The 144179-nt window shown below is 37.8% G+C and overlaps 1 protein-coding gene and 1 long non-coding RNA gene across 8 annotated transcripts; both read left to right on the forward strand.

Moving 5' to 3' along the window:
• Positions 1 to 5842: 5842 nt before the first annotated feature.
• On the forward strand, positions 5843 to 71092 carry LOC308059783 (uncharacterized protein). Of its 7 annotated transcripts, XM_080377662.1 has the most exons (5): positions 5843 to 8695; positions 20061 to 20111; positions 59696 to 59808; positions 63732 to 63850; positions 64249 to 71092. In XM_080377662.1, the coding sequence occupies exons 1-5, from the start codon at positions 8626 to 8628 to the stop codon at positions 64274 to 64276; spliced, it is 381 nt and encodes a 126-aa protein (XP_080233788.1). In that variant the 5' UTR covers positions 5843 to 8625; the 3' UTR covers positions 64277 to 71092. The 7 variants fall into 7 exon arrangements, 6 of the variants coding, with proteins under 6 accessions (XP_080233788.1, XP_080233791.1, XP_080233789.1 ...); XM_080377665.1 differs by having other exon boundaries at positions 62121 to 71092; XM_080377663.1 differs by having other exon boundaries at positions 5843 to 6753; positions 8267 to 8422; positions 21794 to 71092.
• A 23560-nt stretch (positions 71093 to 94652) lies between these two features.
• LOC308059784 lies at positions 94653 to 125207 on the forward strand. The gene is made up of 2 exons (XR_013926402.1): positions 94653 to 112796; positions 114582 to 125207. It is a non-coding gene; the product is annotated as an uncharacterized lncRNA (long non-coding RNA).
• Positions 125208 to 144179: the final 18972 nt, after the last annotated feature.

The following is a 144179-nucleotide window of genomic DNA, read 5'->3' on the forward strand; positions in this document are numbered from 1 at the left end:
GCTCATCTCAGTATAATTCCCTGACTATTGAATCAGCTAAATAGTTATTTTCTTTACAGTGCCAAAGGTCTTCTGGTTTTGTTTTGATTTGTTTTGGTTTCTTTGTGTTTTTTTTTTGTTTTGTTTTGTGTTTGTTTTGTTTTTTTAAAAAAATAAAAAACAAAACACAAAACACCTAAAGATAACTAGTAATATTGACTTCTTTTGTGGTTGGAAATCACAGGCATTTTCCTTGCTTGACCCATTCAATTTTATTTTGAGCAACAGAACAGTACTATGAAATCTGAGCTCAGTATAAATCAACATGGTTAATTTTATGAGACATGGGAAGTAGTGATATTGTTTGTAACCTCTATGCATATGTGTCAGCTGTGATTTCCTGTGCTTCTGTGTAAAACATTTCTGGGCTTAAATTCAGTCATTGCTTCCTGTAATAAAGTATTTTGAATTTACAGATGAAGTAAAGTCTGAATGTTTAGAACACCATTTATACAATGGTAATAACTTACTTAAGAGTCTCTCCCTTAGTAATCAGTGGGATTTCTCCAGGCTAGGATGTCTGTTATCAACTTGAGTCATCATGGCAGTGGGTTGTTGCAGCCTTCAGTGAGTAGCTCTGGATTCTCTAATGAAGCTGATGCTATCTTTCTGCTTCCTACCTGCAAAACAAGGATTATTTGTTCCGAAGCAGTTAGAACGTTAAAAAGCACAGAAACAATTTACAAGTCAGTATCATAACACTGAAGAGATTTTTCTTACACTACAGTCCTGAAAGCCAATGTACTATTCTTAACTATCTACAAAGATCACTACACATTTTGAACAATTTTTTTTTACTGAGCTTTCAAATTAAAATGTTTTCTCTGGAAGACAAATATAATCTCCTTTGTAATTTAAAGTCCTGGATGATATCATTAGGCCAAATAACAGCTGTGATTTCTTCAGGGAGAGTTTAATCAGTTTGCTGTGACATGGTACACCAGGAACTCAATTGTGATTGATCACTACTGCTCAAGAACTGGCCAGAAGGGAGTCTGAGCAAATAATTTCAACAGTGCCTTGGAGCTGCAGAACCTCAGTCAATGAGAGGCCTCTTGAATCTGGCAGAAATATTAGCAGGCTGCAGGAATGGAATGGTTTCCAGCAACTCTGTAAATACTGCCTTTGGCATGGCCAGGGGGACTTCTGTTATCCTATTACTCAGTGCACTGGTTCTTAAGATTGGATGAAGAGTAAAATAGATCACTCTCTGAGGCCGCCTTACTACTAGTAGTAAAGTGTCAGTGAATTTTCAGGAAATTTAAAAAATATTCTTTCTATGAAAAATAATTTTTCTGTGGTTCTGCTGACTGTATCACGTTTTCTTCTTCCTTTTCATAGACTCAGACAACCAAAGAGGCCCTTACGCTCATCTATGTGTAACTAACATGTATCCTGGCCATAAAATTTCATTGATGATGCTTGTATTAAATCAAAATGTCATGGCTGATCTAGAGAACACTCTTTAAAACAGCACTGAATCCAAGGCATCAAGCCATTGAGCAACTCAATGGTTCACCAAATCCCAACGTAAATCATTTTAGTAGCTATTTGCCTTTTTATTGGTTACGTAGTGGCTCCCGCTTTCAGTCACTAGATCATGTTATACTTCTTGTCTTCTACATCATGCCTTTACTATAAGAAATCTTCTTTGATGTAACTACTCATAACAACCCAAATCCCTGAAGGGTTTTCCTCTGCTTGCTAGCACATACCAATATCAGTACCATCATAAGTTAACCAGTATTTTTACCAGTGCTGTATAATAGGTTGCGGCAAGCTCCTTTTGAGATGATCCAAAATCGTTATACTGTAAAATCTCCTAATATGGAGAGAATAATAACATCAGCATTTGCTCCATGCCTCTCAGAACCTTTTTGTGTCCCAACAGGTTGTCAGTACATACCACAGTCATGTCACCATTTTGCAAGTAGTGATCAAATCTGCCTTTTTTAGGTAATTTAATTAATTTAACTCCTCTAATAATTGATTGAAAACATCTTTTCCTGGTCTCAAATATTCCTAAACCTTAATTTTCACTTTCTACTTTTTTTATTAATTGTATTTAATGTGGCCACTAGAATCACATATAACAGTCTAGTAATAGCATTTCTAGTGCTGTAGAACAGTTTTTTTACTTATATTCAGTATTCCTTTGATTATGCATCTAAGGATCACAGCTGCTTATCCAGATGTCATATGAAAGTAAGAGCTCATCACTATGAGCTATTTGGTTTCCCAATTACCTGTTTCCCCAGTCATTTATTTCCAAAATATTGTAATTTATGCTGTATATTCTTTGTCTTGAAATGGTAAAATGGAAAGACGGGAAAAGATAAAGGGTGAGAAAAAAAAATCACTGCAAATAATAAATATTGATAATTTCTAAAGGCCAGTTTAAAAAAAAAAAAAAAATAAAAAAGTGGGGGAAGAAACCCCAAACCACTTTTATATGTAAGAGATGAAACTCCTTAAGTGGTTGTTCCAGTCCAGGAAAGCCTGAGCCAGGGAGATTTGGTGTTATACCTGGAGTGAGATGAAGACGCAAATGAGGTCAAATGCCACCAATCAGGAAACCTAGCAAACAGTCGGGACAGAATTGCAGGAGATAGTGACCACCATGGATGCAGCAGCGTCCTGTTGGTCTGTAGTTTCCTTGTCTATCAGTGGTGACGGTCTCCAGATTGTGCCTCTCACTGTTCAATTGTGTGGTCTTTTACAGGGTATTTGGGGAGACCATTTCCCTGACAAAGGCACGTACCACACATCTGTGCAAGCATTCTGAGGGGCACACGTGACAGCTGCATGGTCTTTTGTCATGGACTGCACATGCCTCAGAGGGCTGAGGTGGTTGTTCATATCTGGACATGTCCCTGAAAACAGTGGGGCCATACCTTGACCCCGGCTGATGTCTGGTTTCAGGCGGCTGCTTGTTCCTTGTCTGGTCCGCAACTGATGAGTTCGGTTAAAATGCCAGGTAGCCTTGCATCAATATGATGGGGATGTGAACGAACTTTGAGACAGTCAGCTCACAATATGGTCTCCCACACCACCCTGTGTCTCAAAGATTGTTGCTTCTTTGTCCATGGTGGTGGAAACATAGAGAAAATAGTAGTGTGGAAAAGAGCACAGTTTATATAATGTTTACAACTGAGGTTTCATGCTTAGGCTGAAATACTGCATGGATATGTCTGACATCATCATGAGGTGATGTGGCTATGAATTGCATACTTGAGACAGTGCGTTGTATCAACTATATAAAACATTAATTACATGTTGTAAAAAATAAAATAGACAATGCAACACCACATAACATATAGAAAAGGATGCGTTTGACCCATGGGGTACCTGGAAGCCAAGAGAAGGGATCAAATTCCCAACTCTCCCAGGTCTGGACAGGGACATGGGCCACTTTTTGTGTTTTGGAAGTGGTATGTTCAACACCTTGGCCATTATTGTCAATGTTTAAACATTTAAACAACAACTAGAATCAGTAAGTTTACCACAGACACCCCCTTCTTCAGCTAGCAAGTAACTGAGAACCATTTGGTGTTGGAATGTTGCTGTTTGCATCTGTGTGGCCTGATCTGCCAATAGATCAAGGGCACAGGTAGTCTCATTGGTGACAATTTCTAGGATGGCTTGTAACCGAATTATAGAAAGGTTATCGAGCACCACTAACCAGTTCATTAGGGTTCCAAGTGGATGGTCCATAATGCTGTATAATTTGTTATGTGGTGGCCACACATCCTTTCCCCAGTTCTGAGTTCTCCCACCAGTGGGGGAGGTATCAATCATTCATTTTTCTCTTATTAGCTCATCGTATACTCTGATTGCTAATGCATTTCCTTGAATTTTAGGTAAAAAACAAGGGCAAAATATACCCTATAAAACATATTCTTGACCAATTAGGGGGCAATATTTTTTGTACACATACTGCTCACAAACCCAATAGTGGTCTTGTAGGGCCCAGGTTCCTTTAGGGAAAGGACCGGTCCTTTTTTTGTCATTACTTGGGGCACTGTAATATAAAGTGTCCTTGTTTCCCCAGCAGTCCAACTGTAACACCTTTAGCAGAGCTGTAACTACATCTCCAGTACTGTTTCTTGGCATCCTTAAAACTGTAAGAGCAGAACTAAATAGGTCGAGTGAGTCCTTCCCAAGTAAATGCAAAGCGTTCTTGGTCCTTGGGTTGCAAGGGGACCATAAAACCCAGATCTTTGACATCCACATTTGCCATAATGGGATCAGCTTGTTCCTGGGTAGATGCTATAAGCTCAACAATGTTTGGCACAGCAGCTGTTAATGGGCTTGAGTTAGCATTAAGCCTTCAATAGTCTATAGTTAGTCTCCATTTTCAGTTTGGCTTATGAACAGGCCATACGGGGGAGTTAAAAGGAGAGTGAGCCAGCACTACAGTTCCCTGTTCCTTTAACTCCTCCAACACTGGGGTTAAACCTTCCCGTGCCCCTAAGGGTAATGGATAGGGTTTGACTTTCATGAATCCGAAGGGAAGGAGCAAAGGTGCAGTATGTAACAGCTGTATACCTATTGTCAAGGTGCCAAATGTCCAATTCCTCCCCTTTTCACCAGTCCACACCTTACCGTTCAGAACATCGAGTCCTAAAAGGTTAAGCAGGAATGGCCCCACAAACATTGTTAACAGAGTGTTTGTCTCCTCCCCAGGTAATCACAAACCAACAATAGCCAATGTTTGCGCTTGAACAATACCAAAAGCATCTGCAACAAACGTGCTGCTTAGACAAAAGTTACACCGCTTTGTGCCACATCTTCAGTTTTAATGGCTGAAATCTGAGCTCCAGTATCTTCCAGGAACGTTATTGGTACCAACTTAGCTTCCACGAAACAAGTTATATAGAATCTCGGTGATTTCCAGTAAGCTGCCCAATATGTACCCATCCTTCACTCCCCCACTCATTACAAGGGGCGAAGGCATTAGTTTCCCATTGGTCTAGGGGATGCAGTTGGCTTTGGTAAGAGGGCACTAGGAGCTGGGTGCTCATTCTTAACTGGTGGACTTTCAGGCCATCCTGACACCAGCTTTTTCAGTTTGCCAGTTGGCAACCTGTTCATAAGATCTCGGGGAATACCTTTCTGCTACCCCATGGTCCACAGACCCTTACACCTGTGCCCTCTCTCTCTCCCACTTGGTGATGCTACGGGAGACATCCTTTTATTGTTAGCTGGGTGTGGGGAAGGTTTCAACTCTGTGCATCTTAAACTTTTTGGGTCAGTTTTGGTGGTTGACCCGGTGACAGGGCCATATTCTTGTCCATACTTTATTAATTCTTGAGTGGCTTCTCCCCAGATCCACATTTTGTTTTCCTGGGGTTTGTGATTAGAGGTTGCTATCCCTTCTAATGCAGCAATAGCTCTTTTTCCCTGGGACATCACCTTTATTTTCCCCTGTAACTGAATACCAGTCGCTTTTAAGGGGTTGGGGAGACCCCTTATGGCAGGAGTCATTCGTTCTGGGTTGATTGCTATCACCGTTGGAGATTCCTGTTTAGGTCTAAGCTCCTGGTCATACATCATGTGCAGACATGCTGCCTTCTGTACGTTTTCTACTAGTTGGTTGACTGTCCCCAGAATAGCAAGGGGATCCCCCTTTCCAAAGGGTTAAGACCCGCAGCCCAACAGGCTGCTCTCTGGGTCAGGGACCAGGTGCACGGTAGCTGCCAGTGGTTGGAAACACTCCACCCCCCCCACCCCCACCCCCCACCCCCCAGCCCTCGGCTTCCTTTTTGCTTAACAGTATCTGATTCCCCAGACAACAACACTCTCCAAACAGGTTCTGTCTCTGACTCCTCAGGAGAACGGCCAAGCTCTCTTTCCAATTTAGCCAGTTCAGTAGCAGAATATGGAACTTCTTTACTAGTAACTTGAGGAAATTCATCATCATCTTCATATTTAGAGTGTCTTCACCAAGGGTGGCAAGAGAACAGGTAGGGGCATCCAGTTTGTTGATCGATGTTGATTTTGTTCCCTCTGATTCATTACTGGGACATTGAGTATTTTTTTCAGGGAGCAAAGAACTGTCCTTGCCTGTGAGGAGCTGCTCTTTCAAAGCACATTGTAAATAATTTGCCTGGGTTCTTTCCACTTCTAGTTGTCCCTTTCAGTTCTCTACTTGCCCTTGCAAGGACCGAACCAGATCCTGTGAGGATTCTACGACCTGGCACCTTGCCGCGCACTGCTGTCCCCTGGCTGCCACCGCAGCGCACGCGGCGCTGCCTGTCCTGGCCGAGGCCGCAGCCCCGCACCCGCCTGTCCCGCCCCGGTTCGGCCGGGCACGCTGCGCCCGTCGCAGCCGGTTCCCCGCGGACCGCCCGCGCCCGGCACGGCGGGGCCCGGTGCCGCTCCGAGAGGCCGCACCGCACCCGCTGCCCCGGGGCGGCCGCTCGGTCCCTCGCACCGCGGCGGGGCGGTCGCCTCAGAGCGGCGGCGCCACCGCACCCGGCCCCGAGGGGCGCGCGCATCCGCCAGAGCGGGAAAAGGCCTGCGCGCCCCGCGGGGCGGCTGCTCGGCCGTTGGCGCCAGCCCCCGCAGGGCCGAGCCGCCGATGTCTGTCCCGGCCCGGGACGGCCCCGCCGGGGGTCGGTGTGACACCCGGAGCGGGGGCAGACGCACACGCGCTCAGACGGCGCCGATCGGGGAAGTTTCTGGGAGCGGAGCGTCCGCCAGGGAGCAGCGGTAGGAGGGGGCGGGGCGGGCAGCGCGGCGGGAGCCCGGCGCGGGGGGAGCCCAGCCGGCGGCCGGGGCGCGGGGGCGAGCGCCAGCCGCCACCCCGGGCCCAGCGGCGCCCCGCGGGCCCGCAGCTCCCCGCCCGCCGGTGCCGGGGGCTCCGCGTCGCGCCCCTGGCCGGGCGACCGCGCGGTCTCTGACGGGGCGCGCGGGAGCCGCTTCCCGGACGACGGCTCGTATCGCGCGCACGCGCCCCGCCTGGGCACGCGGTGCCGGGGGTCGCACGCGGCGGCCGTGCCCGGGCGGTGGAGGCGGCCGGCGGTGGCGGGACGTGTCCCCCGGGACAGCGGGGCCGCTCCCGGGCACCGGCCGGCGTCGGGCTCCGGGCGGCGGTTGGCTCCGCGGCCGCCGAGTTGGGCGGCACCGGCCCGGGCCGGGCACTGAGGGCGGCGGGGGCTGGGATGGGGGGGTGGGGCGGGGGGGGGGCAGCCGGCTCGCGGCTCCCACAGTGGTCACCTTCACAAAGGACAGAGGCAGGAAGCTGTATGCCTACTCTTCCCAAAATGATTTAGTACAAGTGTTTGCAAAGTTAAAAATCTTTAGTAATAGGATGTCCATGATCTTCTGTTCCGTTTTCAGTGGAACAAATACTTATAGCCCTCTACCAATTTCATCTTCTCCCCAGTTGTTAATTTTACGTACTATAATTTGGGCTTTATATATTTTAAATAGATAATTTTATATATATTACAAAAACTTGCATCTTAGCAAATATCGTGACTGGTCTGAAATAAAATGCTCTCAATATATTCCAGCCAGGTGTAGCTGGAATAGAGCTGCTTGCTAGCTCCCCGCTGGAAGCACTTACACAAGCAGGTAACAGAGGACAAGGGGAAGCTGTGAGTTAGGAGAACTGCTGGCAGCAGATGTAGAACTGAAAACAGGGTGAGGATGAAAGAAGATTCTAGTAATTCATCAGCACTATTGCTGATGTATATTTAGCTTTGAGATGTCCGTTGATAATAATTTAAAAAAAATATCCAAAACCTAACAGGCAGCGATAACAGCATGCCAGAAACATGCTCAGAATGGTATTAGTAGAGTAGAAGTATGGCACACTGAATTCTGAAGCTATGGTAACGAATGCTCCAGATAGCGCTATGGAGATACAGAGAAAAAGAGGCACAAGGAGGGAAGGAAAAATATACTAGCCAAACTTTTCAGAATAGCTATATTGTGATAAGGGGAAAAATACAGAAAAATTTGATTGGGCTAGAAGAAGGACTGAAAAATATCAATATCACAGATACCTATTTTTCATCAGATGAATCCAATCTTTTTACTTCTGTTACTCTATTCGCAGATTACTCTGGTAGCTTTTTCTCAATTTATTTCCATGATACTTAAAATTGCATTTCTTGGAAATTATTGATTAGATGACTCTATATTTCCTGGCTGAATGAAATAATACTTTTGGTGTGGGTTTGCTTAACAAAGATTTTTTTCTTTTACATTTTGACAGGAAAATCTCTCTTTTGAGAACGCTTATTTGTTATCCTACTACTCCTAAAATCTGGGTTCAACATTTGGTACAGCTTTTTCCCAGTTGTGAACTGATGATTGTGAACAGAAAGAAAAAGAACAGATACGGACACGTAGGTGAACTTACTGAGACAATGTATGTGTGTTTGGCAGCTAACAAAAGTAACGGCAACAGAAGTCTGTATCACAGTCTGCACCAGAATACAAATGTGTACCTAGGAAATGTTTTCCATTATGGACAAGATCCAAAGCCCAGTGAGGATTGATTTAGTGGTTTTCTTGTGACTTCACAGAGCTAAGGAAGCACCTTATATGCTCAGTTGATTAAAATATAATCAAATGCTTATGCAGCTAGATGTGATAGGACACACAGAGTTTCAACACAGTTTGGCTCTCCTTCACATGAAAGGTAAGAGGTAACTATCTTCATTGCTGTCATCACTATTAACTTACTTGAACTGAGACTGGCAGCTTTTCAGTAATTTGATTCTTAAGATGTGCATTTAATCTAGAAAACACAACAGATAAGCAAGTGGCTAGCATGGAAGAGACATATGGTAGAATATGTCATAAATAATGTCTTCTATGGAACTAAGAGAAAATGGATTAGAAAAAACAAATAATTTTCTGTACTCCTACTGGAAGTGATTTGAACCATGTGGACCGAAAGGCTAAAAGATCTTAAGGAAGAGATTAAAAAGAAAAAAAAGCTATTGCTAATAGAATGGGCAGATTAGAAAGTGATGACCTTCAGATAGAAAGAGAGAGAAGGGAAGAGTTACTACGTTTCTGCAGGAATTCATATGTGTTTGGCAACCAATAAAAATATTGGCAATAATAAGTGGAACTCTGAAGCTAAGGCTGGCAAAGAGGAAGCAAAAAAAGATTAGTTCTTGGCAGGGAAGAGAAAAGGAAACTGAGCCTGTTATCTGAGAATGGACTGGCAGAGAAAGACAATCTGTTATGACACTGAGCAAGGCTTGATGCCTGTAGGAACAGGTATGGGTTTGAAAGGATGAAAGACATGGATAGATGTACCCAATTAGAAGGATATGAGGCCTGCAGTAAGGTATGGAGATGAGAGCAGAATAAGAAAGTTTCTCATTTTAAAGTAGCTAGCTCGGAAGTTGTTTGATGTGGAGCAGAAAGAGACTAGTAACTATTTAGAAAAGAATATTGAACTGTATAGGGAGAAGGGTACAAAGTCTGGTGAGAAGTAGCCAGTGAAACCATGACAGAAGACTAAAGACTGACAAACAGGAAAGGACAGACCTGAAAACCAGAAGCCATAAAAAGAAATGAAAGCTAGGGGAAAGCCTGAAAAGCTCAAGAACACTCAAATTCTGTTACCTGGTGCTAGGCAACAATAGTTGGATTGCTCAAAAATAGAAGCCGCAGATAAAAAAGCTGTAAGATACAGCCTCTTAAACAATTTGGCTGAAAAAGGCATGCCAGCCTAGGGGAGGGAGGGAATCCTCCAGATATGGTTATTGCTGAAAAAGGAGAAAAATAGTAAATACCACAGTGAAACACTCAATATATCTTCACCAATCTGTTTTATAATTACTATAGAAATTGCAAAATGCCAGTCATGTGTGTTTCAAGACACCAAGTCTCATCTACTTTTGAGCTCATCCAACTCTGTTAACGCATTATAAGAAAGGAACCCTTTACTACCCAAAGGTTAACTTTTTGAAGTCATCTATCTGTTATTATTGTTTTAATATATGAGTCAGAGTGTGTTATTTATATGTCCCATGAGAACAAGAAAAAACAGTCTTACATATGCATATTCTGACTTGGAATATGTCCAAAACTAGCTGGCATGAGGGCATGAAAGTGCCAGCATGATCTATCATTCTCATAGTGATACTGAACTTTTGTGTATGTTATTCTTGCACCAAGCGTTACAGCATTTTCCCACTGCATAATGAAATGTACCTTTGCAGTCAGGATGAAGTGATTTCTAAGGAGCTTAGCTCTTAAGTGCTGCCATTTCAGACTTGAGAAGATACTTGGAATTTTGAAGTGACTTAAACAAACATTTCAAAGAAATCAGTTTAATGACAATTGCTATCTCTCTCCTGCTGTGTAATCGTTCAGACACTTTCATCCATGTCAGGAGGGATGCAGTATGTGTGACATATGCACCTAGCCAACTGTCAGGATCCACTGGAGACCCATGTTCTCCTAGACCAGATGTTCGAGGCTACACATTTAAAAGAGTACCAGTGAGTTATGTGTAGACAAATGGACTGAAGCACCTTTCAATAGCCAGTGATGTGTGGAGACCTGTACATCGACTAAATCTGTGTGATTATGCTAGGGTGGGCTGAGTATCTCAGCAGTCTGTATTAACAATAATAACTAGATCTCCACCATCTATAGTAGAAGTTTAAATGCTATAGCTGACAGGTAGTCATCTATACTGAGACCTAAAATGTCTAAAATCTGCAGATGAATCTGGACAGTGCCCAGCCACAGCATCTAATGCCCTTTGAGATGTCCCAGTATATCCCAGTTGTGCTTCAGCTGCTGTTTCAGAAAGTGGCCTATGTCATCTTTCATATCCTGTTTTCCATTTCTGGTCATTTTGGAGTGAATCTGCATTAAAGTCTTAGCTTAGATCAGTAATGCACCTTTGGAATGTGTCACCTGGTTGTGCCCACCTGCTGTGTTTGGTTTTGTGTTGTGGAGCTGTCTTAGAGTGCATGAACCTGTTTCCTTTTGGATTGAATTTAACCAGAATATGCCTTCAGTAAGTGTATTGAACGCACTCTAGCCACAAATGTGAATTTTGTCACCAGGCAAGATTATAAAACTCTGAATCTGTGCTCACCGTCCACTGTTTCACTCTAGAAAGTTGCCCCTGTAAATTGGGACTATATTCTGGGCTGCATCAAAAGAAGCATGGCCAGCAGGTCAAGGGGGGTGATTCTGCTCCTCTATTTCCATCTCGCAAGACCCTTCCTGGGGTACTGCATCCAGCTCTGTGTCCCCAGAAAAAGAAAGACATGGACCTTTAGAATGGATCAAAAGGAGAGTGACAGAAATGCCTAAAACGTTGACACAGGGGTGGCAGATGTGACAGAAGAGCATTAAAGATATCTGCTCCTTTCTGGAGGAGCAGCTGGAGGCTGTAAGGGTTCCTCTAGGAACTCTAAAGTGGCATTAGATGTGGCTTTTTAAATGAGAATTTAGGCTGCCCCTGACTTCTTCATTGCGTACACTACATCTGGAGCCTATATATGTTACTCAGACAACTATGAGAATGGTAGTGCCTATGTGTATAACTTTGTGAAAAATTCCACTGAATGCAGCTAATGTCTGAATAATGGTTAATGAACAGGATCAGGCATTAACTGTTCAGGTCTCTGTTTTTCCTTTCCCTCGTTTGTTTTCTCTGTAGTCATATGGAATGACTTAATTACCCATTCCTTCTTCTCAGTTCATTGCAACATGTTGACAGGGACATCCAAATAATAATGCATATTTCTATATATTTGCTTCTGCTGCTGCTTATTTCTCCAACTATCTCTAACTCATGCATTTCTACTGCAGCAACCAAGAATACAAAATAATATATATAATTTTCAGTGTAAGGAGACCTTCAGCAAAGACCCATGCTTATAATTTTCTTAACAAAAGTTGCTTGTGTTCCTATAATTAAAACTTTAAAGTGCAATTTTCCCTCACTTATCAAGCACACATTGTCTTTGCTGGAGGTAATTTCTATTGCCGGCTACTTCCTATCAGTATCTCGATGTACTGAGTAGTGGGAACCTGCTACTAGAGAAAAGCAAAACAACTTCATATTTTAGCTTTTCTTTCCTGTAAATGTCCTGCTTCTGAAGAAATAGTGTGCTGGTATCCTTGCTGAGAAGTGTATTAGCAATTAAAAGCCTAACATACATTAGTGCTTATATAATGCACATAGCTTACACTACCTGAGGGGTTTTGCACTTCATAGACTCACTGTGTCTTCAGGCATTTAGTTTGTGGTTCAGCAAAACAATTATTCAAACTTCTAGTAAAGCATAAAATTAATTGCATTAACTTTACCAAAACTAATGTATATTAAGGGAAACACCTGCTGGTCAGGACTTTTGATTCAACAGGCCAGTCTGTGTTGCCATACACTTGTATGACCTTAGACAGCTTAAGCCAAAACTGCTTGTAAAGTAAATGTGAACATTTTAATAACTTAACAGCACTTTTTCAGTTTAAGAAACAGAGATTGGTTCACTGCTGCTGAAAAAAAGTAGTAGTGTGCTCATCTTTTTTTTTTACTCATAATAATCTTTTATACAAAACTACAGTAGTGCCGGGTGGGCACCTAAGTTGCAGGCTTTCTTTGGCCTGACTTTTTTTCTACTTCACATTTCCCAGGAGCATTTTAATTAAAAAATTGTGGAAAATGCTGGGATTCTTTCTTAAACCTGCCAGGAAAAAAGTCAGATTCGTAGTGCCAATGCCTAGATCTTACTCAGAAATGCAGTCACCAGCAATGATGAATTTAGAAATGCAGCTGTGCCCCATACCACAGACTTTGTGGGTCAGCTCAGAGTGTGAGTGACAATTGTTTCCAACGTCAAGGGAGCATTGTGAGGACAACTATGTTAAAATGGGTTATTCATAGATGCTAGGATAGTTAAAGGTGTATAAATGTCGAAGAAAGATATGTAGTTGAGTGCTAATACAAATATAAACTTAAATGCTAATGTAAAGTGACTGTAAATGTATCAAATCGGAGGAAAATACCTTACCTCTAGTTTATGTTTAGGCTGTTTAGGACTGCAGAAGATACAAAGCGATTAAGGTGTGAGGTCCGTAGGGCCATGATACTGCAGCACTTTTATGCCACTGATTTACACAGGCAGAATAGCAGATGAAATGAAAATGGCATTCAGTATCTGGAGAAAAGATTGTTGGTGGTTTGTTTTTTTTAATACCACTATTTCTCACTGAATGTTTACTTTGGAACCTAAAAGGATGATTCACCACAGAATACCTCAGTTTTACTGCTAGTTTACCTTGTTGATACCACTAGGCAAAGTCAAAGACTTTGATCTCGACCTTTAAGAACCTTACCTATGCACTTAATATTAGCGTGAAGTTAAGCATTTCATTGATTAAAGTGCTGTGGGTTTGCTTTTTGTGCCGTGTGTCTAAAGTGGGGTAAAAGCTACTCAAATAAGAAATGGTAATAACAAAGTTTGCAAACGGTACTGATGTGTAATCAGTAGAGAAATATACTGGTCACCCGGGACCTTGGTTCTGTCCTCAGCTGGAGCTGCTGGCTGCCCTTGAGCAGTTTTTCCCTCTGCAAAACAAGGGAAATACTGCTGTGCAAAACACTTTTCCATGAACTGGGGAAAAAAAAAAAGTCTGTAAAAACAAAGTATTATAAAGTATATGCATTTTGGTGGTTTTCTAGTATACCCAGTTTCCCATACCATTATCTACATGATGGTCATGGATTTAGAAAACTTTTCAATGAGCAGTTGTGTAGTCAGAATTGTACTTCATTAGCATGTCTGCCTCTACTAAACATCCGCTCTCATTTGCATTACATAAACTGTTTCTTTCAGCTTTATTTCCCCTTATTCAAGCAAACAATGACCTTTGAAACGATGAGATACATTAACAGGAGGAAAGTTATTTTATGACAAAAAGAACCAATTTTTTAAGAAGTGTATGACAAACATTTTTTTCTCCTCTAATTCCTCATGGATAAGTTACACTTTTGTTCTCTCAGCAATATTTTCATATCATTCAAAAGATTAGATCTTTGCCAATGCATTTCAGAGATTTCAGGATGTAAAGAAACATTTTAAACACTGGATTTTATATGGATATGTTTGGCAATATTTCCATACTGATTTGGGCTTTGACAAGTGTAATTTTTCTGTCTGTCTCAAACCATTTGTTTTGGGAATAAACAGTTCATGATTCACAAGAGGACTGTTCCTCCTTTTGTAACCAGATAAATGAGTGCAAAGTGACTGTAGATTTTTTTTTTTCTCATTTGCTTTTGTAGACACAGTAAAGAATGAGAAATTCTGGCCCAAGTCTATTAAAAAATATTTTTTTATTTTGTGTTTTTTTATTGCTGTTTGGTATTTTTATAGAGGTGATCTGATGTTTAATGAAATTTGTGTACTTCCCTTAATTCCATTCCAGTGGAGTTTTTGGCCATATGCTAGGAGAAATGAACTTGAGTTCTCTGTTAAAAGAAATAAAAAAACACTTTCCTAGTAAAGGAACACTCATCCATTGATAATATATATTATTATTGATGTATTCTGTAAGTACAGGTTCTGTTTTCAAGGTTCTTTCATGAGGAGAAAAAACAATGCTTGGAAAAAACCAAACAAAACTCAATTTAAGTATGGCCTTTTAGTGTGAAGACCTGAAGAGCTTGCAGATTTCCAGGAAGCTCAGAGCTAAATTATCCCCTCTGAGGTTAATATTTTGATTATAGCAACTGCATTTAAATGTATACATTAACACAATTATATGACTTTTTATGGACTCTTAGAGTGTGTGAGTGACATTATTGATTGATGTTTATCATGATACAGTTCTGCATCATATAGATCCACACTCACAAATCACCTGTCACTGATGACCTGAATTCTTTCTAAAAGATGCTGTGAGTAAGGTGAAACCTATTTGTCATAAGCTGTGAATTTTGCTCTAGCTAAGCTTTCCTGAGAGAAAATGCAGAAGCGAGCCATTTGGAATATGCCTGTGGATAATTTCTCAGGCAGCAGTTTTAAAGCATTCATAGCTTTAATATAAATTTTAAATTAATATTGTTAAACATAGTGAGGTTGTGTGAAAATTAATGCATCTTTAGCAGAAAATTCTGCCTTCCTGAGCAGAGGACCACTTGTTGGAAAGTGAAGGAGAAACTGTTTTTGCACTTTTCTCCTTGTTTTTCTTGAGTACAATATATTGTAAGAAAATGATAATAATATAGTCTGAAATAAAATGATAGGTGATGTGTGAGTAGACCAGATTATACTTACTTGTTCACTCATATGGAGAAAAACAAAAAAGAAAAGTGGAGAAAATACTTCCAAGCATCTTAATAGTTCTCCTGAAAGTTTGCTATTGGCAGATTTGTAATTTTCCCGAGGGTAAGTATCAGTGAAAATCAGCATAAATTCATCCTCATTAAATGGTCAAATGAAGTTTGGCAGCTCCAAATCATCAAGTAGTATAATAATGTATTACCATCTAAATCTAAATTGGCTCTAAATTGGAGTTTGGCCCTGTTTTGAGCTGGGATTTGGACCATTTAACTTCCAGAGTTCCTTTCTTACCTGAATTGTTTTTTGGGGAAAAAAAACCCAACAAACCAAACCCCCAAAAAACAACCCTAAAGTATAGCAACTTGAAAAGATTTATTTATTTTTTTTAAATGTCTTTTTAATTGCCAGTAGTAGTTATTTATGTACGGTACCTAAATGAGGCTTGTAAAGTGGTAAGACCTGACTAAAATTCCTTTAGTGGAAGCAGGAGGCATTAATAGATATCTTCTTTTATTTATATATTTGTATATTTATTTATATATATATATATTTATATACATATTTCTATATATATTTATATATTTAGAAAACAGGCCTCCTTTAAATTGGGTTCTGTTTTCATTAATAACTGGAGTGTTTTTCACACAGGATTAGGTTCCACAGTGTGAAATCCTGTAGAAAAAAAAGCAATATAATTTCTAAGTTGGATACAGCTGTTGTTCTAGCTTTTACTCAATATCTAGCGTTATTTGACTGAGGTAAGTCCTGTGTGTTACAGCTTGGTGTTTCCAGGCAGATCTCTTGCAAACTGTGCAAGATTAGCATATTTTTTAATTGGAGTGAATTAACTGATGGGTCTGACATAAAAGTGCCCTAAAAGGGGTTACATATATTTAGCTGATTCTGTTTCTAAATGACTTAGAGCTGTGTGATTTAACTGGCATGAATTTTTAAAATTAAACTAGGGTATCTCCCGTTATAGACATTCTCACAGACATTTTTGAGAATAAATTAAATGGATATATAATCATCTTAGGTTACACTGAAACAAATCTGATTTCAGTGAAAATTTTTCACTTTCCTATTATTCATAAAATTAAAAAAAAGTGGGAAAAACATTGTGGTGTAGTTTATAGATCATAAAGGAGTAGAAAGGGAATGAAAAGATTCCTGGTGATTACCTCTAATAGAGCAGGTCTGTGCAAAGCCTGTGCTAAAAATAAGATGCAAAGAAAGGCAACTATGCTCTTTTTCAGTGTTCTGAAGCTATAATAATATTAAAATAATCCTAGGACACCACATTAAACTGAGAACATGTGAACACTATACAAAAGTGGGCTTTGTACTTAATTTTAGAAATGAATTATTGGATTCAGAAAATGCATATACATGGCATGGCTGGGGGAGGGGGGAAGTAATGACTACAGAGTCCTAGAGGAGTGGATGGCCTTTTTGTCATTCACTTAAAAAATTGAATGTTCTGAAGAATGGAAGATGTGACCCCCTGTGGGCTGAGGAACATAGATCCAAGACCAAATGTCTATCCTATGCAAGAGCTGCAGTCCATGAATTTGTGGAAGTGGATGTCATGCCCTTTCTCAGTTCTGAATGAAAGCTGACTGCAGCTTCAAGGTGTAACACAGATTCTGATACAGGCTCCTCAGATGTTTTAAACACAAGGGTCTCATTATTTTATTCCTTAATGAAGTTAAGACAAACTTTTCAACCAAGTGGCACTTTGGGACAAGCATAGTAGCAGAAGTTTACTGGAAAGAAGTTTGTTTCAGTAAAAATCTTCTGCACCAAAGCAATCTAATAAGGTTTGGGGCAAACCAAAACCTATGTGACTAATTGCATAAAAAATACTTAGTTGAAACAGTGTCCCAGAAAGAGGCTAACCTTCCAGACTTAAAATCTTGTATGATAAGTACAGCCTCAATATTAGTTTCCTCATAATATTGCTCTCCCCCTTAGCTTGCCCCTACTACTCAGTATCTTTGAGTAAGACAGAATTGCTTATATGCTTCCTGACATGATCCACAGCTGAATCAAAGGCACAATTTGTAAATGAAAAGTTCCAGTCCTCTATGCTAACTCCAAATTCACAGCAATGAATTTTAAAAATGGGTCTTTTTTTTCTGATCACTACTTTCCTGTTTATCCAGTGGTGATGAGTCTCCTCAGGACCATTTACTGGATTAGTTTTGTTCTTCTAAAACACCTTACAAGTGGATGTGGTTAGTAAATCATAGATAGGAGGTAGGGGGTTTTGTTGTGGTTTGGTTTTTTGATGTTACGGTTTTGGGTTGGTTTTTTTTTGACCAAGTTGAAAGCAGTTAAATGTACCAGTGGTTTCACTTGGTTTTCAATAATATTTTTGCTGTGTTTTAGTATAAAGCAATCATCTCATTTTATATGGACAATCTGTGTTTTGAACGAGCCTAAAGATTTGATACTTTTGATCAAGAGTTTAACACACATCCTTCTTATCGGAAAATACAGTCAAAAACATTATTTGGATTATAAGCAAAGCTTTCATTTGTACAGCCCTTGGCTGTCTGTGTCATAAATATGCACATATCTCTGCCTCAGCAAGACTTTTCTAAAGCACATTTCATGGTACTTTTCATATGCACAGGATTTGATTTGTTTTAGGGCATAATATAAATTCTTGCTGTGATACCAGATTAAAAAAAAAAAAATCTTTAAAAAACCTGTCTTGGTTACATGGCTTCACTCATCCTACAGAACCCTAAGTTTTATTAACTGCCCAAATAACCTGTTATCGTTGTTTATGCAGAGAGCCCTCATTTGGTTCTGAGTATTGTATCTACCTTTTCTTGCAGTATCTTCAAGTTATGCATTCGCCCTCAGTTACTAGTGTGAATTCCTTCAGCATAATGATAGTGTTTCACATTCCAAGCCATGAGTCTGTGCTACACGCCACAGAATACAAATGTGTGCAAGGTGGTAGTTTCATTATCTTAGGGTCAGTAGAATTTCAAGAGCTCTGAAATTACCTCTATCAGTAATGCAAGTGTCAACTTAGTTTTAATAAACCTTTGGAAACAGTCATGAGTTACTTCTAGGACATCTTCCCATTTCCGGAAATACATCATTCAGCTGCCAAATCCGCTATCAGTTTGTAGCAAATAGAATTTCATCCATTAAATGCAAAGTCTCACTTCAGCTTCTGCATGCCATCACTCTATGATAGCTAAAAGTGTGATTAACCTGAAGTTTAGCTGATACCAAGCCAAATGTATACTATTCCACTTAAACTGGAGCAAGGTCTTGAAAAATTCTGTTTTCTGCAGCATATGCATAAAGAATGTTATATTTATCACACTTCCGATTATTCCACAGTACCATCTCTTGATGCTGTTAACATTGTGTAAAGAGATTTTGACAGTTTCTCAGTTTTCATTTATTCTTTTTTTTTCTTTTGAAAAGCTATGCAAAATCATCAAATCAAATCAAATCAAAAAGAAAATCCAGTCTCCCATTAATAAAAGAATCAACATATAGCAGAACATCTTGTTTGATTATAAGAAACTAATACTGTGTTACGTATTCAGGCAAAAGCCCAACTGAAGTTAATTGGACAGCTACGGTATTTTACTCAATGCTGACTTAGAATAACAAAATCTTTTTAGACCTGATAACTACACTAATTCTGACAACAGCTTTTGTGGAAAAAAAAATAAATACTGTACTTATTTTGTAAATGTCAAAACTGATATGTATGGATATTAAGTGATTTTCCTAAAATGGTAAAGACAGTCTAGGAAAAAAATAATCAGGATGAAGAATAACAAAATGAAAAAAGAACTGAACCCTGAGTGTGACATGCCAACCAACAGAGTATTTTACAAGCCTGATATGTCAAGTTGATGTAAATCAGGAGATATTTCTATTAAATTTGATTAATCCTTTTAATATGAAATTTCTTTATTTTGAAAAGACTGTCTTTTGGCCTGTTTCTAAGTTCCTGAAAAGTGGAGGCAAGCCTTAGGTACTGTTTTCTAAACATATCAGGTAGAAAAACTACTTATAAATGAAACAAGTTTCTGATGTTCCTTATGGTAAATTAAGTACCATTCATGTTTTATTTTTGTATTTTGCAAGCTTTCAGTGATTATTGTCTTATATGTTACACATTTCCCAAACATTTTTCTTACTTATGTTGAGTAATTAATGACAATGAAAATGGGGATGTCTGGAGTCGTACAGTCCCATCTCCCTTTAAGTGGGAATATTGATGGCAACAGATCACATCAATTGTGCCTTTGTTCAGCAAAATCTTCAAAACAACTAGAATGCAAATTCCAGTCTCCTCAGATAGTATTTCACAAGAATTCATATTGAAGTGAGACAATAAATTTCTTTATTAAAAAACAAAAATGCTTCACAAAGTACACCATTTTCAATGGTCTGTTGCAGTGTTTTGTAAGTAGAAAGAGAGATAAAACAAAATCAGAATTTGTTAACTTTGTTAATTTTTTCAGTGGAACATTGTATAAACTCAGCAGACATGTTTTAACCTTGATTCATGATATTAAATACTATTACAAAATCAAGGATATAAATAACCATTAATATTTAAATCAATATGGTTTTTTATTTTACTTAGTACGTACTTACGAATTAGAATTTTAAAGTTTTTGTGATATATGCTAGCCCTACATTTACGTTACCGTAATAATTATACATGAGGTGTTTTTTGTTTTTCAGGGAAAAATCTCAGTTTGGAATGGACAGAAGGGCAAATATTCAAGTTGTCAGGTATTCCATGTTACCTTGCAAAGTTATGCATATCTTTGGCTTACCTTCTTCATCCTTTTCATGCCACTATTCCACATTGTACAGGGGTGTGTGTCAGGTTTTTTTTTCCTTCATGCCTCTCTCCAAAGACTGCAATGTGTTAAACACCTCTAAACAATCATTACCATCTGGGTTCAAAATAACACTTAAACCAACATTCAGCTTCAAGAATTAAGCTAAACTGTCTCCAGTATTTCAGTGTTTTCTTATATAAAAGTGCCCTTTGCTTCATAACGAACAGCCTTAATAAACTTTTTACTGTATTTCTCTAGCATAATTTAATTACTTAGCAGTAATACCACTATTTTTATTGCTACTAGACTGTCTAATGTCACAAAGGGCAAACTGCATGTGGTCTATGAAAAATTTTAAGTAGCTTTCAAAGAGACTTCTCAGTTGTGGTCCCTTCTGGCCAGAACCAGTTGATTGTTAATGTTGCAATAATTAGAGGACCCTTTTCAGCTCAGCTGCAATGGGCAGATGTTCAGGTCCAAAAGCTGCAGGAGCTGTCAATCACTCTGAGCTTGGGACTGTGTCTTGTCAGGGGATTTGTCAGCCAGTGAAAGACCCCACTTCACACTCCACAACATGCTCTTCTGCCCTTCCAGTTCAACCTACACCGTGGCCAAAAGGTCCTAAAATTACTGTTTCAGCAGTGCCAAATTGCTGGAGTCATAGACTAATACATTTTGGATTCTAAAGACATCAAAGCAAATGTACTCACAGTATTAAGGATATGGAGAATTGCAATTCTGAGGTATTCAAAGTCTAAAAAGTTATGCTGTGAAAAAGAAAAATAGAAAAAATACAGATTGCCGAGACTGAAGTACATGGAATACTCAGATACTGTGAAGTCAGTTGTATATGTATATTTTTGTTGACATATTAGTTTATGCCAGTGAATTACAAAAAGAAAAAAAAATATCTGTATATTTGAAGTTACTGGTTTGGGGTTATACTTGGGGTTTTTTTTACTTTTTTTTTTTTTTTTAGGCAACTTACTAGTTGTCTCAAGATATAACAAAATAATATAAAATATCACATAGTGAAATGTAAAGATACTGCCAAATTATGTTGAATTCTGCTTCCCTATTTGTTTTATCTGAGAGAAGAATTATAAGCAGAGCAATAAATTAGCTGTGATTTTAATTAGAGCTTGAATGTGTGCAAGTCCCTGACATGAGCTACTATAACATATACAGTTTTATATTTTTGACCTTTACATTAAATTACTGACTATCAAGAACTGCAATAACGAAATATTACTATCTTTCTGTTTCATTAACTAGAAAAATATAGGAGACCTATACTGAGATTAAAATACTGTATCTATAAATTCTAAAAAATGGCAAGCAAAGACTAGGAGGACTTACGTATGAAGGTCAATATCATAGTTGAAAGACAGTGGATTGTTCAAATCCTGTTAAGGTTGTAGTTATTAAAATTTGAGTGTTTCCATCAAGCAATTACAGATTAATCCTTTCTGCTTCTGTAGAGAAAAGAAATACCAGATTAGAACATTTCATATGGAAAGAAGCTAAGCAGAAATATGATCTGTGAGACCATTTAAATAGGTTATATCTGTACTATGTTCAAAAGAATGGGCTGGCTGTTTAACCAATATCACCTGCCTGAAATTTCAGGCCAGCTTCCTTTATGAACTTCCCAAGAAGCTGAAGAAACTGATTCCCCTGGAATTTGTATGGAACTGAAGGCAGGATTACCCTGTTGCGTGATCCAGTTCATAGCCACATGGCAGATTATGCATCACAATGTCTGGAGCTAAGAGAAGAGTTATATACCATAGAGCATGAGATAAATCTAGCAGACTGCAAAGCATCTATACCTTTACTTTTGTGGTGGATTGACCATGGCTAGCTGCGAGGTGCCCACCAAGCTACTCTTTCTGTCGCTGCCCTCCTCAGCAGGATAGGGGGAGAGAAAATATGATGAAAGGCACATGGATCAAGATAAGGACAGGGAGAGATCAGTCACCAGTTACTGTTACAGGCAGAACAAACTACTTAGAGGAATTAATTTAATTTATTGCCTACCAAATTAGAGTAGTATAATGAAAAATAAAAACTAAATTTTAAACCACCTTCCCCCCACCCCTCCCTTGTCCCCGGGCCCAACTTCACCCCCGCTCTCTCTCCCCGCTCCCAGCAGCGCCGGGGCCGGGCATGTGGCTGGGGTCAGTCCCTCACACGCTGCCTCTGCCGCTCCTTCCCCTCAGGGGCGGCTCCTCACAGCCCTCCCCTGCCCCAGCGTGGAGTCCCTCCCAGAGGAGATAATCCATTAATTTCTCCAACGTGGGTCCTTCCCATGGGATATAGCTCTACATAAACTGCTTTGGCAGTTTTCTCTGGGGTGCAGTCCTTCAGGAACAGACTGCTCCAGCGTGGGTCCTCCACAGAGTCACAGGTCATGCCAGAAAACCTGTTTCAGCGTTTCCTGCCAGGAGCCTGCTCCAGCATGGTCTCTCCACAGTGTCACAGCTTCCTTCAGGGCACATCCACCTGCTCTGCTGTGGGGTCCTCCATGGACTGCAGAACGGCTATCTGCTCTACCGTGGACCTCCATGGTCTGCAGGGGTCCTGTTTCATTATGGTGTTCTCTGTGGGCTGCTGGAGGGTCTCTGTTCCAGTGCCTGGAGCATCCCCTCCTCTTTCACTGACTGACCTTGGTGTCTGTATAGTTGTTTTTTTAGCATATTTTAACTCCTTTCTTCTACCTGCTGTTGTGCGGCAGTTTTGATGCCTTCTTAAATATGTTACCCCAGAGGCACCACCACTGTTGCTGAGTGGCTCAGCCTTGGCCAGCAGTGGGTCCGTCTCGGGCACAAGTTGAAACACAGGAGATTCCCCCTGACCATGAGAAAATACTCCTCCAGAGGTCCCTTGCAACGGCAACCATTCTTTGATTCGGTGATTTTTTGATTTATCCTTTGTGCCTAAACAAACAAGCCTAAGTGAATAGGTTAGGAGACTCTGTGACCAGGACCAGGATATACAGTCTGTTTCATGTAATATACCTCACTTTCTAATTAGTTATTTTCATAATCTTTATGGTCAAGTGAAATGATACCCAGTTATGATTGCCTAATATGAATAGCGCTGAGAATATTGGCTCAGATTCTCTGTCCTTTTGTATTTATTTATTTTAATTAAGAGCACTTGCACAGCTTACACCATTTCTATGTGAGAGAATGAAATACAATAATGTAACTGAATTTATTATGTTATTAATTTGTTGTCTACCCAATAGCTCAGGTTTTCTATATCAGAATAAATTAACTGTTATATCCTTTTACTTCCGTTGCAACTGGAGGAGAAATTTCAGACTCTGTAGGGGATAATGGAGTTATCTTTGCCTTTGGGACAGGTAGCACACAGGCATTGCAGCACAGACTTCAATGCACAGTGCATTTTGAAGCCTGGGTTTAAGCCAGTGGCAAGACAGTTTCATCTCTGAGGGTCCCTGAACTAGTTAAAGGAAAGGTAACTGAAGTGTATTTGACCCTGTTTCATATTCATGTCTCTGACTCCTATGTGGATGCACCCATAGAGAATTACAGACCTAGTCTGTATCATCCTTACCATCTACAGTCGTTTGCAGCTAAGCAAATGACTTTCTGTATTTACAAACATTTGCTCTTTGCTGCTCATTGCCTCTGTATTTCTGGTGCATGATGTGCTGGAAATCCATCTCAGAATTTGACTGTTTGGTCCATGGAAAGTCCATTAAAAAAATATAGCTATTGTGTTGTTCAGTAAAAAAAAGTCAAAAAATGAAGTTTCCGTCATCAGCTGTTCATTTTTATAAGCTTATTATATAATATGTATTATATAATATACAATAAATTACTATTATTGTAATAAAATTCCTTTTATTCCAATGAGGAATCTTGATGATTTTTCTCTGCTGGTTAGTAGACAGACAAGCGAACTAGCAAAGAAGCGAAGGAACAATGCCTATTGCAGATAGTCAAACAGTTTTTAAACATGAAGAATTTGGTCCTGATAGATGTTAATGCATGTGAATAGATTATCTGCTTTAGGGTTGTTTAAATCCTTTATAATGTGTTTGGCAAATAGAACTCAAATGAAGTACAAACCAAGATAGCTACTGCAGTAGCAGAACAGCATTCTTTGGAGTTTGTAATGCCTGCAAATTCTAGCAGACCCTATCTGCCAGAGAAATGCAACAAATACATTCGTTATATCTGACAAGCGTAAATCTTCCAAGTAAAGCACACCTTTAATTTGCTGCTGAGCAACAACAGAATGTTGTGGCACGAAATTTCATGATAGCTTGAATTTGATATTAAGGTTGGAAAGATTTTAGGGTCTCAGAGATATTACTGTAGGGATGAATTTATGTTCTGGTATGCAGACACTTTACTGTATGAATTAATGTTGATTGTCTAACCTTGTGATGTGACTGGCAGAGCGGGGCAGGAGTGCTGTAATTCTCATGCACTACAGAAGGCATGGTGTTATCCGAATCCCAGTGGTCCTCCACTGAATTGATGAAATGACCGGGAAGGCCTAATTAAAGCTGTTCAGCTCAAATGTATTGATGTATTACATCTATTACGGTTTGGTTCAATAGGTCTACCCTATGAATGCTGCCATGCCTGTAAAGCAAACTAAACTGACTGCATAAATAATGCTGGAAGGAAAAAAGATGCCTATGGAATCAAAGCTGAATCAAGCAAAATGCAACAGGCTGCCCTGTGAGCTTATTTTCACATAGTCTTATATAAATAAGAATATTACTTATATTTTATCAGGTGAGAATAGAGACAAGCCCTGAGATTGAAAACTGCTATGTATTTGGCAAGTGTGGTGTTTTTGACTTCGTTATTCAAGACACAATTCCTGAAAATGAAAAGGTTCTTCAGAGCTAACTTCTTTTTCTATGATTAAAGTATCTGTGGAAAGTAAATCCATTATAATGAACAGGAATTCTAGTTGTACAGTGGTTCATTTATGTCTGATTTCTTTGGGTAATAAGTTATTAAAATCTTATATTGTGTTAACCATTTCCACAGGAATGTGTAACTTCAAACATATTTATAATTTGGCCATGCAGTTTTAGCAGAAAACTGATGTAGGATCTAAGTTGACATATTCTGCTGATAAGTAGGAAATTCACGAAAATATATAGAATGAGAAGAACCAGTACTATTCACAAAATGAGACTGAATTAATTTGTGTGTTTTTGTCTACAAGAAGTTGAATAAGTCTCATCAAAAAATGTCAAATATCAAATTTTGATTTGATATTTAGACTTCTAGAGATGTTAAAAGATTTCTGCTCACTGTTTTAAATAAGTATGAGATATTTTTTTTCTTCTTTATAATTTGGCATATGTCTAAAAAAAGGAAAATATTATTAAAAAAGTTAGCCTGAAAATATGAAAAAACCTCAACATTTCATATCAAATAAACCAGACCAGCTACAGCAATTCCAGACTTAGTTTTTGTATTTGCTAATTGAAAAAGCATGTATATGAAAGTTTTGCTTTAACCGAAATTATGTTTCTGTTGCCTTTTTTCAACTTGTCAAGAAAAATTTGTTATTTACCTAGCTCTTCTGTAAAGTGTGTTATGTAATTTCAAGTATATCTATATGTAAGTGGGGTGAATTTTTAAGTTGGTCTTAGGGGCAGGATGCATAAATGTACCTGGTAGAAATAAAAATAAAAATAATAAAATGTATTGTTTAAAATCTTCTTTTTTCCTCCTTCAGGTATGGATTGCTTACATAACAAAGAGACATGTCCCAGATATCTGAGTTCTTGAGTCTTTTGGGGTTTGCACTTGGGCTAAAAAGGATGTTATAGTAAAACCATGACTTTATAATACCCTGGGACTGCTAGTTTTCCATAATTCATTCTGATCTGTCATGCAAAGAAGTTAGAGCCCTATATACCGGCAGTATAGGATCAGATTATAGATAATAGAACATCACAAGTTAGGATTTATAAAAAATTAGACTTAGCAACATGGCTAGATTCTATGGTTTTTAAGAGCCCCAAGTACTATGATAACATTTTCTTGACCTCAGATGTAAAATGTGGCCCGTTGTGAACACAGTGTGTGAACATTCTCCCTTTCACTTCCTGCAAAATCCAGCTTTCCAATAAGGTGTGTTCCCTTTCATTTGATGACAGTGGTGTTAGAAATTATCTCTCTTGGTCTGTCACTTTAAAAATCCCTGTGACAGACAGAAGGTGGCTTTTCAAAGATTAGCCCACTGAATCAATCACAGGATTGCTGAAGTAGGAAGATACCTCACAAAATCATCTAGTCCAACCCCCTGCTCAAAGCAGGGTTAACTGCAGCAGGTTGCTCAGGGCCATGTCCAGTCAGAATTTGAATACCTCCAGGGATGGAGAATTCCACAACTTCTCTGACCATGATGAGAATTTCTCATAGAAGCCTTGATTTACACATCTTTTTGATTAGTTGATTTCAGTGACAAAGGAGTGCATGGAGGATGAGTTTGTTTCTGGTTAGAGAGTCTGTTGTCAGGATGAAAATGGGTTGGGGTGAATGATCAAAGAACATTCAGATTAATTCATAGCTTTCAATATGACAAATGTGTTTTTATTGACCAAATGGTGACTTTGAGGCATAACACAGCTGTGGCAGAAGTTCACTGCTGGTGTGCTTAGGGAGTAAACAGGCTATTTTAGTTGTATATTTATTTATTTATTCATTCATTTATTTATTTATTTATTTATTTATTTATTGTTCTGTACTGCAAGATGGCCCTGTAATCCCTCTGCCATGAGTTTTAGGGTGGAACTGGTGTTGTGGTTGGTACCAGATGGACGAGAAAAAGAATGAAGAGTATTTATCCTTGCAGCCTTACTTTTACGTATTCCTGTGTGGCAATCACTCCCAGGACCTTAGATTTCAGACATTTGTAAGTATGTCAGTTGACAGGCAGACCTAGACTTAGGATAGGTGTCCCATTAATTGATAGAGAAAAGTTTATGCCCTTGGTCAAATAACAGAAACAAATGTCTTCTAAAACCTCAGTGGATAGCAGGCTTTAAGAAAAATATAAATATACAGAAATACCTGGTAACATAGGTGCCTTGAGGAAACCTGCTAACACAGATAAAGCATTGCAGAAGGTATACATCCTGAAACACCAGGACAGTAGTTCCAGAAACACTTTCCATCATCTTCAAGATCCATAAATGAAATGAGAATGCTTATTGTGAATTAAATGTCTAAAAATTCAGATAAAAGAACTTTCGGAAACAAAAATGCTTTTAAAATCATCCCTTTGATCCTGGCCCTTCATACATTTTTCTGTTTATTTCCTGTATTGACAGATTTTTGATCCAGGTTATTTTATTGTCATAGACCTGATACAGAAATATGTACATTATTATAAGATGTCCTATTTTGCTGAAATTTTCTATTCTACTCAGTGGGAAAAATATATTGATACAATAACATTTTTAGTATCTATACCCATATCAGGAAGTTTACTTTAACAAAATTATTTTGGCTATTTTGTGCAGATTTAGAACATGCAGAGTTTTTCTAACATTGAAGAAAGCCTCTATAAACAGTCTAACCATGTTGTGTTTTCTGTCAGAAATGGCTGCTTGGAAAGTCATATGGAATTCAGTTTGTTACCTGGATTAGGCCATTTACAGTAGTTTTCATTTTGTGAAAAGGAAAAAGAGGAGGTTATTTCTAAATAAAACAATCAAGTGAGAGGATGCTAAATAAGAATAAATAAATTATGATCTGGACTAAATCAAACCAAACCAAAAAACAACATACACACGGACTAAGAAATGTCAGTTTATTTAAAAACTCCAAATTGTTCCAGATAAACTTGATTGTTTTATATTAGGAATATGAGATAATTTTTTGTTATTATGTGAATTAACACAATTCAGTAAACCTAACACACCTGTCTCTCTTAAATAGGTTCATAGCCTTATCTGAAATTGTATCAGCCTGCTTTAGATAGGTACACTTGTAGGCTGAATACAGGAAATTTGTAACAACACAGCAATGACAAACCTCAGTGGCATAATATATGATGCTATGTTACCTTTGGTTTTCTTTTCTTCACCAAATTTGTTGATTGTTTAGAAGAAGCAGTAAATTAGAGGTTTATGAGATGACAAAACACAGAAATTATACTAAAATGGGTAAGACCTGGGGAACTACAGACCTGTCAGACTGCCCTGTGTGCTGGGGAAGATTATGGAGCAGATCCTCTGGAGTTCCATCACACCTCATTTACCAGACAGGCAGGTGATCAGCATGGGGTTATGAAAGGCAGGTCCTACTTGATGAACCTGATCTCCTTCTGTGACAAGGTGACCTGCGTAGCGAATGAGGGAAGGGCTGTAGATGTCTACCTGGACCTTAGTAAAGCCTTTGTCACTGTCTCCCACAGCATTCTTCTGGATAAACTGGCTGCTTGTGGCTGGATTGGGCATACTCTTTGCTGGGTTAAAAGCTGGCTGGATAACTGAGCCCAAAGAGTGATAGTAAATGGAGTTACATCCAGCTGGTGGCTGGTCACAAGTGGTGTTCCCCAGGGCTCAGTAGTGGGGCCAGTCCAGTTTGATGTGTTTATCAATGGTCTGGACAAGGGGATTGAGTGCACCCTCAGTAAGTTTGCCACCAAACTGGGTGGGAGTGTTGATTTGTTTGAGAGGTAGGAAGGCTCTGCAGAGGGATCTGGACAGGCTGGGTGGCTGGGCTGAGGCCAGTTGTATGAGGTTGCACAAGGAGAAGTGCCAGGTCCTGCACTTGGGTCACAGCAACCCCAGGCAGAGCTACAGGCTTGGGGAAGAGTGGCTGGGAAGCTGCCTGGTGGGAATGGACCTGGGGGTGCTGGTTGATGGGCAGCTGAACATGAGCCAACAGTGTGCCCAGGTGGCCAAGAAAAGCAACAGCGTCCTGACATATCAGAAACAGTGTGGCCAGCAGGACCGGGGAAGTGATTGTGCCTCTGCATTCTGCACTGGTGGGGCTGCACCTCGAATACTGTGTTCAGTTTTGAGCCTGTCACTTAAAGAGGGATGTTGAGGTGCTGGATCATGTCCAGAGAAGAGCAATGAAGCTGTTGAAGGATCTAGAGTACAGGTCATATGAGGAGCATCTGAGGTATCTGGGTTTATTTAGCTTGGAGAAAAGGAGGCTCAAGGGAGGCCTTATCATTCTGAACGACTACCTGAAAGGAGTCTGTACCAAGGTGAATGTTGGTGTCTTCTCCCAGGTAACAGGTGTTAGGACATGAGGAAATTGCCTGTAGTTGCACTAGGGGACCTTTAGGATAGATACTGGGAAAAATGTCTTTCCCAAAAGTGTTGTCAAGTATTGGAACAGACTAGCAAGGGTAGTGGGTGAGTCCCCGTCCCTGGAGGTATTTAAAAGACATTTAAATGTTGTGCTAGTGACATGGTTTAGTGGTGGACTTGGTAGTGCTGTGTCAATGGTTGGACTTGATGATCTAAAAGGTCTTTTCCAACCTAAACAATTCTATGATTCTAAGAGTGACAAGTGTCATGGAGGTCAGATAAGAAAGAGACATGTTTTGTTGTTGGATGCAAAATAGCTAAACAGGATTTAAGAAAGTACAGACTAAAGAGAAACTCATCCAAAACATGTCTACAGAATACGTAAGTAAAATTTTTAATGACTATACTGAATGACACCTTGGAATGATAGTAAATAGCCATGCCTCTTTGCAGATATTGCAGTGTATGCTCAGTATCTGAGCTGTATATTTTTTTATGATAGGACACCTCTTACATACGTCTTCAGTTTTAAGCAGAAGAGCTGATCTGAGCCTATGTGTAGAAACATCCTGTCACTCAAGTGGAAGGTAATTCTTTTTTGCAGAACACCAGATTCACCTCTTTAAAAGCTGGTAGGAGTCTCACTTTTTTTTTGCTTTGTTTTTTTTGGGGGTTAGTTTTTGAGTTTTGGGTTTTTTTGTTAAATGATTGACTCAAGATTGTATTTCTTGTACATAAAATGCCAATTTGATTTTTAGTGGGCTCTGGTAATTTATAAGGAATTCAGTATTGAAGTAGGTCTTTATAGTCATGGCAAACACTTTTAAAAGAGGCTAACAATTCTGAGTGCCTCAACATCTGAATACCCAAGGAAACATATTTAAAGAAACTTATTTTCAGGTAAGATTGCTTGGACTCTTTCCAGATAAAAGGGTCCTTAAAATCACCTCAAACTGGGACCAAGTTCATACACTAACTGCCTTCCAAAAAGCTTAAATTTTCTGTTGACACTCTCCCTCCTCCCCTGTCTTCTCTCCTCCCTTTGCCATGGCAGTGGTGGTGACAAAAATTATTCCACTATTGCAGTATCCAGCGGGAGTTTCCATCTTCAAGTCCCATCTGTGTTATGAATGGAAATATTACCTCACTTTGTTTCAACATTCTTCTAAAAAGCATCCACTCCTTGACACAACTTGATGGATCCATTCTTCATTCAGCTGTTCATGTGGAAATGTGCTTATAGCACATTTTGTTTTGAAAAGTTTCCTAAATGGCTCAGTAGGGGTCAGGACTCCTAGAATTAAACACATGCTATTAATAAAACTGATTACTAATTCTTCAGTTCTGTTAGCTGGATGTTATAATTGTATTTGTATCAATATTCAAGCTGTGCCATTTCTGAACAATCCTACCTCCAGCTGAGATCACAGAAAATGATGCACAACCTCAAGCTAACATATTCTTCATCTCCATATCAAGTACAATGACGCTACAGTACACAATGATGTAAAATTACTCAATCACATTTTGAAAGGTACCATCTGCCTTTTCCTTAAACCATTCAAAATGTACTGGTACAGAAGGGTGACAGGGAAGGAGGAAGAGAGAGAAGACAGAACTAGAATTTAATTTTATTTAAAAGGGTTTTTTTGTTAATTTCAGTCAGAGGGCTTTCATGCTTCTGGTGTTGTCTAAAAAAACACTCACCACATGATCCAAATGTAATTTAAGCTATTTATTTAAGCTCTAATCAATATGTCACTTGGAGGTGTTATGCTGTGATGTTGTTTATATACTCAGTTTGAACTGTTTTTCACTTCTATGTAATAATGCTTGGAAAATAGGGCTGTTTATGAACATCATAGCTGTCACCTGTCATGGACAAATAGCTTCCAAAGTGTGGCCAATTAGATTAATATTTATGTTTATTCACACTTATTAGAGTCTCATAAACTAACCAGAAAGTTGTTTCTTTGTGTGTTTCTCCTTCACAAAACATGAGTCAGGAAGTCACTGTCATTGCCCAGCTGCTCAACTCATTCCCTAAGGATCCTCTTCATAAGGGGAAATAAAACACCACTCTATCATGCGGAATAAACCATCAATGCACCATGCGAAATTCTAGTAGAAAGTGTCTTTCAAATAACAGTTGCACAGAGAGCATCCATTTTATATTGACAGTGACTCGGTAATGATCACAGAACAAGAATTAACCTTGCTTTGACAATGGTTTTTGTTGGTTTTTTTTTTTTTTTCTTATTTGCATTACAGGTCAGCAACTGAATGATACCTGTCAAACTGTATACAGTCATATCTGAGTAAATAATCATTTCTGCATGTCAGGATTTGCTTAACAGTATTTTTGTCTGAGAAATGCCAGCAGCAAAATGGCCATTAACTGCTTCCACCCGGTGTTCTTAGATAATTATCTGTATCTTTGCTTTCTGGGGTGATGGGGAGCAGCAGGGATAGAAGCTGTTTGTTCTGGTTTTGTTATAGGCTTCACATTGCTCTGGGTTAGAGTCTGCTTGGTCACATCACGTGGCACAATGCAACCTAAGACATTAGAACGTGCCATGGCTTCATCTTGCTTAAGAAATGTAAGGTGACATCATGGCAAATTTTTATTTGTTGAAATAGGCAACCACTTCTGCACCATATGAAACTGAACTACAAAAGTAAATTAGAAAACATAAATTAGAAAAAATTAGTCAACACCTCTGAGTTTCCAACAGCTGTGCTATGGATTTTCTTAGAATATAAAGATGCTCGGTGCTAGAATAACGACGAGAAATTACTGTCTGCCTAGTCATGGACGTTTCTATAAGTCTCACTTTCATTAACAGGCAATGTGTGCCTCTGGCTTACAGTAAATCCTTGTGGGGAACAATTACATCCCTGTCACATTGGTACGCAAAAGGACTTAGAGAATACATGTGAATTGCTAACGGTTTCTCAAGAGATTCAGGTAACTTACTGAAATACTTAACACTAGCTCTTACAATGCATATTTATTTCTTCCTTTAAAATCTCATTCCCCACAGCAAATACATTTAGACATATTAGTAAGTGGCCAAATCCAGAACTGTTTATTCTACAAACTAATCCTATGGATTTTACTGAAGTGGGATTCAGCCCTGTACCTTCCATGATTAACATTTGGCTCTTCAAAATAAAACCCCCAGTTGCCAAAGCTAATTAAAGTATAAGCTATTGCATTTTTTTCTTCAGTCCCAAGTCATCAAAAGTAAATATTAAAATAGATAAAATGATTACAGCTATCTTAGAAAAAGATAGGTGGACCTGTGTTGCATGTAATATTATATAAACAAAGTTGTACATTTAATTTATCCTCACAAAACTTCTTACATTGAAAAAGTTAATGCCACTGAAACCAATGACATAGATTGTTTTGACTTTGATCTTTTTCAGGTACAGACTTATTTGATACTTCTTTATAAATCTTTGTTTACCAAACTGGATTTTGTGAATCAGGTGCTTTCTACTCAGTGAAGTGTGTAAGTGAGAGTGGCATAATAGACTAGTATGATCTCAGGAGGTCCCTTCCAACCCTGACCGTTCTGTGATTCTGTGACTCCACAGAGATTGATTTGGTTGTCCAAATACAAATATACCTGCTTTGAAAGGCCCTTAACTATTCCCTCTGGCCTCCAGCTGCTGCTCCAGGAATTCAGGAATCTCCATGCCAGCCTTGTACAAGTGTCTCATACCTATATACAGGTATTCTACACATCCTGTGTCGTAATCACCAGTTCCGTGCATCCCTCAGGTACCTTATAGGACATCTCAGATGGCTCAAGATGCCTGTGTTTAGCAGGTGACTCAAGTCATAGATCTCCACTGCTTATGTTAGAAATTTGCATACATGGTCCACATGTTGATAAACAAAATGTGCATGGATGTCTGAATTTGGCACTAAACCCCTTTGTACAGTGAAAAGCATCCTTGTAAAGGCTATGGTAAAGAGGTGTAGGGCTGACTGTAGAATGAAGTACTGCCTTAACTCCCCAGCAGAAACTGTGGTATTAAGGTAGCGTAAGGTAGTCTTGCTACAAAGAAGAGCAACCATTTGAGAATACTGGCAATCTTTTGGCCACACTTTGCAATGAATAATCTAGATTTCATTCTCAGAAATGCTTGCAAGGATCAAAGCATGAAAGAAAAAGCTAATATGTGCTAAGGCTTGTGCTCATTCAGGAACACCAAGAACGCCCCCCCCCCCCCCCCCCCATTTGTAAATTCAGCCCCAAACCCAATCAAGCTTGTGTAGTTTGATTTGGATGTGTTACACAGCACTAATTCATGCTTCATTCCAAAATTATTTGGGCCTTGATTTAGCAGAACACAGAATCTCTTGCCTAATATTTTAAATATGATTCAGTTCATTCCCTAATTTAGGACTGTTAGTTCAGATTAATCTCACTTACAGATTCAGACATCTAAAGGTATGTATTCATGATGTAGAGAGATCTATAATACACATAGTTACAGGGCCATATAATACACAATATAGTGTACAGGGCTATATAATACACATAACAAGTCTTCTGAATAGTCTGTGTCTCATGAGCAGGTAATTTATGGATACATCTACTTGTCTATTTAAAATGGCACTAGCTACTTATGTGTGGGCAACAGATTAAGCAATCTGTTGAAAGAAGAAATCTTCAGAGTGTAACAAACCCCTCCTGTTTTACAATGGGATCAATTACCCTTCGGAAACATCTTTCTCTGGATATATGAGGAACATGGACAGCTAACTTTTAGTCTTAGATGGGAAAGCTTTGGTGACCTGAATCTCTCCCTTGGACAATAAAACATAAAAAATCCGTTGTCTTTGTGCCAGGATTATTATTTTATTTTTTTTCCTCAGTGGAAAAGACTTTTGTTTTAAGGAACAAAATTGCTGTAGCAATTAATGAATAAGCATTAGTGCCATCTGGCAAGTTTTCAAGATGACTTATTTTACTACACAATGCTTGCACTGGTTTTGATACAGTGACCTGCGTAGCGTTATTTTTGACCCCGCTTAAGTGAGCAGAAACAGTACCAAAAATTACATTACTCATTTACCTGAGAAAGCATTTTTATAAGGGGAGACAAGATAATAACATTATATCATGATCTGAGGTTTGGTGCATTAGAAATAATAATAAAATGTTCTCTGACTCGTTTAAACTCTTACATGGTATGAATTCCTTCATTTAACTGCAAAGGTGACTTATAGCATAAAATTTCAAAACTGTACTTGAGTAGATAAGGGATTTTCTGTAAATATCAGTGCACTAAATTTTGAATCAGTAATTTTTTCTATGATAAATCACACTGTAGAAGGAAGAAACTGGACCCTGATATGATGAACTTAAATAAAAATAATGGTTTTGGGTTGTTGGGCGAGTTTTTTTTTTTCCAAAAAGAATGAAATTATTTTATCAATACAGGATACACTAATGAGCATAAGATCCATCAGGTGTTAAACTCACAGGTACATCTCTGTGAATATTTTGGACAAGATGCAGGAGTATAAGAGAGAAATCATATTTTATCACTGCCTTGAGGAAGGTCTCATGCACGGCTGCTTTGGTTCCACTGAACAGAATACAGATCTCTGGGGTCTTTAGATCCATCCTCTGGACTCTTACAGGATGACTGACCTGTGATTCATCTTATTTACTATGGTGTTAGTGTGCCTGTTCCACTTCAGGGATGAGATACTACAGAACATTCCACTGTGTTCAGTGGGAGGTTTTGGTACAGCTACATGCAAATACTGCATGCAACTAAACCTAAATGTATACCTTTTTGCAACTGTTACAACAAATCAAAGTTAATTGTCCTCATTTATCTTTAAATAAAAAGCATGTAGCATAAGTATTTCAGCTGGTGGTGTAGAAAGCCACCACAGTAAGGATATACAGACTTTCTGTAGAGCACATTAGTAATAAAATGACCAGCCTGGATCAAATAAAGCCCTCAGCTCTGCTTCATGCTTAATTACGCTCAAAGTGATTCAAAGCTATTTGCTAGCTGTGTCTACTCTAATTTCTAAGCTGATGGTCACAAGGCTGATGGAATGCTAAAAAACATCTCATGCTGCTGAGCAGGATGACCAGCAGCAGCACCAGAAACTAGAGGAGTTTGCTGTTTTGTGTTTTGCTTTCACTGACGGCGGTTAGCTGGTGTATGGCTTAGCTGTCAAACAGCGTAAGTCCTTTTGGCACACTTGCAGCAGAACGGGCAAGATGTGACTTGGAAGAAATCAGCTGACATAAGGTGGAATTGTCTGTGAAAGGAAAGAGGTCGTTATTGGCTAGTTTTGTTAGATGTCTCAGGAAGAGAAAAAAATGTCAGTCTCTGCATGGATCCTTACGGCTCTCTAGGATGGCAAGCCATTGACAATGACAAGGTGCCATCTGTTAAGAAGCTATTCTGGAAGAAAACCGGAGCTGCTGGAGGATTTCGCTGCACTGCAGTCAGCAAGTGGCATGTTTGTCATATCAGGGGCCCGTGGATGTCTGCAGACAAGCATGCCCTTACGCGCATCAGCTTTTTGAGTCAACTAGGTAGCAAGAGTGGTGACTCTATTACAATTATTTTGGGAATTCTGGCAGCTATTCTAAATATAAATAGTTGTGTTAAATTAGTGATCTCCACTTCTAATGTCTTCCAGGAAGAACACATTATTTCAGCTGGTAGTATTATAGAAGTTACCGTTCTCTCTGTTGGGGATGATTGATTTAATACTTCTTGCATGTGGGGGGGGAAAAAAAGTCACACAGTCCAGCCAATCAATAACTTATGTATTCCTTTTGGATATATTTCTGTCAAATTTTCTTATGAACATGGCAAATTTCCAATGTTAAAACCCAAGCAAATCTATTTCATATATGTGAAACTTGGAAAATGTCAGATAAATGAAATATGCTTGCCTAAACAAGTTGGTGGTTTGCAGATATATCTGCATAATTCTTATTTTATCTTACAAAATAACCAGTTATGCTTTGTGTCTTTGATTATTTAAGTTTAAGGAAAGTAAAGTTCAATAAAATTTCAATTCTGACACTCCTTGTATTATAAATATGAATTAAAGAAAGCTGTATTTCTTACAGAAAAAAAATCTCATATGTAGAGTATGCTAATGAGCTTTTTATTAGGGCAGGTTTTGCATTTAAAGCATTCTGTAGACAGCAAGAATAATGACACTACTGTAATGCAGACCATGATGCAATGAAGATGACTGCGATCAGATGCTCTCTGCAACTGATGTTTTAAAGTCCTCTCAAGTCTGAATTGCACAGTACTAATACATAATAATATCAGTAATAATTTAAAATTATGTGTTACTCCAGACAGACTGGAATTGTTCTGAGCTGGATTTGTCTTTGTACTGTGACAGATCTTTGTAAACTTTCCACTGCTTCCTTTGAGGATACCCTTTGCATGACTGAGTTTGCTAGTTTAGAGATCACAGATTCAAGAAATCCAACAATTACATTATCAAATCTCAGACCTGTCAGCATCAGCCAAGACTCTTAATAGTGATTATAGCAGACCACAGTAAATCATGGTCTACACTGCCTTGTTCTCTTTATTGGGTTAAGAGTCTCAGGGCTCAGACCTGCTCCATATTGAACTCAAACTAAATATTGTATGTAGATACAGTAGGAGCAGGCCTGGATCCTCAGGCAAGGGTTGGAGGGGAGATCCCCATTAACAGAGGGAAGGGAATTCTCAAATTATGTGCAAATTACTCATTGTATATGGAGATTAATTAGACTGAGTTTTCAACTGGATTCAATCAGTACAGCTCCAATCTTCCATGGAGTTATACTGATTTTTCAAAACTGAGGCTATGACCACAGACATCTGTTCACTAAAGGGTTATATGCAACTTTTCATTTGTGCTGTACCCTGATGTCACTTGATGTTTTCTTTCATTTTTATTGCTTTCATAAACCTGGAAGACTCGTTCCACTAGCCAATGGCCTCTTGCTTTCATATTGACCTTGTTGAATGGTCTGAGCACACTTTATTGGCAGGGTCTGATCAGCTTTGCCTTTAAGCGAAATTTTCACCTAGCTAAGAAATGTGGCTGATTATGTCCCATTTAGTTCACTTGCTGTCAGCTACTGAAGTTGTGGCAGGAAAACAAAAAAAATATTGTCAATATTTTGCATGATTTTGGTCTGTGAAGAACTTGGGAAGGTGTGTGTGTGTGTATATATATATATATATATATATAATGTTATATACATGTTCTAAATTTAATACCTTTCTAAATTTAACTATTTTAATATTGGATTTTTCCTTGACTAAAGTTCCAGAGGACTATCTCTGCTTCTTTCCTAAATCTGGAGGAAGATTACTTATATACTTATTCTTTTTTTTTTTTCCCTGCAAATAATAGTAAGAATAATAATAACAACAACATAATCAAAAACAAAATAGACAAAAATGTCATTTACTATTATCCCCTGAGGTGCATAATGGTTCATATAATTCTCTTTTGGAAACAGCCAGATGGAGACAACAGAGAAGGGAACAGAAAGGGAAGGAGAAAGGAAAGGAGGATAACAGTAATGAATGTAGAGATAGAGGGAGGAGACTACAAAGGAAGATAATAGGGTCAAAGTCCACACACAGAGGTGAAATCAATAAAACTATGCCTTTTTATATGACAACTGATATGGGAACAACTGTGCATGAGCTGTGGATTTTTAGAATGAAACAGGAATGTCAAAAAAGCCTGACAAGGAGATCGGTGGGCTGCTACTTAGCACACATTTGAAAGCATTTGCCGGTTGTATTCCATGGGTTAAAAACTAGTCTCACAGGGTTTTGGAGGAGAGTCATCCTCACTGAAAATAATTTGGAATGATGGCTTCAACTCAAACCAACTTCAGATATCAGATACTGGTATAGATGTCTGCATAAGCAAGACATCTCAGTTCATTTTCCCACATAAACATGTCTAGCACCGTTTGAGTGTATCCAACCTGGCCTGCAGCTGTCATTCCAGAGCAGTGCATGTTTCCAAGAGGTCACATACAATATATGACTGCCATCTCGGTGTGTATGTCATGGGTACTGCATGGCCTCTCAAATGACACCAGGCATTTAAATGTGGGCAGGTGAGAAGAGCTTTAGATCCTCCTTGACTAAAATGTGGTCTAAGGAGCCCATCCAGCATGTAGACAGGGTAACAGCCTACGTTAAGTAAGGTGAGCCTGTGACATTCAAAAAGATGCTTTGGTTCCATCACAGTTACAGCATACCATTAGCCCACCTTTGCCCTTAAAGCCAGTGAGGAGTTACAAAAAAAAATTCTGTAAATAAAGGAAATTAGAGAACCAGGGCTAAAGAAGAGGAAAAAAAGAAAAATAGTTTTTAAGAAGGATACACTAAAAAGAAGCACAAAGAAGATGCTAAGAAAGAAAAATAAGATCCTTACCTTACATATTTTTAACTAAAAAGGCCCAACATTCAGTGCTAGAAGTAGGCAAGTTAAGCTGTGATTCAGCGAAGTATGTAAAGCTTCACTGAGACTTTTTCTGAACCTTACACAATAACACCTCTTCCACTTTGGCTAAGGAGGTTGGTGTGCTGTTGATGGATAGTCTTAAACTGTGTGTTGAGGCACAGTAACTGGAACAAGGCTGTTAATTTTATGGTAAAGCTACAAATAAATATTCTGCTTAGCAACATATGAAAGATCTTTGCACTCCATTTTAATCCCAAAGGTTAATTAATATGGATATCATACCTCAGGCATTATTTTTCACAACTGTTTTTGGTGCAACACTGACAAGTCCAACAATACTTAAATCAGTAATTGCTCAGATATTAAACTTGTCACACTCTACTGGTGATCTCACAAGCGTGGGAATTGTCCTACTAGCTGCTACTTAATTACTTTTACCTCATTATTCATATTTTCATTAAACTAGTAGGCTGTCTTTTCTGTAGTGTGTTCCGTATCTTTTCTCTCTGGAACTGGGATTGTATTAAATTACTATACTTTACCTCATCCAGAACGTTTTACAGCTGCACTCTAATCACTTTAAGACATTTCATTTTTGCATAACCTTTTTAATGGTACTGACATATTTTGTATTATATTGCATACATATATTAAACACATACTATTGGGATAAGCTATTTGAAGCCTGGTTCTGCAGCACATGTTCAATCAGTGGGATTAATCCTATCACAGAATACTCTTCAGGGTAATAACATCAGGTCTTTGAGTTGACACCCTGAATTTTATAGAATGAGTAAATAGTTGATCAGATTTTGCTGTTTACGGAACAAACTGAGGAATCCCAGTATAGCAGGATTCCAAATAAATGCGCTTCACAACATACAGATAGGTAAGTCTAACTGCACGTGTGTTTTTGATGATTTCAGAGCTTGTTAGTTTCCTGGAGCATAGTTAGGTAGACCTCACCCTAGTATTTCCAGATTATTTACAGAGAAGCACCTAATTCCCCTACATAATTCAGCATTGAAATGTGCTTCCTTTTAGTCCTTACTTTACACAGGTCCAATCTTAGGAACAGAACTGTTGTTACTGGAGTCACGTAGCTGAATTAACACTGAGGGTGGAGCATTTATGCCTGACAGAAAAGTTACAAAGTTTCAGGTAGTTTTCAACAAGAAACACTGCCAAAGTGGGTATCATAAGCAGAACAAGTCATATATGGACTCTTATCTTTGCTGCTTGTTCCAGTTCCTCAGTGAACATATACTGAGCATTCACAGAATTGCAGAATGGATGAGGTTGGAAGGGACATCTGAAAGTCATCTGGTCCAAACCCCCTTCTCAAGCACAGCCACCTACAGCCAGTTGCCTAGGTCTGTGTCCAGATGGCTTTTGAGTATCTCCAAGGATGGAGACTCCACAGCCTCCCAGGGAAACTTGTACCAGTGCTTGGGCTCCCTCACTGTAAAAAATTGTTTCCTGAGGTTCTGGGAGAACCTCACTGTTTCAGTTTGTGCCCATTGCTTCTTAAACTGTAAATTGCTTCTTGTCCTGTCACTGGTCACTATTGAGAAGGGCTTGGCTCTGACTTCTTTAGATCCTCTTTTTCTTTAGGTCTTTATTTACACTGATAAAATCCCCCCAAGCTTTCTTTTCTCTAGGCTAAACTGTCCTAGCTTTCTCAGCCTTTCCTCATAGGAGAAATGTTCCAGTCCTTTCATCACCCTTGTGGCCCTTTCTTCAACTATGTCCAGTATATCCATGTCTTTCTTTATTGAGGAGCCTAGAACTGGACACAGAACTCCAGGTATGACCTCACCAGGGCAGAGTAGAGGGGAAGGATCATCTCCCTCAGCCTGCTGGCAGCACTTCTTCTAATGCAGCCCAGGATACCATTGGCCTTCTTTTCTTCAAGGGCATATTGCTGGCTCATATTCAATTTGTTGTCTACTAGGACCACCAGAGCCTTTTCTGCTAAGATGCTTTCGAGTTGCATGGCCCAACCATGTACTCGTGCATGAGGTTGTTCCTCCCCAGGTGCAGGACTTTGTACCTCCCCTTGTTGAACTTCAAGAGGTTCCTGTCAGACAATTTCTCAACCCCGTTAAGGCCCTTGTGGATAGCAGTATGACCCTCTGGCACATTAAACCACTCCTCCCAGTTTTGTGTCACTGGCAAACTTGCTGAGGGTACCTTCTGCCCCATCACCTAGACCATTAATGGAAAGGCTGAAAGGACTGGATTCAGTACTGACCCCTGGGGTATAGCACTAGTTGCTGGCCTCCAACTAGGCTTCATGCCACTAATCACTACGTTCTGGGCCCAGTTCCTCCCAAGAGACATTCCTTCCCTTGTGTACTCATCTATAGAGACATACTCTGTACTTATCTTTGTAAAGATCTGGAAGACTGGAGTATGTTCCTCTATGTCCTTGAAGTTTCTGTTATAAACTATAGTAATGTCAATAAACATATTTCTGTGCTCATAGGTATTCAACATTATTTTAGGGCATGATCTGAAGAGGTTAGTCTGTAGATACAGGCTTAGGCATACATATATATATATCTCTCACATGAATGATACAGAACTAGATATACAATACTTTTTCAAATAGATAGATGAGGTGCTAAACTTCTATTAAAGATTAATAGAAACATGGCTTTTATATGTCCAATAAAGCCCTTTGTATTAGATACATGTAGCGATATCATGCAGTACAGCAAATATGGCACTAAATTTGGTTAATGAGAAGACATACTAATACAAAAAACTGGGGGTTTTCTTTGGGTTTGTTTTTTTCCAGATTAACAGTATAAAAGACATTATCATACGGTCTATACTGAAACATATCATATAGCTAAAAAATTTGAAATAAAACCAAAAATTAAAGTCTGTTATTCACAAGTTTGCATCAAAAAATAGTATTATAGTGTCTCATATGTCATAAATTCATATAGAGTTTCTCGGAATTATTTTTAGGAAGGACTCGCATAGAATTTCTGGTTCCTGTATCACTGAGAAGACCTTGGACTTGTAAAATATCTCTTGAGGAATAGAATCTGTCATAACCTTGTCACACAGTGTAGCATGTAGGTATATAGTGACTCCTCACACTTTACAAACCTGGCTTAGAAATTTTGTTTGCATAGACATGGAGAGTGGACATGGTTTTCCAAGTGTACCTTAACTATTGCCTCAGTTGCCTTCAGTTATGGCATCCAGTTTATTTGAGAAGTTCCTGGGTTTATATTCTAAACAGATGACTTTTCTCCTAGCACCAGTACTTTATGCTAATATTCCATCCCATTTCTCTGATTCTGGTTTGCAAGTTCACCTGGCTGCATATTTTTTACCTCAATACTCAAAACTCTGTGAAGTTTGCAGACAGTGGAAGCCTACACTGAACTCTTTCACCAAAAATGTAATTAAATCTATTACACTGGACTGACCCAAGATTCATCCCTGAAGATCACCACTTATGTCTTCCTATCATCCTGACAGATCTTCCTTCAATATAAAACATCAGTTTCCTATTTATCCTTCTTCCTGAGCAGGCTGCAGTGCTTGTGTTAATACCTACCAAATCTGACCTTAATAATAGTTTCTTTTGGGGAACTTTTCCGAGGTTTTTGTTTGAATCCAGATAAATTTATTCCATTGCTTTAAGAAATATTAGTCCTTAGACTGTGGTATTTGCTTTATGGTATTTGGAAGCAGAGTCTTATTTTCAGCAAGATTAATAATACTTGCCAAATATCCATGGATTAGTGAGCCGAGATGAGCTGATATAGTCATGGAGGAAAGAGAAAACAAGCTGTAAGACACTCAACTGTTTTCTTATAGTGCGAAGTAACAGTAATTTTCAATAACATATGAGAACACTTGCTCTGATTTTAGCTTGTGTCAATTGTTTTAACCTTACAAGAGAAAAAGATATTGCTAACTGGGGTGCAGAAGGTGGTATTAGCAAAGGGAAGATGATAAAGTCTTTAATGCCATTGTACAAAAAATGGACAGGTAATTTTCCCATATGAAGCACAGGGAAAGAGTGTGGAAAATTATGGGGTTACACAATATCAGAATCAAAGGAATTATTTCTAGCTTTCTGCAGTCACATGACTTGGTTCTCATGTTTGTCTTTTGAAGATGTTCTTTTTTCTTTGAAAATCAGCTGAGAAGTCAAAGTTCAGAGGGTGTTTTTTGAAACAAAAAATATTCTTCTCTTAGGTGTGCAGTTCAACTAACATTTTAAAATTCCTACAGTGTAAATGTCTAGGTTTGAATCAATCAATTAAAAGAAAATATCAGAGCCACTGGAGAACAGTAAGTACTACAAACTGTTTCACCTGACCTATTTCCTATGGCCACTTTAGGATGAAATGAAATATCTGAATTTATTCTGAAGAAACCTATTTCTGCATATTAGTTGTAAAGATACTCTGGGCAGCTGGCTGCGGCATGATGTGTGCAGCACTGATACATGAATTGAGACACACATTTCAGATATATACATTCTTTTTTGTTTGCTCATAAGAGTTCATTCTGTGTTATAAGGGTGCTTGTTTTCCCCTATATTGCTTTCCTGGAGACAGTCAGTGTATTCTTGAGTGTGGATGCATGCAACTCACATAAGAATCAATGGATTTTGATTATTATGTTTGAGAGGAAAAATCCCCTGCTGAAGCTGTGAAAATATGTTGGAAAATACACATTTGTTGCTGGGACATAGTTGATTTCCATTCAGTAAGAAGTGTTGCCCAGGAGATTTTCTTGGGTTTCAACTACATCAATTATTTTAACAATAGTTACAACTGACCTGCCTTCACCAGTGTCTCTAGACCTATATGACCACAGCAGCAGCCCTACTGCTACAAGGCAAAAGGTATATTTTTTATCTGTTATTGCCTGTAGGTGTATGTGGAAGGACAAAACATCAACTCCTTTAGGGGTGACTGGTCAAGGACCTTTTCAATGCAAAAGGAGATAAAAAGAAAAGGGGGAAGCCATAAGCAAGAACATACAGAGACACAAACCTGACTGACAAATGATAAGGGAGGGGGTCCAACCTGGTCCGTCAGACTAATTGATGAGGGTTTGTGGGATTGTGGAAGTGCTTCTTCCAGCAAGGTTATCTGATTAGAGACCTTGCCAAATGGGAAACTAAGGAAAAGGGGTAAACCAGGAACAAAATACACAGACACAAACCTGACAGGTGAACATAATGGAGACAAAGACAAGAAACAAAGTTGGTCAGTGAGGGTGACAGATGAGCTGTTGAGAAGCTGCAGACAAATCGTGACTTCACAACTGACAACGATGCAAACCTGAGGATCCTGGGTGTGGAAGGGTGTTGGTGGGACTATGCCAGCTGGTGGGGGAACATGCAGGGGAAGTGGTTCAGGGAGGAACAAAGAAGGGGTAGACAGGAAGGCTATAAAGGGGACAGGCACATGTAAAACAGAGCCAGTCTTGTCTGACTGAGCCCTGCACCTGGTCACTCCAGTCTAACTAGCTTGTGAGTAGGATGCCCCTTGTCCAGACAGGTATATCAGGTGGGAGGAGGGTCCCTGTGCTGGTGTTCAGGAGGACCCATGAGCATGGGGTGCCTATGGGACAAGTGTGTGAGTGCTGCGTTTGCAGTGAGCACCCCCTGGGCCAGGCAGTGAGCTGGGGACAGGAAGGGTGGCTGGGATCCAGGCAGGGGTGCTGGGTGGGCAGAGGGGCTGTACCACTGCTCAGGGATCTGTGAGTGTGTGTGTGCTTGTGAACCTGGAGAGTGTGGTGTGTGTGCTGCACTGGGGACCTTCTGCCTTCCCCAGCCCCAGAGGAGGAGGGGACGTGGCTGCCTGTGCCTGTGAACGTGAGGGCTGCTGAGGGCAGTGTCTTGTCTGTGGCCATCTCTGTGACTGGCCCTGTCTGTGTCCTCTGTGTGTCTGTCTCCATGTTTGGGTCTCTAGGAGATGTGCTAAGCTGCTGGTTGAACCCACAAAGGGGAAAGCAGCAGCTGCATCCCTCAGCCACGGCAGATTATGCCAGGTTCCTAGGGATGGAGGAGGCAGCTGCTCTTAACATTAGTTAATGTTGCCACTCTTAAGGTATGTATAATTTGCTCATCTTGAGGATGTCCTAATTTACAAAAAGAAAAAAGCTAAGTAAAGGCAGAAGGTGGGGAGATTTTGATTGTGACAGATTTTTTCTTATTGACACAATAGCCTTATAGAATTATTTAAGAATGACAAACCCATAGAAAACCACTTTATAGAATACCAATGCAGGACTACATTTTGCTATTATATCATATAGACTAAAAGATTAATGTATTTGTACCTTTGGTCAATAGATAAGCTTGAGCAATTCCTGTATAAATATCATGGTTCCATCTATTTTATCCTATTACTTATTACAGACCACTCTTTTCAAGGGAAATTTTCTGAACTTGCTCACTTCACCTTTACTGTAAAACAGTTGTGGAAAGGAAGGGGTACAAAGGAATTTATTTTCTGGATGAACATAGGAATAAAGAAAAACTGAAGTGCTCCATTTGTCAGAAACCAATTGACAAAAATAATCTCATCCCTGCTGCAAGTTTTCATGCATCAGCAATGAAGAAGGGTCTCTCTTTTATTCAAATTTTAAAGGTAAAAATAATTTGTCGTAACTGATGAAAATAACAGAAGATAAATGAAGTTCCTTTGGCATGTTTTGAAAGTAAAGCTTTGGAGGGATGGGAGACAGTATAACTCGGGCAAAGGAGATGATGACAATAACAGATGGATCTACATGGTGAATGAGGAAGACATATGTACATATATAATACTCTTAACATAATAACCCTAATATATACATATATGTCTGATTTATACCCTAAGGGCAATGGGTGAGTTTTCAGTCATTATATGAATATATACAGAGTTGTAGGAGTTATTTTACTGTGAAAAATATTTTTGGATAAGTCTAAGCCATTTTCACACTTGAAAAACTGTGTGTAATAATTCAGGGTGACTTTTTTAAGGTGTTTTAACTAAGTGTAGCTCCTTGAAAAACTCTTGTGGGTCAAGAGCTCTAGGGCTACCATTGCCTGTAGCCAGCACAATGATGGGAAGACTTCTTTTTCAGGTGTACATCATCTGTAGATGGCAGAAGACATTCCACAAGACAAAGGCCAAGTATCAGGTCCTGTCAGTTGGTAATATGGACTGACCTTTGCTGACACCAGTAACCAATTAATTACCTTTCAGCCTGTGCTGTGAAGAAAGAAAAGCTGGGCTGCCGTCCTTGTGGATTTGGGCAGAACCAGAAACTGGGTGCCTTTTAGTTGTTAAGTCTAGGCACCTTAGTTAGCTGAGCACTTCAGTTAGCTATTGATAAATCCTGTTATACTTATCCTATGATTAATTAGTGCTTTAGCCTTCCAGCATACTGCAGACGAGTACATTCATTCTTGTTGTGTCTGATCAAATGCAAGCACTGGTGAAAAGTAATATCTGACACAAAATCAAAGGCTGCTTCCACTTAGTAGCAGACTGGAAAAGGAGGAAGAAAAGAATAATGTTGCACGTATAGAACACATTAGGGTGGCATAAACATTAAGAAACACTGTCATGGCAGAACTCACCACTGCAGTGACAACCAGCAGCAGCTTCCCTGCCAAATCTAACATAGCATTCTAAGTACAAACAAGCATATTGGTATTTTTTCAGCAGAGCAGAGTGAGTCACTGAGCCAGGCAAACTGTTGCACACTAGCAAGAACACGTTTCTAGGGTCTGAAGGTACTTTATTATATTGGTATGAGGAAAAACCAGGTATGACATATTTAGACAAATGTTCTTGCTCTTAACTTTCCTCTTTTAACATACAGTATTTGCTCATAAGCTACCTTTTTTGGTGTGTTTTGACATCGTGTTTTACACCATTTATTAAGAGCAAGACATTAAGTTTAACTGCCTGCTAAAGATCATTCACATTACCTGCCCCTATTGTTGCCTTCAGTGACTTATGTGAGTTGGTTTTACTGGCAATATTGTTCATTTTGTAGTCTATTCAAAATCTACCCAAGCCCATTAGTTCCTTTGAATGCAGTGGTTTATGGACCAAGGTGTTTCCTCCTGGGTGATTAAAGTCTTATTTGCCTTATATATGTGCTTGTAGGTCTCCCCTCTTACAACTGCTGCTTTTATCACCTCTAGGGTTTCTAGTGCTGCTCTCTCTGCTTACATTTTCTGGTTCTTTGCATGTAGCAAATACAGCTAGGTACTGTACTCTGGGCAGAACAAAAGAGCTGGTGATGAAATGGGAGATTAATTGAAGTTCCCATATCCTCACCTGTTAGTCTGCAGATGTGCCTTTTGGCTGCTTCCAGAAAGTCATATCCTAATTCTGGCTACCAGTAAAGTAAAATTTGTTTAATTGCTTCAGTTTATTCCTACCAGCAAAAGCATCCTTTAGAAAGATGTGTATGTCTGTTGGCAGGGGGTTTGAGGGGGTGAGAGTGTGGGTGGCGAGGTGGGTGTAGTTTTCTTAGTACAGTAGGTGTTACTTCCATGGTTGGAAACCGAAGAAAAAGCCCTGGATATATTTCATCTTACCCAGTTTTAATGTTAACATCTACATCATTTAGTCATATTAGAAATTTCATAATGAGTATATATAAATAAGCAGCTTGGAGATCCATTTTGCAGTAGTATATGAAATAGGCAAAAAATACTCTGTTTTAAAAATCTAGTTTAGGGTGAAATTGATTGCTCCTGAGTAGTGTTCTCCTCACTGTCTGCTAAAGGGGCAGGGGACACAAAGTGATTAGCTCAGATGCAGATGCTCTGATTTCTAGGCACCTAACAGTAAGAGTCCAATGTAACATAGGTGGTTGGTGTCTCATTAGATTTAATGGAAATGTAGTCAATAGTATCACAGAGTCCTAGAACAGGTTGATCTGGAAGACCAGCTTCTGGATGTTGTCTAATCCAAGCCTCTCCTCAAAGCAAGGCTAACATTAAATTTGAATCAGGCAGCTCAGATAAATTTAGGAGATTTGATAACATCTATGTTGCACTGGCAAAGAAAACCAAACAAAAAAACCACTTATGCACCTGTGTTTCCTTTCACAAAACCTCATGCACCTTCCGGTGCTTGACCACTAACATTTTTAAGCTTTTTTGCTAATATGTAGGTAGAATTTATCTTACTGAAACTTATGATCTTATCTTTTTGTTGAGCAATGCTGAGAATCTGAAGACTGAAACTAATTTTCCTCTCAGCTTTTTCTTCTTGAGGTTAATTAAACCAATTTTGCTCAGCTTCTTCTGATATGTTACGTACTTTAGTATGATGTCTTGTACTGGGGGTCTGGGAGCTGGTGCAGTATGCCATGTGCAGTCTCACAAGTCCTGAATGGAGGCAAGTAGTCACTTGCTTTGAACTTCTTGCTATGCCTCTACTAATGCAGATTGCAGTACAGGAAGCTTTTATAACTACAAAGGTGTACTGATGGGTCCTGTTTTAATGTTGTCCTCTAGAATTCTCCAGCCCCTTTCTGAAGACCTGCTCTCTATAGATTCGGTCCCTAATCTTTACAGTGCAACAGAGTTATTCCAGTTCACTGCAGGACTTTGCATTTATCTTAGTTGACCCTCATGAAGATTGTCAGTCCATTCCTCCATCCTGTTGAGGTTGCTGTGGATGGTATCCATCTTTCTAGCATATCATCTGCTTTCCCAATTTGCTGGCATCCAATGAGCTATTTGAGGTTCCATTCTGTGCCATCATCAAGGCCATTGATCAGGGCTTGTATCAACCCCAAGGAAGATTAATTTTAAATGATTGACAGATTGATCCATTGACCACTGTCCCCTGAGTTTAGCTTTCTGCAGTTTTTCACCCACTTTGTAGTCTACAAGGGCCAAACCAGGGTCAATGAGTTCTTGAAGGGCCTGAGAACTTTAATGCACCTTCTCAATAAGGAAAGAGCAGGCTTGCTTAAAGGCTCCCCTACATCTAGAAAACAATCTCCAGTGAATCATGTAAAAACTAGGAGGAAGTGGTGTTCACACTGAAGATGCTAGGAACAGGATAGCTCTAAATCTGACTCTGATCAGCAGTCAGGAATAATGAAAGACTTCTTGTAATGCTAAGCAGTGCCAGAATCACTTAGCAATACGTTAAATACAAAATGGCTTAAAGCCTAAAAGAAAACATGACTGAAATTAAACACAAACAATTGAACCTTTATTTTTAAAAGTATTAGTTTGCTGGAACACAGTGACAAATTCTAATGAATGTCCTTGATGATTTTACAGTGGGGCAAATCACCTGTGAAAGTAAGGTGGTTATAAAAGACACTTACTGTGCATTATGAATGCTAAATGAAATCAGACATCCCTATAATCAACATCAATAAAAGTACCATAACTAATTTTACTGCTTCAAAGAGCCGCATAATAAACTGTATCAAAAGAAAGAATCCATAGGCTAAAAACTTTGCTCACACATACACACAAACTTGTGCATGTACATAATCATACCTACATTTTCATTGTTAAGTAAAATGCTTACAAGGGTAAAATGAAGAAATGCACTGAGATAGTCTTATCCTGTTCACAGTTATTTCTTTTGACCTGGGAGAGGGGGGAACGAACCACCCTTAAATAAAAATGGAATAACTTCAGTGGAATTGAGATGATATCCGCAAGTTATGTAAATATTAATTCTCATGCAAAAATAATCCTTTCAGATTGCATAGTCTAAGATCCCACTAAAGGTTTTACAGGTTGATTAGAGGTAAATAATATAGAGGAACTGTACTTACTAATAGCATGAAAAGGAAATGGTGAAGAATGGATACACTGGAACAAGAATTGACTTTTTTGTTCTGAGTTTGAGCAAAGGCATTTGAGAAAGTGATGCAGTGGGATTTCTAGAAGTTACTGTGATACAAATCAGTATGTGAGGGAAAAGGATAAGTGGGTGCCTAAGGAGTACATAAATTCAGTATTCAGACTTCTGATTTTGAATCATGTCTCAATATTTAAGCATTGTTTTGGGTAAAAAGACCGATACTTTGGGGGGAATTGTGTTGTGATGTTATTCAATAGACAAAGAAGATATTCTAGCTTCTGTTAGGATGAAAAAAAAAAAAAAAATATTCTGATTTTTCAAAACTACTGGTTTTTCTCTTATGCTAGCTGAAAGTCTGAGTAAAAAGGATTCTCTCTTCTTTCTCCACAAAAAACTGAAAAACTTTTTTTCACATTTTCTTCTGACAGTTATAAATGTATTTTCCTTTCAAATTAACTATCATGCCAAATTTAGATTTTTAGATGTTATTTTGTCCTGAAAAATTTTCTTTTAATTCAGAAAGCACAGATATTTTCTGATTTAACAAGGTACCAATTTATCAAGTCATGAAATGGTTAAGTGTGCATTTCTTCAGGAAATTCCAGAATCACTTCACATCGCTGGATTGACAAGACTTCAGAGTCACAAAACTGCAGTCAGCACTTGCCTTGCAAGAGCATGTTGGATATGCATGTACATAACCCATGTTGGATGCTTCTGCAGGAGCATGACAGATCACAATAGTCACTGCACATATTTTGCTGTGAAGAAAGTAAAAGAAGAGTGATCTTAGGGAGAGAAACAAGGACGGATAAAGCCTTGGCTTTATTCCTCATGGACTAAAGGTGAGAAAATTTGCTATAATTTGCTACAAACATATGTTAGCAGAAGTTAAGCTGTTTGCATCCACTGGGAAAAAGGTAGGGCAAGTAGTTCTGTCTTGAGCCATAGTGGCTATTAGATACATCTCTGCAGGGATGTATCTAATAGACACATCCTTTAATCAAAACTGTATCTAGGCCACAACATAAGGTGTAGCATTACGATGGTATCTTAACATTACAATTAAACTTCTGCTGAGAAAGAGGTGAATTTTTTCTCCTTGTTTCCTCATTGACAGATTTTTCTCTCCATAATCCCTTAACACCATTTATTGTTAGTTGAACTAATACAGGAAATACAAATACAAACACACAGGGAATCTTTTATGTTTTCAATTTTTTGCTTTAAGAAATTTGTAACTTCTGAACTATTTGAGCATACGTTTGATTCACAGAATGGTGCAAACAGGCTTTCTGAGGGAGGTACCCTGCTGTTGGCATCTCTCCAGGCCTCTTCAATGAAATACTAATTTAAAATAATTTTAATTACCCTCTTTAGAGCTTTGGCTTTTACTTAATTTGTATAAATAATTTGGGCATCTAATTAGCTCCCACTTTGTATCACATAAAATAATTGGGACTACTTTGTCAGGCAAAATATTCCTTTCAGAACGGATTACTCAAATGCAAATCCTTGCTCTCAGTTCAGGAATCACATCACTTCCAGCTTCATCATCTCTTTTTCTAAGTCAGACTGATGTTGATCAGCACGGACATCCCCTTCTCTGCTGCTGGATACAGACACCATTGACTTACTAATATTTCAACAACATTGTAATCCAGCTTCAGCTTTCCTGTGTTCTGCCTTCATTGCTGAAGCATCTCAGTACCTCTCAGTCTGTAATGTTCTTTTTCAGCAAGCTGGATGTTCTGCAAAGGATTATAAGGAAAAAGTAAATGGGAGCATGCTTGCCATGTTCATTTTAAACTTTAATATTATGTTAATTGAAGAAAAGTATGTCAGATGAAACCACTGGAGGGTTCTTCTTCCCATGTAAGTCAGCTTCTTGAGTCAGAGAAGCTTGCAGAGCTTGGGAATTGTGGGTGAAGAACCTGTAGACCCATCCTAGGAAGATCTAGGAATGCAGAGTCCATGCGGAGGCTGAGAAACTGCTGAGAGGAGCAGAGGCCTCCGGCAGCCTTAGCAGAGGTCAGGCAGCCGTGCCTCCAGCATGTGCAGAGAGCCTTCCTGGGGACTAGCCAGGGTACTGCAGAGCTGATTGTGCCTGGGAGAGCTGCTGAGATGACATCTGTGCTGGAGCAAAGACTAGTTTGCAAAGAATGTGGATGGCAGGAGAAAAGTCTTTATAAACCTTTCTTCCTTTGTATTGCACGTGATATAGTCAGTTCAGGCTTAATTTGGTTGCCATCAGTGTTTAGTTCCGTTTGAGGTTCTGTATTTGAGATGTCACAAGACCTCCAGGATACCCAGAGCCTTCTGGAGTGACAGGTGGGGCTAGACAGAATACCCCAGAATATCTGAAATTAGGCAAGATACCTTGGGTATGTGCGGTTGCTTAGCTGCCTTTGTTGCTTAGGCAACTGAAACAAGACCTGGAGATTTCTCTGTTTAAAGAAGTTAGTTATGTTAGTTTATGGTCTAGTAAAACCTCACCTTCTGAAACTTAAAAGCCTTTTGTTTTCCTTTTTTCTTTTACTTTTTTTTTTTTTTTTTTTAATTTCTTCTCTTTCCTCTGAGAATCTCATTATAAGGAGAAAATCTAGGCAGAATCTGCCTTCAGGCTCTGACCAACCCAGAGTCCTTTCATGGTGAAAGCTAGAACTTTAGGCATCTATTTTGGCATCTAACATGATAGCTAGAGCCTGGAGGTATTCTTATAATCGTAATAGAGGCAAAAGGATTCAAGCATTTATAGTGGTGTCAGAGGAACTCCAAGGGTTTCATTAATTTTCTCCCACATAGACATCTGCTGCAATTTTAAATGCTCTGTGTTTTATCTGTCATGGCTTCTAATTTCTTTTTCACAAGAGCACTTTTAGGATAGTAAGTGTCATGCCATGTCTACCTGATCTGTTAATCCTAAATGACAATAGATACTTATTTTTATCAAGAGAAGCCAAAAGAGTGGGATTCTTGCAAATAAATGGAAGGGATCCAGACACTGTAGCTTGCTGGTGCCTAAACTTCTAGCAGGTCTGCACTTCCGTTCATGTTCTTTAGGACTGTTCAGCTACTTTATATTATGCAGTCACTAGATTAAAACACAGAAATAAACAAGCTAGCATCCCAAAAGCAGATTTATCAGGAGAAAATCTTTGCTATTATTGCCTCCTTATTGGATGAGTTCTTTATATCTGTGTAACACCTGATCAAAGTGAAGAAATTACAAATAATTGTGACTGATTATTTCATATGCAAAACCACTGTCAAACTGCTTCCATTTTGAAGGCACTGCCTTCATCAAATCAGTGTTTTGTTGAAGTAAACTAATAACAATATTTACATTGTAGCAGTGAAAACTGTTAACATACTGGAAGCAGGTACGTATATCTTAACACACTGTGTTTCTCATATAGGTATGAAGGAGACATCATAGTTTGAGAAATATGAAGGTGATGATTACTGGTGCCAGACCTTTAAGTAACATTTTCTGGCAAAAGATAGGCATAAAGAGCAATAAAAATTTAGTAGGACTAGTAGGTAACTCTGTTGTAGCTTATCATCCGAGACAATCCTATGGAAAAATAAACAAGAATGTAGGAATACAGGGAATGCACCAGAATCAAACAGGTATTTCTGACAGTGGTTAGAGCCAGAGACTGCACTGTAGGTTGGAAATAGTTGGCAATTAAGCAGTAAAATACTCACAGCAAAGATCTTGCTAATCCTAGGCCATTGGCAGCTGTCTTATGTCTCAGGGCCAAAGTCAAAGTTTATATCCCCTAGACATTTTTATCTTAGGCAGTGTAAGTATAGATATTCTCGGACTAAGACAAGTTAGATAAATGTCAGCATTCATTCAGTTCCTACAGTCTTTTAAAAAGATGAGTTTTGCAGTGTGAAGTACTGAAATATAAACTGTCACATATTATATTCTATACATCCTCACCCTAATGAATACTGTCCTTTTTGTTCCAATTCCCACATCTTCTCAATATTGATACAGTAATAGTTAATCACAGAGGTTTTTCACAGGTCAGCTTCCACTCTATATTTTCCAGAGACTGTTCTCTCAAAAAGAATAATCTTTCTGACTCCTTTTGTGTGTAATATACTAACGGAGGCTTTGGGGTTACTATTGATTTCATCATCCTGTGATGCTTAAGACTCTCAGGTTTGCAGTCATTCCTAGGCATCTTGATTTAGTATACTATGTATGTCACAAAGGAACCATCTTTTTGTGTGCAATGTTGTGGACCTTTCTGTCTCCTAAAAAACCCTACTCATCTTAACCAGCTTTGGTTTTCCAAATAGGTTTTCCTTTTCTTTCCCATATCTATTCTTTTCTTCACAGGTTTAATGAAGTGGTCTTGGAGAATTCCTGTTATGATATTTATGAGATGACTAACTCCACAAGTGATGAATTGTTGATTATTTTGTTTAATTGAACTGTATTTTGTTCATGCACAACAATAAATACCCTGTAATTTCAATTTCATGTGGAGTTACAAGTGTTACAGTAAAATGTATAGGTACTCAATGGGAAGATTGAGGGGAAAAAAAAAAGTTGTGCTTAATACAGGATTAGATAGATATATTGAAGACTTTGTGTGCCATGCTGGCTTTGAAAACACTGGTCTCTCGTGGTTGTACAGCCTTGTGGTTTTGGTGGAATTTTTCGTAACTAAATAAGCCTAGAAAAAAATTTCAGTTCTTTAAACATAATCTTATTATATTAAAATTTTCACCTTTCCAGATCTTGATCTGAAAAAAACCAGAAATACATTACAGAATTATGTCTACGGACTCTTTAAGTGTCAAAAATCTGAAGCTCCTGATATTTTTTTGGCAACCTTCAAAGAATTTATGTAGAGAGGCAAATGTGAAAAGCATAGATGAAATCCAAATGCTCCAAAGAAAATGCATCTCTGTAGTAAATGAAAGACTTCTACTATCTTTAATGTTCAAATATTAAATGCACAATGCAAAATCCTCAGCATCAGTTCTCCCAAACTACGTAAGTTTCAGAATTCACAGGACTTTCAGAAAAAAAATCATCCTCAGAACTGTCTCTTCTTTACAAAATACCATTGAAGCCTTAGGGATGGTCTTTTGTTTGCATCTGGGGTAAAATGTGTTGATAATGTTAGAAGTTATATGCCACAGAAATAAAACGTATTATTCTCACTAAAAATCCAGTACTTTCCTTTTAAGAATGGTATAAAGGCAACATGACTATAGGGCATTACTAAGGCATGGCAAAGTGTCATGGATATTTTGGGAACCATTGTCTGCTTTACAAGGTATTATATACTTCCCACTTACTTTCAAGATATCTGCTTTAATTATATTGTAAACTCCTCAGTATTTCACTGTTAAGAGCTAGCCCAGTGTAAGTAAAATACCTTTATAAAACTGAATTCTTTGTTAAGAATTTAAGGCTACAGCCTCCATTCCTGTTTGGTTTGATTATGAATACATAATTAAATGGAGGTATTAAACATAGGAAACAATATTTATTTCTTATATAAAAACTTAATTTCATGCATCAGAAGTTGCTTCTTCCCCTTTTTGTCCACTTCTCCATGTCTCACTAAAGCAGTAATTTTGTGTGGAGAGATTTTTAGATGACAGCTATTACTAAGGGCCCATACAGGTAGTTATTTTTATCCATAATATATTCCTCACAGATTACCAGTTGTCATTAATCTGCTTGGCTTCCAGCAGTTAAACCTAAAGACTCTATGTATTGAGGAAATGAAACAATGGCTGGAAAGCTGTTTATAGGAGAATGTCTCAGATTTGTGTCCATTTAGGATAGAATGGCTTGAATTTTTCACTTCAGTCCAGGATCTCATACCAAAGTGATTATACTTATCCTGATTTCAGCTGGGACAGAGTTAATTTTCTTCCTAGTAGATGATATAGTGCTGTATTTTGGGTTTAGTATGAGAATAACGTTGATAACACAGGGATGTTTCAGCTGTTGCTGAGCAGTGCTTACCCTAAGGCAAGGGCTCTTCAGTTCCCGTGCTCTGCCGGTGGGCAGGGGCACAAGGAGCCGGGAGGGAGCAGGGCCAGGACAGGTGACCCGAACCAGCCAAAGGGATATTCCATACCATAGTACGTAATGTTCAGTGTATAAGATGGGGGGAGTTGGCCAGGAGGTGCCGATCAGTGCTTGGGAACTGGCTGAGCGTTGGTCAGAGGGCAGTGAGCAATTGCATTGTGCATCACTTGTTTTTTTTTCTTGAGGTTTCATGCCTCTCTCACTCCCCTTCTCATTATAATTGCTGCTGACAATGGTGATGATGGTTATCATCATTGTATTTAACTTTATTATTAAATTATTCTTATCTCAACCCATTAGTTTTATCTTTTTCTCACTCTCCTTCCCATCCCACTGGGCATGTGGCTGCATGGTGTTTAGCTGCTGTCTGGAGTTAAAACACAGCACACTGCAGTGTACAATAAAAAAATAACATGCAAGAATCTAGACTTACTGTCCAAGTGAGGCAGTTAATAGGGACTGGAAAAGATGGGATGCCCTTCACCGCCTTATTGTACTACCTTAGCTGCTTGAAAATAACAGTAGTTTGAAGTCTGTAAGGACTGTAGGATTAAGACTGTAATGAGAAGTTCATAATGTTTGTTTTGTTGGATTTAAATATGTATAAAGTTCAGGTTTGCAGGGAACAGATGGAATGAAATAGAACTAATTATGTTTCTGTTGTGCTGTTAAGGTTATATATTACACATACAATCCCCCCCTCCCCCACCCCGCTTTTTCTCTCCATGGGTAGTATACACTGGAATTTGCTACAGAAACCTAGAGACCTGGACTCACAGTGTACAACACAACAAGCAATGAACAGTAATGTTGTGTCTGGAGATACTCAAAATTTATTTCATCTAGCTTTAGCTACATAATAGTTAAGCATCGTGTCCAAGCAAGCCCAGGTAGTCAATGAACAATAGGGAAACTGCTACAGGAAATATCATCTCATCCAAACTGTCCTCAGGATGTGCCAATCTATTTCCATCAACTAGAGGGGGGTCCAGGATAGCTAGCTTGGGTTCAGTGAACAGCTTTTGGGAAATGAAGTTAAATTAAATGAATCCTTTGAGACAACCGGTAATATTTTTGTGTGAGGGATAAACTGTTGTTGCTGGAGAAAGTGTAGAAAAGCTGTAATTTGCTTTGTAATTTCTGCATGTGGATCTGCCATTATGCACAGACAAGTGGAAAGGAGTGCCAAATCAACAGTTTAAGTTCAAAGTACTTATTTGAATCAGCTGAATTTTATCCCAAACAACCTGAATTTCTTTTACAATGAGGAAAGAAAGGAGTGAAGGGGAATACAGTAGGTAGAAAAAAGGTCATTGTAGATAAGAAAGCAAAGAGAGAAAGTCTGTAAGGTGAAAAAATATGCTCAAACTTATTGTTGCATGTCCAAAACAAAACACACAAAACCTATCGTTCCCTTTCCTTAACTCACACCTGCAACCAAAAAGAAACCCAACTGTGTTTCTCAAAAAAAGACCTAGGTGAGAAGCAGAATATTTAGCAAATTTCTTAAGGAGCAAAGCTCAGCTACATTACTTCTACTACCACACTTCTGAAGCATTATGCAGAGTTTCTGCATAGCTCCCCTGGGGGAGCTGCAGAGTTCAAACCCTCTGCACTGTATATTAAATGGAAGGGTTAGTTTGAAGCATTTGATGTATCTGTAAGAAATAGATTTCCTTACTGTTATGTAAGTTACTTACTTACATTTGATGTGCAATGCAAGTGGTTTTCCTGGTTTCGGCTGGGACAGAGTTAATTTCCTTCTTAGTAGCTGGTGCAGTGCTGTGTTTTGGCTCTGATGTGAGAACAATGTTGACAGCACACTGATGTTTTTGTTGTTGCTGGGTCATGTTTGTACTAAGTCAAAGACTTTTCAGTTTCTTGAGTCCTGCCAGCAAGAGGGCTGGAGGGGCATGGGAAACTGGGAGGGGACACAGCCCAGGACAGCTGGCCTGAACCAGCCAAAGGGATATTCCACACCACCTGACATCATGCTGAGTATATATAAGCTAGGGGAAGAAGAAGAGGGGGGATGGGGGGGATGTTTGGCATTATGGCATTTGTCTTCACAAGTAGCCGCTACATGTGCTGGAGCCTTGATCTCCTGGGGATGGCTGAGCACCTGCCCTGCTGATGGGAGGTGGTGAATGCATTCCCAGTTTTGCTTTGCTTGCATGCACAGCTTTTGCTTTGCCTATTAAACTGTCTTTCTCTCAACCCACAAGTTTTCTCACTTTTACTGTTCTGATCCTCTCCCCCATCCCTTGGTGGGGGCAGTGAGTGGGTGGCTGTGTGGGGCTTAGTCACCATCTGGGGTTAAACCATGACAATGGTGAGAAGAAAATATAATCAGTTGAAGAGCTATGATATGAGGAAGGAAATTTTATATTAATTTTCCATTCAAATATGCACAAAGCAGAAAAAAGTTAAGTAAAAGGGTCAAGGAGATGTGATAATTGACTATGAATGGATTAAGTAGAAAAAAGCTCAGTTTACAGGAGCTAAATCTTAAGGTATAGGATGCAACAGCAGTGGCCGAGGAACGACAGCAAAAGACATCATTCTGACATGTACAAATCCACACAACTTAGGAAATATTGTGAAGCAAATCCTTTTTGTAAAATGCTTTCAAAATGTCTATCATGACAATGACAATTGAAAGACAGAGAGCTATTCAACAAAGATGGAGAGTGATAAATGAGGAGTGAGAATGAGGAATAGGAATGAGGAGAAAAGAGGATGCAGGGAAACAATGAACCTTGGAGAGAAGTAGGGAAGTAAATGGACAAGTGTCACAACTGAAAGAAAAGAAGGTAGAAGTTATCAGAAAAACATGATCCTTCCACTACACAGTTACATTTACTTCACTCAGAACTTTTTGTGATTATAAATTGACATTAGTTGTGATTCAAAGGGATACAATATAACTCAAGAACATAACTAACATAACATTTAACTAACATAAGCCACCTTTAGTGCCGTTGAGTTGGATTAGTCTTTAATTTACATGCTGTGGATTAGGTCATCTTGAACACTACATTGGGTTTGGTGATTAAATGCTGGGACAGGTTGCCCAGGCTGAAGTCTCAATTCTTGGAAGTGTTGAAAACCTGACAGGGTACAGTCCTGAGTAACCTGCTCAAGTTGACCCTCCTTGAGCTGGGGAGTTTAACTAGACGATCTCCAGAGGTCCCTGCTAACCTCAACCATTCTGTGATTCTCTGAATGTTCCACCATATCAAGGTGTGAAAGAAGCAGAGACTGCTAAAATACATTTTAGGATATTCATTCTTGTTTCCAGTGAGTTATTATGGAGCTCAGTATTATAATTAAGAATAGATAGGCAGCGAATCATAGATGTGTTTTGTTCTGTGGATTGTTTTTTAAATGAAATGAAAAAATATGGTCCATATTGCAGCTGCTGCAAATTATATCACTTTTCTGCAAGATGACTGTTGCCTATTGAAAGCCTGGTAAGACATTGTTTTCAATCATATTTCTCACTTCATAAATATAAAGAAATTGTTCTTATTTCATGCATATGTATTATTGTTTCCTTTTGAGATGATGTGTTAGATCAGAGTTTTTATTGTTTGCAAGGTATTCATTTTTCTCCTCTATTTTAGTAGGTTTTTATTTGGATTTTAATTGTGAGAGAAAACCCACAGAGATATATGAATATATGAAGCAAATATTTCTAATTTATCATTTTTGGGCTAGTTTTGTATTGGTTTTATTAATCTGATGTTTAGCTTTATTCTATTCTCCATGCTTTCTTTGAAAGAAAAATGTATATAAGGGTATTGCTCATTTATTTTCCTAAACATTTGTTCTCTGTTTTTAGACTCACCATCTCCTTCCTTAAACCTCAGTCGGATACATCCTGAGGATGCTCTCATCAGCAGAGATTCTTTTCTCTCAGATGATATTGTGACTACATGGTCTTTTAAGCAGCAGGTGATGGCATATTTGTTAAAATGGACCATTCATTGTATTAACAAAACAAACTGAGGTATTGACTCATTATGTGCAAGATAATTCCAGTTCATGGCTACTGTTCATATCCTGGCAACCTTTGGTTTGGAATCAAACCTGTAACATGCAATATGACTTGAAATATAAAGAGAGAAAAATTATGGAAGATGCACTGTTTTGGTGTCATTAAACAAACATAATCCACTAGGAGAATAGTTTTCATACTTTGCCTTTTCCAATAATCATTATATTAATCTTTGATGTGGTTTCTGCATAGTCACAAAGAAAAGAAAAAAAGAACCAAACCCCAAACACCTCCTCCAAAGAACTGGAAAATGTAGTAAAATAGCTGTGTGAATTAGGTCAGTCCTAAATGAGAGCTGGGACAGAGCTGTGCTGATTGTAACAGGCCCTAAGATGCAGTGTTATCTTGAGCACATTGCTTAATTGGAGCCTAGGACTAGCATGGTTCTAGTTAGTATGGTTAGAAAAGTCAGAAGAGTTTGAATCTGTCTTCATCCATGTGTGTACACATGTTCATAAAAATGCATTTTTAATTGGGCTAGACAGACAGAGCTGTAGCATAGCTACACAGTCATTGTTCAGATTTCAGTAGCCTGACATATTGAAAGAAGTTAGCTGCCAAACAGAGCACAGAGCTTGTGCAATGGAGTTAGGAAACTGCAATTCTGTTTTTGTAATTGTGTGAGGTCCTAAAACTTTTGTCCTCCATGCTATTTTGATTCATTCTTATATGAAATATATGCACAATGTATCAGAAGCCGAAAGAAGAAGTCACTTAAAAAGTCATGGCAAATATCAATCCTTGTAAATGCCCATTTTTCCACCATCAGACTTATGAATCAACCACAGTTTTAATTTTTAAATTATCTTATTTCTGATCAATGAGTTTAGTTTCACATGAGAAAAGATTGCTGGTAAAATGGGGATTTCAATCTCCCTCTTACATACTAAGTATTTGTTTGTAGACATTGACAAAAATGTTTTGGTCCAGGAAAAAAAGAAATCTTAGTTTTCACAAAGTAATTTAGTTCTCATCAGATCTTGGCAATTTGTCCTTAGAAAAACAGTGGGCTGGTCACAACAGAGCACAGACATGCACAAACAATAGCTGGCATGATTTATGATGTCCTTATCTCGTAAATCTGCTCAAATGCACATTTGTTTAGTTGTCTGCAGAAAAGCATAGGTATAGAGAATCATATTAAGGGATGCAGTTTTATTTGGTGATCAATATAGACAAGAATGCCATGTACTTTCTAGCCTATGATTCCACTGTGTTAGTACAACTTGTCAGTCACCATTTACCATTATTTTTTTAAAGAAATGCTTTTTATTCTATATGCTTTAGTATTTGTGTTGTATTCTAGGGAACAGGGAGCAGAAGGGAGGGCAAAAGAGTTCAAGAGCTATGTGGACTTATGAATGAGCTTAAGATCATTATCATTGAGAATTGTTTAATTTAATCACATGGCACTAACCCAGGAGAATAAAAAGCCAACATCCCACTAACCACTCTGGAAACTTTTGAGCCTACACAACATGGATAGGTTAGATATTTTGTTAAATTAATGCAGGCTTTAAAAAAATTATCCTTATACTTGTATGCTGCATTAGGACAAAAATGCTTTTCAAATAGTTATAGAAAAAACATATTTTACCATGTAAAAAAGAAACAAGAGAAAATATGTCTATGCCTAATCAACATATAAAATTTCATGGTCAAATTAAATGATTCATTCAGCTGATGAAGGTTCCAGAAGGTACTTTTATTCTTCTTCTTCCCTTATACTGTGAATACTTTTTTCAAGTTTTAAAGAGAATTAAAATTAAAATCATCCACTCAAGATGATATTTTCTTAGTGAAGTTTTATTTATGGAACCTTTTAAAACTGATGCTATACAATCTCTTCAGAAATATGACCTTCACTCAAACTTATTTATTCAGCATCTGCATATTAACTGCAAAAATCTGATGTCAGTTGTGGCACAGAAGAGATCCATTATTTTAAAATACTCAATTGCATAAATAAAGGCCTATATTCCATTAGTTATGATGGGAACATATATTAAAAATGTTTTTGTAAAACCTGTAACTAAATTCCTCTGTTTCTCTCCTCTTCACTCCTCTAGATCCCCTCCCCTGTGTTTGCAATGAAGGGTGGAGGATTAGCCAGGGTAGAGTTAATGGTACGGAAAATCATGCAAAATTGTAGCAGGAGGAGTGAAAAACATAACGTTCTACTCATGGGGTTTCTCTTATTCCATGGCAGGTGAAGGATGGGCTCATTAGGTCAAAGGAAACAGAAGAGCAAAAAAACCAACAGAAAATCAGGTTCCTCATCCTCCAGCCCAAAGCAAAGCTCTAGCAGCAACTGGCCAGTCCACCTTGTGTGAGCAAGCAGAAAAGTCTCTGAAAGTGAGTGACTGAGGACTGACAGATACCCAAAGGGAAAATGGCACTTCCCACTGTCTCGATGACCATATGGGTATGTGAAGTTACCCTCAAACTTTTCCTTCATATTAAAAAAATAAATAATAATAATAAAAGCTATTTTCTTCAGGCAGCTTGTTTCTCCATGTATTTTGTGGAAATAATTATTTCTAAGAAGCCAAAGTTAATCATTATGTGGAAGCTAAATAGCATATTTCAGGGCCTTATAAATCTCAGGGCGTGGCTAGGCTGCTAAACAAAAGAGAGCCAAGGAGTAAGTGTAAGCACGTGATCTCTAGCTATTCACCACGATTAACTGTCAACTCACTCCCTCAGACTGCTCCAATAAACTCTCTCAAAGACAAACCCTGAGCATGCTTCCAGACATCATTCACTTCAAGCACTGCTCCTGAAAGCAGTATGAATGATCTTGCACTGGATTTTGTTCCCTTTCCCCTATACAGTTCTTCAATGCTTCCCCAGTAGGCTTTGCACAACCTTGTATCCTAAGATACTTAACATATACCTTCAGCTTCATGCAATAAAAACACTAATCCTGTCTGATGCGACACACTTCTGTCATTGTTTTTGACAATCTGAACAGGAAAAAGTATACAAAAAGTTGTATTTTAGTTCTTCAAGACCATGTCTTGATTCGGAAGACAGAGACAAATACTGACTAGTGTGGAGGCTGCCAGTTTTCTCTATAGGGAGCAGGCATGAGAAGAGTGTGAACATGAGGCAGTCTGGCTCAGCTAGCCTCAGAAGCAGGAAATAGACTGTTCCTCTTCTATTTAGCAGAATAAGACAGTGCTGGCAGTGATTTTGTCTCTTCTCACTGACACAAGATAGCATGCCGGAGACATCACTGATTTCCTTAAACTACAGTATCATACTATTTTGCTATATTATATTTCTTAGGCTGCTGTCCCTTCTAAGTTGTTCTGTTACAAGGTAAGTGGAAGGTAATGGTGTTTGAATGTACTGGTACTTTCTCAATGGTGCAATGCTCTATGAAGCAATAATTCTATCTTTTTTCTGCTTGCCTAGTTACTCCACTGTGTTTAATTTATATTTTGTTTTACTCCTCCAATGGATTGTTTACCTCTTTAGATTCTCCCCTCCTGTACAATGACAAAAAATTTCCAAGGTGCCCACCTCTCTTTGTGTTCCCATCCTCTGCCAGCCTCCGGGAGCTGGCATTACATTGTTTTAAAAGATACCAGCAATCAGTTACTTCTCGCTTCTTTGAAACCACATCTGGGCTCACCTTTGAAGTTTGGCCAAGTAGTGTGATCCTTGAAAAGCTGTGCCCTTCAGTTTACTTAGTCCAGCCAGAAAATTTGTAGTATGAGCACAACAAAACAAATGTAATTGAGGTTTTGATGGGTAATGTAATGTTGTTCAGAGAAAGTCCTTTGGCTAGCATATGCTGTGTTTCCCTTTACAGTCTAAAGCCAACATGAATAAACAACCTTCACTCCATTCATCCTCTGAAGATACTAAGCAGATCTTCCCTTTCTACTGGACCTCTCCCTTTGTGATACCATCTGCAAATTTTTGGAGAACGTAAGCAATCACATAAAACACAATACTCTGTTACATACAGGCATTTTATGGAGATCATTTTTTTATGTTATGTTTACATCATGGTTTTCAGTAATGTGAAGACCATACTGTGGGCTCATGCAAGTGCATGGGAGGTGTAGTGCAAAGTCCCCCATGAAGTTTGTGATACAGGTAAAACAGCTTTAGTATAGGTGGCATCAGTCCACCTGAAAAGCTGTTAAAAATAAGAAAGTATGCACCATGGTATGACGCAGGAAATCCTCATCATCTACAAGTGGGATTTATTCCTTATGGTGAAAATTAGAGTGGCCAGGGGATTTCTTCAGATTTCCAGCATGATTTAATCCTATATTTGTCTGAGAGCAGAATTCAGTGAAAATGCTCTTCCCTTCTTCCAGCTGTACAGAGCAGACGTGGTGTCATTGATGTACACAGTTCTCACTGCAAAGAATTATTCCTTCCTGAAGGGATCATCTCAGAGCACATGAGTGTTTGGCTGAGACTGCTTCTATACTGCAACCATCCATCCACCCATGGCATTCAGTCCAGATTTGACCTGGAAATCTCTGAATCCCAGCCTGCTATTTTTGTAGTCAGTTTTTAAACTATATTTTTGTAGATTTTCTTCAACGAAGACTGACATTTTAACAAGTAATTTCAGACTTTCACCAAGAACTTGGCTATTTCAAACGTGTTTTAGATTTAAGGGCTGATAATTTCAGCGTTTTTAGAGAGATGGTTATTTCAACTAATCAATATCTTTTTTCCTTAGTTTCCAATTATCATTTCTTTTAGAGTCTTAGGGACTGTGAAATAGTGCTCATTAACATGTCAATTACAAGTCCATGCTAAGAGTTCATCAGCTATGAAGGTTGCAATCCTTAGTTCAAAAATCCATAGTGAATATGAAATAATAATAAAAAACAGTTAAATATGAATGTTGAAAGAAATCAGATTAGATGAGTACACTTCTTTAAGACCTAGAACATCCTCAACCTAAAGCCTTTGTGATTTTTTGCTTTTCTGAATGATTGTAGGCTCTTTATTACTAATTTCTGCATTGGCCACTTTGCAAAACTTTCCAATTATTTCTGATGTAAAGTAATACTCCAAAGTCCAAAATTTGCATTGTATCAAGAATGGGCAGGAGTGAAATTTGATTGATTTAGTTGTAATTTATGGAAGTTGGACTTCCTTCTGAATAGTATGCCACAACTATTTATTAGCAAGCGTAAGGCAAGTTCAGATTAGGTAGCCTAATACTAATTATAGTTTTGTTCTGAGATGAGTCAGTGGAGCTCAACAAAAAGAAATTCCTTTTTATTTTCATTAATTCACAGCATCTGGCAAGAATAAGACCATGGATATTACTTTTTGAATTATTTCTGTTGTCAAAAGCAGATTTTTGACTGTGAAAAGAAGTTGATGGTATCCTGCTTTTCATTGAAAGCATTTGTATTGGTCAGTTAATCTTCAGCAGGAAAGTGAATTACACGTGGATGCAGTTGGTGTAAAATAATATTCTTACAGAATTCTTCCTCTTTTCACCCCTTTAAAAACTTTGAAAATGAGGGCTGTGTCAATGGAAAATCAGGCCCCATGACTCCTGTCCCTAGAAGAGAAACTCTTGCCTGAAAAAAGAAACTATGCCACTGGAGATAATTTAAAATGTGTTTAGTGAATTTATTTTCTGCTGGAAAGAGATAGAAGAGAAAGGAGAAAAGAAGATAAAATAACAAATTTAGAATTGTGCTTTTACCATTTATGCTTATGCATGCTATGAGCTTTTTCAAAGGAGAGGGTGTTGTTACTTGCTAAAGTAAGATAGAATAGATAAGGAAAGCAGAGATTTTTTTATGCAAGATTGGTTGTCTAGTTTAGACTGTTTAACCCAGCTAGGAGAATGTCTTGGGATAAAACCAAGAATGTGCTTCTACTCATATGCCAATAGGTAACAATTATTCAGCAGTTAGAAATTCTTGGAGTCAAACAACCTAAAGTCCAAGCCCAAATAATGAAATCTTTAGTGCTTTAAAACTGATTTCAAATGTCTAGTTTAATATTTACTTGTAAAATTTCAGAACAGCAAGCACCAGGAACTTGCTGGTGTTGTAGGTTAATACACTACCCTTTATTCCTTACAGACACAATTCAGATCATGACTGGATCCCAAGTGAAAATGAGACTCCTAATTCTAGGTTAGTCAAGGCTAATTTTTTTCTGTTTTTTCATACCAGCCAGTTAGGATTAGCATTCTGTCTTCACAAGTCCAGGACCAGAGAGATGCACGGCAAGCCAGGTATGAAGTGAATTGCCAGCAGTTCTCTGGAGATACATGCACACCTGCTTTTGTTACCTCAGGTTCAGGGTAGGATTATTAGCATCTCAATTTCCTGAGCACTGTATTCACTCATGCATTACTGAGAAAAAACCGAAAAGTTTCACATATGTAGAGGGGTTTAAAACTGTTCCATGTTACTTAGCAATATTGAAGGGCTGGCTAGAACAATAGAGAACAGATTAGAATAAGAAAATAAAGAGAGACTTAGTTTCAAAAAGCTGTCAGCATGGCGAAGAGAAAATACAATTAGAAGACACAGAAGTAGAGAATCAGAGCATGTACGAAACCTGGAGCTGTGACAAATTACATTATCTGCAAAATAGGTACAGTTGGTCAAGTCTAAGGTTTGGTCAAATACTGTGGAAGTAATACAATTTGGGATAAGAATTTGTTGCTGATTTCTTATGTTCTTTATTTTTATAACTTTTTCCCCCCTTTTTATTCTTTCCTTCCAATGCTGAACTTAGATGTGGAAATATATGGAACTTAATGAAAGGGAAGTTCAGAAAGGAAATGTAAATTCAATGAGTCTGTTTGAAGTATATGTCTTGAAAAAATATCTAATTTGGTAATCTATTAAAAAATTTAGCAATCTGAATGTTTAAAAATATCAGGGACAGTATGCCATTCCCTTTATCTAGTGAAACACATAAGAAGTACTAATGATTCTACATAAAGTGGATGATGCCGCTTTTCACTAATAGTGCTCCATATCGCATAAAAGAGAATGTATTTCTTTCTTAAAAGAAAGAAGAAAAAAAAATCACCATGATATTCCTCTATTTTTTTCTCTTCAGGCTGAACAAATAATGCTACATGTAGATAAAGGCCACCTTCTTTATTATTTATTTAGTTATGTTATTGTGTTTTACAGCATCATTTAATAATCTGGGTCTGATTAAGTGCTAAGCAAACACAGAATTGAAATATACCCCAAGCACTACAAAGATCAATACACTGATGCAAAGAGAGAAGCACAGGGAAAGAAAGGGGCAGTGTACAGGTCTCGGTCAAGCAGGAGCCAAGGTGTTTAATGCTTTCTGAAGAAGGTCAATATGTTAAAATCTATAGCTTAGCCTTGATGTAACTAAGTTATTAGAGTGGGACAAGTCACAGATGGCATAGGCCACTCTACAAACTGCAATTACTTGTTCTTTCCTGTTGAGGTAGGTTTTTTGGTCTGTGTTTTCTCAGGAAACCTTCCCAGTCATGTTCTGCTATTGGACTTGCTCATCTGATAATTGTGAGATGATTCTCAATTAAAATTTTAGGATACATCTCTCTTAATAAACCTAAATTGTGAAAAACAGTATGAGGGTTTTTTTGTTATATTTGTGGTCATAATCCAAACAGAACAATAGAATAAAAGAACAGCTGTCTGGAGGATACAGTTACAGGTACCTAGTTAAGGCAGAATAGAGGTTTTGGAAATATGGCTTAGCTGTAATCTAACTAAATGTAATCACCCTTGGCTGCACTGACCATGAGGTGGTGGAGGTCAGGACCCTGTGTGGAGGAAGCAGGGTAATAAAGTAGGATCACAACCCTGGCCTTCAGGAGACCTAACTTTGGCTTCTTCAAGACCTACTTGGAGGAATCCAGTGGATTAGTGCTCTGGAAGGTAGGGAGTCCAAGAGAGCTGGCTAATATTCAAGCATCACTTCCTCCAAGCTCAAAATAGGTGCACCCATAGGAGTAAGAAATCAAGCAAAGGGGGCAGGAGGTCTGCAGGGATGAGCAAGGAAGTTCTGGTAAACCTCAAATAGAAGAAGGAAGTTTACAGAAAATTAAGAATGACAGGCCACTTGGGAGGAATATAAGAATGTTGTCAGAGCATTCAGGTATGTGACAAGGAAGACTAAGGTCCATTTGGAATTAAATTTCACAAGGAATATCAAGGATGGCAAGAAGGTCTTCTTCAAGTACATCAGTAGGAAAAGGTTCGTAAGGGAAAATGTGGGCTGTCTGCTGAATGAGGTGGGTGCCCTGGTGACAAAGGATACAGAGAAGGTGGAGCTACTGAATGTCATCTTTGCTTCAGTCTTCACTGCCAGGACTGTCCCTCAGGAATCCCAGACCCTGGAGGCAAGAGAGGAAGTGTGCAGAAAGGAAAACTCCCTTGGTCAAGGAGAATCATATTAGAGAACACTTAAGCAAACTCAACAGTCACAAATCCATGGATCTTGATGGGATGCAACCCTGAATGCTGAGGAAGCTGGCGGTTGTTATGGCTAAGCCACTCTCCATCATCTTTGAAAGGTCATAGAGAACAGGAGAGGTGTCTGAGGACTGGAGGAAAGCCAATGTCACTTCAGTCTTCAACAAGGCCAAGAAGGATGACCCAGGAAACTACAGGCTGGTCAGCCTCACCTTCATCCCTGGAAAGGTGGTGGAACAGCTCATCCAGGAGATCTTGAAGCATATGGAGGAAAAGATTATGAGGAACAGTCAACATGGATTCACCAAGGGAGAATCATGCCTGACCAACCTAATAGCCTTCAAGGATGGAATGACTAGCTGGGTAGATGAGGGGAGAGTGGTGGATGTTGTCCACCTTGTCCTCAGCAAGGCTTTTGACACTGCCTCCCATAACACCTTCATAGGTAGGCTCAAGCAGTGTGGGTTAGGTAGAGCAGTGAGGTGGGCTGAGAACTGGCTAAATGGCAGAGCTCAGAGGGTTGTGATCAATGGTGCAGAGTCGAGCTGGAGGCCTGTAGCCAGCGGTGTTCCCCAGGGGTCAGTACTGGGTCCAGTCCTGTTCACTTACTCATCAGTGACCTGGATGAAGGGATGGAGCATACCCTCAGCAAGTTTGCTGATGGTACAGAACTGGGAGGAGTGGCTGATATACCAGAAGGCTGCGCTGCAAGTCAATAAGACCTGGACAGACTAGACAGGATGAGACAGGAGAGCTGGGTGGAGAGGAACCTCATGAAGTTCGACAAAGGCAAGTGTAGGGTCCTGCACACAGGGAGGAATAACCCCATGCACCAGTACAGGCTGGGGGCTGACCTGCTGGAAGGCAGCTCTGCAGAGAAGGACCGGGCAGTTCAGGAGGACAGCAGGTTGCCCATGGGCCAGCAGTGTGCCCTGGTGGCCAAGAAGGCCAGTGGGGTCCTGGGGTGCATTAGGAGAAGCATGGCCAGCAGGTCGAGGGAGGTTATTGTGCCCCTTTACTCTACCCTGGTGAGGCTGCATCTGGAGTGCTGTGTACAGTTCTGGGCTCCCCAGTTCAAGAGAGACAGGGGACTACTGGAGAGGGTCCTGCGAGGGTTACAAAGATGATTTGAGGACTGGAGCACCTCCCTGATGAGGAAAGGCTGAGAGAGCTGGGCCTATTCAACCTGGAGGAGAGAAGGCTGAGAGGGGATTTTACCAATGTCAATCAAAGGCCAAGTGTCAGGAGGAAGGGGCCAGGGTCTTTTCAGTGGTGTCCAGTGACAGGACAAGGGGCAACAGGCACAAACTGCAACACAGGATGTTCCTTCTAAACAAGGGGGAAAACTTTTTTACCTTGAGGGCAACAGAGCACTGGAACGGGCTGCCCAGAGAGGTTGTGGAGTCTCCTTCTCTGGAGACATTCAAAACCCACCTGGATGTGACTCTGTGCAGCCTGCTGTACGTGAACCTGCTTTATCAGGGGGTTGGACTAGATGATCTCCAGAGGTCCCTTCCAATCCTGACCATTCTGTGATTCTGTTTGTTGATGGCACTCAGTCACTAGTAGATGCAGAGAAAACACTTCTTTTAAAATAGAAGTCAAATTGTCCTGAAATTCCTACATTGAATTTCTTGTGTGTTACTAAAATAAGGAATTTTTTATTTTCATAATATATATTGGTGGATCTTGTGGCCAAGGACGGTAGAGAACTTTGCAAACAGAAATGAGCAAGCAAGTACCAGAAGAAGAAAACAACCCCAAAAAGCTGTAGAGTAATACTTGTTCATGTTAATCTGAAAGTCTAGCTGATTTTTCACTTCTCCTTACTTTATTTTTAAGTACACTTTGAAACCTTGATAAATGACCAGGAAAAAAAAAAAAAAAAAAGTAAAAAAAGTAAAAAAAAAAAGACTGTATGGCTTGGGACAAAATTATTTTTCAGAAACTTGGGAATCTGAACACCTCATTTGTTCTTCTTTCTGGTGGTATCAAAGGGGATGAAAAAAACCCCAAAAACCACACATCAAAAAAACCACAAAAGATACTTATGAATAAAATAAAAACATTTCCATTCAAAGAAGTGCCTTAAACTATTGAATATTTTTAGTAACATAAACCTTTCTTACTCTCAAATAGCCTGTGAAATATTTCACATTTAACTTCTCATTATACCAAACCTTAAACATTGTTTTTCCAAGATAAAACAATTTTAATCATTCAGAATAGACATTTATTTTTTATTTCTGCAGTTGTTTTTTTTCCCCAGCAGAGTTCTTTGCACAGAGTTTTCTGAGACACAAAACTTTGAATCCATAATGAAGTGCCATTTCTGTGAAGTTGTATTTCTATTTAAGAGTTCAGGACACTCAAGCTTTTGTCTACATCCTCCTGTTTCAGGAAAAGCCCATGGATGGAGTAAACCCTTGAGGGTCATACATTCAACTATTTGAAACAAGTATATTTTTTTTTCAGTGAATTTACAGTATAATATAAAATGGGGTACTTTACATAACATTCTATTTATTAATTTATTTATCCATTTATTTATTTATTTATTTATTTATCTATTCATCCATTTACATAATATTTTTTATAGTACAGGTTTTCATTTTTTGTTGTCCTAAAGAGGTAACTTCAGTCTGGAAAAAGCTGCCCTGTGCACAACTACATGGGAAGTGAGGACCGAGAAAAGGAGAAACTTCTAAGAGACAGGTTGGAGGAGAAACCAGAGGAAAGAACTAAAAGACTACATTTAAGAAGTGCGAATCAGGGAAGTAAAAGAAACCCAGCCTGTAGAATGAGAATTCTTATAACTGCGCTGAAATTTTCTTAGAAGATATTAAGAAACCAAGAGGCAAGGGATGTAAGATGGAGTCAGGAAATGAGATTTCAATACATAAACTGTGTATGCCTTGTTGGTGAGTAAGATAAAAAGAAAATTGGTAGTGTTGCAGGAGGTGGGATGGTTTTTTTCTGGATGTCGGGAGCAAGAAAGCAATGATTGAATACTTTTGGTAAAGTTTTAGGTCCTAAGCTGTAAATTTTCTTTCCTTTTTTCTACCCTCCCCCCACCCCCCATCCCTGCCTGCCTTTCTTTCTCTAGGCATATTACTGGGATTCTGCTGATAATCCTGGGTAAGCTACTCCTACTTTATGGTTACATGTGTGGAGAAGCAGACTTCCTACCAGCTCCTTCTACTGCTATTGTAGTAGTGTCTCTCTATCACAGAATCACAGAATGATTTGAGTAGGAAGGAACCTTAAAGATCATCTACTTCCAACCCCCCTGCCACAGGCAGGGACACCTTGCACTAGACCAGGTTGCTTAAAACTCCACCCAAAATGGCCTTCAACACTTCCAAGGATGGGGCACCCACGGCTTCTCTGGGCAAACTACCAGTGCCTCACCACCATCACAGTAAAGAATTTCTTCTTAATATCTAATCTTAGCCTACCCTCTTTTAGTTCAGAAACATTACTCCTTGTCCTTTTGCTATAGGCCCTACTACAAATTCTGTCCCCATCTTTCTTATAAGCTCCCTTTAAATATTGAAAGGTTTCTACAAGGTCTCCCCGGAGCCTTCTCTTCTCCAGGCTGAACAACCCCAACTCTTTAAACCTGTCTTCAAAGGAGAGATACTCCAGCCCTCTGATCATCTTCATTGCCTTCCTCTGGACCTGTTCCAACAGGTCCATGTCTTTCTTATGTTGGGGGCTCCAGAGCTGGATGCAGTACTCCAGGTGGGGTATCATGAGAGCGGAGGGAGAGAATCACCTGCCTTGACCTGCTGGCCACACTTCTTTAAACGCAGCCTAGGATATGGTTGACTTTCTGGGCTGCAAGCACATATCGCTGTAGTCTCAATGCTAGGAATTCTAAATGTATAGGATGAGAAGACACTAATGAAAAACTGTAAAAATTAATTAAAAAGCCCATAAAGTTCTATTTATGCATATAAGAATATGGATTTTTTAATGAAGTACTCAGGAAGTAACAGAACAAGTAATAAGTTTTATGTTCTACCATAAAAATAGAAATCTGAGACTTTCACCAAAATAAATTTTACATTTCTATTTCTGATGAATCATGTGATTTTACTGCACTGAACTTTTCAATAATAAGGGGATTCCTGCTACATTGTGCAACAGAGTAGTTTTCAGTTGTCATACATTTAAATAAATAAAATAAAATAAATGAAGCATTTTAAATGAGAGGTATATTTAATACTACCCTGAGAGTTTGATGTTAATAATAATTTCATGGTGTATAGATAGGATATGGGTCAGAAGAGCAAAAGAAGTTAAATGTATCATGCTACTGTCACGTGTACATCTGAGATATAGGTATGCTTATGTAAATGTTTAGTGTTCAAAGTTATCATAAGGAGTTGAATCAATAGCTCATATCCTTCTTTGAAATACTTGCCTCATCACTCAAAACTGTTTTGATTGCCTAAACCATACACATACACACAAACCTGTCCCAAGCAGATACTAACGAATGGGTTCCCAACAGACTCTGAATTTGATCTAAGAAGATGAACTGCTATTGTCATAACTGAACAAAGCATATTTCTCCAAAGTATCCTTTCATGTGTTGTCCTTGTCATGGCTCTCAGAAACTCTTGATGAGCTTCTCTTTCCAAGAGATGTAAAGTTTGTAGAAACAGGTAACAGAAAAACCAGGCAGTCTATCAGACACAGAAGCCGCCTGAAACAAAGGCTGTAGAAAACAGAAGGAGAAAACCTCAAGCTAAACCCAGGCTGGGAACAAATATTCTGAGTCTAACTTCATTATGTTAATTAGCAAGAGTGTAGAGAGAAAAGAGCAGTTAGCACCGTGGCGCAGGGGGGGAAGTTAACAAGGGGGGCAGTGATAAGGTCATTAGCTCTTGTGCAACAGGGAGAAGAGACAAGCACTTATTGCCTGTGAAACAGCACTGCATTAGCAGGAGCCGAGATGTGGGGTAAATTTCAGGGGGCCATAAAACTAATGTTCTGAGAGTCCAGTCTTTGTGTAGAGAAGTGTATAACACAAGTCTGTAAGTATTTCCTTCATTATCTGGTTACATGTCTGCATGAGCAAGTACCTTTACATTGACCATGGAGTCAAAACAAGATTTTTAAACACAGTTTTTGTACAGCGAGTTGTATAATATTGCATTACCACGTAATAAGATTCCATACAACATACGGTTCTATATTTCACAGGGAATATATTGTCTCCACCAAAGTACTACAAGTTGCTTTCAAAACAAGTTTAACTCCCATTAATGAAACTGATTTAGTGTATTTTGTATTTACACTCTTTTTGGAAGACTCAACAGATTTAAATGTCTGAGTCATATGTAAGTCTAAGTATTAAAACGTTATGATCTGCCCTAGGTGATAAAGTGAATCAGTTTACAAAGTAAATGACATCTAGAGCCACTCTAGCAGTCATCTAATGCTATGAACACATTTTGGGGGCATGGCATCATTTCCCAGAAAATGACACAGAAGCACAAAGTTCTCCTGGAGACCACAATCGGCTGTTTATTAGTGTCAAAACAGTGTATAACAATGTGACTTTGTTTATTCCAGAATTGCCTTTGTACTGTACAAGTATTGCATAGCATTATTTGACAAAGAAGAACCTAATATTTTGCCTGACTATAGTACAGAACTTTCAAATCAAAGTACTTTGCTCTTGAAAAATGAAAGAAAAGCAACATGAATGATTCTGTTCTAATGAAGTGCATGGCTTCTCTTGGGAATAAAAATATGATAATTCATATAACCGAAGCATTCCATGTAAATTGTCAGCTATTCAAATTAAAGAAGTAACTAATGAATAACTGCATGCAAGATTGCATGGTGATTAGCAGTACAATATTTAATATCAACTGATGTTATCAATCATTTCCCACTGTAATTACTCAAGGTGTTGAATAGAAAATTGCTTTTAAAGTACATTTCAATAAATGAAGTATTAATTATTACAGGAAACTTGTGAAACAGCCTGTTGCCACATAGAAGTGGGCAAAAAAGTTTTCCAACCTTATGAATATTTTTAAGATTTTTTAATCTGTATCAAAATGAAACAAATGTTTTCTGAAAATTCATGTGCAAAGTGAGTAAGAAATAAAAACAGCCCTTAAACTCACCAGGCGTCTGACAGTGAACTTGTCAACAATGTACAAAAATGGTGTCAATGGTCAGCCACAGGCACATGGCTTAAACAGCGCAATATTCACTCTCAGAGATAGAAATGAAACATCAGTTGACAGATTGAAAGTATATATTTTAGATATGTATATGTATGTAAAGTAAGGCATTTATTTTTTTGCAATGCACAGTTTAAACACATTAAAGTGTTACGTTCTTACCTAAAATAATGCATTTATGCGTTTGTGTATCTAATTATTTATTTATATATTTTGTGGTAGTATTATTTTCTAATTATGTTATCAAGTTAGTGCATGCTAACACTCTTCTTTAAGAGGATGATAGATAATATCCACAGTAACAAGAGCAGGGCTACTTTTCATCATATATTAGTAAAATGAAGAAACACTTTTCTTGGAATCTGTGAAATCATCCTGATGTAAGACTATTTGTATGATCTCTCTTAATTTCACCTTTTGCAGGTGTTCTATTTGATTGAGTTAATCATTAATTAGAGCTGGGAGTTGAATCTGAGTTTCTTTTATCTGAGGTGTATGTAAGTGACCACCAGATTAATAGATATTCTAAACTGGCAAAGTGGTAAGGGATATGTTCCTTTTTGGTTTTGAATAGAAATTTCATCCTGGAGCTAAGAGATTTTTTACAATATAAATTTAAACCGAACAGCTAATTTTTCTTTAAGTTCCAGATTTGAAAACCATCTCTGTGTACATGAATCGTTTTCTATAGATTTTATATTAACAGCAGGTAGGAGTGAGGTGGGGAGGAGACCTGTAAATCAACAGAAAACCACTCTGCTGATTAATTTGTGTTTCATGACATTCTTTCAGAGTATGAAAGTTAATTTGACTTCATGTCCTTGGAATGTGCTGTTTGTCTCTCAAACTAATTTCTTTTTTAATTGCTATCACAGAATCATAGAATGGTTGAGGTTTGAAGGGACCTCTATGGAAATCATCTTGTCCAGCACCCTGCCTAAACAGGGCCACCTTAAGCCAGTTGTCCAGGACCATGTCCAGATTATTTTATATTTTTCATACATATTTCTTCATATACTTTTATTTCACTACTTCTTTGAAATAAATCCAGGTGGTTTTAAGTGTTTGGTGGTTGTTTTTTTTTTTTTTTTTTTTTTCCTAATTAATTAAATCCAAGACCAGACAAACTATTATGAATTAAAGGTATTAAAGTGGAAAAAAAAATCATGCTTTTGCTGCATTTCTTTTAAGGATCTGGAACTGTAGTTGTGGGAATAGGAGGAACACTAATGCTGACTTTCTTCACATATCTAAATCAAATCATGCCTAAGTCAAAAGGTTGTTGTTATTTTTCTTACATAATCCCTGGAGAGGGCAGCTAGAAGGCGTTTCAGAATAGAAGCCTAACTCACAATTTGTTATTGGAGAAGCTTTTTTCTTTCTCTGTGTACTACAGAGAGACCTTAAGGCGGCTGTGCTTCTAATATGCAGATTTTAATTTGAACCTTAAGTTATGTGCAATTGATATCTTTTTTTGTGTTTGAGGGAAAAGTTTTTTGTTAGGACAGTGTGAAAGGATCAATTTCTGCCTGGTTCATTAATTGCAATAACTGAAGTGTTTTTTTTTAAATAAACAGAAGATGTTAAGGATCCTTGTAAGCCTGATGTCATGCAGAGGAGCTATCTAGTTTTGGAGTCCGTAGGAGAGAAGCTACAGTCAACTCAGGCTTGTACTAAGGAAAGTTTTGGTGCTTTGTTTAGCTTAGTGTTTTGCTACACTTTCCCTAAGTGGTTTGTTTCCAGAGGATCTTATTTTCCAATTTAAGTACACAGGCTTTTCTTGAAGTGCTCAGAAATTTGTTTTCAGAAGCTTGTCAGCAGAGCAGGAAGCCAGCTAAGCTAGCCAGGACCAGAGCAGGACATGGAAATACAGGGAGACTGCAGATACTTAAGCTAGTATTCCTTATTCAGACCCAAGACTATACAGCTTTCTTACTCACAGGTCTCAGCTGGAAATCCTTTCCTGCAGTTAGACATATAAACTAAATTGTTCACTACAGCAAGTCATGCCCTAGTAGCTGAACAGCAGTCTTTATCCTGATGCAAGGATTGGCATAAAACAGAAATGTGACAGGCTCTGCCTGTGCTGATTAATTTAAAAAAACAAAACAAAAGAAAACCAGCCAAACCAAAGGAAAAAAAACCAAACAAAGCAAACAAAACAGCAAATAAAAAATGAGCAGTATAGATTGGCTCATGTTTATAATACTTTGTGCTAACCTCTTCTATAGTATATTTTCTTGGAAAGGTCTAAATGGAGTAATCCAAAAGAACTAAGTGACAAAACAGGGTTGATTATCAGGGACCCAGTGCTCCAGCTCAGCTTAATTCATACACCATGGTTCAGAGTAGGGCTTTTGAAATGCTTGCTATCTGTGTAATAGCTGTAGTACATACAAGTTATTCAATTGATCCATTGCAAAGAAAGCTGAATAATTCCAGCACTGGGATGCACTCATTCGTTTTGAAAAATGTCAGCTATGAAGATGCTTACAAAAAGTAAGGAGATGCTGGAGTACTTTTAAGGCTCCGGACCTCCTGCTTCCTGTGGGTTGACCACAGAGAGACAAATTGCACCCTACTGGTGAATGGTTCCTGTTCCTGATTCTGCTTATGACCTCCTTGAAAGCTGATGCAAAAACTAAAATAGTTTTTTTCTATCAAAATTTACTTTTCGCCAAATTAAAATGAAAGCCCATACTAATTCCGAAACAGATAAATGATCGTTCTATGAATGTGGTGTGACCCTCTTGGCAAATCTTATGCTACCGTTTTCTTGAGTTGCGTTTCTAAGCATAATAAATGGAAATTGCATTATCTGTGTCACTAAAAATATGTATGAAAAGAGCTGTTATTTTTCAATAGCTGCCAAGCTGTCCTCCAGCCTTCCTCTTTCCTTGCCACAAGCAGATACCACAAGTGGAAAACTGATATTCGAGTGGAAGTGACCAGCCAGGAGGAGACAAAACTGGTACTCTGAGATAGTACTTTTGCTAGAGGAAATATATCACTGAAATTCACCCTTACTGCATTAAAGGCCTAGGATGAGATAACACAGTGGTGCTGAATGAACGGTTCTGAGAGACCATATGCAAACCCTCTGGTCTGGTACATAATCTATACAAATTCAGAGCTAGTCAGTTTACTGCTTATAAACTGGGAAACAAAACAAAACAAAGCAAAAACCAAAACCCCATAATGTCTAGTAGCAGTTCCTGAAAACAAAAAGATAAAAAATCCTCAGGGTAAACTGTCAGTTTACATTGCAATCTTAATAAAAAAGAACATTTTAAAGGAATCAAGCCTCAAAGTTATAACCACTTCAGACACTACATTGTAAACCCGTATCACAGAATTATTTTGATGTATGTTTTTAGTATAGACAAAAATACCAAAAAGAGTATATAACGAAATATTCATTGAGCAGTCTTGGAATTTGGTCTCTCTACAGTTTGGTACTCAGAAGTCTTGCTCGAGAGGGCCATAAACCTACTTTAACGGAAGTTACTAATTTGCCTACTGTGTGTTGAGTCACCTAATTGTTGTTTATGTTGATGTAATTTCTATGATAAAAGTAGTAAAATGGACTAAACTACATTTTCAGACTTACAGAGTGATATCCTCATTAAATTAAGAGATGATCACTGAATTCCATCTGATTGGCTATTAAGACATTTCCCAATGTTAATTCTGCATAATAAAACATGGTTTACATCATCTAAGAGACAACATAGATAGAATGATGCCAAAAAATGAATAGAGCTGTTTGAAGTCTGATTACCCTGATGCATTCCTTCTTTACTGTTTTTTTATTTCTCTGTTCATAATTTTGGCTCTTTATAGGCCATTACAGAATTGAACAGCTTGTAAGTCTAATGCTTACAGCAAAGTGGTGGGGAGAAAGAATACACAAATTCTATTAAGCACTTGAATAACTCACACTATGACTTTTTGTTACTAATCAGGCCTCTCTGTGCCTCAGTTTCCATATTTGTAAAATGATAATTCATCTGCTTGCATGGCATGTTAACAGTTAAAAACATTACATTTCTTTAGTAACTGTCATGTGAGGATCCTGAAATGGCACTCAAATATTGAAGAAAAGGTTTAGATGCTAAAAAAAACAACCTTGTCCCCCTAAGGAGAGCGAACGGATGTTTGTGGACATTCATGGTGCTTCTTTCATAGCAAACACTGAATCTCACGTTGCAATCAGGAGTGCTGAGAGGTAGAACAAACTTTTAAGAAAAAGTGTAGATAACACCAGAATGCTACAAAAAAATACTTGACCTTATAAGGGGAAGACTTTGTTGTTCAAAAAAAGCAAACAAACAAACAGTCTGGAAGATTGTCCAAAGAGTACAAAATGGAAAAGTATAACAAGAAATCTCTTTTAATAGGTATAGACAGAAAATGGCTAGAAAAAACAAGATGTTCAGAGTCTGCCAGATGAACATTGAAGGGGATCTTCCAGTTTTGCGTGGAAGATCAAAGAGCTAAAATAAAAATACTAGCAGATAGATTTGTCTTAAAAGTAAATGACTTTGAAAACAAATTTGTGTATCAGCATTCTATCAAGTTCCAAAATGACATACAGAACAAACTAAAGTAGAGATGCTAACATCTGCATATTCTACTTCAGCTACAGGGCTGTGGTTGTCCACCCAGATGTCACAGTCTGGTATCTTTTGTTGTCTATTATCTTTACTAATGACCATTTCATATTTTCTCTTGAAGGAAGGAAGGGTCTTCCTGATTTTTTTCTCATGAAATAGGCACTAGTATTGGATTTGCTTCCCTTGCTGTGTAGAAAATCATGTTCAAATTAGTTTGTACATTTGCAGGAACTGGTAAATTGATAGATAAAGAATTGAGGGCATTTCTTGTTGCTTCTGCACTTCACTTCCAATATTACAGGGTCCTATGAGACAAACGTACTACAAAATGAATGCTGCATGGTTTCCTCTTTTAATTACTAGGAAAAGTGAAACTTGTTCATCTGGGATTCAGCAGGGTCTTTCAGGAGGTCCTGCTGAATCAACCCTGTATTTACACTGTTCTCTTTTCCTCTGAGATTTGTTCTCATAACCCATTTCACTGCAGTGTTCATTCAACACTACTTGCAATTGTATGAAAGTTCTGTATGTAATTACAGTTACCATTTTCGATACCAGTTGGTAAATTCTTACCCTTGTAACACCTGTGCTGTTACTTTAAATGCAATGGAATGCCTCAAATGGCTCAGATGTCATCATGGCAGTCATTGACCTCATACATTAACTTTGGCATGAATGACTCCGTGACCTTAATGTCTTGTGAGTGAAATGCATTTCTTCCTGACAGTTTTGACTGAAATCAGACTTATTAATTTGTAATAATAGCTTTATTTTACTAAAAAATAAGAAGTTGATTTGCATACTAAGTAGTACACATTTTGTTGCTTATATTGAAGAATATTCTTTCAAGCATTAATTAGGCATTTGACATCTTGGTGTCTAGGCTATTGCATAGGATTTTAGGGGGAAGTGTATTTTACCAAGTTTTATTAAAACCATTTTAACAACATTTCATTCAGTGTTCTCTTGCACTATTGAGATTTTCTGTATTGAGAGATAGGGAAGGGAGAAGGCAAATGGACAGACAGACAGCAAAAGGCAAATCATCCTTTCAGCACCAATCCAAGGAACATCTCAGGCTCTAAATTATAAAGATGCTTGCCGCCTGAGCACTGTAATCAGAAACCAAACATAACCAATCAAATAGGATAAAAAGAAAATAAAAGCATCAGAAGGAAAACTGATTTTAGTGGTAATGTCTGTAAGTGCAAAGCCTCCTCTGTATGATTACTGCATGCCCATCTAACTACAGTAATAAATAAAGCCATTAGTTAAAAAAAAAAGTCAGACCATATCAATTAGGTGCTTACTGTGCACTTCTTTAGTAAAAAAACCCGCTTAATATAGATGAATTATAAAGTGAATGCATGTTTGACATCTTTTGGTCCATTTCCTTTGAAATATGCACTTAAATGTTAATATTAGATTCCATAAACAAGTGTAACAAAAAGGGCACCCACAACAAAGATGAAAGAACATAAAAGGCCTGAAGTTGACAGTGTAAGTACCAAATCTGATAGAGCACAGCAGATATAGAAACATAAAACATGTTGAAAACATCATAATTATAGCTGGTTAAAGATCAAAGAGATATGTGTAATAAAAGCGACATAAGGAATCAGATAACACACATTTTAAAAAGAATTCTGCTGTAAACATGAATGATGGCTATGGGATAATATTTAGCAGACATTATTCAATTAAAAATAAAATGTTATGACATTGATCTTTTCTTATTTATTCGCTCACTTCAGTTTCTTAAGATATTATGCTTTGAGTATGAATGTACATATTTTAGATGTTTCTAGGTTTTATGCTTTGAATACGTATGTGCATACACACTTGCGCACACATATGCATACATATGCACACACATGAACACACATATATACATATTTGTATGTGTGCATGTGCACAATTCTTAAGATTGTTTAAGGGGAGAGTTTATATGATATCCTATGAATATCTGATAACACCTGAGGGAAAATATTTCATAATCTGTATAAGAGCAGTCTTTACTATTCTATAGTTGTCCTTAAAAAGATATGGAAGTATGATACTTGAAATATCAACAAAACAGGACAACCACAAGGTGAGATATTCCTATTACACAGCAAGTTTCATCAATTTCATGGTTGTTTTTTTTTTCTTGAGGAGATATCCTGCATGACAGAATTTGCCAGATAGTCCTCAATAACAGATATAGTTACCCACAAAGTCTGCCTCAGAAGGTACTGAATATCAAGTGGATGTCTTCTTACTTGAGAAATAATTTCAAAGACAAAATGAACTACACCAAAGTTATGTCTTTTTACATCCACTAACTATAAAAGTTCCTACAGTGATCATCTTCTATTATAAAATTCTAGATCCCCCCTTTGCAACCCAGCTGTACATAAACTAAGCTGATCTATTGAGAATAATGACATCCCATTGCTTCTCTCACGCAGAGCCGCTAACATAAATGTGACATAGTTATGATCCTGGACATCCACTGCCATGCCCTTGCATATGAGTATGGATTGGTCCTTGTCTTTTTCAGAGGCAGGAAGAGAATGTGGGGCTGCATATTCTCAGCAGAAAGGCTTTCTGTGAAAAGTGTCATCAGGAAATCAGATGTTGCTGAGAGAAAAGCATGCTCCCTGGAAGCTCTGGCTAGTAGAACAATTGCAAGATTAGTATTCTGAGTTACAGAAAATGTCAGTATCATTTAAAAATGTTCTAATTAAGACCTGGGACAAAAAATTAAGTTTAAAAGGTAATATGGATATACCTTGTGGTAACTTCGAGTTTCTGAACAAAAAAAAAATAAAAAAAAAATTTGTTGTTCAGTTTTCCAAACTCAGAGATACGGAGAAGGTTAAATATCAGAATCAGCTGTAACTTATCTTACATCCTTGGAACAAATGTTTCCTAATCTCTTGTTTGTTCAATTCTTTGTATGATTGGTTTTAATTTCAGTTATTTCAGATCATTTAAATATAACAAATAAAATAAGAAAAATATGTCCAGAAAATTTCAGTAATCAATGACAACAAAATAATTTTAGGATTATGTATTCTTTGTAAAGCCTGTCTAGAAAGTACTTATTTTCCTATTACCTCCAGCTTGCAAAGTCTATTCTGCAGTCCTCCAATTGAGGTCCCTCTAGTATTCTCTGATTCCCAAGACCGGAGTTGTGCTTACAGCCAGCTGACACAGTGGATGTTACAGTTCCCAGTGACTGCCAGGTCATCTGGATGTTTTGTTCATGCTAAACCAAGTCAATAGTAGGAAATAGAAACCCAGTTTAAAGATTGCCCTGTGGCAGGAAATCTGTACAGCATAGCGACATCAAGAAAGAAGTGCAGAGGCCTGACCAGGTAGGAATTTACTAAATGTTCCTAACCTGAAGTATTTGGGGATTTCTCAATGCCAGATTATTTTCCTTTTTCTGTTGACTATGTCAGAGTGCTGCACTCTGGCATGTAAACAGCATCAGTAGCAAAGCATCATAACTTAGGAAGTTCTTTCCTGGTGGCACACCACCCCCACCCACTTTTTGTTATATTTTTTCCTTTCACTTATACTACCTTGGGAGCTATTTCTTATATTTACAATTGGTAATTGCACTTGATCTGAAAATATGATTCCAAACACATTAATACTTTGAAATAGTCATACTATATTTGCAAAATATTATGTTTTATCACACCTACTGGTTAATTTTTATTTCCTTTTTTTTCCAAAATCCCAAAGTCAGTGGGAAAGAAGAGGTGTTTTCTCTCTCTTGTTTTCTCCCTCTCTCTTTTAAGATGTATGCTACATTCTGGAAATGGATTGGGAGGACATTTCTTGTTTATGATATAAAGTGCCAAAGTTGTAGTCAGAGTCCCTGAAATATATGGTTATGTCAAATTTGAAGAAGACATTATGAGAGCCACAAGCTGCAATGTAAATCCTGCAGGAAAAGGAGAGCTATTATGAAATCAAACCTAATTAGCAGCATCCGAGCAGCCTTCAGAGTATGCAGCCACCTCCTATCATCCACACAGACATGTAGTTATTTGCTAATCTCAGAACTATACCAGCTGCCAGGTATATACCCTCTCATCAAATTCAAAGAGACAGAGAGATTAAAGTAACGTTATATATTTAATATATTGATACTGATTTGCATGGTGATAGATACTAAGCATGTTCTTCTAATAATGACCCACAGAAAGGATTAGTAATAGGAAACTGAGATGAGAATGAGCATATACACAACTGGGAGGAATGGCTGGTATGCCAGGGGGTTGTGCTGCTGTCCAGAGGGTCCTTGACAGGAACCTCATGGAGTCCAGCAAGGACATTGTACATGCTGGGGGCCACCCGGGTAGAAAGCAGCTTGGCAGAAAAGGCCTTTGGGGTCCTTGTGGACACCAAGTTGAACATAAGCCAGCAACGTGCCCTTGATGTAAAGAAGGCCAATGGTATCCTGGGCTGCATTAGAAGGAGTGTTGCCAGCAGGTGGAAGGAGGTAATCCCTCTACCTAGCACTGGTGAGGCCACACTTGTACTGTGTCCAGCCCTGGGATCACCAGTACAGGAGAGGCATGGACGTACTGGAGGCAGTCCGTCATAGACATCATGACAGATGTCACAGAGATGATGAAGGGTGTGGAGCATCTGTTTTATGGGGAAAAGTGGAGAGAGCTGGGACTGTTCAGCCTGGAGGCAAGAAGGCTCAGGGAGATTTGATCAGTATATATAAATACCTGAAGGGAGAATCTAAAGACAGAGCCAGGCTATTCTTAGTGGTGCCCAGGGACAGGACAAGAAGTAATCGGCAGAAACTGAAACAGGAGGTTGTTCCTGAACATCAGGAAACACTTTTTTTCACTGTGAGAGTGACTGAGCACTGATATAAATTTCCCAGGAAGGTTATGGATTCTCCATCCTTGGAGTTATTAAAAAGCCATCTGGATGAGATCCTGGGCAACGGGCTCTAGGCACGTCTGCTTGAGCAGAGGGTTGGAACAGATGATTTCCAGAGGTTCCTTCCAACCTCAACCATTCTGTGATTCTGTGATCTATTCATTAGGTTTCCAGTAATGTTCTTATTTAGGTTTCAGCTACTTTATTAATGTGGTAGTGTTTAATAGGAGAGTTGCTGAGTGATAGGAGGAAGTTTTATGAGGAAGGTTTTAAATTTTGGACAATATTATATGTGCTTTAAGAAGGGTATGAAATACAGCATTACTGCATTGGGATTCCATCTCCAAGCAGTGATACTCCACAGTTTATGATGTCTCAATGCTGGGGATAACACAGGTTACGCTTCTGCAAAATGCTTTCAGTGGTGGGAAGAAAAAAGTCAGTGGCTGATTAATAAATAATATTAAAGCAGGAAGATAAGCCTTTTGACTAGCAGCCCTTAGCAGCACTTAAGGAGACTCAGAGTTGAGCAAGTGAAAATCATTCTTGCATTTGGCCATGTGTTTTCAAAAACCCTGCTAATGAGATCTGCTAGTATCAAGAAGATAAAAAGGATAGAAAAAAATAGATAGTGTTATTGGGAATGATATATTTCTGTGAAGTATCTTGTTGCCTAATTTGAAAGTGCAAGGAAGGTAAATTGTTAGGGGAAAAAAAAAGTTACAGAAAGCCCTTTAATTAGTGTCTGCCTCATCTTTGAGATAAATGTGGTAGAAAGTAAAGGATATGTAAAATATATTTAAAGATTTTAAATCCAAAAGGGACCACTACAATCACTCAGTTTCACATGAGTTTTAGTGTAATCAGTGTAAAAATATTTTCCCATTGTTAAGCATATCATCCTGTATAATATCTACAGAAAAAATCTGAAGTAAAAACTTGGTATTTTAAGAATATGATGTTTTAATATAAAATTTCATTCTCAAGTATGGGTACTGTTACATGTACTTCTGCCTACTAAATTGTTCCCATAAACTCGAGTAACAATTTGTGATGGGAAACAAAAGAAATCAACTTGATATTCACCACAGTGACTGACAAAGCTGATTTTGTCTTTTGGCTGTAAAGTGCTCATGACAGCTTTGAAATTCTGATGTTCTTTTTCCATTGGAGAGATATCACAGACAGTCAAATATCAAAATAAAAAAGGTAAGAACTGGAATCTAATTAACTTAATTTAGAACAAAAGTTTTTATTGTAAGGCATAGAGTATTCTAAACAAAAATACTTGGTAAATTGTGGTCAGGAACAGGATATAAATCGCTATACTATGTAATGATAGTGTAAAAGCATAATAAAGGAATTGTTTTTCCATCATCACAGATTCTACAGATTCTATCACAGGTTGTGAAAGAATAAGGAGATACAAAAGTCCTTCAAAATTAGAAAATGAGAGATAGAAATCTGAAGCGTGTTTCAGAATAACTGCCAAAACCTGATTTCATTATCCTTCCTCATGAAATGTATTCAAGTTTATGAAGGATGTACCTGCATTCTCCTTAAAGAACTGCCCTTCAATGGTGTAAATAACAAGGAAACAGACAAAAAAGTTTATAATTCTCTAGGAATCACAACTCTTTAATTAATTAAAGATCCATTCAGGAACTAATCAGACTAGAAATGGGTGGGCTGAATTGGATATGGTTTTGAGTAGGAATAACAATTTTTGTTTCTACTAACACACGTGGAAAATATACTGAAATTTAAAATGGGTCATATTTGGCCCAGAATACCTGTTTCCATCACATTTCTTTCCAATCTCTGTTTAGGCAGCATCCCAAAATTGTCAGAAAACTTTAGAATATGCTGTAAATAACAAACATGAAGTTCTGAAACTGGTGTCACATTTGCTTGTTATGTGTTATGCTTTCCTGATAATAGAACAGAAGTTGATAAGATCTCATGTATTTCTCAGTTGCTGTATGGCATTAATTTATACATTTTTTTTCTAGTGTGTCTGTGTGTAATGGTTCCCTAAGCAGAAAAAGAATTATTTATGGACTATGAAATGTGAAGCTGGTGCAGAAGTCAAACTGTTCCTTTAACCATCCGCTCTGGAGAACCTAGGTCCTTACACACTCAGTAAAGGGGAAGACCACTAAAACTTGAATCCAAGTCAAATTGACTTTAATGCATTTATTATTTTTTTATTTTCAGTTTTGCAGGAATAACCCATGTGTGTGTCTCAAAGAATCAGTTGAGAAAGATTTTTCCTGATCTTTGCAAAGTAATTTTTTCTTCCACAGGAATTACTACTTTTATTGAAAAGTATCCTGTCTTACAAGCAGGACAAAAATTTCTGGTAAAAATAGAAAAAAATAATAATCAACCTTAGAAAAGCAAACACAGTGAATAGGGCAGTAAACACTTCGTAGGAAACGTGACACTTTACTTTGAATTTCTGCTCTGTCTAGCGCAGAATTGGGAGTTGAATCTTTCCCTTCTACATTGCAGGTGCGTGCCATAACTACATTTTAAAAAGCCATTCTGGAGTTTTGTTTCTGTCTCATATTGGAAAAAAGAGAGGAAAAAAACCTGAAATAACCCATCATTCTTTAGGAGGTCCAGCAGTTGAGGTGCGGAATGTTCTTTGGATGTTTATTACTGTGAAATAACTTTGCTGTTTTCATACATGAGTGCTATCCTCTGAGCAGCTATGCAACACATCTTAGTTCATTCTTGGGATCTCCTTTATAGAAAACTAAATGATGTCTTCCAAGTAAATCAGTGTGCAGCTCAGAAAATCTGTTCTTTACAGGCAGTATGGATGAGGTTAAATCAACTTTTTGAATTCCTCCTGGCAACCACATCATCATCTCCTCCTATTCCAGCAGCTTTTCAGAAACCCACCATCTATTCCTGAGCACAATGACCAAAGAGATGCAATGTGCTTTTGGAAGCGTGCTGTAAAACATCATTTTCTTCACTCTCCATATTGTGCTCATACTCAAGAGCAATAAAAATATATATTCTTTAGTGGCATGGGGGCACCATGTATCACTCATAAAGAGTTCAAGGGCTAAGTGCTATGTGCTATGCAATATTGACTGAACCATTCCCACTATATGGTGGACTGTCCTTGAGCCATGGGAATGTGAAATGCTCTCTGTCAGCTAAACAGGAGGACAATAATCTCACCTCAGCAGATAGGAATACAGACTTGCTTTGCCTGTGTCAGAACAGGGGCTCAAAATCAGTTATCTTTCATCTTAGTTGCATGCAGTAACCACTGTACTACCAAAGGGACACCATCAGGTTCTCGAGAAAGGTTTATAGTTTTGGCTGCCATGGACATGGATTTTGAGAGTCAAGACTTAAGACAAACCTCTCTTCACTATGTCATACTGGCTGCTGGCTGCCTGAGAAAGCATTCTCCAGCATAACTTTTAAGTATCTAGCTCTCTCCATGTGTCATATAACTGTAAAACCCAAGTATCACTGGGAATTAAAAAATAAAGGATTAAAAAAAAAATGCATCAAAGGGTTGAGTCAAAGCCTCCACTCTAGAAGTTCCCTTTACAGAACTTTCCTTTGATCCCCAGCTGTTGGTTGTTAGCCCTCAAAAGCCAGGTATTTAAATGCGCTTCTTGTTAACACCATTTCATGGCCATCATAGGTGGGCAGAGATATCCTGAAACAGAACTCCCAGCTGAAGCTACAAGAATTTTTTTCAGCCACATTTATCACTCTGCTGAAGTTTGGCTTGTGATACCTTGCATATGGCAAAATAAATAAACTCCCACATCAATAACTCATTCAACCACATGGAATCCTACTTACCACATGACTGAACATACTATTGATTTTAAACTAACGGCTATCCAGCTTTTTCATCAGTCCAACAGTACCGGTTACTTCTACTCTTTTCTTTTTCTTCTGGTTCTATTTATTATTATTTTTTTTCTCCAACTCCCACACTTTTCCTTGACTGTTTCTTCCCAGATTTCACTGGTGAAGTTGGAGGTGGGTGCCTTCCAGTGATATGTTATTTTAGCCAGTGTATGATTTCCAAGTCAGAAATCCCACATATGTGGCTATAGGGCTTACTTAATGGCATTCGTGTTCACTTACTTGCAGCACAACATAAAACATTTTCAAATGTTATTATACAATTCAAAGTCATGTTTAACAGCATAATTTTGTAGTGTAAGCAACTGAGTCTAGAAAAGCACAGGAGTTTCCACTATTTATACGACTTAAACTAGACTGACTGGCACAGTCTGGTGACCAGTCTGTTGGAGGTGGAGAAATGGGGCAGATAACTGGAAGACTTTCCTACTTCCAATTTCTTGTTTTGTATGTTTGCAGACAATGTGGAATTCCTATAAAACCAAATGAGTGACCAGCCAGTTATGTTAGAAAAAGAACAAGGAGAGAAACGTCATGTTTTAAGAGGTCTTGTAGAAAAGAGAGATTAGAAAATAAATGCAGACCTCGAGGCTAAAATCTTATTTTGCAAAGAAAATCTCTGTAAGTATTTATTTTTCAACTTGCTACTGAAGAAGCTTTATACAGTAAATATCATTGTATTTGAAGAGCTCAGCATCTGTTATTCTTTCATATTGATTAAAATACTTTAAATATCAGGACTCATGTGACCAAGACAGTATTAACTTGAAATAAACTGTTGCTCTCTTGCTATTAGCTGAAGGCTTTGGAGTATTTAAAAAATAAGAAAGAAATGGGTATTATTCCTGCAGGATGAACAAATAGCAAATGGAAATATGCAAATGGTTTTTTTCAGGATCATAAAATATGCAGACCTTTAAATGTTAGGTTTTTTAAATATAATCTACGAAGATTTAATGTTTAAAATCATGATATGTTTAAGACATAGGAAGCATTTTTACAATGCTTTAGTTGTCATTTTTAACATTATAACAAGTGTATTTCCTTTTAGTTGCTTTATATTTGACTTTTCCCCATCTAACAGTTTAAAACAGAAATCTAGTTTCTACAGTAAATCTATTCAAACCCTATGGTATTTTTGGACTTTATGCTTTTTCCAGTAGGGGATACTTTTACCCTTACTGGGTAAATTTAGGAATGCAGTAAAATATATGAGATTAAACTAAAGCAACCAAGTTGAACTGCTACAGAGGTTAAATAGAGTGATGCCTGTAAATCCTAGAATGGGCATGTCATATTCTAATAGCTGTACTTCCACAATGAAATATTATCCTGTAGTGTTTTTTAAGCAGCACCTTTGTCAATGTATTTCATTTTGAAATCCTATTTCAACTCTAGAACATTTTGGCAAGTGGATGGCCAGTTACACCTGCTATTTGCATCCCTGTGGAAAACAAGGTGGTGTAGCCCTTCTGTGCCTAAAGGCCAGAGCTGAAATGACTTCAGAAAACAAGTAGCAGCCACAGGCTGGCCTTGCTAAGGCAGTGCTCTGAATAGACACATCACTTTAAGAGTCTTCCCTGTCTCCTTCCTAGCGACTGTTACCCATCAGCGGATGGCTTTTGCCTGTTGGGTGGAAGGGGGTTTGGCTGTCCTGAAACACAGCAGATGTTTCTGGCAGGCATCCATTGCAAAAAGCCTGGTCTCATGGTCTTAATCATTCTTTTAGAAGAGTAAGGGAGTACTCAGTAGAGAAACAGGGGGCATGATTTAAAATTTGAAAAAGAAAAGAAGAAAGTTAGCAGACTGCAAGAAGTGATTTAAAGCTGTATTTCTACAGTCTTTTTTACCATGCAGGGGAAAGAAGCCTGTGACATTGGGTATGAAAAAGAGAGCAAGGAAGACTGACATGCTAATCCCTCTTGCAAGCAAAAGGGTAGGAAAGAGTCTAGAGAAGTGCAGGGAATGATTGAATCTTTGACCAGGAACAAAAGGGAATAAAATGTTCTGTGAAAGGAAATAAAGCAGATGAAAAAGGGGAGCGAGTGGTCATGGCTGAGTCATTTTCAGTTTACTAGTTTACTCCTGGGTTTTTACAGCTCTGAGTCAGAAACCCTAAAGAAATATAAGAAATAAGGTTTTACTAAACTTGTCCATCCTCTGTTGATATGCTTCTATGAACTACTGAATGCAATCAAGTCCTGAAAATTTTAGCTTTGCCAAACAAAAAACACACAACAAAGAAATTTTTGAGCCAAATTTCCTTTCACTGTAAACAAATTTCAAAGAAGCTGATTTAGATTTATAGGCAGACTCTACAAATGGAATTTGAGATTTTTTATTTTAAAAATCCCTGTGTAACACTTTGTATTAGACACAGTTAAGCTACATCTGATTCAATGAGCTGGAGACTGGGACCAGGACATCTTACAGGTGTAACAAATGTCTATTTAATTTTTAGAAATCACTGATCAAAAAAGCCCTGATTAATTATCTTTCTCATTATTTCTATTCTTTCTTTAACTGTTGTATCTTTCAATATGTTTTAAATGCAAGTGTTGAAATAAACTGTATCACCAAGGGGTGATCTGATTGCCCAAATATGGTACCAGATGCCTTAGGGTATTTGAGACATGTGTGATCTTGGCAGAGGCAACACGGGAGCTACAGGAAACCCATGTCCTTCTAGAGATGCAGCTGGCAGGCTGGAAGGATGACTGAAAGTGCCTAGTCTGTCACCAGCCACATACTTCTAGGCAACTGATCCCTATGTCAGCTTTGGCTTACTGTCATTACAAAGGTTCCTGAGTTAGAATTTTTCTGGGGCCTGGAATTTATCCACAGTGGTGCTTCTGAATTGGCAAAGCCTGATTTGTGAAGATTTAGGTCATAAGGAACTTTAACATCAACAGGTTTATATGGTTTAACTAAGCCAAAATTTGGTAGTAGTGATTTCAGGATCACTTTTCTGTTTCAACTAACTACAGCAAATCTGAAGTTGCTTGTTGAAGTGCTTTTTTGAATAGAGAGGATGGGCCAAAACTGTGGCAAAAAAGTAGGTAAGCAAGCTCATTCTGTTGTGTCTTACTTCTTATGGTTGATTGTTTTCAGTTACCATCCAACACCTTCAGTGTTGTCATGGTTTAACCCTGGTAGATAGCTAAGCACCACGTAACTACTTGTTCACAGCCTCCCCACTCTGGCCTGCACCACTCCACCCCCCACCCCCCAAAAAAAACCCCAAAACATACCCAAAGGAAAACAAATGGGGAAAAAAAAGCCAAAAACAACAGTTCAGCACCAGGTGACTGATGTCCATCCAGTCCCCAAGAAATGGCAGCCCCTGCAAACCTCCATTCACATCCCAGTTTTGTTTTTTTTTTTTTTTTTCTGAACATGACTTTATATGCTATAGAATATCCCTTTGGTTGATTTGGTATAGCTGTCTGAGCTGTGTCCCCAGCCTACTTGCTGGTGGGGTGGGGTGAGAAAGCAGAAAAGGCCTTAACGCTGTCTAAGCATTGCTCTGCAATACCTAAAACATGGTGTCTTTTGAAGACTGTTTTCATCACATATCTAAAACATAGCCCCATGCAAGCTACTGTGAAGAAATTAACTCTATTCTATCCAAACCCAATACAAGTGTTTATAGCACATGCACCGCAAACCTGCATTAACTTACTATTGATAATATTATTTATGCTGCCTCTGAATTTGAGAGGTAAAGTGGTTTCCATGGAAAAATAAGTTATCCTTTGTCTTCTTATTTTTCCTACTCTGTTTCCCCCCCCTTACTATCTCACTGTTCTTTTTAAAATTTTAAAATTTCTTTAAAAGTGTGGGGTTTTTTTTTCCTCTCTCCTTTCTCTTACACTTACCAAGATTATTCATATTCCTTGTTAGCTTACTGTGATCTCTGTTTCCCTGGCTGGATTATACCAGAGTGAATTTTAATTGCCATTTTTCCATTATTTCAGTTTCAATAGTATATTTCCTAAGTGTTATAAAATCTTAGTCAAAATTCCACTGAGCATTTCACATTCCCTCAAAGTCAGACTTTCTGACATCACACCCGGTCTGCTTCTTTCTCTGCTAAGAAGCCTTGCAGGTACACTAAATCTAAGATCTTTTTGTTTTCTACATGCTGCATGTTCTCAATATAAGCCCTATTTATACCTGTCTCAAATCACTCCATTATATACAGAACTGCCTCTAACCATACAGGCTATTTAGCAAAAAACACAACCCAAAATAATCAAAACAAAAACCCCTCACCTGTCCACAGCACCTCCCTCCCAACAAATTATAGCTCCTTCTAAAAAAAATAATAAAAGAATCCTCCTAGGTTTTTGCTTAGTTTCTATCAAAATCAGTATCAATGTAATTACTTTTCCCTTGATAAAGATTAAAGCCAAGCTCTAACAGACCGTGCTGAGTGGACTGCCATATCTGCTCTAACTGCCCAAGAGATCAGTAGCTACATCAGTGAATTACCTGACTGCCTTTATTATCCAAATTCCTATCAAAACTTTCTCTACTGTCATTGCAAGTGTTTATGCCATTTTTCTCAGCAGATTCTATTTCATTTCTCAGTGATGTTGCTGTTCTTGCCTCCTGGTTTTTCCTTATCTGTGCCTTATATTCTGACACTTTAAATCATCATGCTCTGTATTGATTCAGTAAAGTGCACTGTTCCACTCAATTCATATTGTACATATAAGCGAAAATCAACAAAAATGTTTGTGGGAAGTGAGGAGGACTGACAAATATGTCATTCTCGATTCACAAGTTTTACAGTGATTAATTGGTGAGCACTCAACAATATAAGTAACGATTGCTGGTTTCACAACTGTCCCTAGGTGTCTGACTGAATAGGATTTTGGTGCCTGAGTCCCTGGTGAAATCAATGGAAATTAGAACTGTGGTCCCTAAATAGCTTTGTATTCCTGTCGCCTGTAATAACTACCAATAGGACAGATATAGCTTGCTTGGTGATGTTTAAATATGTGTGAAGAAAACATAGCAGCTTATAAATTTACAATGAGTTCTGAAATGAGAAAGATTGTTAAGAGTCTGATCCTTCAAATTCTTATGCTCGTTTTGGTCTGTAATAATAGGTAAGTAGACAATTTTCTTGATTTTTGATCACGTTCTGATTCTTTCTCAATGTGTTTTGGACTCTTTGTGTAGAGGGTATCTTTCCAGGAAGATCTTTGCCAGTGGCTGCACCATAGTGATGAACCATAAACCCCATCATCACAAGACCCAGAAGTTCTGCAACCTGAAATTCTTATGAGGAAATGCAGAGCTTCAGTGGGTGCGATGATTAACATGATGCTGACCTGAAAGAAAATTTTCTGTACACACTGCCTGAAAGAAAAAAAAAAAAAAAAGAAAAAAGGTGGCAATCTGACATTTACTCATGAAATATATCAATGTAAAGGAAAACACACATTCCACACTCAGCAGATTTTGATGGAAATTTATCAACAAGCTCTACTCAAATTCACAATATTACTATAATGTCCTTAAAAGGAAAGGAAAAATTCCAACCAGATAGTTCTTTCAAAAGAAAATAAAGCCAATAAATATACATGTGTAGAACCAGAGCAATGTTTTACTATGTCACGTGTTAAAATGAATTGTTATCCAAATAGTTCTGGTTGTATCGTCCAGATTTAACTTCATGTCTGTTTTTAATCTGTCAAATTAATGTGGAAGAATTGCATGTGTCCCCCCTCCATTTTTCAGTAAGTATTGATGGCATGCAGCCAGGATTTTTCCTCATGATAACAAATAGTAAAAATTGTATTTTGTAGGTTTGGTGTTTTTTTAAATTATTATTTTAAAGTATCTATTATAGTTGCATTTGGTTTTGTTCAATATAGTGCTGTGTATCATTTCATGCCTTGAACATCTGCAGCGTATTTGACCTGGGGGAGTAAAACAACAACCATAAGATGTATGCTTCTGATGCAGCAACATAGATATATTACTGACTATTAAACGTATTTATCCCCATAGTTACTGCTTACATGGCATCTTACCTTTCACAGCTGTTTAAAATTCTATGTAAAAGGTCTCTCAGAAATAAAAAAGTGGCACCTTTTTATTGACTTTTTAAGGGGACATCAGTACACTACCATATTCTGAGGTATGGCAGAGAGTTTCTTAGCAGAAAATATTTTTCTAATCTTTTCTTATCCAGCTTCTTCAGCAAAAAGGGTAGTTTAGGTTGACTATTCCATCTGTTTGTGTTATGCATAGTCCTTAATACCTATGAAAAGTGAATTAAAAAAAGATGTAAAAGGATGATAGGTTGCCCAGCAAGGTTGTAGATGCCCCATCTCTGGAAACATTCAAGGTCAAGTTGGACAGGGCTCTGAGCAACCTCATCTAGTTGAAGGTGTCCCTCCTCTTTGCAGGTGGTTGAACTAGATGATCTTTAAATGTCCTTTCTGGCCCAAATCATTTTACAATTCTATGAGTATTTTACACTTAGAGATGTTAGCAGCCACACCAACTGCAAGGCAATAGGAGGGCCAAAGGATTACTTCTTTATTTTCTCTGTTCCTACAAAACTCACATGATTTTATAGTAAGACAGCTGCAACTTCAGTAAATGATCCAAGTGGCTGGTTAGGTGGTAGGGCAATATCAGGAAAGCAGATCAGGAAAGCTTAAGTTTTCTCCCTTTTACAGGCAGCTGTAACAGTAAGTACAACCTCAGTTATATTACACACTGCTTTAAGAAGTTTGTAGCAGTGGAGCATCTTTTTGTGATGGCTTTCTGTCTCCAGAAAACAGTGGCCCACTTTTAAAGTGGTCCTCAGTCTAATACTGTCTTCTGAAGTTTGATAGATATTTCCTTAGCAGAAAATATTGTGTGTGGGTCTAATAATTCTACAGTAGTCCCTAAAAGCTTCATTTCAGTTCATTTAGCTCATTTTTTGTTTGAGGCTTGCAGCTGAAATCCGTAGGCTATACCAGCTTAATAAGTTACATTCACTGGCTGATTCTCAGTTAATGCATGTACGCTCTTAACCCAGCCCACTGTGAGACAACATGATTTCATGCAAACTTCAAAGGAAAAAGTTGCAGATGGTCTGCATTGCTTGGCAACTGTGCCAGGCCAGGAACTCGTGGTTGGGCTGTACCTTAGCCCATTATGTCTTCTTCACTCAATCATGTGTGTTTGAGCCTTCTGTCAGTCTCTGGAAATGCCAAATACCCATCTAAAGTTCATGATCGTGATTATGAAAAATGCATCAAATACATGTCAACTTTTCTAAGAAAGTGATGCCTGCAAAATATACAGTTAAATCTTCTTTCTCTCTCCTATTAAATCCATGTTTTTCCACTTACTTCCTTGAACAATACTGTTTTCTTCATTGACCAGAGTTATACAAGATTCAGAACATGAACAGTTAAGTCATTTCCTTAATATATTCCCTTCTCTTTTTTTATCACCTCTCCTTACGGTCACTGGTCTTTATGTCAGCTCATTTCTCTTATGCTATGCCTTTAATACACTTACCCTGCCACTTACATGACTGCTCATCTTCCTCTGTCACTTCTTCTAAGTCTAAAAACAGTCATGTGTGCCATCAGTGAAGCTCACATATTCATTTATCATTCAGAGGCAGGCTGTTACTTTTCTCTAAAATCTGATCCCTTAGCACTACAGCCAACCAGGACTTGCAGTAATCATTTCCCACATTCTCCCCCTTAAAGAGGATTAATCCTATCTTTAATACTTCTTTTCCCTTCCTCTGATAAAATGTAGGGAAAAGGCTGTTTGTGGTCAGCAGTCCTCAGGCTGGCAACTCTGCAATCAGGTTCAATTCGTTTTTCCTTCTTTGAAGTGCACGGGTGCTGTATTGTGGTTAGACACTACAAGCAGTCAGACCCTTTTCAGCTGCATTGACGGGGAGGATATTTTTTGTTGGGACATTTAACTGGTACTGAAGAAGCAGGGGTTAAGTTGCTCAGTTTGTTGCAGGTTTTGCTGTGTGACTGTGGGCAGCTCACCATTTCTCTGCATCTCAGTTCCAAGTCAGTAACATAGAAAAAAAAATATTTTCTGCTTTTCATCTTTTCTCAAGGTGTTCACAGAAAGAAACACTTTCTCTCTAACACTTTTAATAAAATTAGACCTTGCTGTAAGTTAGGATTTGAACACAAGTATTAAATATTAATTACAATTGTCTGCATGTTTCTCAGAGAGAACAGCAGCTGTGGTCTTTTCTGCATAGTTCTCTTGAAGCATCTTTAGAGTAATGAGTATTCTTCCCTGTTTTTTTTGACACAGAAGAGTTATATGTAGATACTTCTTTCACATAACAATCCTTGCCCTTTTCCAAAAAAAGAAAGAAAAAAGTTTAAATAACCTTTTAAATGAAATATTACAATAGTCCAGCATTTTAAGGATGAAAGTGCAGTTTTCTAAAAGGTCAGTTCGGTCCCTGAAAATGTTTTCAGTTTAGACAATACATTATGAACTCCGTGAAATCTAGTAGCAATTTTCAGCACCACTAACAATAGGAAGTAAATTCCAGTCATTCACAGTAAGATGGCAATGTGGTGACATTTGATGCTTGACTATGTGTGCTTTGAGTTACTGCAAGAAACTGCCTGCTGAGGGGAGAAAACCTTTCCCTAGTTAATCAGATGAATTTTAGATATAGGTGAAAAATAAAAACAGAACAGTTTATGAAGTGATTGCAAGTGATCAGCTCTGTGGCAGTTTTCCCCACCCTCATTTAGCAGATAAGAATTGAAATTTATCACATTAATAAATCCCAATGAAACCAAAAATCTTGCTTATTCTGTACAATTGTATTTGACAGATGTTTTTATCTTTTACTTCCACTGAGTCACTACCATTATGTTTTATTTTCCAGATGTATGTCCTTGCTCTCTTAAAACTACAGCAATTCCACTACACAGTAAAGCAATAAATTTATAGAACATTCTTCTGAAGTGCCTGCTTGTTTCATAATTCCACTTCCATATCCTTAGTTGTTCTAAAATATATTGAACTGTCAATGTGGGGGTCAGGAGATTAGAACACTTTGTAGTTTCTCTGCCAATGCCTTTGTTTAACTCTGAAAATAAGCTACACTACCAAGGGAGCAATGAAATCAAGGATACATAGAGACACAAAGACATAAAAATATTAAACACTGTAAACTGCAGACTTTTCTTAAGAGGGAAAGTGGTATCTCCACATGTATTTACCTTGGGTACCCACAGCAAACTGTTCTTTATTAAAACTTGTAAAGAATACAAAACAGCACGCAAGGGGCTTGCAATTAAAAAAAAAAAAAAAAGAAAAGAAAAAGTTGCACTCTGTCCTCAGAGCTAGTCTCAAAGAATCATCTGCCTTTTGACCTTGAAATAGTACACATTCTGTCTGACCATGGTTTACTGTCGGTTATGTTAAATTTCATTTAATCGTTTGCTTTTACCTGGAAATCAGCAAACCTCATGGGGTTTGCTTGGAATTTTGTGAGACCTTTCTGGGTTTTCATAATATTGAAGGCAAATGTTGCATGTTTTCTTATAATTTCCTAGGAAACAAACAGTATAATAATAATAAAAAAGTCTTTCAGAACCCCTAAAAGGACAAAAGGTCATAGGATAATATTTATTAATATCAGACTTTGGTTTATATTTAAATAGGAGCTTATTCTGTCAGATAAAACACCGATCCATTTGAAGCAGAACAATTTTATGAACAGGGATAATTAGATAATTAATTAGGAAGCCATAATAGAGTTTTAAGATGAATGCTTTTGTGTTTGTGGGAAAGCCAATATTAACATATGTCAGAAAGAGAGCATGCATGATGGGGCTTTGTCAGGCCCAAGAGATGAAGGTGTTCTAAAAGTCAAGAAGAAAGTAAAATTGTGAACATTTTAGCTTATGCTCAAGTGTATAGAACTGTGTGATAACAAGCCAAAGCTTGTTGTCTATGAAGCTCCACAAAACCTCCAAAGCCACTGTCTTAAGGTCCTGGAACTCCTTCACACTTTTAAGTCTAAACAATTTGGAGCTCTCAGACCAAGTAAATCGTCAGAGCTTTAGGGCAACCAGCAAAACTGAAAATCAAAGTTTGATCATGGATTTACTCATCAGACATCTGCCTCCACTACACCATACAAGGCACAGATCACAGCCCATCTCAAACCACATCAGAATCTTCTGAAAATAATACTCCACTCAGACGAAAACATGCAAGTCAGGACACAGAGAATGGATCGTTAATGCCTTCCTCCATTTTTATCTAGGCTTGTGGAAAGCCTCTTTATGAGTGCTTACTTCAGTATTGCCCTGAATGCATCCATTAAGAACCATTCTGTACAGGTACTATTTCTAATCCATTGCTCTGATGAAGTCGCCTTTCTTGGAATCATATGCTCAGCTCCTACCTCAGATCTGTCTAGGGCACAATTTGTTCCACTTCAGACAATCACTTGCAAGCTTGTTTCGGGCCTGTGCCTCACACCTAGCAGGAATGCCTTGTAAAAATCCCTGTGGTTGGTATTTCCACTCTGTTCAGTATAGATTTTCAAACCTTTCTTGTCCCTGGCGTCTGAACACAAGTGAATAATGAATTAATAAATACAGGTAAAATTTGTCACTTAAACTTTAACTTTGTAAATTGACAAATATATATGTGCTGAGGATAGTTGCATATATTTTGAAACCCAGAGGGTAAGGAAACTGAAGGTGAGAAAGCCTTTGAACTTCTCTAGTCAGTCTATGGGAAGACAGCATAGAGAGAGGAGTCAGGTTTGTTCTACAGCAATTTAATACTGTGCTTTACTCAGAAAGTTATATGATTTCCACACAGACTGCTGCAGGCCCAATGATTGTGCCTCGCAGAAACAATCATTGCTGTCTAGGGTAGGTAGTTCTATATATTTGAAGAACAGAAAGCTGTTCTTATTCACATTTGGATTCTAGCATGGCTTTTTAAATTGTCAGTTTTCATAAGGTTAGGAAATAATTGGGTCCTTCTGTTCTTTTTTCACCAGTTTATAGATTTGACATCACAAAACAACCAACAGACCAAAAAAACCCACAAATAAAAAAGCTTTAGAAAAGTGTCTGGGATATTATTTTCCTTTAATATCCCCAACAGGAAATAATAACTTCAACACAGTGTAAGGCAGATAGTTGTTACCAAATAAGCGCACATAAAAAGATTTTGAGTATCCCACTAGACACCTATCTAATATAATACCAGAGAATACTTCTCTTCTGAGTCCATTTAAATATTGAGACAAACAAGTTATGCCAAATAAAATCCTCTGTTTAAACCTCAGGATTAGATTCAGGCAGACAGGACAGTGAATAAAAATTCTGAAAACCTAGAAAGTAACTCAACTAATAGTGCCCCAAAGGAAGGGAAATTCTCAGCAGGAGTTCATGTAGAGAGAAAAAAGAGTGTACTCAAAAGAGACTTGTGATGCCTTAGCAGAATAAAGGATCTAAAGGTATTGCTCTTAACTTTTGACCTGGCACTACAATCCTTTGAGACCTCTGCCTTCTGGATGAAAGGGAAAGAAAAAGAAAAGATGGGTCTTAGTTTCATCTGGACAAATAGGAATACTACGTTATTCAAGTGTGTGACCTTGGCTATGTGATTTACCTTATCTGGAAAAATAAGCAACAGCAATCTGTGCATATAAAGAAGATGTCAAAGTTTAGGCAACACTGAAGTGCTTTGGGGGTTTTATATGTTTAGACTTATAACTATGCAGATATCTAGCCACCAAGAGTGTTTTAAAGCACCATGATTCTCAGATCATTCACCCAAGAAGGCAAAAGTCCTCAAACATCCTCTGAGGCACTTCTTTTTGGACATATAAATAGTTTTATAAATCTGTTTCACTGAACATTATTCCAGAGACCGCAGTTCAGCTTTCATCTGGCTATTTGTTTATAAGTAATCTGGATATTTGTTAGTAGTTGTGAAGGACAAGGACAACTTACTATTTATCTATGTATCTAATCTTCTGTACCTAACGCAATGCCATCCATTCATGTGAGCTTATCCTTTTCTACTCCAACTGAAGAGATATTAAAGACAGAAGGATACTGGTCTGGTTTTTGATTCTGTTGTAGTTGCTTTATTTCAGTGGAATGCAGTCAGTTTCTACGGGCTTGGGCAAAACTTTGAAAATTATTAAGACTTCTCTCCTATATTTCTTTAATGTCCAGAAATAAACATTTTTTTCTTTATCTGAAATTCAACATTTTCCTTTCTTAATAAAAAAGAAAAGCAACATTATTATTATTTCCCATGTATGAAGTTTACCATTAGTTCACTAAGCTATTATGTCAAGTCACCATATATAATAGTCTTTTAGTCTTATATCTCTACAGGTAAGAAAGAAAAGGAGGGGTGGGGAGGCGCAGACATGAGACATGGGGGACAGAGTCCTGAAGTGACCTGTTGCCTTATAAATATCTCACCATAGAACAAAGTTCAATATGAGATGTATGTGTGAGAGCTGTTAGTTATACTGCTGATTCACAGACATGTAAAATGTTCTCAAACTGGAATTATGATGTAAATAAAGGTGAGAGATTTTGGTTGTGCAGTCTCTGAAAATAACTCTCTTCAAAGGCTCAAGCCTGTGATATGCATTGATTCCAAGATGATGGTCCTCTTTGCTCATGGGGTTCACTGAACCAAGGAGAATTTTTTTTATAATATTGCAAGCTTAGATACCTTACGATAATTATCTGGTACTGAAGCAATTTGAAACCGTGTCTTTGATACAGTGTAAGAGTACAAATGAAATGATTTCCAATTTTACTCTTCATTTTAGAGTTGTTGCCAAAGGTCACATGCAGTGTGAAATGAGTGAAATTCTGATATGACAATAAGACTACACCTATACTAAGAAACAGGGCAGAAACCCTTGTTAAGTCAGGACAGTATGGATCGTAGCTAATGGCTGGATGCTCTAACATCTAAATTGTGTAACTGCAAACAAACTGATTACTGGGAATGGTGTCTGACCTCAGCTCACTCCCAGACTGGCCATCGCCTGAGCTGGTTCGAGCTTGTAGTGGACCGAGCTGTACTAAGGAATCACAAAAGGGGCAAAAGCAACGCTAGTACCTCTGACTCTGGTGATCTTACTGGAACCAGGGTAGTGTAAAAGTCACAAGAGTGTTCAACAAAAGAAAAGAAAAATATCCATTTTTTTGGAAGTCCAGCTAAACAACTTTATGTTTAGCAATACCTACTCTAAACTGAACCTCTTCACCTGACCTTTATTTATAAATAATCTTGGAGATTTTTCGCCTGTGTTTTAAACAAAAAGATAATTTATCCGGGAAGCAAGATGACACTTCAGTTTCTTTAGAAAATAATAGATAACTAGAAAAGGAGAGAAAACATCATCTATTTTTGTTGTATTTTTTTAAGCAGGATGTTTTAGAAACCTTATCTTAGTAAAACAAATAACCTTCTCCTTCAGCTGCGAACAATCGCAACAAAAATACTCCTACCACAGTCTTAAAATCTGCAGAACAGAAGCCTCCTTTATAGTCACAGAAAAATATTGTAGAGCCTTAGAAGATGCAATGACTGAAGCCCCAGCCCTTAGTGAATTATGACAAAAAAGAGATTGTCCCAGTGGCCAGCTTTAATTGTTCTTCATGCACTTGAAAATGCCACGTAAATGTGAGAGACCCAGTTACTGGATTTTTTATGTGTTTTTGATAAAAGATGCATCAATCATTAGTAGTTATGAGATGTTTCTGTAAGAGGGCTATAAAGGGTATCACAGCCTGGTTCTTATGCTGCAGACAGCATCCAACAAAGACTCTGCTGTTGTTGAGCTGACTGCAGAACTGTCAGCTCTGCCTTTTGCTCTACCTTTCTGAAAGGCTGTTTGTTTCCTTTGCGACAGATAAGGATGTGGGTCATTATTGTTAACAGGCAGGAAGGAATAATGGGGTACAAATTTTGCTTGTGCTGTTTGGTTTCTATTCCATCTTTCTCCCTTTGATTTTAAATTCAATTTTTTCTTCAGGTGCCTTTACCGGTTTCACACTCTCACTCTCCTCCAGTCTTGTTTCCCTGTGCAAAATGGATAACAAGTTATACTGTAAGAAATGCTTCACTAATTCCCTTGAAGGTCAAAAAGGTAGAGGCAATGTTGTCACTGAGCTCTAGTACTGAAGGGCAGTATCTTAACCATCAACTTAGAAGATATTCAGAGGCAGTAATCCCTTCATTTGTCACATTGCATCGAGTGCAAGGAGTGAATGAGAATTAAATTGATTGCTAAAAATCTAGTTATTAATTTTGATTCTAAGCCTAGTCCAACAAAATTTCCAGTTAAAGCTTCAATGCATATTTACATGGTGTCTCTACTGTACTGAAAGTACATGAAGGTACTAAAGTACTGAAAATGTCCCATGCCAGCCTACATCATAAAACTATGCAGGAAGAACAATTCTTGAAGTCCTTCTCTTGAATGACGTAGACTCACAACACCACAGAAAGCATGCAGATTTAACTTGGGTCTGCGACATCTAGTAAGTTCCCAAACTGCTAGATAAAATCTCTTTCAGTTATTTTAGAATTTTTTTTTTTTTTAATTTGATGCACTCCTTTGAATAATCAAATTTTCCCTGTTTTTCCCAGAAACTGATTGGTGAATTCAACTTGAAATATCTAACGGATACCTACTATAGTTTACTTTTAACTCTATTTTACATTTAATTTTATTTTTTTGGCAGAAAAACATGCCTGGGTCAACTTAAAACATTTATGCCTAAGTGACCTTCGTGTACAGAGAGAGACATTCACATATGTAGCAGCATTATAATTGCTGTATCTTTCATTTGAACTCCATCAATCACTGACAGTTCTGTTTTTAAAGGTACATGCTCTGGATGAACATAACAGGTGTTTTTTTTTGTCCATTTTGACAGCTTCTGTAACAGGTAGCAAGATGTTATCTTTTGAAACCTGATTCTCCTCTTATTTGTACCAATGTGGCTCTGATTAACCCTACTTGCTCTTATGGATTTAAATAAATATTAATTTGCACCATTATGAGAAAGACTGAACTTAAGATCACAGTGCATTTGACAACCTTTCCTACATAGTTGGAAGAAAAAGGAACAATTATATGCTAGAACTAGGTTATGTTCGTGGTTTTTTTTTTTTTTCAAATCACAAATTTCTGCTAGACTTAGGTTCAGCTCCACAACAAGAAAAGAAAGGAAAAAAGGAAGGAAGGCAGGAAGGGAGGGAGGGAGAAAAGGAAGGAAGGAAGGAAGGAAGAAGGAAGGAAGGAAGAAGGAAGGAAGGAAGGAAGGAAGAAAGAAAGAAAGAAAGAAAGAAAGAAAGAAAGAAAGAAAGAAAGAAAGAAAGAAAGAAAGAAAGAAAAAGAAAGACACATACCCCTCCCCAAACCAAGAACAATAACAAATCCCTTATTCTCCTTCTATTTACATTTAGAGCTGCATTGACTTTGAAAGGTAATTATTACATCAGAACAAGAGAAGAATCAAGTTAAATCAAGTTAAATATAGGTAAGTAATACAGGGCATGTGTGCACACATGTGATATAGGTGTCTATAAGCATGATCACACACACAACTCTGGACCATTTTTGTTCAATATTAACAACAATCTTGATATATAAGAAGGTATGTTCTCCAGACCTTTTTAAAACAGTAATGAGAGGTTCATGGTTTGATTCTTCAGCTATGAGTAGAACCACAAATACAGGTCTGGAAAACTTCAAATCCATAAACAGTTTGGGTTCCAGGCATCTCTTTTCTCTCTGTATACATTTGCATACTACTGGCTTCTTTGCCCTAGATGTACATTAAACTGTTTTCCAGTCTTCTCTTTGCCACAGCATAAAAACAACTCCAAAGCCGTCCTGAAGTTCATTCTTAGGTTTCCAGAGGTACCCTGATATCAAAATGCTGAGTATTAGGTGCTGCAGGAATCATATCTTCAAGGTTTAAAGTTTTCTCATTAAATTATATCCATTACCATTCTTTCAGTTTGTGTAAAACTTCTGTTATGGTTTTTTATTCCTGAAATAGGTTATTGATTCATGTACATAAATCTTTTTACCATTTCTTAAGTATTACTTGGATTATAAATTTACTGTGGCTTTGTAATGTTTCAAATTTCCCAGCATCTGATTTCACACCATTGGGTGTCAGTATGACTCCCAAATATGATTATTTTCATTTTGAAATAAACATGGCTATGTCTTTTAAAGTTAGCCTGCTGGCCAATCAATTTCTGAAACTTTCCTTAGTCTGTGAGAACACTGACTTCACCAGGAAATGGTAGTGCTTGGGCACTCTGAAAATGTAACTAATTTTGTTTGAGGACTAAATAGGGAGGTAAGTGTCTGAGGGTAGCCCCTTAAACTAAAAGTCTGCTGCTCTGAAATCAGGCTGCCTGTACCTGTGTATTTTACCAGGAGCCCTGACCCCATCTCACTACACTAAGGTGTATAGGAAGGACTTTCCAGGTAAGGTATTTTGTGTACAGATGCAAGTGCATTACTGAGGACTAGGACAAACATGTAGTTTCTGAAATCAATGAGGCTTAAAGTCAACGTGAGATCATCCTGTGGTCCTCTAGCACTTTGGGAGGAGGCTGTAGATCAGGACAGTCTGAAGAGCCTGGAGGGTAATTCAGCTCACTCTTAGGTAGACCTTTAAAGGCTGGTCCTTTGATTTAGTCTCCAGGCTTCATTGGCTGTATTGATTAAATCCTGTTAAGTACATAGGAAATGTATGTATCTATCTTTTCTTTAGGCACCTACATTCAGGTAAATTAAATCTGGATCTAAATCTCATTTCACAAGACTATTCTTACTAAGCTTATATCAATATAAGTATTGAATATTATGATAAGGAAATCTGCTGCCATATCACTACTACAATTAGGGCTGACATGGCTTTTGTGATGTGAAGACTCAAATTAACTTCTGTCACTGTGTGAGCCTCAAAACACACGGATGATCCTCTAGTTCTCTAGCAAAGTAATGGCAACTTTTCCTTAGCTGTCTTTTTTAGTTTTCAGAAGGCACTCAAATCAGATACAAAGTGACAAATTTTTAAAAGTTGGTTTTTTCTGTAATAAATTTCAAACTTCAGACACAAAATAGTGCCAGATGTTTGATCCCCATGCATGCTGATTGGCAGAGTGAAGGCAAAAGAATGTTTTAAAGGTGTTATTTTTTTTACATATATAAATGGACATCTGAGCCCTCCTATCTCCTCAAAATATCCATCTCTTAATTCCCTTTCTGCTCATCTTCACTGCCAGACTCATATGTGCCATTGTTCTGTTACCCCATGTGTTTACCCTGCCCACCATACATCTCTGCATCAGAGCAAAGAACAGAAGCTCAGAAATCTCTGGAGTAGGAAAGCTGCCAGAGGAGCTAAAAGCAGATTTTGGAGACTGGTTTACCCAGAAAGTCTGCATGTCACATAAGACTTCCAGCAGGTCTGCTGAAATGCACCTTTGTGGGAGACAAAGAGCTGCTTTGAGAGCAATCAGGATCCCTGGTGAAAGCTCTTTCTGTTCAGACCAGCTGCTTGGTTAGTCCTCAGAAAACACTGATGGGATTGTTTCAAGTTTTATGCACATTTGCCTAAGGCATTGGATGGGCGCTTCTTTAAATAGAAAAATGAATAACCAAATCACAAACGATTAAGAGACAAGTACAATGGTGATTTTTGTGGTACCTCATCCTACCTGTACTTGGATGTGCAGATGTATTTTTAGTTCACTGGCAGCTGTCCTGGAGTGGGAAGTCATCAAAAACCTGTAAGGGCAGATCATAGAATTAGGACACACAAAGCTCACTTTCCATTGTTGGTGCCAGCAGTTCCCCCACAAAATGTTTTTACGTTTCAGGCCTGGGACTGCCACCACTTTGATTAGCTAGCCTGTACTTCTAAAAACTTCAAGTGTAGGCCAATATTTTCTTTCTAGGTCTTGGTTTCCCGGTAAAAGAAGGTGAGAAAAAACCCCTTCCTTTCTCCTTGTTCTGGTGGTTTTTTTTTGTTGGGGTTTATGTTGTTGTTGTTGGGTTTTGTTGTTTGGTTTTTTTTTTTAATTAAAGCATCTTCAAGGTAGGAAGTTGTACATTCCTTAGTGAGCAGGCATTTAGCCATCTCTGCAGAGCCCCTGCATGGTGGTATAAAAAGAATAGAACACGAAAAGTGTTCACACCACAGATTATACAACACTGATCTGAAAAATAAAGACCAGATCCTATGGAATACACTCAGTTGGATTCTGTATTTGAATCTATGCAAGAATTATGTATGCAGTTAAATTTTAAAGTCTTTTTCAAAGGCAGAATCAGGATACCCTTTCGGTATTCCTCCCTTTAACTTTTTAGGAAGATTAGTAAACAGTAAATTTTAATTTTGACAGATTCTGCCAAGTACAGTCAAAGACCTAATATTTTTTGTTAGGAAAAGGAAGAGGGCAATTGTTTGCACAAGAATATATGCCAAACTTATTTTCAAAGACTGACATTTCAGAAATTTAACTGGCTTTCTTCTGTGTCTATCTTAGAGGACTAATAATTTAAATGAAAATAATTATATTTTATTTTTAGCTTCAGTTATTCAACTTCTGTATCAGACACAGTTTGGCATTTGGAGGAATCCATGTCTTTACTACAATAGTTGTCTAGTTGAAGCGTATCAATGAAGAGGCTCTTTGTTAGGAAACAAAACAAAGCTTTTTTTTTTGCTGTTTAAAAAAAACCCACCACCCCCAAACCCACAAAAAAGCAACCTTGAAAAAAAAACCCCAACCACCAGGAAACTACCTTGCAACTAAATCAAAGAGGATATTTTTACGTGGGTTTTTGGCAGCACGTGTCATGAGAAGCTCTGTGGAATCACAGTGCCTGCATTCACTAGATGCTTCTATGTGTCTTCTTTGAAATTAGGTGGTGGGATTGGAAATTCTCTGCAGCTAGTCTGTCTCTTTGATAAAACGGGCCATCAGTGGCATCTTTGCTAAAAGCTTGCTGCTGTTTTTAGTGCTGCATGTCTTTCTCCAGAGAAAAAAGCACCTGTGAGCTCCACTGCCACATGCCTGCTGTGTGACTGCAGCTATCTGTTACCATAGTGTTTGCTTTCATACATCTTCAACTTTTCAAGGAGTTTGCCTGTTTAAGGTAATTTTACAAATGGTGCTATTGAGGAAGCATGGTATAACATAAAGACTGTCTGAGATCTTTCATGGAAAGTGTTTTTTGCTTTCTATCTTGTTCTCTGCTTTATAACATGGAAGAAAAATTGCGCTTCCTTTGGTATCACATACATACAACATATTCACAAAGATGAGAGGAAAAATAAAAGGAAGCCAGAATCCTCTTCGAAACGTGACACATTTATACCATTCCTGGGACTCAAATCAGTTTAGGTGAGTATATCAAACCAGCTTAAATGGTTTTGTGATAGTTTGCATTTGCAGAGCAGTTCCAGTCTTCCCAGTAAATCAGGACTTTTCTTCTATTTTGCTGAGTGTGCTTTTGGCTCAGCAACATAGCTGTGCATTTGTTTTGCAAGAAAGCACATCTTCTGGTTGTAACAGAGACAAGTAAAACATTTCTGTTCTGCTGGACCTGTTTTGGTGCTTTTTGCTATGAAATTATCAAGAACTTAAGTACAGGAAGGTGGTGTTGCTGAAGGATGTTGCCTGTTGCATTTCTCTCTCTTTCCTGCTCATGCCAAATGCACCTCTGGGGAATAATCAAGGGAAACAAGAACAAAGAGAAAAAGAAAGAGAAAATGAAGGGAATTGTAGAACTAGACCACTCTATGATTGCAGGTACTCTACGTGTCACTTACAGCTCAGATCATTAGCACAAAGAGGAAAAGAAAGGGAGAAGTTTTTAATTTATTTTGAATTAGAATGGGGAAAGATGATCTATTAATCTCAGTACATATAAATTTGCTCTGACTTCAATAAAAAATGCTGCTATGCTGAAATGATAGGACCAGAAAAAGAGGTAAAGATAAAGATAAAACTCTCTTGAACTACATCAGCCGGAGTAAGCACTAGTTGCTCTTAACTGAAAAAAAACATGCCCCTGTTAGGCATTCAGGTGGTGATAGGTCTGTAGAAAAAATTTGGCCTGTAGGAAAAAGTGCAACTTAGGCTCTGTGCAAGTGGAGACTTGGCCATTGATGGAAGGAAGAGGTGCTAATAAGGACAGAGCATGAGTCAGGTCAGTTTGTCTTCAGTGGTTAACCGTATATTCATTTTGACAGTTTTCTGTCATGAACGACAGCAAATCACACAATCAGAGCTCAAGATGTCAGCAATACCACAAGAAGGTGAAACAACTTAGTGAGTCATGGATTTACTAGAATGCCTAATACATCTGAGATTTGCTACACTGTGGCCTTTTAGCTCTGAATCATGGCATACGTGTGATACAGGCTACATGAAATGGTGACAGCTGTATGCCCCTGCAGCCAATCCTGTTCAGAGTGTGGGTGTATTTGGCTGAGATATTAACACGAGAGACAGAAAGTGGTGTGGTAAATGTATTTAAAAGAAATGCTGGCCTAAATATTCTTGCAGTATTGGAACACAGTCTAGGGGAGCAGCAAGCATTTTTGGAAGATGTGTAACACCAGATACCCTGGGTCAGTTAGAGAAAAACATAATCCTATACAGAGTATGATAAGTAACCTGAGTGATAGATCACCTAACTTATAGTGAAATGCATAGAACAGAACAGAATATTCATCTCATTTAGTGAAGACATTAATATGAGAGAGCACCATTTGAATGGTTACTGTATCTACCATATCTATATTATATCCAACATATCTACATTTTATCTACAATATAATAATCAGTTCAGCCACAGCAGAGTCTGATAGGCATCAGTGTCCAATTCCTGTCATACCTAACTGCTTTGGAAAATATGTTGTGCCAATGCATTCATTGCTGAGAACTAGCACTTGGAACTTTTTTGGAATAACAGTAGCTGAAGTCATAAATATAGCTAACTTTTGCTCACCACTATTTTCTGAGTGCTTGCAAAACTGCATAAAAAGTGTTGTTGCTCAGCTCTATGTACCACTCCGTGGAGTCAGTGCAATTCAGAGAGACTGCAGCATGTCCTAACTATTTCTTCATTTTGCACAGGTGAGACAAAACATGCTGTGGAGGTCGAAGAGGCACCACCCTCTTACTGCATTTATTCATGTGAAAACTGAACTAAATAACTAGGATGCAACCACGTAGGGCTTTAAAATTTAACACTGAACACATTGAACCGAGTCCACACCAGCTGGCAACCAGCAAAGAGAGCAAAATAGCAGTTAAGCAGAAATCAAAATTATTCCCATACAATTATGGATAGACAGGAATTCTGTATTTTTTAAACTGGACTGACACATTTTCCTGCATTCATTCTGTGTAATAATCCTATATGTTGTTTTACCTACAATTCTGCTGATGAATTGGATAGTTTAGATTACACACCTGAAGTGCATACTAAAAAGAGTTACATTAAAATAAATGAACCTATTCATTTGCAGAGAGCTGTGAGAGAGAAAGGTTTAAATATTCACAGCAGGTGGCACTACCTATTTCATTTCAAAATATTGCCAGGGAAAAGAAGAATCTAATCTCTATCTGACGTCAGGAAGGGGTTATGAAGAGTATTACATCCAGCTTCAGCTTTGGACTTTCAAAGAAACCAGAAAGACCCCTGTGTCTATATTTTATTTACATTTGGAGCTGACTGGTGACCTGTTCCCCTTTATTCCCTGTGTCATCTTTCCATACCTCCAGCCCCTGATGTCAAATATCCTTTCCAGGGTAAATGTCAGAGGGGGAGGGGAGATTTTTCTTGTGGGGAGAGTTCATTGCCTATTCCTCCCTAATACTGAAATGTCAGCCGTTGTTCTTTCTGGTTAAAATAAAAAGAAACACTATTTTTCGTGTACCAATTAAACGCCTATTACAAAGAATCACTGGGGTAACTTCATACCATAGAGGGTTCGGATTTCTGTGTTTATGGGAACATTCATAGGTGTATTTTGTCCTTACAGAGGAAGCACACTGGTCTCTGAGAAACGTTTGTACTGTTAAAAATTCTGTGCATGGAATATAGGCGGGATGTGCTGTTACCCTGTAATCCTGTAATGAGGTACTATTATTGTAAGCAACAGGCCATAAGCTTTGTACTGGGATCGCAAATACGTGAGGGCTGAAGCTCTTCAGGCCTGCTCTGCCTGAACTTGTCCTCACCCACCTGCAGCATTTTTTTCACTCAGTTTAACAGTGACAGACTGATGCAATTCTCTAATGCAGACAAATGCAGGCCTGGTCTGAGAACAGAGTCCTTGAGAAGTGGGGGTACAAGCTGCAGTGTGGAGAAGCACAGGAGTGGAGTGATAGGGCATGGATTGCAGGCTGGAACTGAAGACCCCACAGCAATAAACAATTCACCCATGGTCAATTATAGACAAGCAGACCTGTAGCTGAGCGAAGCTGGGCTTAGGGGTGACCAAGATAGTAAATCCAGCTGTAGAGCAATGGAGAAAGAACAAAGTGTGGAAGCATGTTATCAGACGTAGAACAATGACCCCAGGTGAGCCCTACAGTAAGAAGAGAGACACCATCAGCATGAATATCACATGCTTCCTGGGAAAGGAATCCAGCTGCTGAGAACTTGCTGTTATAACCCACACAGACACACCAGAACTGAAACCACCAACATTAGGACCTGAAGGAGAAGGGGCAGGGCAAGCACACCACCAGGAAAAGGGCTAGAAATTAAGAAGAGCACATATAGCATTTCAGCTGTGTTAGTATTCATTCTTTTTCTTTAAAAATTAGGTTTGGTATAATAATGATTAGGTTGTTCAGATTTCAGCTATGCTAACAAGAAATTAATGTCTTTATATGTATGCTTCCTCTTGCTCAAAATGACATTTCGGGCATTACAACTCATATGCATTTACATTTTCACCAAGGGCATGCACGAGTGGCCATATGTGAATGTAGTATGTACAAAGAATGTCTGATGGCCATGCCAATGAGAGTCCTCTCTCTTAACTGTGGAGACAAAAATCAGCCACCTTCCAAAAAGCTAGTACAGCTGAAGTTTCAGTAATGCAGACTTACCTATGCTGTCTTCCCAGTGTGCCCCAATTCTGATTGACAAAGACCATTCTGAAAGTGAAAATTTATTTCAGTTTCCATGACCCATTCAGCACTTGACCTGTTAGCATGACAGCCAAAAAGTGTGCCAATCACTGTGAGATATTTCTATTAATTTCAGCATTAACTGCAAAAATAACTGGTCTGGGCATTCTGGAAGTACTGTGGCTTGGGCATATAATAAAACTGAGCATTGGGTTTATCTGAATGGATCTTAATGATGCATATGAAAAAGTGTATAACTTTGGATATAAACATCTGGTTGATGACTGGTGAGGGACTGGCTAGTGTTCATTTGTACCACTGCCCACTAGTAGACAGGGTCTAAACAACCCATTTCATCATGAATCTACACCACTGACAGACAGTCTTCCACAGCTCTGCTCAGAGCTGTTTGTCCTTCTGGATGGAATTTGATCTCTGCTGCTAATGTCACTGTGGTACTGCTTGTAGCCATGATGGGTAACATAGTGTTTTCCACAAACTGTTATGCAGGCAAAGATTTGCACGTTGTTTGCCCATTAGTTCTCTGAGGGAACCTTAAATAATCTTTGCATCTGATGCAGTTTTCCTCATTTCATTTCAAATAATAAAACAGGTTTTGTCCTGGGAGAAGATGATTTCCATAATTTTAGCCAGAAGTGAAAATATGTATGGAACAAGGATAGAAATTAATCCTGCAAAATACCTATTGAGCCTCAGCACATAATATTTTTAAATCACAGTTGCTCATATTTGATGCGGGTTTTTTTCTTCTATTCTTTGTCTTCATTACTTTTTAGTTCTTTTTTTTATTATTTTATTTGGTCTTATATCATTAGATCAGTTTGATGTTACCCCTAGTTCTTCTCACATTATTATTTTCCATGTGCAGAAGTTTATTCCCACTGAAGACACTTGTAGTCCTGCTGTTTTTAATGTAAGCAAGTTTTGACCCATTGAATAGACAAGGCTTTAAACTGTCCATTTTATAAGACATTTTTTCTTAGGCTGTGAACCCCTGAGGTACTATGCCAAGGTTAGGAAGCTGTGCATAGTTATTTTTTGCTTTATAAAATGTTTAACATTTTTGGTGCATAAATCATTTTTAGCTTTACCTAATTTCAGAGCATAAAGGGCATGTCAAACTTTACTAAACCGAAGCCCCAGGAAACAGTCTATAACAATGATGGATTTTTATAATGATATAACCCTTAATGAATTATTGTAGTTCCTTAACAAGGTTTTAATAAGAAATTTCTTTTGCCGGCATGGTTATTAGTTCTCTCATCTGAATAGCCCTGGGCCTGTCTGCCATGGAATTCTACAACATAATTTTTCTTTCTGTGTCAATCACACAACACGGCAAAACTCCAAGCCGTGAATAAAACAAACTTGCTTTTCATTTCTTTGCTTTTTTTTTATTTTTTTTTACTTTAAAGGTCATGGTTTCTGAATATGTAACTTGAAATGAAGATGTGCTGACTACAAGACAACTGCTCCTCATGTATAATGGAAGAATGCCTACTGCCATTCATACACTTTCCTGTATGCTAAGGTGTCTTGGAGGAATTGACTGCAGTACACAATCTCTTTACGCTGAGTGGGTGCTTGTCTCTGTTCTTGTGTGTATTTATATGGATAAGTTGTACTCTTCTTTTTCTTTATGAATTTCTATATGTCTGAATAGTGTTTTGAACATTTAAAACCATTAAACTTTTTTTATTTTAGTGACCATATGTATATTTGTGACTGTGTGTGCATGTGTGTATACACATAGTTGTTTACTAATGTCCACTTGAGACAATATAACTGCATTTTTAAACTATAGCTTTAAAATAATAAAATAGAATTAAACCTGCAAAGTCAAGCAGTGAAACATTAAGAAATGCCTGCCCTATCTTTGTTCAGTCCTCTCATGTGTATATGTTATGTTACAGTTATTAATTACTTGTTTAATTATTCAGGAGACACTAAACTAAAGATGACTGCAAGGAGCTGCAGAAAAACTTATGAGACTCACTGACTGCATGATGTAATGGAGTATGGAATTTCATGTCAACAAGTACAAAGCAATCAGAATGGTTAAAACAGCTGTAAATGCTCAAATGCTGTGATGGGCTCTAAATTCATGATTCCAATCCAAGAAAAGGATTTTGGAGTCATTGGATATTTCTCAGAAAACATCAGATCAATACTCTGCAGTGGTCACAAAGGCAAGCAGAACGTTAGCAATTATTAAGGAAGGATTTGAGAAGAAAATATGAAATACTTTACAGCTATAGAAATCCATAGAAACTCACTTTATGATGGTGTTTACATCTTGAATACAATATACAGTTCTAATCCCTCATTTCAAAAGGATATATGAGAACTAAGAAAGGTACAGAGGATGGTGACAAGAATGATCAGAGGTAAAGAACAGCTTACATCCAAGGACAAGTTAAATGCACTAACAGTCTTAGGGAGGAGAAAAAAAAAAGAAGGAAGCAAAATAAAACAAAAGAATGACTGAAGAAGGCTGTATAAGAGTATCATGGAAAGGGAGAATATTTCTTGTGCCAGCAATCAGAATTGCAAGCCGCCAATTAGATTATTAGATAGCAAGTCTACAAGTGACAGAAGGAAGTATTTTTTCACAGGTCACATCATTTCATTGTGGAACTGATTGCATAGAATATTGTGGAGGCCACATGCATAAATGGGTTTAAAAAAAGTGATTATACAAATTAATGAAAGAAAAGTCTGTCAAGAGCTATTAAACATGATGAAATGATTCCCCAGCTCAGGAAATCTTTAAAGGATATATTGCCAGAAGCTGGAAGGACATGACAAAGAAAGTCTTTATTCCAGTTTAGCACAGTGGGGTTTCTTTTTGTAGTGTTTTGCTTTGCTTTGTTTTAGTTGGTTATGTTTAAACTCTTCTCTTCAGCATCCCTTACTGACCACTTCAGAGACAGGATGCTGGGCTAGATAGAATTTGGTCTTAAACATTAGAGACATTTTAATCTTTATATATTATTTTTACAGATTAAAATCTTCAGAGAGTGTGTTATAATTGCCTCTGTGCCTTGATACTGTAATCATAAAGTAATACTAGGCAGTGTTGATACAGGGAACAAAAATAGGTTTGTAAAAGGTATCTTACAGTGTATCCACTTAAAGCCTGAAAAAGTATCTTCTGATCATATGTGTGGGTTGCTTTTCTGTTTGTTTGTTTATTGTTGGTTTTTTTCCCCCAAAATATGTGACTTAGCCAAATTTGAGAGGATTTTAATTTAATGCCAAAAGGAAAATCAATAGTAATTTCTCCCGTATACTATAAGCATTGGTCCAAAGCTTCAGTTGAGTTTAAACTTGCTTTTTGTCCACATTTTCTGTATTCCAGCCTGGATGCAAGATTGCGCTTATGCCTGCCATTGGAAAATGTCAAAAGAGAAGACCAGACTTAGAACAACAGCTAGTCCATATCCAAAACCAGCAGTGACAGATGTTCCTCCATATAGCCCAGCTTTTGCAGAGAGACGGTGTGTCTGCAGGGTTTCCTGTAGGAGCTACTTCAGCAACATGGCTGAGTAGAACCTAGTCTGGATGCAAGTTGATGCCATTAATCAGCTAAAATACTTTTCCTTATAATTGTTCTCAGAAATAACTGTTTTATCTGCATCATTTCAAAAGTCTACTTGAGTCAATCATCAAGAAAATTGAGCTCTTTAAACAAATCAGCAGCTTTGAGGAGAAAGACTTGGGGGTGCTGGTGGACAAGAAGCTTGACATGGTCCAGCAATGTGCACTTGCAGCCAAGAAAGCCAACTTCATCCTGCACTGCATCAAAAGAAGCATGGTCGGCAGGTTGAGAGAGGTGATTCTCCCCCTCTACTCTGCTCTTGTGAGACCCCACCTGGAGTACTACATCCAGCTCTGGGTCCCCCAGCATAAGAAGGATGTGGACCTGTTGGAACAAGTCCAGAAGAGGGCCACAGGGATGATTAGAGGACTGGAGCACCACTCCTATGAAGACAGGATGAGAGAATTTGGATTGTGCACCTTGGAGAAGAGAAGGCCCTGGGGAGACCTTATAGCAGCCTTCCAGTACCTCAGGGAGGCCTACGAGAAAGTTGGAATGGGACTTTTTAGAAGGGCATATAGTGATAGGACAAGGAGTAATAGCTTTAAAATGGAAGATAGATTTTGATTAGATATAAGGAAGAAATCCTTTACTGTGAGGGTGGTGAGGCACTGGCACAGGATGCCCAGAGAAGCTGTGGATGCCCCATCCCTGGAAGTTTTCTAGGCCAGGTTGGATGGGGCTTTGAGGAACCTGGTCTAGTGGAAGGTGTCCCTGCCCATGGCCAGGGGGTTGGAAGTAGATGATCTTTAAGGTCTCTTCCAATTCAAACTTTCTATGATTCTTTGTTTCTAAATAATGGCTGTGAAATTTTAAGCACAGAGGGTCTTAGAAAAGTAGAGGGAGGTGTGATGGAGGTTCTGTGTTACAAACTCTATGTAATTTACTCATGAAATTGATAAGATTTTCCAAAGTTTTAATTGAATAGGAAAGCAGTATGAGATGAATATTACTGCATTAATTGTCAAATGAGTAAATGAGCACTACTAGTAACAAATGCAATAACAGTGTGAAACAAAGTCTGTTTGAACACTTATTGTAATAATTTAACCACCAATGGTAACTCATGGGCAGATCTTTGTAGGCAGCAGCAGTCTCAGGTTTCTGCACTGAGTGTAGCACGACCTATATGCAAACCAGGGATTCAGGCTAAGAAAAAGGAATAGCCCACAAGTTAGGATTTTGGATATTTTTATAAAGGTATGTTCACTTTCTTACATGAAGTGATATCTTAAACACAAACATAGCATTTTTTAGGTTAATTTTCCAAATATTAAACTGGGTTGGGCATCCTTTTTGATCCATACTTTTCTTTAGTATTCCTTTGGCCAGAAAGAAGCTTGTTTAAGAGCTTACTATGTTGTTTCGTTTTTTTCCCCTATGAACTGTTGTGCTGGAACGTATGCTTGCTGTTGCAGCAGCTGTATTGTATCTCTGCAATCTTTTCTTTCATTGGGCAATAAGTATATCAGACTTAATGTACACTTTTCATTGGGTGTGTTACACAGATGAACTAGTGTGAGATGTAGGATACTGTGGTCCTGAGTAATTCTGAATATTTTGAAGAGGAAATACCTCCACCCCTAGCACAAGGGCCTTCCTGTGTGATACAGATTAAAGTTTGAATGCAGAGGATGGACATGAACGTTTGACTCACATAGTTCAAGCATGTATCCAGCCAGCTTCACTACTTTTCTGCTAAGGTAGGCTGTACTGTATTGGACATCCTTAGAACACGTTTGATGTAGAGTATCACTATGAAAACAAGAACCAAAACACCTTCCCCCACCTCCCCTGTTTCCCAGGCTCAACTACATTCCTTTGTTTCTGACTCTTCTCCCATGTCCCTGCTCCCCAGGCAGCACAGAGGGGTGGGGAATGGGTGGTTGGGGTCCCACAACAGCTCCTTGCTGCCACTTCTTCCTCCTAACACTTCTCCCCTGTTCCAGTGTGGTCTTCTGCATGTGCTACATCTTTCTTCAGAGCATAATCACCAAGTCCAGTGTAGGGTCCTCCACAGACTGCATAAAAATACACATTTTACCTTGGTCCTCTCCACAGGCTGCAGGAGAATCTCTACTTTAGCTGCTGAAGCACCTCCTCCCCCTCCTTCTTCTCTCACTTTGATGTCCGCAGGGGTCTTTCTCACTTTTTTGCCCTTATTCCTCACTGCCATGCAGTGTTTTGTCTTTTCTTAAACCTGTTTTCTCAGAGGTGCCACCATCTTCACTGAGGGGCTCAGCTGTGTCTTGTGGTGCGTCTGTTGGAAATGGCTGGAACCAGCTGGGAGCAGCCCTGGCCTCTCCTTACAACGGCCACCCCTGCAGCCCCTGCCTGCCTATGCCTGCGCCCCTGCACCTGACACTGTTTTACGGTGTTAAAGGTGTCCCTGGTAGATACAAGATCCCAATTCTGTCAGGTTCTGTACTGCTTCAGCTGAAATACAGTGACACTCTGATCCATGAAACCTAGGGTTAAATGACAACTGAGGAATGCCTTTACAACTACCTTTTTTGTACTGAGTCTAGCTGAAATGAAATTAATTTTCTTCATACTAGATTGTATGGTGCTGTGGTTTGGATTTCTGACCAAACCAGTGTTGAAACACTCCAGTGTTTTAGCTATTGCTGAACAGCATCAAGGCCTTCACTGTCTCTCTCTGGTGTCCCAGAGAGTAGGCTGGGATGGGCAAGAGGCTGGGAGGAGACACAGCTAGGACAGCCAACGGCAACTGTCCTAAGGGATATTCCATACCATACAACACTGTGCTCAGCAATAAAATTAAGGGAGAGTTTTTCCAAGGAAATTGTTGTTCATTGGTTTGCTTGTAGGAGGTATTGAGTGACTGCCTTTGCATTAGCCATTTCTTTTCTTTTTTTCCTTTACTTATAAAACTGTTTTTGTCTCAGTGAGCAAGGTTTTATTTCTCTCATCTTCCCTTCCAATTTTCTCCTCCATCCTGCTGGGAGGAGTCAGTGAGTGACTGGGTGGGGACTTAGCTGTCAGTCATGGTCAACCCAGAAAACTTCTGCTGAACTTAATTATCAGAATTCATGCACCTTTAAAAATATTGGCAGAAAATTGGTCAGGTTTTTGTGGAAGCAAAAAGTTGATGACATCTGAGATAGTTGCCTCTGCGCTAGATGCTTTGTGCTTACTTTATAGTGAATGGAAAGAAGCTGAGACTGATAGGACACAATCCATGATTCATAAGATCAACGCAGGTAAGACTGATCTGGCTGGTATCTTTATTAATAGATTTATTTCAGTTCCAGGTTCTGATTTGGCTGAAAATAGAAGACCAGCCATAGTTTGCTGCTTAGATAACAGTACATGCAAGATAAAGCAGAAATTTAAGTAAGTATATTAAAAATATTTTTGGCTCTGACAAAAAAATATGTTCAGTTTCTGCTGTAGGCAGGCCTCCACGTCAGCTCTTTTATGGTTCAGCGATCCTAGTAGGATGAATTTGTATTTGTATAATCAATTATACATAACAACCAGGGCTGAGCAAATATATCTGGCATTTTACTTCAACAAGCTATTCTTGCAAGGCATTCTATCAGAAAAGTGTTTCAAATCTTTCAATACCAATCTCTGTTCAGCTATAAACTTTTCAAAGGGAAAACTTTGAGGAATAAATGCAAATTATTAACACAGAACACTATAAGGAATTACTAATACACACACACAAAGATCAAGTATACGTCACCAATGTAAGACTTTCGTTTATAGTTTAGATCTTTTTGTGTCTTATTTGGATCAAATTTATGTGAGAAATTTGCATAAGTCAGGAAAGATCTTTATTATATGATTCACAGTAACTCATTAGGGCTTTTGTTTCCATATACATAAATGAGCTCCGCTGCTGTAAAACACAAATGATTGAACCTGATTGACCCTGAAGTTATATTTTCTTGACAAAAAAAGGATGGAGCATCTTGAAAGCCATATGCCAACAGATGTAAAGGAGATGAATTCCAATATAAATATGGTGATTATTACTGGTCAGCACTGTGAGCAGCAAATTTTAAAAGCATGCAAGCAGACAAGGTGAGAAGACAAGATTAAAAGGCAGAAATATTGATCTCATCCTGCAGCTTTGTGTTTCAACATATCATTCACTTTCAGCTCTCTGTCTCAGTGGCAACCAGCTTGAACAGCTTGAACTTTTTTCTTTATGTTATGGCTACTTCTTTGTATAGTTGGTTTTTTTTTTGTGAAGGATCATGGGGAAGAGACCCAACATTCTTTAAGGCAAAAGAGAACCATGACATTATTTTCAAATCTATTAATATAGAATCTTGATTAAGTTAGGTTTGGTTGTACACAGGTGCATTTTAACAGTCATGGTTATGAAATTTCCTATACCAATGTTTTTCTAGACTTTTTTCAATTATATTAATATAAATATATGTTTTATATAAATTTGATGTAAAATATTAATATATATATATAAATATAATGAATAATGAGGATTATAAACAATAAAAGCTGAGCAAAAGAGAAAGTGGAAAGAAGATTAATGACTTAGGATCTTTACTAATACATTATTAAGCATATTAGGCAGGCTGTGATACTCCATTTTGGGTTAACTACTTGGAGGAGGACCAGACTATGTGCCTTTATTTTCTGAGCACAATGTACTAACAAAGTATTTGAGATCTGACCTGAACCTCTTGTATTTTGTCGGTACCATCTATCCCGGTTGAGTTAAAGAGATGTTTCCCACTGGCTGGGTCAGTAGGAGCTGTCATAAGCATTTCTCAGTCAGCAGGAGTCATTCTTGAGCCAGTGGGAGCTGTCACAAACCATTCTGACATAACATGTATCATGCTGGAAGTCAGATTGACCTCTCTAACCTCTTGCTATTATATGCAGGTAATCAGGTCACTCCACCCATCTGGTAGCTCAGACTTAGCTCAGCCATTCAACCCCTGATGCTACTGGCTGGACTATTTTTTTCAACTGCAACAGTCATGTACCTGTGAAACATTATCCAAAGCAATGGGATTATACTAGTGTGAAATTATTGCGGACTACAGAATATGGTCCTTTATCTCACACCATTTTGCCCTGCAAGCCATCAAAAGGGGAGTTTGGGTAGCATTTGAAAAGACTGCAGGATAGCAGCAGATGCTCTGTTATGTGCAAAGCATCTGACATGCTAGGTGTCTAGTCCTGAAAGTGCCCTGATTTTGGCAGGTAGGCTCTGTCAACGGAGTTTTCTGTGCAAAAATCCTTTACTCTCTGGGAGGGTCAAGTGCTTCAGAAAAGACTACTCAATGGATATTTTACTCTTGGCAATAGGTGATGGGTATTACTGGACAAACTGGTGTATTTCAACTCTGCCTAATTTTGCAACCATGAACTCTTCTGTGAAGGAAGTGACCAAGCTTTCTCTTTCAAAAAAGAATAGCAGTCACTACTTTTAGGGTAACTATTTGTGTTTCTTTGCTTTTTACAGTGATTCCTGGCTACACTATACCTGATTGCTGAATATTCACACAGATCATGAGAGACTTTTGCCCTAAATATCCTTTTTGATTCAAGGGAACCAAACCCCACAAAGCGTACCTTGCAGAAATGCTTCTACTGTAAAGTAGTTCCTGGGAACAACATGAATATGAGCAAAAGGAAGGTCTTTACTGCTCCTCTAAGAGCTGCTTTCCTGCGCTATATGTGTTTAAAGATTAATTAGATACACATGTACAGTCTGCACTACTGGGAAGACTGTGCAGGGTTCACAACTTTGAACTCTCTTTTAAAATGTGATACTTACATATGCTTCATTTCACAATAGACAAGCTGTGGAAGAGAGAGTTCTGTACCCTTTATCTAGTAGTAGGTGGCTAGAGCATCTCCACATGTAACATCTATATCTCCCACAGCAGAGCTCTGAAAAACAGTCTCTGGGACATCTCCAGTAGGTCAGTCTCAACTTTTATTGTTGAAGTAGTTCCACTTCATGTGTAGTGATTATGGAGTAAATGGTCTCTGAGACAGCTGTGACCTAACAGTAAGCCACAGTATATTTGATGAAGAAGGAATAGCCTCCTTTCATATAACTTTATCAATATATGTATTTAGGATAAGCTTTCTCTGGATCATGAATGAGTACTTTGCTCTTAGTCACATGGAAAGTTCAGATCCAGAAAGGCAAAAGGATAAATGATCTCTGGTTTTCCACTTCCAACATCACTGTTCTGACCGTTATTGTTAACAGCTAAAAAGAAAAAGAACAGGAAGCTTTAGGAGCTCTCTTTTGTGTGGCCTTTTTCAACATCAGCTATGTATATGACTGAAGACTGTGACATATCCTCAGAAAATACTGTTTGACGGGTAAGGAAAGGAAAAAAATAGGACAAAGTGTTTTTTTAAAGAAAAAGATGGGATTTGATGACACATAGCTACTCCTATTTCTGCAGAGAGTGAGACCGGTGTTACTTCTAATTGATAGGGGATCCTGGTACAATACCTGGAGGCATAGCAGAACAAGGAGGCCAGAAAATAATGGTGAGATGGGACCATGAACTGATTTAAAATAGAGATTCTGTGCATATCTTTCCTTCTTCTAGTACTTGGTTATACAATGGTTTGTATTTTCTTGTTTTACTGGCTTGTAACTAGTAGAATATTCCAACAAGTTCCACCACTGGCTTCTGTTACCAGCCTCTTCACTCTAATTTAAGTATTTTGTCTCAGAATCCCATTTGATGTTCAGGTTTCTCTCATATTACCTTTTCTCTATATATGTCATGTTCTTTATTTGATATAATTAATCCCTATTCTAAGTTGCAGGTTTTATGTGTTGTCGTACACCCTTTCTTCTCTTCCTCCTCCCCTTCAAAAATATTCCATATATTCCTTATTCTTTGTTGTGATTTCAAAGGAAAATTAGTCAAATTATCAGATTTTAATGGAAAGAAAAGCCTGTCATTCAGATTGTTACAAATTTCTAAAGGATTGGTAAACATTCCCTGCTTTTTTGAACAGATCTTCAAGCTGCTGAATGACAGAATGAAACAGAACTCCAACATGGTTGATCACAGCTCTTTCCATTCTCTCAGCCCACAACGAAGCAGCATGTGCTAAATAACCCCTGTCCTAAAAATCAATCAATCAAGCAAGCAGGCAAACAAAAAACCCCTCCAAAACCCTAGAAGAAAGCTAGAGGAGAACAAATCATATAAGCATAAAAATAAACAAACCAAAATCTCATCATCCTCTTCCCTGTCCCTCATAACCTTCAAGAAGACATACTTTATGCAGACTAAGCTCTGTCCAATTTTTCATATTAATTACTCAACATACACCATATAGATGGGAAACGTGTGTTCAAGGACCACTGAACACTGAATTTTCTGAGTGCCTCACAATTACAGAAACATCTGTGCTAAATGACTTTGCCATGAATCACTGTGAGAATCTGCTGTGTTCGGCAGCTTTGTGCAAATCTTGCACATGCTAAAATAGTAATAAATGTTTTTTTGGTTCAGTCATTGTGACTGCATGTGACCAACATGAACCTTGTGTCTCACCGTCATGTGAAAATGCTTTGTAATTATTCTATTTAACAGTCAGAAATGGTTGCTATTATAGATTTACCATAGTGACATGCAGCAGCAACAAAATCATGTTTGAAAAACACAAGAATGTGTACGTTACACTGTAGCTGACAGGCTGCAGAGAGGCACAGTACAAACGCAAGGAATGCTTTATTACTTTCTTTATCTTACTGTTTATCACCTTCGTTTTAATTTCTGAAACTCCAGCTATATCTTTAGCACATTTAAAGGGTCACATAGATGGTTTATCCAGCATTATAGACCAGTAATTCCATCACATTTGGCATTAGGCTTCCTAGAATTAATGAGGCTATGAGGGACCTTTGGAGTTTTAGTCCAACCTCCTGCTCAAGAGTCAGCTTTAAAATGGGATCAGGGTACTTCAACCTTTGTCCAGCCTTTGCCCAATCAACTTGTTCCAGAATTACCCACTCTTTGTGCCAAAAAAAGTGCCTGTAGCTAGCTGGAATTTCCTTTGGCGTGACTGGTGGTTGTTGCCTCTTGCTCTTTCTCTGTGACCCTCTGAGAAGAACCTGTTTCCATCTTCTTTCTAATCCTCATTAGGTAGAGGAGAAAAGCTGCAATCACATCCCTTCACAGACTTTATGAGTCTACAGAAACCCAATTCCCTCAGCCTCTCCATGTACATCCTATGGTCTAGTTACCTATTTCGGTGACTCACCCCATTTAAGACGTTGGTAACTTGCTGAACAGGGGGATTCAAATCAAGACACATTATTCTATGTGCAGAATCTCAAAAGCCAAGTGAATTATAGTTCTTACTGACAAACAAACTGTACTTTTGCTCTTTCTATCAGTTTCAACTAAATTAGATATCAGCTCCACTTTACATCATTACACAAAGAAACATAAGAACAATGATCCTTTTAAAAAAGTTTGTATAAAAGAAAACAGCTGAAAAGCAATGAGTAAATTCTGCCATTGCACTAATGGACTGAACAGAGGGTGAATTGGCAGGGATTCGAAAAAGGAAGACTTTGTCAAACAGTGACTTTGCAGCTCTGAAAAAAAGTATGTGTTCAATTGAGAGTAAATTTTGTAGAAATTCTACAAGTTGAGATAGATGTAAGAAGGATGCTGTAAGGAGGAATGGGAGACAAAATATGGAGATAATAGATGTTCTTTTAGATTTCAGTCATGTCTCAATCCAGCTACTGTATGACTGGAAGAGCAATGTCTTCTTAGTCTTCCTGGTTTGGTAAAGCTGTAAGAATCAGTTCCTTTAGGATAAGTGATCCTCTGTTCAAGTGTCAGTGTATGGTTAGCATAGTAGGTGTCTCAGTGTAAAAAATTATTCTTTCTGTATAGAATAAATATCTCGAAAATGTGATTGATCCTGTGTTTCTTGTGTGTATATATGAATACAGTATGGGAGTATGAATATTTATGTATGTGTATTTTCCTAGCCACCTCTCCTGAAAAAGCTATTTTAGCCAAGTATACTTTTGAAACAAAAGATTAGAAGTCTTGCTAATTGATGATAACTGCTTGGGAAATTTAGGTAAAATAATGATTAGCACTAGAGTTAAAGTCAGAAACTTGGCCTATTATAGAAAGCATCCTGGGATATACTGTAACTACCAAAATGGTTTTACAAGAATGTGTTTCTAGTAATCACGCAGCATACATATGATAGTATTAACATCGAGTCACTGTAGACTAGCCTAAGAGAACTGTTCAAATGCCATCTGGTAGATATCCTGTAGCCAAATGAAAAAAGAAGTTGACATGTAGACACTTTTGCTGAGGTGACTGATGTAATGCGTAGATGTTTACGGACATGTCCTCAGCCATAAAGATTACAAGAAGTCTACAGCTGAGGAGTACCGTATGGGACTCAAGCTTCCTTCTCTCTCTGTTTGACAAAACCCTTTTACTACTAGGTATGAAAGGATCTCATCTTTTGCCTATTCAACATACTCAACATCTGGTCCACATGTTACTGGCCTAGAAAAAAATTTCTTTCCATCTATCTATTATAGCTCTTAACATAAAATTAGAACCCTACCTCAACTGAACTGAAATTTTCTGAGCTGCTGTGCACCTGGAAGTTACTTAGATTAGAATCTCTCTAAATCATGAAATCTTGATAATGCAGATTAATGTCATTCTTGTAGCTAAAATCGATCCTTTAATCATTTTCTGGGTGGCTGAATTCTTACATGGGTGAATGAAATTCTGAAAAGCACCATACTTTATGAAAAAAAGATGTTTGTTTAACCTATTGCATATTTTCAAAATTTCTGAATAATCTGTTGTGGTGTAATTTTATTTTAACACTATCCATTCTGATACCTATTGTATGTGATTAGATGAAAATGCTTTGTTGTCCAGTATCTCAATATTCTAAAAACATCTCATTACTGACAGAAAGCTGGGAATTAAGTAGTCATAGGACTGCAGATTTGTCTAAAAATGAAATAAATGGATGAAAATTAATCATATGATATGCAAATGTCTGGAAGAGAAGTGCACAGGAAGAGATAAAAGGAATAAAGGTTTTCCTAGCATATGGAAGAACACAGTTTTTTCAACAATTTAAAATAATATTTTTTAAAGTTATTAGCTGAGTGTTTTACAGCTTTATGCTTTCTTTCTTTTACAAAGATTTAACAATATTTATTTTTCATCTTTTTCAGGAAGCTCTGAATTATATAAAAAATGTGGGTTTTTTTCTAACAGATTATGCTCTATAAGCATAATCACACATTCATAGTATAATGGCTGTAGGTTCATTATCACAAACCACACCAAAAAAAAAAAAAAAATTCCCTAGCGATTGGCATGTAAAAGTTGAGTGCAATGTGCCCTGAATTCTGGCACTGTCGATGTAGATAATAAGTATTTGGGCTTCTTGCTACACTTGGGCTAAACAAATGAAGTGTTGTAAATTGTGTTTCAGGACACTCATTTTGAATGCACCTGAGTTCCTCAGCACTTTCTTCAGCTAGCACACTCATGTCAATCATCCACCTTTTGGTACATCAGGGTTTTCATTAATTCTATAACTGCCTGACCTTGTGCCAGACTTGAGCAGACAGGTAGTTCATAACCCTTTACTGTCAGAATTAGCATTCATGATACTACTTAAACTGCAGAGCAAATTTAGAGTTCATTATTAAATGAGGCATATGTTACTACACTTATAACTGATTCAGTCTAGTTATTTTTAGTTTGACCTTTTCTGTATTCATCAAATCAGCTTTGAAATAGACATTGAGGTACCCTTTACTGTTAGTTATAAAAATTCTTAGAGATTTTTTTTTTTAATGGAATTTTCTGGCAAATTCTCATGTATCAGTAGTATGGTGATATACTAAGCACCTTGCTGTTAGCTTAAGTAGAAACAAGATAAGATGGAATCATGGGGATATTAATGATCATATTCTTCAGCTGTATCATCCCTCTTTGCCTTTGCTGTTGTGCTGAGAACTGAAAGGCTAGTGTTGTCAGTTGAGAATAGCATGGAAGCTTCCACTGAGGATGGCAAAAAATGTGTGAAGGGAAGAGTATAGACATTATTACAGTGCACTTAGTCCTAGTGTAGCTCCACAGACAAAATTTCCCCATAATTATTCTGATTTTCTGCCTATTTTCTCCTTCTGCTCCTGAGGTAAGGAACTAAGAACAGAGACACTAAAAATTTAAACCCACTGGAACATGAAAGCCTTAAGAACTGTTTATTGTCATTTTCATTTCACTGCCTTAGATTTCTAAATTCTGACATTGAAAAGACAGCCAACTGAAAATATTTTTAAATTTTATAAACTTATTAAGGCACCACAATGTCTTCATCCTTAAAAATATATTATTTTTTTTTTGCGAAAACAAAATCTCATATTTATCAATGAAGCTCTCACTGATTGGTTTTTGCTGATGCAAAAGGATAAATGGTCTGATAAAATATGAGAATATTTGTGGAAATACTATTATATTGATAAAACCTAACATTAACAATTATATTCAGAACTGATCTATTTGCATATGTAGGAGCAGAAGAGAAATTCTGATATAGCAAAATGTTAAATAAACATGTTACTTTACGCTTTACCCAGAGTCCTAACAACAGTATATGACTGTTTGCATGTTTAAAGACATGCAAATATTTAGAAAATTACTGAAGTAGGGTCAAAACCTTCATTCCTCTTGTTCTTTCCTTTTTTCTTCTTTTTTTTTTTTGTTTGTTTGTAACCGGTTATGCAACCAATCTCGTAAGTAAAAAATATGCAAGTACATTGGACAAAAGTTTTAGAGTTATTTAAATATACAGCTCCCACTGAAATCAATGGGAGCTGATTAATAGCTTTTAAAAGTGGCCTGTGCTCTCTCATTACCCTTATAGACCATTAAGAGGTGGAAACTACTGCATTTCGTGTTGAATAAAGAGTTCAAAAATTGCATCCTCCCTTATTTCTTTTTTGAAAGTGCAAGGCTCACTTATTGTCACATAATAATTTTATACCCTATGAGCACAGTTATGTTATATAGCTGTATACAAACCCACTTCATTGAATTAACCCTTTGGGGCTCATAGAAAACAACAAACCACAAAAACGAAGAACTGTAACACTGAAGTGTCCTGTTTGAATTTCAGGGTATTGTACAAAGTCACAGTAGTTAATTCTCTTTAAAAAGCTATCCAATATTCCTATATGTCATATTCTGTTTTCTGCATACTACAGAGGAAGACTTCACTTCATATCCAGCATGATGAATTTAGGAACTCAATTAAGACAGAGTGATTCACCCTCCGGGAGAGTTCAAAGGTATTGGTCTTTCTTGAGAGAGCTGAGGAAGAAGAGCGCAGGAGAATTATGTGTGTAAGCAGGACTTACTTTAGCATAGCTAGTTTGCCTCCCAACACTATACACTTGAACCATAGATGCATCCTCAGGTAAGCAAGGTGCCTAGTACAATCACATCAAACCTGGTGTACATCGAGCCTTTGTAACTGTACACTGTGGTATAAGCAGGAAGCAGGCACACTGGGGCAGAATTTACTGCACAAGTTTCTTATCTGGGGAACCAGACTTGGTCATAGACACAACTATTCTTTCAAATTAATCAATTTGCAGGGAAAAAAACCCAAACCAAACAACTCCAACATTTTGAATGATTACCCCTATTTAATTTACCTTAATGCACATTTTGGTTGCCTTTTTCCCTCTGACACTTTTCTTGTGGCTATTCAAGTACCCAGTAAAGATGCCTCTGCCTCGCTAACTAAGGGGGAAGCAGGTAGATTTCTGCACAAATCATTGATTTTTTCTAATTTCTTGTTTAGCTCTGTGTATTTATTACATTCTAGATCCTGAAGACTATTTTTCACCTTTTTACACATGTAGGAAGCTCCCACAACACTTCAAGTGCTGTAGTAAAAAACTAAGTAATACACAACATTCAGCATGAAATTTCTCACAGTTTTATTTTTTGTCAAGATTGGTTTATATGTTACCAGTGATACTTTTCAGCCTTCTAGAATGTTTCAACTCAGTAACGTATTAAGCTCCATAACCACTTGAAGACATGCAAGAATTATTATTAGTTGAGCACTTTTTATGGAGATTTGCTAACATTTTTATTTCCTTTAATTTCTAGAGGAAGTTTCAGATATATACAAAAATAAAACTTATGAAAATCAAATATGGAAGTATGTGTTTGTAACTTAGGTACCCAGTGTACTTTGCTTAAATTTGAGAAACTACCTCTATCACCAGCACAGCTCAGAAGGGCACCCCAGGGTGCTTAGTTTAAGCTTCTTGTCATTAATTCCAGAAACTGAGGAGAAATCTTGGAGCATACACTCCAGACTCAGGCCGTCAAGCTTCATCTGAGGATAGAGGCTCACGTTTTCTACCTGATTCAGCCCTTTCTTTGGTTGCTTCTTTACATGGCATTTGTATGGAATTTGGGCAAGCAGGTTCTCAGGTCCAGACTGAGTCTGACTTTAGAGTGGAGGGTAAGTGCAGAACAGGCCTTCTGAACATACTTCAATTAAGGCATGCTGGGAAATCTCAGACCAAGCTAAAGAAAACTTAAAATTAGATGCTGTTTGAAAGCAGGTGAATTCAACTGCTGCTTGGGTATTAGAGTCTTGAAAAGGTATCAACCATAAAGCTTCTGGGCAAGTGCCAGAAATATTTTGGATTTTTATGTGACACTTGTGATATCCAGCATAGAAATAATCCCAGAAAAATTAAAAACCACAGGAAGATTATTGGTTTTATTTGTAGAAAACATTAAGAAATAATATGAATTCCTCTGTACTTTCATTTTGGAGCATAATGTGTTTTCCTTACATTTTAAAATAAAAAAAGAATGCAGATTTCTAAAAAATACACATCTATGCATCCTGTAATAGAGGGAGGGAAAACAGCAGTCAAAGGTGGATCTTCTTTCATAGAAATGAGAAATACTGGCACTAATAATAAACTTTTAAATGAGACATCACATCTGGTGTTTCAGCACAGAATTAAAGTATTGTTGTTTTGAATTGATTACCCAAATTTATCATCTTAATACTAAAAAAAAATCCCAAATAATAAGGAGTGTTCATTGGTCCTTTTTGGGACCAGGAAAAATCTATGGCCACTTCAACTAGAGTCCTGACCACTGGTTATCTATTTTTCTATTACCTATCCTGTAAGTAATATTTTTGTATTATTATTACAGAACATCTGAATATTCAGTTAATATCGGCTAAAGAATTTTAAATGATACCTGTTTTAAATTTTGCTGGGGCTCCCTGAAAATTGCAAGGAGTTTCAGACAGCTTTATTGCACTGGCCTAAATTTTTTATTTTTTTTATTTTTTATTAATGCTTGACTTTCCCTAAATATAGTCTTGACATGCAAACGTCAAAGTATTAAAATCCACTACCTCCACAGCAAAGAACATTTGCACCCTGTGCTGCTTGAACTTCAGTCCAAACTTCTGTCTACTATTTTAATTACACTTCATAGCTTTAACAAGGTCTTATATCTGGTAAGTCAGTTGTCTGTCATAAAGGCAAAGCAGAAAATATAGCTGTTTAGTTTTTTGGGGTTTTGGTTTTTTTTTTTTTTTTTTTTGGTTGGTTTTTTTTTTTTTACTTTATAATATTATATACAGCCCTTGAATACTTTTATATCAACATTATCAAACAACTCTGTATTTTCCTACACTTTAATGGTGCTGCTGTTTCTTTTATTTTCTATTTTTTAATTTGTTGGAAAATGCAGTTTCTGAAAAAGAAGTGTCTTAGAAACTCCCTGAAATGATTTATCTTTTCTTCAGATAAGGAGAAGGGGGGGAAAAAAAACAACAAACAACCAAACCACCCTGGTGTCATCTTTGCTTTCACCCGAAATCAAAAGATTTTGATTTACCACACTGAAGAGAATTTTTCCTAGTTCAGTTCAATGTTGACATACCTTCCCAAGGCGTTTTGGTACCCTGGAAGTGTCCTGCCCTCCATCATGCCTCCATTCTCCTCTAGGGCTGGTTGCATTACATCCTCCCTCACACATTGCAGCCTTCCTTCTCCCTGATCAGACATCATGTCACATGAAGAAAGTCTGGTTTTCCAGAGAGAATTAAAGCAGAAGGCAATTTAACTTCAACTCATAAGAGGAATAATAGCTATGCAGGGTGTAGAAGCTGAACCGGTGTGAATTAAAACATTTCTGCTATTTCTTAAAGCTTACGCTTAAAGGTTACTAAGTTGACAACAACAGAAAAGCCATTTAGTTTAACTTTCCTTCTGTGAGCAAAAGCATCTGAAATATTTATGGTGCAGACATCCTGTACTGTAGCTTTTTTTCTTAGGTGAAGTAGTAAGAGCTTTACAATTTCTCATCACAGACTTTAGCTGTAGCTCTTTCAGTGGATTTCCTCATGTGCTCAGACCAGAGCTGGGAATCGCTCAGCAGTGGGGGGTAGCAGGAGTGAGGAGCTATCACAAGGTGCTTTTACAAAGCTATCTTGAAGACAGACCCCATATCAGGTTTCAAAGATCTCTCCTTTTTTTTTTTTTTTTTTTTTTTTTTCCCCTCTTTTTCTTCTTTAACCCCTCTCTTTTAACATGGATGTAGGAATATGAAGTGAGAGTAGGCAGAAAGAACACCAGAAGCCTTTACCACAAAACCGTTAGTTTTAGCTCTGTTCTTTCCTTTTCTCCTCACCCTATGCAGTGGATTCCCTGAGTTTGCTCCTGAGGCAGAGTAGGGCTGATCGCATCTGTTTGGGGGCCACATTCAAGTAAATCTCTGTGGGTTGAGCTGAGGACAGAATAGCCTGCAGAAATCAAGCCTCCAGGTCAAACCTTGCTGACTTTGCTGACAGATTCTTTAAAATTGGATTGAAGCCAGACTTCGAAGAGAAAGCTCAGTTCAAAAATAAAGCTTTTGTTGTTGTTGTTGTTGTTTGTTTCTTTCTTTCTTTCTTTCAGAGAGGAGTTTAAAAGTTTACCCAATCTGAAGCAGTGAGGGTTTTTTTATGGCACAAATTTCACTTTGAAGTCCAAATTCTAGGCAAGGTGCATCAATTTCAAAGTGTCTATAGGCATAAGCAGAGCTGACTGGGCTCAAAATACCAGGATGTAGATATGGTGAATGCTACACATGACTACATGTATTTTTGTTTGTTTTTATTAGCATTGGAGAGTAACTTGAGATTTTGAAGGCAAGGAAGTATCAGCGTCAGAAGGTTTAGAACAGTCAGATAACTTTAAGGGTAGAAGATGAGAAAAAAATTATGTTTATGATCCCTAAATGTTATTGATAGTCACTCTTCATCTTGAATATATGCATTTATGGGAATTATGAAATGAGACATTAATTTAGAAGACCTAAAAATGTATTTATATACTCTTGTGTAAGATTCTCAGCTGACTTCTGGATTCATAGAAGGTTTTCTTCTCTAATAGCAGATCTTTCTGGTTTGGAGCTGGGACACTAAAGTAAGCTTAGCTTGGTACTTACAAGGAGGTGAAATAATGTCTCAGTGATATCATTGGTAAATTGTCACACTATCAATTGCATGCTTTCCTATGTGACTGATTGTATCAGTATATGAAAACAATGAAACAAAATTTCTAACTTTTATTTAATGTATCAATACATGAAGGTCAAAGGCAGGGAAGGGGAAGCAGCATATCTATTTTCTAATTATGAATATTATGAATATATTATGAATATAAAATTATATGCATAAAGAGTATTGAACACACAAGCAGTACTGATTTTAAACAGCTTTCACTTACCAGGTGAAATATGGACTCTATATGAAGAAGTGTATAAGATTACAGACACACAACTGAGATACTTACATTTTAGGAGACAAATTCCTGCTTACATAGATACTGGAAATATGACAAAATATCCAGCAGTACTGGAAACAGGCAATTGAAAGGTGTACACTGGTTATGAAAGATGAATGGAAAATGAAAGATGTTTAACTACTTCTGCATGGTAATAGTTTCCATAAACTACAATAAAAATGAGAAGGTAAAATAGTTTTTCAGCTACCTGAGGAAATAATGAAAAAAATCATAAAATAATTCCATTAGAGAAGAACTAAGTCTACTGTTGATCCCCAGATCTCCTTTGGCTACAGGGTGGTCTTTCTCATACAAATAAGAGTGAAATACTGGGTCCAATCCTTTTTAGAATCTCTGTTAATGTTCTGGATGATGGGGCAGTGTACCCTCATCAGTTTTGCTGATGACACAAAACTGGAAGGAGTGGCTGATATGCCAGAGGGTCATCCTGCCATCCAGAAGGATCTTGACAGGCTGGAGAAATGGACTGAGAAGAACCTCGTGAAGTTCAATGAGAAGTGCAAAGTCCTGCACCTGGGGAAGAACAATTCCAGGCACCAGTATATGCTGGGGCCACCTGGCTGGAAAGCAGATTTGCCTAAAAGGCCCTGGTGTTCCTAATGGACCACAAGTTGAACAAGTGCAATTTTATATCACCCAGAGAGGAGTGAAATATTGCTGCATTTAAAGGCTGTGCTGCCACTCAGTGAGGCCTGGACAGACTAGACAGGATGAGACAGGAGAGCTGGGTGGAGAGGAACCTCATGAAGTTCGACAAAGGCAAGTGTAGGGTCCTGCACACAGGGAGGAATAACCCCATGCACCAGTACAGGCTGGGGGCTGACCTGCTGGAAGGCAGCTCTGCAGAGAAGGACCGGGCAGTTCAGGAGGACAGCAAGTTGCCCATGGGCCAGCAGTGTGCCCTCATGGCCAAGAAGGCCAGTGGGGTCCTGGGGTGCATTAGGAGACACATGGCCAAAGGTGGAGGGAGGTTATTGTGCCCCTTTACTCTGCCCTGGTGAGGCTGCATCTGGAGTGCTGTGTCCAGTTCTGGGCTCCCCAGTTCAAGAGAGACAGGGGACTACTGGAGAGGGTCCTGCGAGGGTTACAAAGATGATTTGGGGACTGGAGCATCTCCCTGATGAGGAAAGGCTGAGAGAGCTGGGCCTGTTCAGCCTGGAGAATACTGAGAGGGGATTTTGTCAATGCATATAAATATCTTAAAGATAGGTGTCAGGAGGAAGGGGCCAGGGTCTTTTCAGTGGTGTCCAGTGACAGGACAAGGGGCAACAGGCACAAACTGCAACACAGGATGTTCCTTCTAAACAAGGGGGAAAACTTTTTTACCTTGAGGGCAACAGAGCACTGGAACGGGCTGCCCAGAGAAGTTGTGGAGTCTCCTTCTCTGGAGACATTCAAAACCCACCTGGATGTGACTCTGTGCAGCCTGCTGTACGTGAACCTGCTTTATCAGGGGGTTGGACTAGATGATCTCCAGAGGACCCTTCCAACCCTGACCGTTCTGTGGCTCAATGTGATTCTGTGAAAAGGTACACATAAATTTGAACTTTTAATGGAGCTTAGATATTTGTAAATCAAACTGTGTGTTAGGTTCTCTAGTCTTTCATAAATTTTATTTCTTTAAGGGATCATGATCACTATTTACTGTGTATTTTCACTGTTTCCAATTCTGAATGACACTAGGAAATGTACAGTAAGCACACATAAAATAATTTAAAAAAATAAATTAAAAAAATCATACAGGAAATAGTAATTCTTCACTATGAAAACTGTATGACTATAATGAGTTCTGCAAAAACGATCACACATTTCACCCCTTTGAGTTTTACTGAAAGATTAATTTTTTGAGCTGAGGAAAGTTTTAAGTATGTTCTCATTTAAAACAATTCCACTCACCTTGCATTGGAAATGTTCATTTATACATTCATTTAGCACACTGAAAGACATACACCCATACTGAAAACTGCTGGTCATGTGATATTGGTTGATATAGATTCATTATTGAGGTCCTGAATGCTTATGCATAATTTAAACATGTATAACATGTAGCCACACATCAGTCATACAAGCAGAAAAACTTTCTCAGGAGCCAAAATTTCTGAGTTAAAAGTAAGGAAATCATAGGATTCTAAATAAAGTGTGGGGTCTGAGTTAGGTGGCTGTGTTCCTTGGGATAAATGCACAGAAACAGCAGAAGGTGCCATCACACTTCTTTCTACTTCAAAATACAACAAAGTCAAATTTCTGTCTATCAATGCTTGCCACCATGCTGCTGACTCTCCTACTGGCCAGATGAATGGTTAAGGAGGAAAGCTTTCTCTTCTTCCTCATGGCGTTACCCACTGCATATGGGTTTGGCCAGCTCATTCCTTCTGTACCCACAGTATCTACCTCATTCTCCTCCTCACCAAATCTCCACGCACTCTTCTTTCCCTGATTAACAGTATCTTAATAGGACGGTTTCCAGGAGGAAGTCTGAACCTCACTCTCAGTGTGTGAAAACTCTCATCATTCCTTTTTCTGTGTGCAGGTCTCTGCACCTCATTCACCTGAAGCCTTCTTAGATCATCCTTCCCCGCCCCCCACTTTCCTTCTCTCTTTTTAAACCTTTCTGATATTAGGTGCTTGCTGTAGTCCCTGTCACAACAGTTACAATTACTCTAAACACAAAACCACTCAGTGTATTCTTTGGAGGGTCTGTTTCGACATCTGTGTTTTCTTGAAGTATTGAACCTGATGGAATCCTATTAAACAGCATGAGACCATGCCATTATTATAGACAAGACTCTGCCTACAAACACAAAATCTAGTCCTAATTTAAAATACTTAATTGTTAAGTGTACCTGTGACTTGCAATTTAACCAGCCTCTCTCTAAGAGGAGCATCAGTATGACAGGCTCTGACCATAAGTAAGGTTGATAAAATGTTCTGTTTTAATTACTTATCAGCCATAAATTGGGGGTTTTCTTATAAGATATTTCTTCCCTTTCTAAAAAATTATAATTTTTGGCCAGAATAAAAGTATGTTATCTGCATTATAATTTTTTTTTCAGATGAACACAGGTATCATAAAGATAAGCTGTTGCCTTTTGCTGTCTAATTGAAATATTCATGTTTCCATTTCCATTCCATCTAATGGACACCTGTCAATAGTCCCAGTGTTATGGTTCCCTGTACCCGAAGGGTATTCTTAACAACAACAAAAAAAAAATAGAAAAAAGCGCCCATAATACAACAACATATCATAGGCAGTAGCTGACGCCTACAACGGTGCCTGGAGGCAATATAAAGATGAAAGAACAGTACTATGATGCCTATAAAATATGCGACAACACAGAGGTATTTGTGGTAACATCACACAAAACATTTGTGGTTTTGATTTTTTTCATCAAGAGGTCCAAATTTTTTAAGGGATGAAAGGGAAAACTGTTCTAGCTATGTCTTTCTACAATACTTAATTCGTCAAGTTAAAAATACACTTTATTTTGTCTGTTCCTGTTGGATCTGTTGGGAACAATTGCCTGTGAAAAAAATAAGTAACAACAAATAAAACAAAGGATAAGCATTTATTTCATGAATCTCACTACAAAGAAAGGTGAAAAAAAGGTGAAAATCCTTATATCCTCAGAAATATTATGATTTTTCTGTGTGGTTATTTTATAACTTTACATGAACCTACATTTTTCATTCTTTGAATCCAAATATATGGTGTGATTTTTGCTTCATGAATAAATATAGTAATAAGCTTAACAGTGGGTATCTAGAAAGGACAGATTCACTTTGTCCTGACAAAACTATATAAATGAAAGTATTGAGATGGATATGTGTGCGGCAAATGAAGAAAGGACTTGGGTATTGCTAATAGTTTACAACTATACAAACCCGATAATAAATTAAAACAAAAAAAAACCCCAACAAACCCACTGAAAAATAGCAGGTGCATAATGGTATTCTTGAAAGGATACATTAGGAAAGCTAGAACAGCAGGGGCATTAAAGCACAGTAGTTTAGATAATGAAGTCAAATAAATTGTCTTCATTGTTGTGCCTTCATTGTCACCAAAGTACACTGTGATAAATGAAAAAGACTTCTCTGATGGAAATCGTAAACATTCATATTTAATAAACGGTTATCAACACTTTTATAACATTGCTGGTTTATGTTCATTACATGCTCATTGCATTACAGCAAGTTTATTTCCTGTTTCATTTCTCCACTGTCATCATGTACTGCAAACCTGTCCAAGACAGGTCTATTTTTTATGTTCTACTGTACAGTTTGTGAGTAACGTTCAGATCTTAATGGAAGTGTCACATCATTTCCAGATCAAATTATCTAGTTTTAACAGCTAAAGGGTATCAAATTAATCAGAAAAAACAGAATACAAACCAATACAAATGTTGTTCCCAAGATGTTGGCTGAAATACATGGAGGTCATGTTATGTCAGTTATCACAGTAAATAGAAATCATAGGCTTACTGGGATGCTCAATTAGTTATCATTAGTTATCTATATTAGTTATTATAATTATATAATTATTATGATTAGTTATATTAGTTATATCTATATTAGTTATCTATATTAAGAGCATACATAAAGGTTTAAACTGCTAGCAAAGTGGATGGCTCAAGTGAATTTAATTGCACAAATAGTAACAGATTTTTGCTTTTCTTTTTCTCATTAGTTTATTAGATACTGAGACACATGAACACACAGAAGCTCAGAATATTTACTCTGATTTATAGGTAATCTTTGCCTTTGAAACAAACAAAATCTTCATTTCAGAGAATTAAGGCTGGAATCTCCTACAAAATAGCATTGCAACATTTTAAAAGAATCTTGACAATCATTAGGCTTTTTGGGCCTATTTCTTTATGTATCTTGATTTTAATTTTCTCTCTGTGTGACTAAGCCACAGCAATGTGTCTTGATTTTCTCGTATACTTCATAAGCACAAGCTTCCAAAAGCAGGACATTGAGTCCAATTGCATGAGAAAACTTGAATATCTGTTAATCTTTAGCTTCTTCTTTCTTCACTCCAAATACCCCTGAAAACTGCTCATTAGCTCAAAATCATCCATTTCCAGTCTTCCATGGGGTTTAGAATTACTGATTCAGGAACACAGCAATAAAGACAAAAAGATATGCAGACTTGGTACAAGTTTCCTAAAGACTCTAAGACTTTAAAGGGCTAACCAGGAAGCATACACTATAAGCATAGTAATTACTTAATGCTATCCTATAATTGTGACATCAATGGCGTTACACACACATATATATACACACACTTCTTCTATACACTTATTCATATTTATGTTAATATATGTTAATATATTTTTTAGGTTTAAGTTTTAACTGCTGTACCTTTTGCTATTCAGGCTTCCATGAGGAATCCTATTATGGAAACTAAACAGATTGAAAGTCACACAAGGATGCCTCTCTGACATTATCTTTGATGCTTCTTGTTCTACAAGAAAAACTTTACAGAGTTTAAACTGTGGCATGGTCCATTTGCATAATTTATTGATCCTGGAACAGGCTTAGACATCTGCTATTTATTTGTCCTTGCTTTACTACTGGCCATGCACTTTTACAAATGCATGCAGGCAAAGAAGATTTTGTGTCATTTTGATGGAACAAGGTGGATCCTCAAGTAAATTACAATAATTACTCTCATGTGCATAGAAATGGAGTATACTAAAACAGACTAAAAATTGTTTTTCTTTCTCAGTCAAAAAAAAATTGCATTAATTTTATAAAAAGAGAAAAAGCAGAATGTCTCTTTTCATGCTAAAATAAAAAATTGGGTGAAAAACAGTTTTCCAGCTCTGACCAAAATATCCATCCGTATTAAATAAGAATGGAAATATAATCTATCTCTAATGTTTGCACATAAAAAAGCCTTGTGAACTGTATAGGGTATAAACAATCAAAGTTCTACTGTGTCAGAATGCTCACTAACCAATTTCAGATTAATTTTCTTAATTGAAACTAATGCCAGTGGTACTTTAATGTTGAACAGCACATGCTCAGTACATAATTTCTTAAGCAGGATTTCCCCATTAATATAAAGCTTCTCAATTTTAAAGTAGTTAAGAGATTAATACTCATTAAGGATTAGTGGATTTGCAAGCTTCATCTTTTATAATTTTTTTTTTTTAGTTAATTGAACGTCAAGGCCCCAGAATATTAAGCTGTCTTTCAAAAATGATACTGTTCTTCAGAAAAGATTATTTTTGACTCTGCCAACCTCTTCTGGAGGAGCAAACCATTACACCATCATACTAGCTCACATGTTTTCAGTGGATAACAGTGACAAGTATTTGAAAATCTATATAACAGTAGCATTTTTTTTACTGTTTTTACTGTAACAGATGTAAAGTTTATTGTATGAGAAAGACAATTTAATCTAGCATTGCCATGCAAGTGGAGAGCTGCGATAACCAACTCATATGCAAAATAAGCTTATCTTGTTTTACTGCCCTTACTTCTTTTCCCCACTTTGCCACTTGTTGGATCTTGTTATAAATCTCAAAATGAAATTTCTATTAGATTCCCAAATCACTGTTTTGTGGAAGAACTATAAACAGCTAGGGTCTTCTTCATCTCTTCATGAAGCTCCAGATCAAGAAGTATTTTTTGCCATCCAGCATAGTTCTCTGTATATGACATTGACAATTACATTCTACCTAGATGCAATTGTTTTTGACCCATACTTTGGTGTATCAAAGTGTAATTCTTCACTCATAAAGTTTCCAGGTTTTTTTTGAAGTCTTCAAGGATTCAGAGAATCAGCATTTCCATTTCTGATTTGCTCTCAGTGATAATTGCATTAAAATTTTCTTTTGTCCTCTGTGAAGTTGTCTGTCTTCAACTTGCAACCACTAGTCTCTGCCATGTCTTGTCTTCCTCAGCTGAAAGTGCTTTCTATCCAGAACTGTCTAATCATGGAGGAAATCAAGTCATCCTTTCCCCCACAGCATATACACTGTGGGCAGGAAGTCCTCAGCCCCAATGCTTTCACTACACAAATGCACTCACGTTGGACTGCATTGCTCACTAACATAGATGTAAAACTGTATCATCCAGGTTCTGATGATGAGAGAGGAAGGAATCTGTAAGATTAACTCAAAACTTTGACTTTGACACCCTTTGATTTTGTTGAAAGTGCCTAGTTGAAGTGTATGAGGTTAACCTGGGGTATATCCAGGACTCAACTGGCTTTATATCTATTGAGCATGTATAAGAGAATTAATGCATTTTATCATACCGTATATGACATTTTTATCATACAGCAGCATGACAGATTCCTCATAAACATCTCACTATTTGAATCAAAGTAATGGTATTTTCCCATAAAACCACATTGATTGTCAGATTCATTATCTTTCTAACCACTAGTAAATTTGCAAATATGAACACCACCTCAGATTATCTATTGCTTGCTTAAAATTTTTGTCATGCTAACCAGCTTAGTCTTATTGATCATTTCACATATTCTTTCTAAACACTAGAACAACTCTAACATTCTGCTAGAATTTCTCTCATATTCAAATGTTAAAATTAATATCTTATGGTCTCCTCAGCCCACTTCTGAATTGAGGATAAAGTGAAAATTTTGGGGCGTTTGCTGACTTAATATTGTTTATCCAAAGATGCTTTTTAATATTTCCCTTGGAAAAGGAAATATTTCATTACTTCCATGTGTGTGAAAGAGATATATAGGTTTTTTATCATATGCAAAACTAGAATTCTTAAGAGTTTTTCATTTTCTGCATCATTATTAACAGATTGCCTTCTCTAACTAGTATTGGGCTTACAGTTTTCTCAGCATTTTATTACTGGAACATTTAAAGGTACTACAACATTAATAAATAGCAGTTGTCATCATAGCTTATTCTGTTAGGCACAGACTTGACATTTTAAAATATTTTGGTTGGATGTTTTCAATCTTGTTATTTTTAGTTTTGTTGTTTAAGTTGAAACAATGACACTTTTCAGATTTTCAGGCTTTCCTCTGTAATCATTATAACTCTCATTTACTAATGATTGCAAAACATATGGTGTAACCAGTACAGCTGTCTTTAAATACAGTAATTCTGCCAAGTACCAACAATAAGGCAGGTATGAAAACTATTCTCATCCACTGCTGTTTATAGCCTCACAAAGGATCACAGCTACAGTATATGGCATCAAATGTCAGTTCAATAGTATAGACTTCCAGCTGACAGCTAAGAATCTCACAGAAGGCCTAGGCCATCCAGCAACTGGCAGCACGTTGTTTTTCCACAAGAAGCAGAAAATAAAAAATGAAACAAACAAACACCCCCAAACACCAGAGAAAACAACAGCAAACTAAAGCAAGAATACAAATACTTATATACACACAGTTTCATATGTGCATATTTGTGTGCTTGTATGCAAGTATGTACACATATATGAAGCTCTTTACAGTCAAATGTACAAAATACAGTTATGTAGTTTGATAACTCTACGCTATGTTTGGTGAACCACTACATATTTTATTCTGAGTGGATGAGTGATCTATAGGAATTATCCTGATTTTGTATTGCAACTGTACCTAACACAGAAGTTATTTAGGGAAAAAAACCCACAAATGAAACAAAATGTATCATCAAATGTAAAAGACAACAATGCTAAAAGAATTCTATTGAAAATTAGGTAATTTCCTACAACATGGAAATAAAGGTATAAATATTCTGAGAGCCTTTGGAGATGTAATTTCCATATTAAGAATCTTTATGGTTTCCAAATTAAATTTTGATACTAATGTTTGCTCTGCCAAAATCACCTCATGTCTAAAATGAGCATCACATCTGAGTATAGACTGTAACTTCCATATTCTTCTGTTTTGCCATAGCTTTTAGCAGTTAATGGTATTTTAAGCTCCGTAGCCTGGCAATACTCATATGAACTTTAAAGAAACTACAGCTTGTGTCTATGCGTATTTCCAGTCATTTGCTTTGAAATTAATTTGGAAAAGGAGCAGATAGCTGAATAATGATACACAGGTGAGGAGCTTATCTGCCCAAGGCTGTGCAAACAGAATCTGGTATTTTTTTTTTTTTTTTCCCCCAGGATTTTCAGGTTCCAGGTGTCTCAAAGCCCTCAAATTTCAGGTCTTTTCTTCCTTGAGATATGTTAGATAATCCTCCTTGTCAGCCACCAGTCAGTGGAAGATTCTGTCTTGTACAGTATGATACTAGCTCTCAGGCTAGCCCTTGCAACTGGAAGTTGTAAACTATTCTCTTTTAGATACTATAAATATTATGTTGGAGCTTTTTGACACTTACTAAAGTGTCCTAACACTCTAATGCTTGGCTTGCAGTATTCTTGGAGTAAAGGCATCTGGTTAACTGATTGTTTTGAATTAATCTTCATCTTTAGGTAGACAAAGAGGTAAAAAGCAAAGAAAAATGTTAATTTACAGCATCCAAAATTAACAAAGAAGCTGCATTTTTTTCTCTTTTTGTTTTGTATAAAAAAAGAACAGAAAAAAAATATTCTTGAGCTATTTATACTGTAATTAATTTAATCTGAAAAGTTCACTTCCTGCAGTCAGATGACTAGCAGAGGTCATTTTCCTTCCAGATATTTTCCCAGAATTTTTTCCTTTTGAGTATTTTGCCTCTCAGATTACATTAAAAAGAGAGCTATTTTTGCTGTTATATATTACTTTCAGAGCTAACATTTTTAATTTTTTTTTCCAGGATAATCCATCTTTTCTCCTTAAACTTATTTACTTTTCTCCTTCCACACTCATCCTTTCATCCTACCACTTCTTTAACGTCAATATACTAATTAAATTAATTTGTCCTTCAAAATATAAATGAATAATTTCATTTCTTTGGAGATGCATATACTGCTTTTTGAAACCATACTTGACTGGTCAATTAGCTCCATGACTAAAGGATACATTAGATGGGTGGTTCATAATTTTCAGTATGAATTGTTTCTTTCTGGTGAATCAGAATAATGTTGCTTGGGAACAACCTTTAGAAGTGATGTAATCCAATCACTTGCTCAAAGCAGAACTAGCCTCATAGTTAGGTCACATTGCTCAGGGCCTTGTCAAATCATGTTTTAAAACCCTCTAAATTCAGAGATTGTACAGCCTCTTTGGGCAGCTTGTTCCCATGTTTAATCACTCTCACTGGGAAATACTTTTCCCATTATATTTAGTTGGGGTTGCCCTTGTTGCAACTTGTGACTATTGTGCCTAGTCCTTTCACTATGCACCTCAGGGAAGACTATCTTCTCTGAAACTGCCACCTCCAGAAGGCTGAAGACTGAAAATAAATGTTCCTCTCCACTTAGCTTTCTGGTCTCTATGCTAATCAAACCTAGTTCTCTTAGCCTGTCCTTGTGCATCACCTGCTCCAGCCCATTACCCATCCTGATCACCCGCCATGGGACTCATTCCAGTCTACGGGTGCCTTTTCTGGTGCTGAGGACAGTTCTCCATATGCAGGCTCACAGGTGCCAAGTATAGCAGCACCACCACCACCTTTAGGAATACTATACCTGTCCTAACTTGGAATTTAACTGTATTGAAAACTAAATGATCATAAGGTTTTGATAACAATGTCCCTCCTCCATTAATATTAATGGAAGAAAAGGAAAAAGTTTATTTATATCCTCTCACAGCTGTGCAATTTCAAAAATTGTGGGGGTAGACAACGCTATTTCTTTTATCTTTCTTCCTCTTCTCACTAAATGAAAACAATCCAAGTAGTCTGGCCTATAAACTACCACATGTAACTCGATGTAATTGCCCTGCATCACGTAGCTTAGGCTGAATGTCATCCCAGTCTCAAGACAAATAATTTTTATCTCATTATTCATATTAATCAGCTAAGGATGATCAATAATTTAAACCTGAAGGTGAAGGAGGAACCTGAAGCCATTCAGGAGAGAAAGGAGGACCAGAATCTTCTGTGTCTCAAAGTCTTCATGTGTGGGTACGAATGGTAAGCCAAACTTTTGGCAGAGAAACCATCTTTTTTTTTTTTGAAAAAAAAAAAAAAAGAAGATAGAGATGTCAGGAAGCCTAAATGAGAGGTTACATGAGGTAAAGCTAATAAGTAGGGCTTCTGCGAAATGGTTTTAAGGAAAGACTGTGGAAATTAGTAGAAGAATAAAGATTAACTGGGATAAAATGAGGACATATATGGTCAGGATGGACAAAAACTGAAAGACAAGCAATCAAAGCTAATGACAGCTTCTAGCACATGTCATACATATCACTGTGATGTTTTTTCTGCTGCTTCATATCTGCAAAATTGCACAGATATTACACAATACATCTGAAGGACACAAGAATTGCAACTAGTGTGCTGATGTTAAACTATGGTTTTATTGTGCTAACCCTGCAAGCCAAGCTTACCCTCAAACTACTTTTTTCCATGAGAATGAAGACTGCAAAGTGTTTCTAAATGTAAATTTTAAAGTTACTGTACAGATACTCAGGACAGAAAGTTTCTTGAAAAGGGAAAGACACGCACCCCTCCTCCCCTCCCCAATGTATTTTGGCATAGGGTAATGCTCAAGAAGGAAATCAAATGTCCTAAACAAGGTGGTCATTCACTAGCTGGTAGCAGCTGGATTAGTTTCAAGGGTCCTTGCAGTGGTGTATTTAGCTGAATTAGGAGAAACTCTCCCAAACCACAGTTTTACTCAGTTCCTATAATCACAGTGTCCATGGTTTCAGATGACCATCCCAACACATGCATCATTTACTGCTATTATTCTGCTGGTTTTATATCTGATTTACAGATGAAATGTCTCTTTAATATTTTGCTGACATCCTAAGTGGCCTTTTCTACAATTTCTGTTGACCATTTGCAAAAATCATATCTATGTGCATTTCGATCAACTCTGCAACAGGAATCAGTGAGGTAAGCCTTTGGGATGCTTTGCCCAGGATGTTAATCCACAAATGTAGGCATAGAAATGTGCAACAGAGAGTTAAAAGAACTGTCCAAATTTCCCACACAGAAGGTTCCTGTAATAGTGAAATGTTTAATTGTGAAGGTTCAGTGAAACACCTTGTTTCAAGTCATTTATCTAAAGCTGTTATCTCAAGATAGTTATGTTTTCTGTGTAAACGAGTGGCTGGGGAGTTGCTGGACCGTGTAGACAATTAATGATTGAGGTGCACTGTACGTGCACATAGTCGAGTCCTGATACATGCTACTCTGAAATTCTAACTAAAGAACAAACAGATTTTTCTATTTACAATTCACTTAAGTTCCATGGCACTTTCCATAAACTTATGTGGGGTCAGGATATGTTTAGGTTAAACTGAAGCAATGGGTAGGTTTGAGTTGTTTGTTTTTAATCACATTAACAATGTTCTGTTTTGTCAGGTATAATGTTGTTGGGGTTTTGTTTGTTTTTAAAAAGAAGGATATATCTCTTTGAAATAC

The sequence above is a fragment of the Falco punctatus genome (genome assembly GCF_963210335.1).
Source record: "Falco punctatus genome assembly, chromosome: 2".
Classification (NCBI taxonomy): Eukaryota; Metazoa; Chordata; class Aves; order Falconiformes; family Falconidae; genus Falco; species Falco punctatus.

What these genes read in the sequence shown, in the direction of transcription:
- LOC308059783 (XM_080377660.1), top strand. Translation starts at nt 6,623, where the DNA reads ATGTCTGTCCCGGCCCGGGACGGCCCCGCCGGGGGTCGGTGTGACACC. An exon ending in GCGTCCGCCAGGGAGCAGCG is followed by an intron (nt 6,754 to 8,266) that starts GTAGGAGGGGGC and finishes ACATTTTGACAG; the next exon opens with GAAAATCTCTCTTTTGAGAA. An exon ending in GCAAATATTCAAGTTGTCAG is followed by an intron (nt 20,112 to 21,793) that starts GTATTCCATGTT and finishes CTGAAATTTCAG; the next exon opens with GCCAGCTTCCTTTATGAACT.